The 121,896-nt window shown below is 43.0% G+C and overlaps 5 protein-coding genes across 12 annotated transcripts; 2 read left to right on the forward strand and 3 right to left on the reverse strand.

The window, feature by feature from the left end:
* Positions 1 to 8,156: 8,156 nt before the first annotated feature.
* Positions 8,157 to 9,260, forward strand: HTR1F (5-hydroxytryptamine receptor 1F; the record flags this gene model as incomplete). The annotated part of the gene is made up of 1 exon (XM_084226189.1): positions 8,157 to 9,260. The coding sequence occupies one exon, from the start codon at positions 8,157 to 8,159 to the stop codon at positions 9,258 to 9,260; it is 1,104 nt and encodes a 367-aa protein (XP_084082315.1).
* Positions 9,261 to 33,089: 23,829 nt separating this feature from the next.
* LOC311151178 (cell surface glycoprotein CD200 receptor 1-B-like) lies at positions 33,090 to 38,917 on the reverse strand (the record flags this gene model as incomplete). The annotated part of the gene is made up of 6 exons (XM_084201417.1): positions 38,432 to 38,917; positions 37,419 to 37,727; positions 36,341 to 36,592; positions 35,253 to 35,348; positions 34,406 to 34,469; positions 33,090 to 33,189 (listed from the first exon to the last, which is right to left on the reverse strand). Exons 1-6 carry the CDS (start codon positions 38,490 to 38,492, stop codon positions 33,090 to 33,092), a joined length of 882 nt encoding a protein of 293 aa, XP_084057543.1. The 5' UTR covers positions 38,493 to 38,917.
* A 21,809-nt stretch (positions 38,918 to 60,726) lies between these two features.
* Positions 60,727 to 67,854, forward strand: PDZK1 (PDZ domain containing 1; the record flags this gene model as incomplete). The annotated part of the gene is made up of 8 exons (XM_084226972.1): positions 60,727 to 60,936; positions 61,754 to 61,994; positions 63,028 to 63,164; positions 64,347 to 64,542; positions 64,773 to 64,969; positions 65,438 to 65,632; positions 66,422 to 66,715; positions 67,652 to 67,854. 8 exons carry the CDS (start codon positions 60,727 to 60,729, stop codon positions 67,727 to 67,729), a joined length of 1,548 nt encoding a protein of 515 aa, XP_084083098.1. The 3' UTR covers positions 67,730 to 67,854.
* Positions 67,855 to 67,886: 32 nt separating this feature from the next.
* On the reverse strand, positions 67,887 to 85,573 carry LOC311166801 (Golgi pH regulator). 2 transcript variants are annotated; one of them, XM_084226973.1, is made up of 14 exons: positions 85,496 to 85,573; positions 82,948 to 83,007; positions 82,085 to 82,188; positions 80,469 to 80,575; positions 79,577 to 79,678; positions 76,610 to 76,730; positions 76,287 to 76,367; positions 72,986 to 73,095; positions 71,949 to 72,037; positions 71,475 to 71,567; positions 71,050 to 71,145; positions 70,423 to 70,512; positions 69,703 to 69,768; positions 67,887 to 69,551 (listed from the first exon to the last, which is right to left on the reverse strand). In XM_084226973.1, exons 1-14 carry the CDS (start codon positions 85,535 to 85,537, stop codon positions 69,345 to 69,347), a joined length of 1,368 nt encoding a protein of 455 aa, XP_084083099.1. In that variant the 5' UTR covers positions 85,538 to 85,573; the 3' UTR covers positions 67,887 to 69,344. The 2 variants fall into 2 exon arrangements, with proteins under 2 accessions (XP_084083099.1, XP_084083100.1); XM_084226974.1 differs by lacking the exon at positions 85,496 to 85,573 and adding an exon at positions 83,820 to 83,947.
* A 4,272-nt stretch (positions 85,574 to 89,845) lies between these two features.
* Positions 89,846 to 117,843, reverse strand: GJA8 (gap junction protein alpha 8). 7 transcript variants are annotated; one of them, XM_084227173.1, is made up of 4 exons: positions 117,764 to 117,843; positions 117,218 to 117,310; positions 99,360 to 99,540; positions 89,846 to 95,550 (listed from the first exon to the last, which is right to left on the reverse strand). In XM_084227173.1, exon 4 carries the CDS (start codon positions 95,538 to 95,540, stop codon positions 94,341 to 94,343), a length of 1,200 nt encoding a protein of 399 aa, XP_084083299.1. In that variant the 5' UTR covers positions 95,541 to 95,550; positions 99,360 to 99,540; positions 117,218 to 117,310; positions 117,764 to 117,843; the 3' UTR covers positions 89,846 to 94,340. The 7 variants fall into 7 exon arrangements, with proteins under 7 accessions (XP_084083299.1, XP_084083302.1, XP_084083300.1 ...); XM_084227176.1 differs by lacking the exon at positions 99,360 to 99,540; XM_084227174.1 differs by lacking the exons at positions 117,218 to 117,310; positions 117,764 to 117,843 and adding an exon at positions 104,823 to 104,941.
* Positions 117,844 to 121,896: the final 4,053 nt, after the last annotated feature.

A 121,896-nucleotide genomic window follows, 5' to 3' on the forward strand; every position in this document is an offset into this window, starting at 1 on the left:
AGCACAGGAAAAGCACATGAAAGAAGCAAATGAGGACTTTCTGGTTATCCTGTGGCGCTCATGGAAAGTCTGATCAGTTACCTACCCACATTAATGCTCAGTCTCCATGCAGGAGAAGGCAGGTACATGAATAGTTCTCTGTATTGTATCACCAGCACTGTGGCACCCCATGCAGAGTATAGTGAAAATCACGTCCTGGTTAGTATAGATCTAAGTTTGAAGGCACAGAATCTGACTTTTAGAAAGACAGCCCCAACCTAAGTGTACAAGTCATCAAGGTGAGTGGAAGTCATCAAGGCAAGGAAGCCTGGCATCCTCTGGCAGAAAAGCATTGTCTGAAAGAAAAATCCAAACATTCCTCATCAACAAAATCCTGTGCCATGAATGCATCACTTTGAGAAAGCTTTCCACAAATTCTTCCCGCTTTTCTGGCAGCTTTCCTCCCTGTCTTTCCAATGGAGACAGGACAAAAATAAAAATCTTGAATTCTACTTCCTATAAAAGGTTGATGCTCTTAATATCCCTCCCTATTGCAAAATCATCAGCTTTAAGGACTGTTTTGTTTGTTTTGCTTTAAGTATTTCTTGGCCAGGACTACATGCACATCATTTAGGTGAAATAGCCTGAATTGTCTCAGTCCTGATAAAGGAAATGTTAGAGAAGGGCTGTTTAGGGAAAACCCAATGCAGAGTTTGCATCTGATAGGATTATGCCATGCCATATGGATAATAAGATCAAGGGGAAATGACCTTCAGTCTCCAAGATGATCAGATGAGGACTAGAACAAAGACAAATGATACAGTGAGAAGTACAGAGAAAGACACTGGGAAATATGCAGTAAGACAAATACTATCTAAAATAGCATCAGTCTCCAAAAACTAGTCAGAGATGAGATTAAAGATTAAGTGAATTTTGCTATCTCTCCTAACTGTAAGTGATCAGCCACAGACTTGTGCTGCTCTTCTGTCACACAGAATCCTGCTGCAGATGAGGAGCACAGGGATTTGTCATCTTCACGTTTCTTCCAGCAAACTCTTCTGAGACCAGTTCTCCCTCAAAGCTGCCCTGGTGATCACAGAGCAGAAAAATAATTCCCCAACTGTTGGACCAGGGTGTAGTCTGAAAATTATATTTTGTTATGTTATAGATTGAAATTGAGATCTTTTCCAGGCACACATTTGAAAATATTGATTGTTTTGTTACTGAACCTCCTTCTTGCAAAAGAGTTTCAGAGGGAGGTCTGTCAGTGAAGGAGGTTTGGGACTTGCAGCTGCACACACAAGTGTTTTCAGAGGGCTGTCAAAGAACACATGGCCTCAAAGCATAAGGATGAGTGGGAAGTGGGAGAAACAAGGCTGCATTTTATGACTGTTCAGGCAAACTAAAACTGCATCTCAACCTCCTTGCTCCAGCACTCCTTGTGATTCCTACAGGTTTCAAGCCCTTACCTGAAAAGGCAGTTTTTCTGGAACACAAGCAAAGCTATTCTGCATTTTCAACCCCCTGTACAAATTTAGTTGATAACAATGAAAACAAGCCACTCCTGCCTAGTAAGAAACTAGTTCTACAAATCAGATAAAAAATGGGTGATTAGTCACTTCTTTGATTCACTACCAATCAAAAAAAAAAAAAGAAAACAAAACCTTCAAGTAAAAACAAACAGGAACCTTGCCTTTTCTTCACTAGGACTTAAGTAAAAATTTTAAATTTTTTCTTAATACAGAAAATTTTTTGGTTGAATGGGGCATTTCAGGCACGTTAGATCCAAACTAAACAAAGGAGGAATGCCAAAGAGGAGGGATGGGAAGTGAGTGGCCCACCTATGTTATGGAGTGTTTAAGTTCAGATGCCAACCCCAAGTCCAAGGGGATATGTCCAAGGGGATAGGGTGGTGGCCACAGAGTTACATGAGATTTTGTCTTTATCATCATGGACGTGCCATTCTGCTCAGTGTGCAGCTCACACTGGGGATGGGGTGCTCAAACACAATTTCTCACATATATTTATTTAAAGAGCTTTGAGCATCTGCAGCAGAAAAGATGCCAGGAGGCAGCTCCTATGGGCACTACTGTCCAGGACCTGATCTTCTGGGGCTCAACCACAACATATACAATACAACCGACAACTAGCCAGGCCTTCATCCTGAGAGATCTGGACTAGGGGCTCAGATCAGCCTCACATAAGGGAGGAAACCAAATCCCTTCATCTAACAAAGAAACAAATCACTGTCATATCTTCTGGAGAACTATGAATAGAGGAATGAAATCTTCTCTTTCTCCAGCCAAAAATGATCAAATCATAACAGGTTCACTCTGTGACCACCCAAGTAACTGAAGCTGGATTTGGGAGTCATGTGTTATATAAGCAAGTCCATCATCCTGTGTTCTTGCTCCTCCTCCTTCCCTCCCCCTACACCCCTCAGCTAGATTAAAACAGATGGCAGAGGGACATGAAATAAAGAGCAAACATAGGCAAGTGACTAATTTTCCAAAAGGAGACAGAAAGCCAAACCCTTAACTTCAATGTTAGCAGCAGCAAGGAATGCATAATTACCCTCTGAACATCACATTCCTCCACATAAGCAGATGCAGTGGTTGCTACAGATAAGATGGCAACAAGCAGGGGAGGATCCTCCAGGCAGGCTTGACAGGCAGTCTGGGACTACACTGCAGTCCTAGACACACAAGCAGAGAACCTGGCAAAGGAATCACAGTGGGAAATGTGAAGGTGAGTTAATTACACCAAGGAGATGAGGACAGAGCTATTCCGGTGCTTCCCTTTTTCCAGAGAGCACTGTTTCCATTCCTGTCCTGCTGGAGTTGGTGCTTGCATCTCTCCTGTCAGCATCCAGTGGCACAGGGCAAATTCCCCTTCCCTGGCAGCTCAAGGAAGGCTTCAGACTTGGGATTTCAGCTACTTCAGTGGAAGCACTACCTATCTCTGTTGCAATAACATGACAAAGTAGACATTTGGGGTGGTAATTTTCAGAGCTAAGTCTATCAGACTTTGTTATTTTAGCCATTTGGGATTATTTCTGCTGGCAGAATGAATTTAAAGAGACATCCAGAAAATTTAAAGCAAGCATAATCTTTGTTGTGCCTGACACAAAGCATACTGCAGCACATCATTTTGCCAACAGAAGGACTTTTAAGACTGTGACACAGCTAAGAAAAGCACCAAATCCAGGTTCAAGGCACCAAAAGGTACTTTCCTTTGGCATTCTGTAAGAAATCAGAGCGCCTGTGCTCAGACATGGAGATACCTATTCTCCAGGACTCAGATTTGCTTCCTTCCTGCGTTATGTTGCTATTCAGGGCATGCTGCAAAGCCTATTTATTTGCTCATGCTTCTCCTGAGGCATGCTTGGGAGACAGAATTCCACATTATCTTTAGTTGATATTAGTTCAATTGATTTACCTGTAATTTTGCAGTTATTTGTTGTCTGTGTTTCTAGGTCTGTTGTGACTTTTTACAAGTGGAATTTATAAATAACTCCAGTTTGTGGAGACTCATACAGCAAAAACTAAACAGCTTTTAAGATATTTCTCCAGCTGCCAATACATTTCAGGTCCAAACTGTGCTCAGTCCCATGGACTGGATAGCATCACCCAAACAGGGAATCTTAAGCATCACTTTAGCATGTATATAAAAATATTTGCTGACAGATTAAGAACTGGAAATAACTCTACCTCTGAGTTATGTGGCAGATACGGGGGGAAAAAAGAAAAATAAGGTTTTAATCATGAAGAAATGCAGACCGGGTAAGGAGAGTTGGCAACCTTGTAATTTCTGCTTCGCACTTCAATCTCCTGACAGACATCTACTTTGCATTCCAGGAAAGGCAGGCTTGCTGCAGCAGCCTTCAGCTGGCAAGGAACTTCCCTTACAAACCTTGTCCCAGGGATTCCCTGTGCCTTTAGGAGCCTTAGGAAGAGTTATTGGCAGGAAAGAATTTAAGGACGCCAAGAATCAGGTGAAAGAGTCCCTCTACCCTTCCTCCCCTGTTGGGACATGGGAGTTCAAGATCAAAGTACACATCCCCTATCAGATCCAAGTACAAGCTCTTATTTCTTAAATAGGCTTTTTTTAATCCAAAGCAGCAATATTTCCCTCTACTCACACTTAATATGATGGATGAAGCTAATTGCCATTAGTACATCACTTGGTCAGACACACATTAGGAAGTCACATTAGGAGGAATTTGTACAATTTTATAAAGCCTCAAGCAATTTTAGATCCAATTGGCTTGCAGGTCAGAGTGGCCAACAGAGCAAGGGACACCTGCTGGCAAGAGAAGTGTTCCATTTCAAAGCCAGCTGAAGCCTGGTAGAAGGTGGAAAAGTAAGAGCTTTCTCTGCCCTGGTACAGCTTTGTGTTTACTTAAAGCACAAAGACTGCTATTGCTGCCTGAAGCAGTTTAAACACCCTAAATTCAATCGCTGGCTTATTTTGCTGTCTTATTACTGTTACTGTTTTTTAATTAAGACACATCTGGCTAATGAACCCAGACAGAAAGAAAGCAAACACCTTCTCTGACCCTCTCAGTACTCTCAGAAAACCTGTATTCAAAAGCAGTACTTAAACCCTAATCAGCAAGTTTTCTCTCCACCAATGCTTAAAGCAATACTAAAAAAAAAAAAAAAAAAAGAAAAAAAGAAAAAACAGGCCCAAAAATCAAGAGCTGTACATTTCTAGCACTTCAGTCTACATTCAGAACCCCAAACAGCAGACTGATGATGCCTTTCCCAAAGGTATTCCCAGTCAGGTTTCTCCAGCATTAGGCATTTATATTATTTTTGATGTTTTCAAAGGCAGAGTAGTACTGTTTTCCAAACCTGGAAGGGCAGACTGGCTGTTTAACAAGATCAATTACATTGTTATTTTGTAAATCTTAGTCACAATGGTGGATTACGGGCTTAATAACACACACATATGCTCAAGAAAAGCTGAAACACCTGCAACATCCATTTTTCTTGAGTGGTCACTAGACAAACTCAATGCTTACTTTTGTGATAAGGCTGCACAGACATTTTCACCCATGCCTTCTAAACAAGATCAGTAAGATGATATATGTGTGTGTTTACAGACAAGGAAGTATTTACATTCAGGTCACCTTAATATGCCAGATCTTGAAGGGAAGGAAAAAAGATTTTTAGAAGTGGTTAATTCCTCCAAAATAATAATATTCCTGTGTCCAAGATAAGAGGCATGCTATCTTAGGTGAACAGCAGCTTCCTTTGTTTACAGAGCTCTTGTTCAACAATCATAAATAATAATAAATAAATAATGAATAAAGTACAAGACACCATTTTCACCAGTCTTAAATTCAGGACAATGTAATGCAGTCAAAATCAAAATTTCAAGTCTTTCCAGAGTTTTGGAACAACAGCTGAGTATTGAAAAGATAATTTAAAAAACCAGCACCTCCATCTGCAGCAAGAGCAGGTGCCATGGAATTTGAGTTATCAGTGATAAGCTGATAGATTCTACAAGAGGGGCACTGAGCTGCCAACTCCACAAAAGTAGTCTTACAAACATCTGGACTGTAGTAATTCTTCTGAAAATAGCTGCATGCTTGAAATAGTCACTGCTAAACCCATTCCACAAGAGATAAATCATGCTACTAAGAGAAAGCAATAAAAATAAACAAACTAAGGTTCCAGGGAATTCCTCTTGTTTTACAGTGAATTAGCAGAAGCACTGTAATGAATTTGGTCAAAAATTGACAAGGAAAGCCTTAAGCAGAGGGGCAGAGGTCAGCTCTCCTGCATTCTAATCCAGTGCACTGTCTACAGGATCATCCTTCATACTCCTAAAAGTGGGTTGGTTGCTTGGTAAGGACAGAAGCCAGCCATAGCAACTGACTGAATTGAGTTCCACTTAAGAAAAAAATCCAGAATTAGGTCACTTCTGGCCATTTTCAAAAAAGAAAGAAGCAGCAGTCCTTAAATACTGACAAATGCTTCAACTACACATATTTATAAAACAATGTTTTTAGTTAATGATCACCCAGTAAAGCTGCACCAGTTGGAAATGGATCCCCACCTCACTCCACTAGGAAAGCCACCAAATTTTGTGACTGGCAGTCGTAAGCAGCACAGCCTTCCTGGCTCTGCCTCTCTGCCTCTACACAGAGAGGAATAATCACTGCACAGAAATGTGCACATTTCTGCCACTGTGCTTCTCATAAAGAGCATCCAAATCACAGCAGCACTAAGGAAACTACTTATTCCTACACACCACTTTTACAAATCTACCCATAGTGTCTTCCTTACTCCACAGTCTCAAACTGAAGAATCTTTCAAAAACAATTAATCAGCTTTCATTAGCTCTAAATTGCTTTTTCCTTGCTTACAATTAAGGATTAATATCCGAAGAGTTAGAAATTTATAAGGTGATTAACCATAATGAGTGATTAACCATAGCATGATCAACTGCTGAATATCAACAGATATCTTAGGTTTTTCCAATAAACTTTTTTTCCCTATGTATTTGCACAAGCTTGAAAAGGAAGATTTATTTAGCAGAGGTTGAGCATTCACCAGATAATAGCATATGTGTCTGTTCTTTCCCTACAAGGCAGCTGGCTATAGACAAAAATATCTGCAAAACAGAAATTAATGTGGATTCAGAAGGATTTAAGGTGACACTGACATGATGAAAGATCTATTTTTACATGTGTAAAGTATATTTCAAGTTCAGAGAAAGAAACACAGACAAGCAGATACTTGACCTGTACATGATGTGATCAGCTCATGTACAGGACAAGTATCTGCTCAGCATGTGCAAATATTACCACATAAAATATATTTCCTTTCCTTGTGCTTTCATTCAATTAAATGTTGGTCAATCACTGCTAAAAACATTCTTGAGCAGTCAGTAGCATATTAAGCACTGCTTGGGTTAAAATATCAAACCAAGTGAATGAGTTGGGTCCAAGGTTATAAACAGTAAACAAGATTCTTTTTTAGCCACTCCAGCATAATATCAAAAAGCTTTAGTTATGTTAATGAAACCAAATCTCTGAAAGAAAAAAATATTCACTCATTTCATATATTTCCCTACTAGTGGCATCCAACGTAACACAAGTGCAACTCAGTCACTACACTCAAAAATCTGTGAAAGATAGCCCCACTTAGGCGTTCATCAAGTAGATCTTACACAAGAAATTGCAGGTCAACACTCACTAGAGGATGAAACTTGATCCTCTTTAGAGAAGAGCTTGTCACTCACAATAAAAGCTGGAAACTCCAATTCAGCTGCATTCTGCAGGGTATTCAGAAACTCTTTTTGATAAAAACACATCCTCAGAACACAACCAAGTATTTATTTCATCTGTATTTCTCTGTACTTTTCTTCCTGCAAAGCCATAGTAGGAGTTAGGCTATTTCCATAGCCACAGAAAGAGTCATTAGCAGAACAACTAGCACCCAAGTTTTCTTCAGTTTTCTTTGGCAGAAACCACAGAACAGCAAAACTTGAGGAAAAGTAAATATGTTCTCAGGACTCTAATGTACATCTAATATTTCACTTAGCCAATAAGTGAACCATTTGAAGCTTTAAAACATATTAAGATGTTTCCTTTTAGAGATGTGTAAAAGGAAGACGTAAAACAACACTTTCATCACACCATTTTTTCTTCTGTTTGTATGGTGTCACCCCAGGGCATATGGCAGTGTTTCACATTTCTATTATCTTTTCAAAGCTATGTCCCAGTTAAGAAATCCCACGTTTAGCTAATACATGAGGAATGAGTCACTTATTGATGGGGAAAATGAGTTTATATGGGGAAAATAAGCATTATGCCTGGTGCATTAATGTTTTCAACAGTCATTACATTGCTTAGTGGAGCAGACAGCACGAGCCTAAAAAGAAGTGTTAGTGCTTACTTTTGGATGAGGTTGTTCACATTAAACCAGTTTCAGGACTCCTCTACAAAGCATTTAGAATAAGTAAGGGAAGTAAATATTTTTAGCCACTCAAGGAACCAGGCTGGAGTTTGGAGGCAGAATAATTTCTAACGATGAGTCTGAACTTCTTGTAAGCTTAGGGCCCACAGTCTTTTAAGATGACAAAAATCAAGAGTGCGTCATCTGAATGTTTTTACTTTTCCAACAGGTAACTGCTACGGGTAAAGATCATCTTTAAAAGGGAACATGGATTTAATAAACTCAACTGAACAAAACAGTACATCTGAAGAACCTTTCAAATGGGCGACATCCAAGATTCTCATTTCCATTACCCTGTCTGTGCTCGCTCTAATGACAACGGCCATCAATTCTCTCGTGATGACTGCAATAATTGTGACAAGAAAGCTCCACCACCCCGCCAACTATCTAATCTGCTCTCTTGCAGTGACTGACTTCCTTGTGGCAGTCCTGGTGATGCCCTTCAGCATTGTCTACATCGTAAAGGAGACCTGGATCATGGGGCAGGTGGTGTGTGACATTTGGCTGAGCGTGGACATCACATGCTGCACTTGTTCCATCTTGCACCTCTCCGCCATTGCTTTGGACCGGTACAGAGCGATCACGGATGCCGTGGAATATGCCCGGAAAAGGACACCTAAGCATGCTGGCATCATGATAGCAGTTGTATGGATCATATCCATTTTTATCTCTATGCCACCTCTGTTTTGGAGGCACCAGACAACCAGCAGGGAGGACGAATGCATCATCAAACACGACCACATCGTTTTCACCATTTACTCCACGTTTGGCGCCTTCTACATCCCGCTGGCCTTGATCCTGATCCTTTACTACAAGATCTACAAAGCAGCAAAGACATTTCACAGGAGAAGCGTCAGCCGGATCGTGAGGGAGGAGGGGGTGAATGGACAAGTCCTGTTGGATGCAGGTGAAAGAAGCACCAAATCAGCTTCAATGCCTAGCACAACAGAGAAGACCTCAGATCCCCTGGTGAGCTCTGATAAAATCAACATCACCCTACGAAGTCCCAGGTCTGAATCCAAGCATGAGAAGTCCTGGAAAAAACAGAGAATCTCCAGCACGAGAGAGAGAAAGGCAGCAACAACACTGGGTTTGATCTTGGGGGCGTTTGTGATCTGCTGGCTCCCATTTTTTGTAAAAGAAGTAGTTGTTAATACCTGTGAAACATGTCACATCTCAGAGGACATGTCTAATTTCCTAGCATGGCTGGGATATATAAATTCCCTTATTAACCCTTTAATCTACACAATCTTTAATGAAGATTTCAAGAAAGCCTTCCAGAAGCTTGTAAGGTGTGGGCAATACCTTTAAAGAGCTTTTGTTCATATAAGGAGAACAAATTCATCGTTTTTTAACCTGTATAAATTTATATAACTGAGATGGCATTTGTTGTATTTGAGGCAAAGCACCAGGACTCTGCATTTACATTATAATGACTTTTTTTTGTATAGGTAATATTGGGAGCATTAATTTGCCCAAGTTTTAAAGAGATGGATCATCTGGGATTGCTTTTGCTCTAGAAAAAGAGGTAGCTCTGATCCAAGCTGGGATTTGCACAGCTGCCTAGCTTGAAGCATAAGGTATTACCTTAAATATGAAGGAAATATGCACTTGAAGTAGATGAAGAAACAAAACTTTTTTAAAAGTAACCCTCAGTCATCAGTGAAATGTTAAGTAAAACAACACACATGTTTTAAACCCTACTGATATAAAATACACCATGGAATGACAACATGATTTTAACAGTCTGGCACAGGCAGCATAGAGTCAAGCCATCACAGCCAAGGGTAGTAGCTTTAAATATATCCATCATCCTAAGCCAGTGAGCTGCAGCCCTGCCTTTTCCCATAGGTGGACTTCCCTGTGTTACACAGCATCCCAGCAGCAGGCATGGGGCTCTCATAGGTTATCAGTTTCACAGCAAGCCAGTGTTGGGAGCCCTCTGCCATTGCACACCCACAGCAGATGTGAGCATAACAGCCAAACAGCCAAGCATCTGGGGCACCTCCAGTGAGCTGAGTACACAGAGTGCCTGGTGCTCTGAGACACCGCTTGTGTAGGATAGGGAAGGTTCATAAAGAGCAGCTGGTTCTCCTTGTGGCGGTATTAGAAGGGAGAGAAGCAGGAGGCAAGAAGACTCCCCTTCCTCCATGTCCTCACACCTGGCCAGGCACAGAGCCTGTGACCTGCAGCACCAAACCAGCCACAGCTCATACCAGAGCTGAGCACTGCTGACAGAGGGTGGCTTAGTAAGGTTTGAAGATCTGGGGCTGACAGCTCCAGCTCAGCATGTTCAGCCCTCCATCCTCAGAAGCCTGATGCCCCTGAGCCTCTTCTCAACTGTCCCAAGCACCAGGGCTGTGCTACCTTTCCAAGCAAGTGAGAAAGCACCACAGTGCTGGCAGCATGGGTCTCTGGAAAAGGGTGTGGAGCACCTTCTGCAGCAGGGGAAGAGGGAGTGACCTCAGTATGCACTGCACACAAGGGCAGGGGATACTGTGGGACACTCACTGAGAAGCTCACCTCTAAACCCCTCCTTCCCCCAGAGCATCCATCCATATCCCCATTCCCAGCAGAGTTAAAAAGGCATTACAGGAACTCCAGCCCACCCTAACTTATTTAGTCAAAGATGACCTCTATGAACAAATCCTTTCCAAGGCCTGAAAGATGGCAGCTTGGCCAATCCTGACTGACATGCTCTAGATGCCACGCCATGAAGCTGTTCAGAGCCACACCAAAGCCCAGATTTTTCACTTTTCAGGACAAACAGATTCAGGCTGTGTCACTAAGAGCCCAGATTCAAAGTCTTTGTCAGACATTCAGTGCTGCCTCACAGGAACAGGGACTTGAAGCTCCTTACAGGGATTACAAACCCCACTGTCAGCAGCAGCAACTTCCTGCAAAGGTTCTCCAGTTTGGCAGCTGGGCCCCCAGCCTAGGAACACCACAAAGGAACTGAGAAATGACAGCACCGTGGTCACCTTTAGTTGGGGAAAGGTGTCACTGGCCCTTGCAATTGTTCTTCCAAGAGACTTTCAGTGGTTTGTATTAGACAAAAAAGTCAACACTGTCATTTGTCTCTCCCCCTCTCCCTCCGTATTACAAACTCTGGAGTTTGTAATAATTTTTGTATTTTCCCTACTGGCTACCAGCTGACACAACAGTTGTCAAAAGAGTTTCCTGCAAGATGATGAGGTTTGAAACTTGAGATACTGAACAAATTTTTTTCTGTCACTTACAACTTACTGTATTCTGCTTTCACATCAAGATCCAAATGAAGTGCTATTCAGAATTAGCAAAAACAGTGCATTTGCTGTTGATTTTAACGCAGATAGGAAATAACGGAAAGCTCACTTGTCATACCATGGAGCTCTAGCACAGCAGTGGCACAGCTAAATTTTGAAGATACTGGGATGCGACAGAGTGGAATTGGCTCATGCTCACTGCAAGCCAGCATGTTTTATTACCATTGCAGTCAGAGCACAGCCTCTGCAGCCCCCATGACCTCAGCATTGGCTGCATTATGCTGAGAGAAAAAATTGCTCTCAGTATCAGCTGTGCTCTGCTGTCTCCAGAAAGAGGCATGAATTTTAGCTTTCCAAAAGGATTAGCAGATTAGCAGGAGGCAGCACAGAAAACCCCACAAAATCATTCACATTCACTCTTGAAGACCTCTGTTTCCCACATTTCCTGAGTCATAACCCTGGGTGTCTTGGGGAATCCATTCCTCCCCCCCTGCCTCTCCCTTTATGGCTGCTGGAGTACAGACTATATTGTTTATCCTCTTACTAGTAAGATGTTTGACAATATCTTGTGAAATCAAATTGGAAGGAAAAATAGGGGCTGCTTTTCAGGAGAAACGATACTTAAAATACTCATTTAAATAATAATGGGTGAAGCTGAAAGAAGGAACCATATGTAGATAAACAGAAAATATCTGTCATTTATGCACTGTTAACAGTATTATACTCTGAAACTAATTAAGCTGCTAAATATTTCTCAAGATGCAGGGTGGTTTCTTTTGTATCGTTTTCACTGAGCTGTATCTGCTCACCCTTCAGCACAGCGGTGGGAGAGGCAACTACAAGAAATCTGATCAAACAAGTGGGAAGTTATTCCATTAAAAGCACTTGCGGACCATCATTTCTTGGTGTCTGACTGCGACTCATCACTCGTTCCCTTACAGAACCCACTGTGCCAAACACTTCCCCACACAGCACCACACAGTATCATTTCATCTCTAGCATTTACCCATGCATGTGATGCATCCAGAAAAAAATACAAGAATTCCCCTTTCAAAATGGATAGACATTAAGATGTCCACAGGATGCTGCTTTCCCTCCCCATGAAGCACACAGGCTTCCACTGGACCTTAGCACCAGGTTGAAGGAGCACAATTTTATGCACTGGTGCTAAGATTTTTTGCAAGTAGCTCTGTGCCCTGTCAGAGTTCAGTCTCAGCAAAGAGTAAAAAAAAAAAGTGTCTGGTTTCCCACCTCCGCCAGAAGACTCCGTGTGTGTATTTCAGGGAAAGGGTTTACATGTCCTCCTGAGTTTGCACAAAGCTTCCTGGGTCTCTATCCCTGCTGCAGCTGCCCTCCCCATTGCTGTTTGCTGGCCACCCATCAGTTTAGATTTCTTCCAACACCCAGAGAACTGGATTTGGAACAGCTGACCTACTCCCACTTCAGCTTTCACAGAGAATTGTTCCTGAAGCAGCTGTGAACACAATATCCAGCTCAGGTGGATGGTTTTGGCAAACAACAAGCAGTAAGATACACCTCGTTGTGCTGTACTCATTTCTTTGCCTTTCCTCCCTGCCAGATGCCCTATTGGTGTCCTTTCCTCCTGAGGATGGCATACCCCTACAGAGAGCTTGGGGACTCAAAAATACATTTGTTTTAGTGATGCAGTCACACTTGTTAACACATGACTGTACCACCCAGAAACACCCACCTCATCCAAATGCGCTTTTGGCAGTCGCTGTCTTCAGCTGGCGCCTGATTGTTCTCGGTGCTGGGGAGGTGCACGGAAATAGCTCCGTGCCAAATTATTTTCTCCAGCAGTTACAAACTCAGCACATTATTTCTAGGCAAGTACACATTACTACTCGACCTTTGCACATCAGATTCCCCTCGCAGAAGGGAAACAGAAAATCACTGCTATAGCTGCTGCTTAAAAAAAAAAAAAAAAAAGAACAAAAAAAGGGCTCATTGTAACTGTAACTCTGTACACCAAAGAGTAAATCCTGCAAAAAAGTGAGAAGAAACCCTTGTAGTAGCCCTGTAAAGATTAAGAAGAATCCTAATATATGTCAGTCCTACTACAAGGACAGTACTACCAATAGCAGAACTGCTAAAAATTAACAGCAAGATGTTGATATCTCCTTCCCTGTGAAATCTTGAAATTAATTAAACCAATTTTTTTTCAGATCTTTCATTGTCTTCTGGAGAACCAGGATCAAATTTCTTACTTCACTTCACAACCAGGAAAGCTAAATATCTAAAAGAAACATAAATGGTTTTGCAATTTAGTGTATCTAGCCCTCATAAAGTAACTCCAAAAAATTAAATCTTTGATGATATACTGATCTTGGCTAAGAGGAAAGATTACAGAGGACAGAACAAACAGAAGTCAGCAGCAAGGGATATGAACAGTCAAGGTTACCAGCCAAATTCAAAACAGACTTTCTGGTGTCAAATCCCCAACACATAATTAACACCAGTGACTGAAAGCAACCTTATATCCTCACTTTCTATCCTAACTTACCAAAGTATGAGTTTCATAAATTTCAGTTGTTTACTCCACATTCAAGTGAGTTACTTCTTAAGTAACAACTCTGAAACTCAGGAAAACTTCAGAAGGGAATATTTTCAGACAAGGAAAAAGTACTGTGTTTCATTAGTCAAAGTACATCAGTACAATTACAAATTTCAAATCCTGGTTGGGGCTGCGTTAAGTCAAAGATGCTGCTTATCGAATGCTATTGCTTTTAATCCATTAATAGCTCAAACCAATTGTATCTACTCTTGTTTATAATATATTACTATTATATATATATATATAATATAGGCCTAAAATGATTTTAAATATTGTTCTGAAAGTATTCATTGCTATGCACCAGATAGGCAGCACTAATAAAAATTAGCCTCTTTTTCCACTTTAAAGCAAGATACCTCCTATACATGGATGACGTTTTCCCCTCACAAAATTAAGACCTTTCCTTTCTTCCTGTACACCCATTTATCTGAAACTCAGAGCTGTATTTCATGGTTTGGGTTTAAAGATGAAAAACATGTCTAACACCACAAAAAGCGCTAACTGCTAAGGTAATGCTAGAAGAGGGATTAATCTTCTCACTTTCGGTTTAGATCATGACTGGTGGTAGACATTTAATGCAATAGCTGGTTCTGTGCTCTGGCAGCACTCCAAGATGCAAAAGCTGTGGTTAATTTGTATGACAGCAAGCATCTGCTAAGCAACTCGCTCTTGGCTAAGCCTGGTTTCCTATCTTTCACAGCACAAAGCTGTGTGAAACAGTCCACAGCCACGAAATAAGGAATCAGCCAGTTTACACTCCAGATGTTTCTAGTCTGGCAATCACTGGAAGATAGTTGCCCCACAAACACACACCACTAACCAATAGCAGCAAAGCTGTGCCTGCATCCACAGGAAAAACAAAAAATCTTTCACATCTACTTCTTTGGAGGCAGGCTGAACTGACTCATGGCCAGGTGGGCTCAACACAGAGCAGCACTGCTCCCAACCAGACACAAAAAAAGATCCCTTCAAGGAGAATGCCAGCAAAACAGCGCTGAATTACCTCAACATCTGTGGTCAATACAGGGCCTGCATCTTCTGTCATCAAAAAGTTCACCTCTGAAGCTTGAGATGATCCTTCAGCTTAGATATATACAAAAATACTGGAATTTAAGAAAAATTCAAGCTACATGTTTTCAGGTTAGGGATTTGTCTTCCAAATCTAACTGCAATAATTTTGAACCCAAAACAGTTTTTCAAGCAAGATATATCCATAACAGCTAAGCAGGACTTCATTTTTCACACACATAAATATAAGATACGTTACTATTGGACTGTTTCAAGCCTCTTTCATTGATGGTCTCCTCCATTTTGATATTCCTTTCATCTGGTTTTCAAAGCGTGGAAGAAATACTAATTAATTAATTATCTCAGGTAGGTCTTATCTCATTTTTATAGACAGAAAACCAAAAGCTAAGGGAAGAAGGCAGCCAGCACCTCATCCTGAGGTCCTGGGGTGGAGGGGAGGTGAAAGGCAGGGAAGGGAGAGCAGGAAGGCCTTTCTTAACTGCACAAGGAATCACACGCTACTGTCTGAGGGATGAAAAGGAGACCTGTGGAGCAAAGCAAATCAGGAAAGGGGAAGGAGGAGGAGAACAGGGGGAAAGAAAGACTGAGCAGTTTTCTCCTTATAGGGCTTGTCAGCCTTGAAATAAACTTGCTTGAACTCATCACAGCTCAGATCCAGCTAACAGAAGTGCCAGTTTACTTCGGAGCTGCCTGGCACCTCCTGGAGCTGAGAGAGGGAGAGGGGGTGGTTTTGCCACCTCCATCCCATGCAGGGTCAGTGCAGCACTGCACAGCCCAGCACACGTGATCCTTCTCCAAAACTGCTGTGACAACTCTGGTCAGCACCAGCCGTGCTCAGCCAGTGAGGCTGGGGAGCTCCAAGTACTGAGATCTTGAGAGGTACAAACAGCAGAGAGAAAAAAAAATAGTAGCAAGAAAGGATATCATAAAATCTTTTCTACATTCCAATGCCCTCTCACCTTCTCAAAAGCCACCTCAAGCACCAAGAGAGCTGAATGGAGACTTTGTCCCTTGGTTTAGACGTGGCAAGGATAGATGCTCAGTTTGCTTTATATTTCAGAAGTAGAACCTACACAGTCAAACCACTACCACGTTTCCTGCTCTTCTTAGTTAAATACCCCAGTGTATGCCAATCCTCCCCAGCCCCTGCCAGCCTGGCCCTCGCCTGTGTCTCCAGCTCACTGAACACGGTGCTAAAGCACTCCATAACAATTTACTCCAGCACTCCTCTCTTTCACTTGACTGGAGAAGAATAACAAAAAGCAACTGAAACACTCTCCAAGCTCTAAACCTGCAAATAGGGCATAAAATAGAAATAGAAGGAAGCAGCCTAGATTTAAGAGAAAATAAATCAAGCGACACTCCTCTGATCCACCCTTTCTATTCACCCCACTCCACACTCTCTTCTCACCCACGACAAACTACGCACTGTGAGGGAAGGGGAAAAGTTATTTCAGTAGCGGGTTTGACTTATTTGGTATAGTTGGGCTAAAGAACTCTCATTTAAAGACCCTTCAGGGGAACGAGAAAGAAAAGCAGGTTATCATTTCACAGCCTTTCTCTCATCCTCAACTGTTCAAAGAAAACCAAAGAGCGATTATTAGCTCAGGTGCAGACAGGAAAACACAGCACAGACGAAAGGGGAGAAGGAGGAAGGAGAGGCTCTCACTGAGGGCTGGGTTCTCACGGGACAGAGCAGCTTTTCCTCAGCCCCCGGACACTTCGTGAGAGGGCACCCCCTTCCGTGGGCAAGAAAGCAGGAACACACAGCCCGGGCTGGGAACAGGAGGGACGGGAGGCGCTCCGGGGCGGTTCTCGCCGTGCCAGGCCCCGGAGCTCGCTGCAGGGCCGGCGATGTGCCGGGGATGCGCCGGGCCGCGGATGCGCCGGGCCGCGGAGCCTTTTCCCGGGCGGGCGGGTCCCTCTAGCGGCACCTGAGCCCGGCAGCGGCCCCGGCCGAGCTCCCGGCGCCTGCCGCGGGTCACAGCCCCGGTTGCCGTCCCCACACAGCCTCCCGGCCGGGCTGGGCTCGGCTGGCAGCCAAGCCCCGCTCCCCGAGTGCCCAGCGTGGCACCCCGGGCCGCCCGGTCACAGGCAGCCCTGGCCGGGGAACAAACGTGCCGACAAGTGGGGAAAGCATCAGCATGGATCCCCCCCTTTGCCAGCGAGAATTTCAGAACCCCCATGTCTACCTGCACCCCCGTTCATCAGGGGGGTTTATCAGAGAATCATACAATACCCTGAGTTGTAAAGGAACCACGAGGATCATCGAGTCCAACCCCTGGCCCTGCGCGCCCCAACACTCACATCGTGCGCCCGAGAGCTTTGCCCAAGCCCTTCTTGAACTCTCACAGGCTTGGATCTGAGACCAGTTCCCTGTGGAGCTGGTTCCACAGCCACCCTCTGGGTAAGGAACCTTTCCCTGATATCCAGGCCGCTTTTTTCTCTTCGACAAAACTCCATGCCATTCCCTCAGGACTGGGAGCCCAAGAGAGGAGAGCTGTGTCAGCCGCTCTGCTTCCCCTCATGAGGGTGATGAAGACCACAATGAGGTCTCTCCTCAGTCTCCTCCAGGCTGAACAGACCAAGAGATCTCAGCCATTCCTCATAAGGCTTCCCCCTCCAGTCCCTTCACCATTCTCAGGGCTCTCCTTTGCACATTGTCCGATGGCTTCATGTCTTTTTTATATCATGGAGCACAAAACCGCCCTCAGGACCCGAGGTAAGGCCGCACCAGTGCAGAGCAGAGTGGAACGATCACCTCCCTCCACCAGCCAATGCTGCTGTGCCTGATGCACTGCAGCGTCTGCTCATTTAGAGACTTGGTGCACCACACACACAAAAGGAAGAAAAACTTCAGTGGAAGGTTGATTCACATAAGGAATCATCACTGGGACAAAAACCTGGGAGGAGCCACTGAGCACAGAGCAGGTTGAAGGCTGGGTTGGTGAACAAGGGAGCTGCAATAGAGCTTTCCTCTGGGTTAAAACTCCCATAGCTCAAGGCTCCTGGGACAGCCAGGTGCCAGAGGCAATGGAGGTTTCCCAGAAAGAGAACATGACATTTGCTCCCTCTCATGGCTGCTTCAAAACTGAGATAGTAAGTAACATTTTGTGAGCTGAATGGGACTCCAGAGCATTCCAATTAAAGTTAGCAAGTCTGGGGAGTTCAGCAGTGTGCATACGGTCTCCCAAGCAAAGGTCAAAAAATACTGTCATTTGAAATGGTGTGCAGAAACACCTATGCAGTTGAAAAATGTACATAGGGCAGAAAAATTACAAATCATCAGAGATCAGGGGAGCTGTTAAAACAATACTAAAGGTCTCAGTGACAGGTAGAAGCTTTTAAGGCGGTTTCTAGAGAAGCCAGTTCTTTCTGATGTGTTATTTAGTTTATCTCAGGATTTAATTCTGAGTACTCATGAACAATAGCAAGTATTATAAGGAATAGCCACTTAGCTCTCTATTTAAGGTAATGACACTATTTATAATAACTATTTTCGATTTGGACTTGTTTGTAGTTACTGGATTAGAGGTTTTGTTCACAGTTGCTCTTTACCACTTTTTGATATTGCACACTACTGTGCAAAGTGGCCAAAACTTCCTTATTTCCAAAATCTGTAACCCCTCTCATACTGCACAAGGGGAAAGCAAAGCACAGGGCAGTGGGGAGTTATGCTCTGGAATTATAAAGTGGCCAGGGACTGGAATTTCATTCTAGGAAAGAAAAATCATGCTGAAGTGTGAATAACTGAACTCTTACTTTCTTCATACATTTTCTGTGAAATTCTACCAACAGCACGTCTGAATTTGTTGCAATACTGGGCAGTAGTACATCAATGCATACTCTGAGTACTGAAGAGAGGAGCTTTAAAGTCTCATCTGAGACCAGAACATGTACACAGAGAAACACATATAGGCCACACAAATATTTGTACATGAACACAGAGCTAAAGTGCCACAAACAATTCTTTTCAGAGTTAGAAATTACCAAACATAAGGGATTCACAACAGCATATTTTTTCTCAGCAAGAGAAGACCTCAGGAACTGTTCTAGAAAGGGCTGTTTCCAATTCCCCTGGCATTTTTCATGTTAAGAAATTCTCTCTCATGCATTGCCTAACCATTGATTTATACCCAAGTGCTTTGGCTGGTTCTTGTCAGCTGTCCAATTCTATTCCTGTTTCTGGAAAAGTAAATCTAGAATTGTTTATGCAATTCACTTGCAGTTTGAATTTGCTTTTTCTTCGTTTTTTTTAAATATAGGCAGCACAAAAGCCACAGAAATACTTGAGCTGCTTTGCAAAGCTAAGAAAGGAAAATTATGACAGATTTTTTGACTCCCGTGCTTCTGTCAACATCTTTTTTTCTGTCCTATATCCTTTCTTCACTGTCATACAGACCCAAAACAAAGAAACAAAACAAACAAAAAAAGCCACACAAACAACTTTCCAGACATGGAAATTTCTTTCCAAGTTTTGTTGGATTCTAAGGGAGAGAGGAAAATAAAATCAAACCAAGGATCAAAAAAAAAAAAAAAAAATAATCCAAATCTTTCATCACAACTGTGAGGCCAGTTACAGTTATACATGCTGCATTACCAAGGGAATACACAGTGGCAGTATGATCCCATCTCATTCCCTTCTCCTGTGGAATATATTGCTCTTGAGGTGGTAATTACAGATATTCAGACACCCTCAAGCTAAGCTAGTTTTAGCAGAGAATTCACATTTTCAGGTTGTTTGGAGAGATGTATGAATAGTAACTCTGCATTCAGCACCATCATGATGTGGTGCAAACCACATCCTCCTATTCAATTGCCCAGAAACATGTGGGTAGGACCTCTTGCCAGATAGTGCTCTTTAAAATATTCAACTTTTTTTTTTTTTAATGCAAAGATATCACAGGGACTCTTTCTACCTGCAGCAGTTCACCATATAATAAGCAAGTGTGGAATAAACTCCTTCCCTTATTCCCCTACCTCAATTTATTTCTTTCTGTCACTACAAAACATCCAGACAACTGTTCTGGCATGGGAGGTCTCCTTGCTCAAATGCATCTCCTGGAGTCTCATTGCTGCAGCAGGGAAGCTCAGACATTGTCACCAACACCTCAGGAGATTACAGATGAGTGAGTGATCGTCTCTGCATCGCACAAGGCACCTGTCACAGGCCCCAAGGTAAAATGAAGCAAGTTGATGTGAAACAAATAAAGATAGGAGCTTCCCCAGGCCCTGGTAAGGAAAAGGAAGATTTGATGGTGTGCCAGGGTGCTGAGTGTGGCTTGGAGCACAACGAGAATGAGTGAAATCCACAAAGCAGCACCCAGGGAGAGCACCCTCCCAAGAGGTCTCTCAGTGTTCAGCTGAGCGGGTGTCCCAGCAGCAGCTGCAGAAGGACAGTGTGGGACATGCTGGCTCACAGGTTCACAGGGCTGGGGTCACTTCAGTCAGGGAAAAGCCAGCCCAAACACAGCCAAGAAAGATGACAGGCCTGTGTCCCTTTAGTCCTTCCACTGAAATACAAACCCTGCTCACTATACAGTTTGCTGTCATTAAGGTATGGTCACTCCTGTGCCTTTTGAGGGCCTTTTTCATACAAGGAAGTCCCCTGCTGACCAATTAGTCCAGCTTGCCCTTTGCTTGGCATCAGCTGTGGAAACAATGCCGACCATGAATATGCTGCAGATAACTCTGGCCTTTGTTGCCAGAATGGAATGAGGAATATCACTGCCCTCAGCAATGCATTTTCTGATCTGGCTGTCTATACATAAAAAGCACGGCTTAATAACCCAAAATATAAATACAAAATAATCCTTTATTAATGCAGCAAAAGACCAACATATGTTACCATTTCCTCCCTGGGCTTTAGAGGTGTACTTCCTTTAGAGGTGTATTTCCTTCTTTCACACATCCCCCACACTGTGGTCATTTCCTTGCTCTAACCCCATCACCATGATCTCCTCCTGCTTCAGTACAACCCACTTCTTCACAGGTAGCCCACTGCTCAGGGAGGCTTCACAGACCACAGGGCAGCCCGATTCCGATACGTAGCCTCTATGTGCAGAATTACTGCCCACAAATTCATGGGTTTTTCCATTTGCATATTTCCAAGTGTGGCAAAAGAGCAAAGTCAAGCACCTGGGCTTTTTTTCGAGTACAGAAATATAGATATTACCTTGTCCCAAAAAGGCTAAAGTGTGCTCCCCAAGCAAATGGGGATAAAAAAAAAAAGAAAAAATGAAATGGCAATAAACCAGTCATTCATCTAAATGACCCCACTATCAGCCAGCAGTTTGTCCTGTCAGATAGCTGTTTTGTCTAGATGTTGCAGGGAAATTCCTTCCTTCCAGACTGCTTCTGCCTGAAGTTCATCAAATCCAAAGATATCAGTCAGCACCATTTGTGGACAATCTTGATAGTTATGGGAGATCAATGTGATGTGCCATTTCCTTGCTGATCTACTCATCTCCTTTTCAAAGTTGTTAATAAGCTCAAGCTGTAGCCATCTAGGCACAAAGCTCAAGTAGGACAAGAGGCATTCATTAAGTAATTTATTTTCAACCAAAAAAAAAAAAAAAAAAAAAGCCACCAAAAACCAGAAAAAGAAAATGCCATTTCATTCTACACTTCCATTTCTCTGATGGACGTGTTTTCTACAGTCTTTTTCAACATCAGAGATTAACAGTTGCAAAGATGTTTGTAAAGTGAGACCAAGGTTTGACTTGGCTGCAGAGGTTGGATCTCTTAGCCAGTAAGGTGCATATGTTATTGGTGTCCTTACTTCCCATCTTCACAGAGGGCACAACAAATTGATAGAGATGTTTAAACAATCCAGTCTTAAGTCAGAAGCCTCAGAGTGGCTTTGGGGTTTTTTCCCCTCTCTTGTATTTAACACAATCCCCGTGCTTTACCGTCTGAACTCTTCATTGTCTTTTATAAAAATTAAAAAAAAATGCACCTCCAAGAGAAACAAGAAAGTTTCCTTTCTTCTGTGTCCTCAGTTAGACATAAAAAATCATACCAGAGAGGGAGATAGAGAAGGAGAAACTATTGCCAAAGATCACAAAAGAAAACAGCTACAAAGAACTAAACCCAATTCTCCTCACCTACTATGACATGATTTGATTCTCTCCTTAGGCTCATTATGTCATTTTTAAGTCTGTAAAATGTTAAAGGAAACAAGCAAGGGAGCTTCTTTGACATAAAAGTGCAGGGTCTAGAGTAGAGATTTGATTAAAGAATATAAAAATTTATAATTTTTGGCTAGCCTCCTTATTGCCAACCTTTACTGTTTGAAGTCATAGCTGTGGCCTCAGAAAATAGTAAAGCTGAGATTTGCTTAATTTGTCATTAACAGCTGTGGTGTCAGATGCACTGGGTTTTCAATAATTTTAAAACCTGGGAACACAGAGTAACCAAACACCAAAACTGGGATTCAGACAAGTGGGATTTTAAGGTAAAACAAAGCAAAAAAACCATCAGAGACTCTGAGTAATCAGTGAAAACAAACAAGGCCGTAGTTAGCTTGTGTTTTGAGAGACAGCAGAAAGTGAAAAATTATTTCACATGAGGAAATTTTGCATGAAACCATTAGGAAAAATGTAAAGCAGGATTTTGTGGAAGGCCACAATCTAATTTTCACTCTGTCCATTCAACATCACATTAAGATGGCTCCTCAGGCTGCCACTTGGTAGCCTGAGGAAGGGTGTGATCTTCCAAACATCAAGTAGATGTCAAGCTCTTACCATATCCAGCAGTTTTGTGATCCAGATACAGCCACTATAGGATTTGAGGAGGGGCACATCCACCTTAGGCAGGTGGTGATTTTTGGTGTGTCTCTTTATCCCCACACACACCCAAAGAATGGACACAAAAAACGTATGGGAGTCATACTGAATGTCTACCTTGCATCAACAAAGATTCATTTCTATCTCTGCCCAAACAGCTGCTGAATCCTCTGATGTGAAGCCATCACACATCAAATTAGTGATGAGATTGAAAATTAAAATTTCCTAACACTTTGCAGTGAAAGACTTCATTTGTACCATTTCTTAAGGCTTTTCACTGCTCAGACTGACCCCCTTCTTCAAACAGGTGCCTCATACCACAGGAGTGTCTGGGCTAACACGGAACCCTGGCCCAGCCCACCTTACTAGGTACCAAAAGCAAACTTGGACCAAAATGCTCCACTTGTTACAGAAAAAACTCCAAATGTTTCTCTGCAGCAGCCCTTACCCCACACACCCTTTTCCTACTTACAGAGCACTGGCTGTCCATGACTCCAAACACCAACGCCGCAAGATCCTCTGGCTCTCCCAAAGTACAGGGATGCAATGAGAGCATTTGAGCTCAGAGCTGCTCTCACCACAGCTTTTATTGCCCAAAACCTAGCAAGCCCTCTGCTTAGCAATTAAAGGTATTTTGCAAGACCAGCTGTGCAATTGCGCAGGTGTTAGCAATTCCCTGAGATTCTTGATCCTTAGGACAGGCCTTTTTGCAAGGCAATCATCTTTCCTCATCCTTTCAGGATTTCCCCGTGTTCCTAATGTCCATTTTAATTGAATTTTCCCTTATTTCCAGAGCTGGCTGGGCTGATGTTTCCTTTGGTTTAGAAGAGAAGTCTCCCATATCTCTACATCTTTAACATAAAGAAATTCCCAGTTTCATTTAAAATGAAATCTTGAGCTTTTTAGTCCGCTCTTCACCATTTAGTTCCCCCTAGTAATGCATGATTTTCCCTTTTTAAACTAGGATCACATACCCATGTTCCAGGTCACATCAACTAAGTCAACCTCACTTGCTCACTAAAGGGTTTTTCTACATTTCCTCTAAGTTATTAATGTTTAGTCTCAGAAACAAAATTTTAAGTTGTATCAGTCCGTGGTTCATTGACTGTGGAGTTAAATAGATCTGTTGTCACTCCCATGGCATATGATTGCTAATGGTTTTCAGTCTGGATGACTAAGAAAATTTCCTGTGACACAAATCTCTGGAGTATTTCACTCTCTAAAAGCATTCAGTAATTCTTTATTTGCATCCAAATTCAACTCCCCAGTCTATCCCAGGAGAGTTTCCTTTGACATCTTTTCCTGGAATAATTCTGATGGAAACTAATCTACGTTATCCACATTACCTTTTTTTTCTTAACATCTTTAAAATATGTTTCTACTCCTCCAATACCTTTAAAATCATTATTCTATCATTTCTGTACAGCCCATTTCCAACATGATTGCTCCTGTCATGTAATAATCACTACTTCTCTTCCACCTCAATGTAATTGATTAAGTTGATGAGGATATTCAGTTTCCTGCTCTAACAACACCTGCAATAAACACTTGCTTGGTGTGAACACCATATCTGTTGTCTTCTGACCATACTTTCTAGGCATATAAAAGTAAATACTTTGATATTGCCCACTTCACTACAGCTGGCAGCAGTTTTACTCCCTTTTCCCCTTCTCCTTGTATTATAAAAATAGCTCTAAGGACTTCACTACTTTTCCAAACTATTTTATTCATTTCTTTATTTAGATTTCTTTTCACAAGCCTTGTTAAGTGTGATCCTAGGAAGCTGTGTCTTCAGCATTATCCACCCTCACATGGGGGATGCCCCTTTGCGTGGCTTTTCCTTCTAACCACACTCTTTGCACTGACTGCAGTGATCTGGAGGAACTTTTCTGTCCTTCCTTTCAAAGTATTTTACTAAATTTCACCTAAACCAAGTCTTTGTTAAATATTACTTTCACACAGTAATTTTTTTATTCCCTTTGGGCACTGACAGTTTTTTTAAATGGGGAAAAATCCACTGTTGATCCTTCCTATGACCTTCAGAATCTTTTTCAACCTCAACAGCCTGTCCTAGTCCTTTCTTAGGGATGTGGTTCATGAGTGTCCCACTCACCAGTGAAAAGCTGACCAATTTTTCCTCAGCCAGGGTTGTTTACACTCCTGGATGTGCCCTCTTGGGGGCAGGTGGGACTCTTTGAGGTCCTCTCCATACTATCCTTCTTCCTGACTCTTGCCTCCCTTTTGGAGTGAGGTGGTTTGCTCCTCTTCTTTGCCTCTACTGTTTCTTTTGCTACTTGTTGATTGTTTTCTTCAGCTTCACCACAGTAATGCCTCCTCCTCTCAGCATTTAACTACCAAGAAGTGGGTTTCAACCACCAGCAAAAATATTTTTTTCACAGAACATAATTAAATTTGTGGAACTCATTGCTGGATCTTATGTTATAGATTTAAAACAATAAAAAAGGTTAAAAGACATTGAAATAATTATGGAGGGCAGGTTTATCAGTAGCTGTTAAGAGATTACTCAAACACAACCTCCATCTCACAAAGTCCTAAACCCTTGACTGTAAGAAGCTGAGCAAGGTTTTCAAAGGGTCAGATAGCTGTGGTTTCCTGTGGTCTTTTCTCTTCTGGCCATCCTGAACCATCTTGTAAAATATTACACAAAGTTAAAACAGTCTCAAGCCATCTCCAGAATGTTTCTCTGAGCTGCTGAAAAAGAGATGTGTTTTACAATGTCTGGGCTTATTTCACAGCCAGCTCCTCATTCAAATTGTAGAATCATGGAATGGTTTGGGTTGGAAGGGGACCCCAAAGTTCCTCTGGTTCCAGCCCCCCCCCTGCCCTGGGCAGGGCATAAGACACCACAGAGGTATTCAGGTACTGATTCAGACCCAATTCCATCAAACTCTACGAGGCTGAGCTCTCTGTTGATGGCACTAAAACTGGAAGGGTAGAAGAATTGCCTGCCCATCAGACAGTGTCTGTATCTAAAATGTTTGCTGAGGGTGAATTCCAGATATGGGACTGCCTTTGACATTACATCTAGTAGATGTATGCCAAGAATTTGGCTTTTTACACATTTTTTTGTCACACACATACCCTCCATTTTTTTTTTATAGATATGCTAATTCTCCATTGGCACTCAAGCACAATGACCTTTCAAATGCAAGCTGTTGTGCAATAACAGTAGAAATTCTATGCCAGTTTATATATATATGTATTATTTTTTAAATATATATATATATGTAACTACTGAATAAGGGAAATGGAACTAATGCATTTGCAAATCATTGTGCAGATTTCTCTTAAATCATTCTTTGTGATATTTCAGCATTTGTGAAGAAAACATGAGGCTTAGCCAGCAATAAAGCCTGCATGAAGCCATGTCTGCTATGTTTTCTTGCCAAGCAACCCAATTTTAGCTGGTCAAGAATCAGTCCCCAATGCTTTTTGGTAGACCGAGAATCAGAGGAGCACACTCAATAGTTGGCCTCATCTTTCCCACACACATCCTTTGAAAGAGCAAAAAAGATCTTCAATATATGAGCACTGCAAATTGGTATTTTTCAGTGTCTTCTTGGAGCTGATGCTGAAGTTATTTCTTGCATACAAAACAGATTAAAAAGAAAAATCACACTGCAGGAAGGGCTTGTTCAACAAAAGCTAAGTTTATCTCATCAGCTGCGTAGCTCAGCAGGAGCTGATTTGACAGAGCACAGCACGAGCTGGGGGATTTTATTTTGGGCTAGCTCTGGTCTGATCCTGTGAGCTGAACACCCATGAGCAGCTGGAGAGCTTTAGGTGAAGCCCCAGGGTGCTGCAGAAAAGATGCAGCGTTTGCTGTGTGCTGCAAGGCTGCTGGACAATACCAACCCCACACAGTGAGCACGGGACCACCGGGAGCTTCTTTTGAAAAGCACATTCCTGACCCAGGCCAGCACTGTGTGAATGCATCTGCCAACAGATGACTGCAGAGAACAGCAGCTACAGGAGAGTCCCAAGGACAGAACGTGATCCAGCCTCTCCATACCAGAGCTCAAATCTCTTTTTGCTCATTTGACAGGCCCTATTTGAAATGTGTTTTTCCAAGAATGTGCTATAGAGGGATGATGACAGCTGCTGAGAGCTAAAGAATGTTTTGTGTTTAGCCAAACATTTCCTCTGTGCCTTAGCATCTTCTATGTGTTTCTTCTTCTCTCCTTTACAGCCTACCCCAAGCTGTCTCCTACACCAAAATTAGGTCCAATTAATGTAATCAGTTCAAAACTGTTGCAGCTGGTCAGATGCAGGCTGTACTGACCAACAGGGATTACATTTTTTTCTGCCTTACACCAGACTGATACTAAGACAAGAGAAAGGCTTAAAATACTCACAGGAAAGGAAAAAAAAATTTCCATTAGTCTGAAATGCAATTTACAGTCACTGTCGAGATGGCATTTCCATTTGTGTATCAGAAATTCAGATTCTTTCTAAAAGAGGGAAATGATATGCAAACAATATTCTAATAGAAGACAAAGACTGGGATTTTGAGTGCACAGAAGATTTATTTCAGGTTATGGTTTCCACAGCAACTTTTCATTTTATCCCTCATGTGTCTATCTGTCTTATAAGGTCTTTCACAACATTTATATATAATGAGATGTTCTGTTGATGGGAAATTATTAAGAAATTAATTTCTCAGGGAAAAAAACCCCATAACTTTTCCTGTGTATATTCACAGCTTCACACACACAGAGCAACGTACCTATGAATCAAGATGTTTGCATATAGGTGTATATTTTTATTTTTGCTATCTATAGCAGCATGAAATTGGCAGCCACTGTTGATTACACAGGAATGACAATGATGAAGAATGTGATATTAAGTGTAGCTGGTAGATATTCAGACCTGGAGGCAGGCAGTGCTCCTGAAGGTATCAGAGCTTTGCAGGCACTAACTTGCATGATTAAGGAGGCAGCTCTAACAATACACTGACTGGTGGTGTTGGATTCCAATCTTCCTGATTTGAATATTTCAAGCAAGTTGCACACTAAGACAAGCAGCCAGACCAGAGCTTTTCAGTAGCTGGCTCGTTTGTCTGTTTATTCCACACAACTCTCCTCTCACACAAGATGGAGTGAGTTACAAGACATTCATGTACTAAGCACGTTGTTCTGCAGCATGTGGCCACATGTTTTGTACAGAAGAGGGAGTTGTACTCTTCAGAGAGCATAAATCTAGCACAGAAATTATTTCAAGGGGGCTGTCCATGGTTTCTTTTTCAGATGCACACATGGAAATCTAAAATATAAGCACAGCTAGATACGAACATTATGATATGACAATATAAACACTGCTGGACTGTGGCAGAAGTGAGACAAAAATCAATCCCAAAAGCACTTAGCCTTGTTTGCTCAGCAGTACTTATTGACAGCTGAGAGAATAAAATGAGTGGAAATGAAATTTTCAGAGCTCAGTACAAGGTGATGAGATTTAAGTCAGAAGACCTAGAGAGGGACCATCAGCATAAAAATGTCTTAATAACATAGAATGTGATGTTTACAGCATCCTCTTTCCTATTATAGCTCTGCTGGTGACTAAGCCTTGCCTGGTGCTTTGACCTTGGCTGGCTGCCACCTGACAGTGCCCAGCCAGACACTCTCTCACTCCCCCTCCTCAGCACAACAGGGGGAGAAAATATGATGGAAACGTTCATGGGTCAAGATAAGAACAGGGAGATCACTGGTTAGTGTCATGGGCAAAGCAGACTTGACTTGGGGAAGTTAATTTCTTTTATTAGCAATTAATAACAGAGTAGGATAATGACAAATAAACAAAATCGAAAACACCTTTGCTCTCACTCCCTCTTCTTCACAGATGTACCTCATATTCCCCAGCCCCAGGAGTGCAGCAGGGTGGGGAATGGGGTTTGGGGGTCAGTTCATACTTCTTCACCTCCACCACTCCTCCTTCACACAGTTCCTCTGTTCCAGCAAGTTCCTTACCATGGGATAGAGTCCTTCATGAACTGCTCTAGTGTGGGTCCTTTCCATGGGATGCAGTCCTTCAGGAACAGACTGCTCCAGTGTGATTTCTGCCAGAAAACCCATTCCTGCATAAATCCCTTTCCAGTCACAGCACCTGCCAGAAATGTACTCCAGGATGAGATCCTCATGAGCTGCAGGTGGAAATCTGCTCCTTCATGGACCCCCATGGGCTGCTGGGGCACAGCTCCCTCACCATGGTCTCACCATGGGCTGCAGGGGAATCCCAGCTTTGGTACCTGGAGTGCCTCCTGCCCTCCTTCTCCACTGACCTTGGTGTTTGCAGGGCTGTTCCTCTCACATTTTTCTCACTCCTCTTCCTCATGGGTGTTGCAGTGTATTAAATATTTGGAAAAGTTTTTTCACTGAGAAGCTGGTCAGGCATTGTAACAGGCTGCCCAGGGAAGCGGTGAAATCACCATCTCTGGATGTGTTCAAAAACATGTAAATTTGTCACAGAGGAGCACAGTTTAGTTATGACCATGATAGTGCTGAGTTAATGGTTGGACTTGATGATCTCAGAAGATATTTCCAACCTTAACAATTCTGTGATTCTGTTAGACAGATGTCAGCCAAGAGCAAATAAAATGCTGCATATAATGCATTTGGATTTGGTAAGTGAGCTTAGATTCACAGAAGTCTAAGAACAGAGGATGTTTCTCAATCAAGAGTGATTAATTTCCTACTATGCAATGGGGGAAAAAAATGAAGGAGACCTGGAGTAAGTATATCTCTATGGAGAAGTTCAGTGAAAAGCACTAAAAAATTCCAAAACAAGTCACTATCTGAAACCTCTTGTTACACACATACAAAAGGCAACAAAAGAATGAAGAATAAAATTATATTTGATGCCAGAAAGAGAAAGAAATAAAACTAGGCAATAAAATACTTGGAGAACATAAAAATCAATAAACTGAGAAAACTAGTGTATGAAAAGATTGGGGAGGAAAAACAGAAAAGTAGGTACTTGCTTAAAGAAGCATCATTAAGAGCACAAGTACAAACTACGGCAGGACAGAGAAGAGATAGCAAATGTAGAAAAAGTCCCATTTGGTTAATTCCTGAGCTCTTCACTGCCTCCAGCACATGTCAGGCGTATACAGACTGTGGACACAAAATCAAGGAGCTGACAAGTTATCATTAACAGCAAAGACTTCACAAAGTCAGAAAGAGCAGGTCACAAAGACAGACATCACAGGTGTTACAGTTGCTAGAGGAGAACCAAGGAAAGCATTATTTTCTCATCAGAGAGGAAAAGTTGTGACAAATTGATGCCAGGAAGGTTAGACAAAACTTATAGCTGCAACTTCAAACTTAGGAAAATCGAGCTCTTCACTGAACTGGCAAATACCCTTTGGACATCAGCTCTATTTCCAAAGTCTGTAGGAAAACTGTTTACCTTCTTAATTTCAATCCTGGTGTTGAAATTTGTGATTTTAAACAAGTATTGTTTATAATCTGAACAATCACGTTCCAATTTATGAGAGTCTAAACATAATGCTTTGTCACCATTTTTTCCATGTTCAGTGAAGAGAAAGAGGCATCACAACACCTGCTATTTCCAGAAGACAAATTGTTCACAGATTAATCAGAAAGCAGACATCATCATTATTACAAAGAGTGTCCTATGAACAATGTGAGTGAAAATCCACGCAATAAACAGGAGCATTTTCATCTATAATCACATCTGGTGCTAAAAAGCTCAAGTGACATTCGGTCAACTGTGCATTTGACTAAACAGCCAATCTGAAACAGCAGTGTCACGCTCCCAGGCTTTTTTAAAAATTTTTTTCTTCTGACAATGTGCAAATAGTTCACTCCAATTCCCATCACTTTTTAGTAGCTCTCTCACAATGATTATTCAACAAACAGTCAGCATTTTCCTACACATTTTGACAGTCTAAAATACCAGCCTTGATTCAATTTTCTTTCAGTGCAAATAAAAAGAGTATAGGGTCACCAAGAATGCACTCATAATTAACAGGGGGGTGGGGAAAATAATGATAAATATAAAAACATTTCAAGTTGCTTATTTTTGAGACCAAATTGTTATAAGACACCAAACACACATTTTGAGTTGTTCTTTGGGTTACACCAAGCTGCCTATCCAATACAAAAGCAGCAAGACAGAAAATATTTAAGTGATTTTTTTCTCATTCTCAAATACTCAACAGATCAGCTCATCAGCCCAAGAAGCATGGCACGTATTGCTCTGGTCATGGCAGGCAGAGAGGAAGCCACCAAAGCCCAGACCAGGAGTTTCACATATGACAAAACCCTGGCCTTTACCAGTCATGACCAACAGTAAAAGTACCTATAAAAGCTTTATTGGTGTCCCAGCCTTTCTTACAACCACCCCCATAACCACATTATTCTCTTTGGCCTGATAACTTCTATTAATCATACACAACAAGCCTAAAAAGCATAAGGGCCAGTTTTATTCCAGGATAGCCCATGTCATTGCCAGAGTACCTCATTTCAGCACTAAGTCTGCTCAGAATTTCTGCGTTAACAAAAGTGGTGACACATTGCAGGTGACTGGGCCAATTCAAGCAAATGCAAATTAAAGGTGAAAATGAAGATATGCGTGTGAAAACCATCATTTTCAGCCAGGACAAATTATCAGAGATAGCTTCTGAGAGCTTTCTCCCCACACACCATCATCTCCCTGTCTAGGTTCTATCTCTTCTGTCTGTATTAGATCTCACCCTTCAACATCTCACTTGGGGCAAAGGAATGAAGGAAAAATTACATTACACCCTAATGATCACAGCACACATGCACTGTGACTCCCAGAAGCAAGCTGCTCCACAGCCTAACTCTCTTAATTTTAACAGCCCTGTCATCCTTCTGTGTAGCTGCAATAATCCAGCTTCTGAAAAAGGCACAGATTGCTGTAGCTGTCCACAAATCCATGCTCATTTACCACACTGAGAAACACCAGCCTAGGAACCCAAGTTTAGACCCAAGAAAACTGACTGGGCAGTTCCTTAAGGAACAAGAGATCTTCCCTCTATTTCAGAAGCTTCAAGTCACAAATGACCCCTTGACAGCACCTTGCACTAAGGCATCACTATGGATTTCACAAGAGCTACAAAATACTTTTCCTATCTGGCATAATTTCAAACCTATTTGCACTATTCCCAAGCTGTCACTTCTTTCTCCCAGAGGTTTTACACATGAAAAGGGCCTCTCCCTTCCTACAGAAGGCATGATGATGCTGCACACAGCTCTGAGAGCAACCCATCACTGACATTCAGCACCACAGGAAAGGCTTCGCTTTTCCACCACGCCTGGAAGCCAGCATGGCCTCTGTAGGTCCTTTTCCTTAAGGCAGAGAGTCATTCTTCGTGCCTTTCTGACTAAAATGAAAGGCTGGAGTGATGTCAGCAGACATCCACGTCTATTTAGAAGTGATAAAGTGCAATTAAAAGGCACTGGGAGATGCTCGTGCCTAAGAATGCTTATGGAGCAGAGATGACCCTGCAGAAACAAGCAGGAAAAGGCTTTTCAAAACACACATTTACTACTGCATTAGTGTTTGGAAGCTCTAACAGACCTGACCAATGAAAACTGAAATTAACAACCACTCTGTGGAGGTTTTTCTAGCTTGGGGACCTAGAGATGAGAAGAAATAAATGGTGCGGTTAGGGTTGTCTTTTTTTCCTTTGTTTTAAACAAGCACACCACCTGCACATTTTACAACTTAACACTTCTGTTCTCAGTAAAACCATGACGTGATCTTAGCTTCTCAGAAACTGGCCAAAAAACATCTTCCCTAATAACCACAAAAATCCTTCAGGTAAATATTTGTATATTTACCTGAATGTCCAAAATTGTCCATTGCTGTTTCTTATTTCCATATCCAGTATCATATCAAATTGGTTTTATTTTCCATCAATTATCAATGCAAACAGATCAATTGAAAAAGAAATATGTTAAAAGTACAAAGTTGTCAAATACAAGATCTGTCATTACAACCAGAAAACGAAACAAAACAACCAAAAACCCCTAAAACTCTCTTATTTCTGCATTTCTGTTAGATGTACTGCTTTGACCTTCTGTGTTTTGAGGTCTCCCATGTCACTTTCTAGTTTCCAACACAGAACTTTACAGAGAATCCAGTTGTCAAAATTGAAAGAAAAGTGCTACATTTTCACCAGCAGTCTTTTACTCTGGCACGGAAATATGTCCATTATTGTTTTGAGGAAAGGCAGCTCATACATCAGAGTCCATTTTCTAACAAAATTAAGGTATTTCCCTAATACAATCTTTAAAATTTCCAACTTTCTCTAGAGCTTTACTGATATTTAGAGAAAGAGAAAAGAACTTACTAAAACAGGCCTTTCTGCCCCACCATTATGAGGTCAGGAAGGACAAAGTTTTTTGGGGGTCAGGTCTGAGGCTTGAGAGTTGAAGTACAAGTTTGAGTAGCTGAGTATCATTAGTAGTTGAGCTGGCTACTTGTGCCTACACTCTTATAAGTATACATAAACAGATCTTGGGTTGTAATTCACATAGATGCTCTCTGGAAAGTCAGGACGCTTGCCTGCTGCTCTTGTTGCATGTGAAGGTGGTCTGCAGGCTCTGGTCTGCAACAGGAGGAAAAACATGTACCACTGTATTACATGGTAGAATTCTGTGAGACTGTCATTCCTATAGATCCCAAACTAAAAGAAAAGAGCAGGAGAGACCTGGTAGGTAATATTACTGTTGCAAAAGAAATGTGAAGTGATTTCTCTGAGCTCTCTGAGTAAAAGGGTGGAGCACAAAGGGTGAAACATGAACTGGCAGACGGATGCAAGATCAGCCTTCACAAAGCCTCAACAGGAGAGCCTCTGAAATTTTTTTCTTAATATTGTCTTTTCAAAAACAAATTTTGAAATGTTGGTATCTACAGCAAAATAGATGAAATGTATAATGCTAGCTTCTCTGAAAAAAAACAGACAGACCACAAACAATCCAATTTAGGCACCTAAAATCATTGGAAGCCTTTGATCTCTGCAACTGCCTCTCTCATCAATGAAATTGTCCTGAATGCCACACAAGAGCATATCAGGAAATGAATCATTCTAACTTTCAGAGCACTCTGACGGGTTTGCAACCAACTGGGCACATGACCACTAATTAAATCATGAGCAGGAAACAAAATAGGAAATAATTGGTCTTTCCCTGTGCATTAAGTGAGGCAGAAGCCCTGAGGAAAAGCAGCACATTTTCATTTTGTTAAATATATTTCACAACACACAGGAATTAGAGAGTGAGCAAAAGTTGTGGTGGCAGATTTATCCCTGGTGTTTCCTGGCTTACAAGTATATGAATGGCCACATAAATATAAAAGTTTCATAGCTGTGTTTGTCTCCAATACAGCGAAACAAAGTGGATCTTTTTCCTCTCACTGTAAAAGGCATGTCTAGTTCCACCCAACCTTTAATCAGATAGGCTTCTGCCATTAAGAATACACATTCTTAAATAAAATATCTGAGTAAAGTACTCTGTGAGGCATAAAAATGAAAATATTACATTTTGGGAGAGTTAAAATTCAGCATTGTAAATGTGACATAGACAGGAAATGCACCACACCACTCTCTATCCAGGGCTTAAACAATTGCTCAAATACTCTGATTGTACATGAAGATAGGGCCATCCAAACAACAGACACCCACAGATGATGTGTTCCCCATGGCCCCCTCCAAGTGCTCACAGAGGTGTATGGGAGTATGTCAGAGTAGACACATTGCAAAGAAATTCCAAGTTTTAGCGAAGAATACACCAAAACCTGCAAAGCACACACACATAAAGCCCACTTACTGTGAAGTGTTCTGCTGGGCCCTGTGCCCGTTTACGTAACCAGCAAGCTGAAAATAGGATGTCAGGAAATTAGAGTGGTTTGATGGTGCAGGGTACACAGCTGTTATAGCTGGGGCTCTCCTCTAGCTGCCCCCAGCTCTTGAAAGACTTTCTTCAAAATACAGTTACCCTCATATGTTAAGTTTTATTTTTTACATCCTGCTCTTTAACACACTCTTGTTTTAGTTTTCCCTTCATTGAAACTTTTTGCTCATGCCGGGTGCCCTGGTTTCAACTGGGGTAGAGTTGATTTTCTTCTTAGTAGCTGTTTTTTGCATTTAGTATGAGAAATTAAACAAATCAGCTATTTAATATGCCCCATGCACAATTATCTGAAAGATATCAATGTACGTTTGGCCTTTTCTTACACTTGCTCAATGGAAAACTTATCACTGCTCATGGAAACAAAGATAGTTTGTGTTTAGTCACTAGTTTATGAACTGCCATTCTTAAGTATAGAATTCTGTGCCAGCAAATGCAGAACAAACAAAATAATTCTAAAAACTCAAAGCCTGCCCTTTTCTCAGAGAGAACCCTTTTCATCCTGAATGAATCTCTGAAATGTCTGTAATGCATTAATACCACAATACCTATGGCTCTTTCAAAACTCCAGACTTATTTTAAATTGCTACCCCTCATTTTATTATGACTCCTCCAAAAGGACAGTGCATACATGAACATTTTCCTCAACCCTTGCCTCCGAACTCAGTCTCGGCAATAAAGTGCACGCCCTTGTACCTGCACATAGTCAGCAATGGGATTGTAATATATTTCAGATTCAAAGGACTCACCTCTGCACCTGAAAATCAAGCATATAGTCAGACCAGCGACAGCAATGACACCTGCAGCTGCTCCTGTCAGGATGTAGAGAAGCCCGTGGGAGGTGTCTGAGCAATGAGATAAGAGAGCAAGTTACAGAGCTAGATGTCACTATCCATGAATTTGTGACATAACTGCCTACCACCTTATCTGGGAGAAAAAGCTAATCCTCTGCTTCCAAACAAAGCAGAGAGAAACAGATGAGATGTCTGGATGCCAACCAGCAATAAGAAGCTGACTCACACTCACAGTCATTTGTGTGCACAAACACATTTTCATTTTCAACTCATCTGCCTTTACATTCTCATTTTCTTCAAGTACTGCTAGCCCTTTACAACTGAGCAGCCATCCCTGCAAAATGCTGTTATTAATGACTGGTTTATGCTGATTTCTGTTCTTCAGCAGAGATACTTTGTTGATATGAGCACATCTTTAGCTGTTCTTACAAATCCTACTGCAATAGACTTCCAACAGGTCCAGCACAGCCACAGAAGCTGAATTTTAGCCTTTACTACCTTTGGAACACATGCAAGTCACAAACAGACAGGCTCCAAGGAAATTTTCTCCAGACCATCACTACTGTGGAAAAGCTGGACAAAACATTGTGGGGAAGGTGCTTTTAGATTCTTTGCTGTTTCTTGCTGTCCTACTCTGATTTGAGTGGCAATAAATTACTTTCTCTCAAGTCTCTTTTGCCTATGACAGTAATTGGTGAATGATCTCTCCCTGTCTTCACCTTGACCCACGAGCTGGCCATTGTATTTTTCTCCCTGAGGAGAGCACCTGGCAGCCAGCCAAGGTGAACCCACTGAAAGCAGAATAAGGAATTCTTGTAAAACAGAGCAGGAATTGAAAGTAAAGCACACCGAAAGCTCCTCCATACAGTGCCACAAAGCATTTGGTTTCAAAATCATTAATTTCTCTCTCAAGATGCACTAGGACTTCACCTTCTAACCATGCTAACCCAGCTCCAGAGCCCTGGCATTTAGTGGGAACAGCAGCACAGAACAGCAGGAGCCCAAGACATGATGACAAGCAATCACAAAATAACATTATTTACATCTCAGGTCCATGACCAGAGTCTGGTTCGTGGCTGCGTGGGTGACCAGGCAGGTGACAGCAGAGGGCAGTGAGCTGTTGGCCCAGCCAAAGTAGCTCACTCTGGTCACTGTTCCATTGGGGTGACGGAATTCTTCCTCAGAGCTGTGATTGCTTGCAGGGATCCAGGAGATGCCAGCAGCTGGCTTTCCTGCAGATGCCTGGCACACAGCCACCCTGCTCTCGTCATGGGTCAGAGTCACCGTAGGAGGGACTGCAGAAGAAATTTTAAAAAGCCACAACCATTATTTTTATTCATATTTTTTATTTCTATTTCATTTTTAGTATGAAATCGCCAACTGAGAAACTGACAAACAGGTGGTATTTTTTAGATTGCATGACCAATTCGTGGGATTTTAAAATAATTAGAAATATTAGCACATCTTACAGGAAAAACAATACATCATAAAGTCCAAGGTGGACACTTCAAAAACTAGCTGGCTCCATCTAAAGTCCTGCTTCTTCCTGTTTGCCAAAAGGTGATGACAGATTAACAGCAGATGGGATGACAGAGAGAGGTGGATTCAATAAAGATTTACAACTTGACTGATGAAAAGGCAGATTGCTGAAGCTTCATGTACAATATTCAGGTGTTGGATATGTAGAATCAAAAATCTAATAGCAGGGAAATAAAAGAGGAATTGGGCAAAACTGTTCTGCTTGAAATCCAGCAACTCATATTATGCGTTTGGCAAAACAGGGAAAGGCTCACACAATACCTAAACATTTATCAGAAAGGCACAATTCTGCAGGGAAGAACAAAAAACACTCCAAAACCAAAACAAATTAATAACAAAAAAATAGCAGCAATTACAGAGTTGTAAAATTAATTTCTTATAACTTTTATTCTGGCAATATTTATGTTCTGGCTTAACTAATATAGCCAGAACAAAAAATCTTCCCCTTTTTTTTTAATGGAAACCTAGATATAATTTACCTGAGTTCATGAAAAAGGGGATTTGATGTATTCATTGTGCTTTTGTTCCTGCCTATGTCGCAAATAGACCAATTTAATTTTTATTTTAGTGATGCAGTCTTACCTATCACAGTCAGAGAAGAGAGAAAACGAAAATTCCCTTCCCTGTTGGCAAATTCACAGGTGTAAATTCCCTCATCCCCGAGGTCCACAGGGTAAATACGAAGCGCAGGGTCACTGCCAGGTGAATATTTCCATGTGATCCTCTCACTGCAGTTCAGCCTGCTTGTCTCATTGCGATCCCTTCTATAGGACAAGAAGCAGCAACTTCTGCAATTCCTCTTCCACGTCACCAGCAGGAAAGGCACCTTGGAAGGGTTGGGGCAAACCAGCACAGCTTCACGGCCAACCTCTACACTCACCCTGTTGTGAGCTGCATAAGATGAAAAAAGGCATTAAAAAATATGCTACAGCCCTTGTAAAAGCACAGGAAACTCTTGCCTTCATCACCCTTAAAAATATACTTCCTGACTGTACTGGCAGCCTTGGGGTGCATATTAGTATTCAACTTCCAGGTCCAGCTTCCTGAAGTTTGGAAGTGCAGTGGAGATGGTGCCTTTTTGCTGAGGAAAGTGATGCTGACAAGCTGCAAGTCCTCCACCTTTATTTTAGGCAACAAATTTCTATCACTTTAATATAGGCTTTGAAAAATTGATGGAGAGGGCAAAACTCATTCTTAAGGGAAAGGAAACTACTTTCAAAAATTCATTGTGTTCCTGAATTAGGTGCCTTTTTCAAGTGCCAGTAACGCTCGGTGTAGCTGTGGGACACACACCTGTGGCACCAACATCACTTGGACCAGAGTGGATCCCTTTTATTCCAGAAATATAGCTCTCCTGCCATTGTCCCAGCTGAACAGGCGTGTCTTTAGATGACCAGTTTTGGATTCCTGTCAGATTTATCATTCTGTGCCACTCTGCAAGGTACTCGATTATTTTGCCAGCCAAGGTGACATTACTCTTTCCATTCCTACAAAAAAATAGGCAAAATTTGCTCTGGTGTACTATGAACCTTCAATGTCCTGGAAAGACAGAGTATCAAACAGTGCTACATATAGTTTGAATCTTTCTCTCTTACCTTCACCCAGATTGATTGGCAAGAAAAGGAGCACAGCCAGAACTGCCCATTTCTGAGCCATCTTCAGCAGAAGGAATCAGCACTGCAGAAAATGAAGGCAAAGAAAATGGCATGTAGTCACAAATGGTTGTGCTCATCCCTTCAAAGAGAACATGTAGTAAAACCCATTTCCTTTGAAAGCAAGAGTTCTAAACAAGACCCCATGTCAAGTTCCACTCTTACAGTGAAGAAAGTAAAGCAAAAACAGGGTTGAAATTTTAAAAAATTAAAAATAAAGACAAAAAACCAAATCAAACAACAACAACAACAAAAAAAACCCCACAACAACAAACAAAAAACCAAACAAGCTACTGTTTACAAACAGTTTTTTAAAATCCTGAATCTCTGGCACCACTCAGAATCTAGACTTCATCAACTATTTGGCAAAGAAATTATTCCCAGCCTTTGCATGCTTTTAATTTCTTGAAGAGTAACTCCCCTTTTGGAGCAGAACAAAAAGAGCAGACCTCCTCTTGCAAGGGATCAAAACCATATGAGTTTGTTTCTTGCTTTCATAAGCAGGGTGAACTCAAGAGGCATCTAGTAACTGCTATAGTTCTACAACTATCTAAATCTTTTAACAAACCATGCCTTATAAATGCTGCCATTTCTATCTCTTTAATAATTTACTTTCTGAATCAGGCACCCACAGCTAGAGATGATTGGAAAATTGCGCTCCCATCCCGTGGGAAATACTGACACAATGATGTTTTGATTGCCAAGTCAAAGATTTCATTTTAAATGTGAAACAAACCACGAGAGGATGCCTGGTGTAGAGGAGAGAAGCCACAACACTGCCACACGTGTGGCACAAGAAGAACAAAAGCTGCCACAGGCACAAGCCAAGTGCAAGAGATGGTGTTTTCCTTGACACAGGGTGATGCAAGTGCATGTTCAAGTCACTGAATCACAGAATGGTTTGGGTTGGGAGGGACCTTAAAGATCTTCCAGTTCCAAACCCCTGCCATGGGCACTTACACCAGACCAGGTTGCTCAGAGTTCCATCCAACCTGACCCTGAACACTTCCAGGGATGGGGCATCCACAGCTTCTCTGGGCAATCTGTTCCAGTGCCTCATCACCCTCAACAGAATTGTTTTCCTCAAAGAATTGTTTTGCTCACAACTCTAACAAAGAATTGTCATGCATCTGGGTGAAAATCTTTCATTACCACCTGGCAAAAATGCCAATGAAACCACATTGATCTATATTCTGTTACTAATGTGTAATAAGCAACGTAATTCTTGCATTAAAACCATCTCAAATTTCACTTTCATTCACATAAAATCTTTGCCATAAAGAAAATATTTTGTTTTGTTTCATTTTATTCAGCACTGTCAGAAGTTTTGGGATGTTTTTTTCATTGCAATTTGGATACATTATGCATGCAAAAGTTGCTTTCAATCAAAACAGTTAGAATCTTTAAAAACTGATTTTTTTTAACCAAAAAAAAATTAAAATACACATTTTGCCCAGACTTATGTCCTGAACTTGACCCAATTTGCAAAGAATTTCTCAGTCTCTTTCAAAAGGAAAGTAAACTTTAAAACAACAAACCTTCCACAATTTCTAGCAGCAAATTCAGTATTCACCAATTTTGATGGGTCCATAAATATTCATAACAGAACATTGTCATACTGGAACTTGTCCCAGAGAAGTATCATTTTTTTAAATGCATTGAAATCTCATATATGCGGTTTATTTGCTCAAAAGAACAGGCATTAATGATTAAAAATGGGACCTTACAGAAAGGAGAGAGTATATGACTCTGTTTAAATATTCATGTGCCAAACGCAGAATTTAATCTCCAATTTTTAAAACGCACAGCCCTTGAACAGTTGTGCCTCTGAGCGAGAAGGAACTCTCAAAATCCATAAAGGAACGACCGAGCAGAGATGAATCAAACCCATTTAAAAGTAGCAAACGAATACTTGGTGGCTCGCCTTGTGTTATTGCCTTTGATGGAATTAAAATGCCTCAACAGCTGCATTAAAATAAATTAAATTTTTTACTCAGCCTCGGTGGCGCTGGCTGGCACAAGACCGCGCGATACGCGTGCCGCTCTTCCTGCTCGGATTCATCCCAAGGAGAGCTGAGGCTGGGGGAGATCCACTCACTTTACAGGCTGAAGAGGAGCCCTCCTCACCCCAGAGCCTGGGAGGGGAGCAGCAGCAGTTCCAGCGTGCTCTGGGGTTCCGATTCTCCTCTTGAAGGGAGACTTCAGCACTCGCAGCCACTCCCACGGGGATCCCGGTCCTGAGGGCTGATTCTGAGGCAGCTCCTGCACACCAGGGAGCTGCAGGGATGTACCTGGAGCTCCCCTCCCTCTCTGTCCCCACCAAGGGCCCAGATAGGACTGCAAAGTGGGAACTATCTCAGTTTAGGAGATTCCATCCCTGCCTTCAGCTGTATGGCTCATTAGTTTCTTTTTGTTGTTGCTTTTGAGACCTTAACATGCAGCTCACAGGCAGATAAAGCTTCCACCCCCCTCCCCCCTTGAAAGAGATGAGTCAAAAAAACCCTCTGGTGGTACATTGCCCTGAAGAGGATGTGGCAGAGTTAAATTGAGGGAAACAAACTGCTTTGTGACATGAGAAACAAGTCACAACCTTAGCTGTCTGCTGTTGCACATCACACATCAGTGACAAGCCTTGAGCTATGCAAAGCACCAACACAAAATCAGTCGAGTACATGCAAATGTCCAACATGATTTAAATATTTGCTAACACAACCTGAAAAAGGAAAAGGTGAGGTGTCCATCAGCGCATCAGTTGTCACCACAAGTTTTTAAAGGATAACCAGTCTGTCACAGAGCCAATCCCCTGTTTACCTCAGCAAAATATGGTTCTGTTTTGAACTGAAAGCACATTCTAAAGGGTGCAAAAGACTCTGTCTTAGAAGGCTCTCTGTTCTGTCTAAGATGTGTGTCTTTGGGAAAGGAAGGGCTGGAAGGGATGGCAAGAAGAGAAAGCAGTGACACCCATCAGTATCAACTCTCTTATAAGGATAAGGTAACTGCTTTGCAAATGAAGGCTGCGTTATTTAAAATCCAAACCCACAATTTTGGCAGTCAGAGCAGCAGTAGCATCTTCTATGCAGTATTTGATGTTTCCACCTCATCACCAAGACCACTCAGCACCCAACTCAAAAGTCTGCAGCTTTTCTGAAGTGAGAGATTCTGGTTATGCTTTATTTTCAACATCCCCAGGTCAGCCTCTTCTCCCATTTCTCCCTACCAATGGTCCTCTGCTGGGAATTCCTCAAGTCCCTCCACTGAAAATAAAGCAACAAAATATAGCAAGACTTAGAATGCCCTGGGTGGAAGACAAAACATATCAAAAGGGGCAGCGGGTAGATATTCCCAAAGCTGAAACTGAAAAGCTCTGGGGGGAGAGGAAAGGCTGTGTTCTTTCTCTGTTCTCAGCCATCTGTGGCTGGACCCTGACAATGCTGCTGGGTAATGGACCTCTGCCTTGACTTCAGAGCCTCCTGGTATTTTTATTCTCTTAAAGATATCCTGACCCTGAAAACTGCCCTCTGTATTCCTGTACTAGCACAGCAGAACACTGTTAGCCCTGTCAGGGACTGATGGGTCAGAACCTCCACGGTGCATTTTCTTCCCAGACTCCCTGTTTGTCTCACAGTTGCTGGCATCAGTTGAAGCCAGAGATGATTTGAAATTTAGTCCATCCAGTTTGTGAGCTCGTTTCATTCAGTTCCAAATGACAAAACTTTCTCTTCAAAATGGGAACTAGAAGGTGGAAGCCTTTCTGAAAGAGAGACCTAGCCTAATAGAATGAGCTCTCAAAACAATCACAAGCAAGTTATACAAAACAACTGTAAAATTACAGTGTTTAGGTAAATATACCTAAAGGTAAATAGTTTTGAAATTTCCTTCACAGCAAGACAGAGATTTGTGCCATCTATTGAATTCACCAAGATAGCAGTATTTAGAGTAATACCAACATTATAAAGTGTGGATTTTTCTCCAGGGAAAAAATTTTGTCTTACATAGTAGCTGTAATTCCAGAAAGCAGTTGGGCATCTCCCCTCTTCTCAGATATATTTACCTTTTTATCACTAGCTCATCTGGAAAATAGTTTAGTCCCAGGAAGTTATTGCACAAGATCAAGGCATATTCCTCACATCTGCAGCTGCCTTATAGCCAGTCCCTCAGGGAGTAATCCAGTGTTGGGAAGGGTCAGTAGGAGCAAAGGATGAATGAGAACACCACCACCCCTGGTAGCTCATTCTTTTCCTTCCAGAAACAGAGAAGTCATTTGCTTTACATTTTCCATTTTATGCAGGAAAAAAAATGCATTTCTTGTACCTAACACCTTGACTTTCCAGGTATAAACCATCTGTGGCTCTCACCAATGTCAGCAAACAGATGGGGGAAAGCCCTGCTGGTAATGAAGCCTGTAAAACCTGACACTTCCTTGTTAAAATATCCAGAGGCAATTATATCACTATTTGCAGAGATCAAGGAAATATATTTCTTTTTTAACTGTAGCTGATTGCACTGGGCCAGCAGGGCCATCCATGCTCAGCAACTTCTGCTCCTGGCCCTAGAGAATCCCTTTATCACTTGTAGGTCTGCAACCTCAGGAGCTTCTCCCTCGATCCCAGCCCTGCAGCAGGCAAATCTACCTACCACACATATGTTCATCATCTTAACTGCTTTAACTCCTGCCCCTTGTGGGCCTACTACTGATTTCCCAGAAAAAAAACCTGGGAATTAGCAACCCACACGTGTAATTACTGCTTTCAGGGCTGTGGATAGCCAGAGGAAAAGTCTTCCTTACAAGTATTCAGAGATGAACAGAGAGGAGATGGTTTATAGCTTGATGTTTAACTCCTTTAGTAAGCATCAGGATGTATCTCAGTCTCCCCAGATGAAGGTTTTCTCCCCATCTTTCAGTCAGAGGTACTGGCCTTCCACTCCACAGCCAAATATGATGGAATTGCACCACACATCCTGAACTGCACATAAAGAAGCTACAAACCTCAAGAAATTCCTGCTTTAAAAAAAACCCAGAAATAGCAGAAGACCTGGTGTAGAGCAGAAAAAAAACCCCAGGTAGTCCTTCCTCACCTGTCAGTCAGTCCTACCTGTAGCATCACTAACCATGCTTTAGGCAGTGCTAAGCAGGGACTTACCTGACCTCTCTCCTTCAGCTCTTCACTGCTCCTTCCCCTTCACACTTCAGGGAACATCATTTTCTCTGAAATATACAGCTTCCCCATTCCATGGACAGCTGTGAAGATCCTGCAAGAAGTCCCAGGAACCCCATGAGCTGGGAGACATCTTCTCCAGCCTCAAGGAGCTGCATTCTCCACCCTCATTGGAGTCATTGCAAAGATATGTCTTTTACTTATTTATGTATTTAAGGAAGGGGAAAAATTTTCCCCTGTGTTTATAGAGCAGCTAGATCAACACTCACAAATGTGAAATACATACTGTCTTATATGGCAAAGGAGAAATAGTTTTCTTTCATTTTCCTTTCTGTGGGTATTTTTTCTAAAGTGGAATAAACTGGCTGTGTAACAAAATGTACCTAAAATAGAAACCCACATCTACATTTGAAAAAAGTACACATCCCACCTCTCAAATACTAAGTAAAGTCATGACACCAGGGTCAGGATGCCATTTATCACAACACTCTTTTGATGTGGCACAATACACCAAAGGGGACGCTTGTCCTTTTTCCTTCCTCACCATATAGGTTTCTTTGCTGTCACAGACTGCCTTTCTCAGAAGCCAGGTAGCTCTGTGCCAGTGGTGTAGAAAAATTCTCCCTGGTGGTTTCCAGTGAAACTTCTCACCTCATTTCTTTTCTGGTTACCAGCACTCTTGGCAGATTTTAAGCTCTGTTTGAGGCAGGAGAGTGGAGTAGGTGGGAGGAGTCCTGCACCATGTCCTTATTCAGGCTTCTGCTAAGCAAACTTCCCCCCATGTTTTGTAGTCCAGTGGTCTGCAGGTGAAAAACACAGTATAAGTTCAGGTCATCTCCCACAGATGTTAATGCTGTCATGGGACTGTGGGTGTTGCTGATAAAAGATCTTCATTTTCTCATCTTCCCAGAATGGCTTAAAATACAGCCCAGAGAGGAAGCTCCTGAGGACAGGGTGGTAGAGCTCCTCCAGGCTGGGAGAACATGCACATCATTGTCTCCTGATTCCATGTCCAAAGGCACTGTGTGAAAAGTTGAAGTGCAGCACTACGACACAAACGAGAGAAAGGGAAGTAAGATGCAAAAAACCAACCAGACTAAAAAAGTCATCTAACAGACATCTAACAGAATGCAGAAGTGTCAGACAGAGACTCAAGAAGCTTCTAGCTCCCCACCACAAGGACTCTGAATGCCTTCATGCCACAGACCACAGCCTTTTGGTCACCCCTGCCCTCCAGCCTATGTGCATACATAGACTACAGCCATATGGCTGTGTCTGTGCACAGCTAAGGGCTCACTTAAAATACATGAAAATGTCTGAATTTGCTCAAAGTGTCTGTGCTGTGGTCGTGTCTATATGTATTTCTACATACATGAATATTTTTAAAAATCATTATGTAGAGGTACAACTTTATGCACTCACACTTGGAGCTGCTGCACTCACAGCCCTCTGACACTCAAAGTCCAAATTCAGTGAGTCCAGCACCTCTACTCCATCAGGATTATGTACCTGTGCTGCACAACTCCTCCCCAGTAGTTTTAATGCAGTTAACAAGGGCATAAGGAACATATGGGGTGAGGGATCCTGGCTGAATGCATAACTGGACAGTTAGCTTGAAAATGCATTTTCACTGAAAACAACTTTTGATCTGGAACCTTTGGACTAACAGCCTATATTTCTTTATTGGCTCTAGAAACATGTACTGCACAATGTACTCAAAGTTGTCTTTGGCTTGTTTACACAGGGCAGTTCTGAGATGGATAAAGATGGATGCCATTCTTTCCTGTGAAACAGGGAGATGGCATTGCCCTGGCACTAGAGATTTCTGAGCAGGTCCTGAAAGAAAACCCTGGCTCTGGCTCTACTCTTCTCAAGGACAACAGAGGTCATACTGACTTGTGCAAGAGATTTCTATTTGGGAAAATTCGTGTTTTCTTACTACTGAAGGACACTCCATAGTAAGAACACCTCTCCCACTCTCCTCAGGCTGCACTGTGATTTAAAAATGGTCATTAAGCCTTGGCCTTGATGAGCTGCATCTAGGCTGAGCTTATCAGAAACACTGTCTGTTCCCAGGAATTAGTTCTTTCAGTTTTTAACAAACACCTTGGAAAACTTATTTTTCTTGCCCAAATAACAACCTGAGTTCAGGCCTAAGCCATTGGCCAAGCCCAGGCCTAAGTTTGGCAAGGCAGACCTCTCTGAACATTGGGAAGGCTTTCCTTATTCCTTTCTATCCTTATATTTTCCTATCTTTACCCTTTTGCCTTCCCCAGCCCCCCAGTGTAGATCATTGGGGGTTAATTTTAGTTTTAGATTGATTGATTTTACATTTCAGCATGATTTTTCTCTGTTTTCTCTAGCTTTAACCATCTAGTAAGCAGTAGAGTGAGCCTTGCCAATGCATTTTCTCGTGCTTTCACTTTAATATTAAACCTGCTTTTGCCAATTCCTTTGATTCTTTGAGCCACCTAAAACACTCATTTTTGACAAACTAGCATTTTCTTGTTACTCACATCACAGAATTCCTAGTCTTGATTATGTGTCTTCCATAACAGAATGTGCCTCTCTAACAGCTGATGTTCCTAATAGACAGAATGCACAGGTATTTGGAGCTGGGATTTCACTAGGTGTGTTTGTGTCCGCAGTTACCATGGATATACACCTGATGCTCCCTCCCTCAATGTAAAGTGTCTCTCTCTCTCTGGTGTCTTATTACTCCCAGACCTGCTGCAAGCACCTTGTTTTTATGACCCTTCAGCTCAAGGACTCATATTCACAGTTGTTGCAAAGCAGAATATTTGGAAGCAGCTTCTATGCCTATACACAGCATGGAATCCTGAATGCCAAGGAGTTAAAAATCCCCCTGAGCTCTAAGAGAACTGCCTCTTTAAAATTCCTACTTCATCTTCTAGTGCCTTGCAAAAACAAGAAAAATTCTCCTTAGTCTTTCCACAGCTATTCCTCGCAGTTGCCAGGAGGTGGAAACATCGCTACACCAACCTAGGGAGAAGCACGGTGCTGATGTGCAGTGGTACAGCGTGCTGCCTGCTGAAGAATGGTGCTAAAAATATCTGCAGTCCAAACTGGCTCGCTGGAGCCCAAAACACAGCATCATGCAGTGCTCCCTGAGCCCCTCCACATCCCCTTCCTCCCCTAGCAAGACGTCTCTGCTGCTGGGTATGGGTGCCCTGAAAGCAGCTGGTGCTGTCAGATGCGACTTACACATTTATTTCAACAGGAATCCAAAATCAGGCTGCCTGTGATTGAAAGGCTTCCACAGCAGCAGCCATTGCAGCCCTTCAGAACTGAAAAACAACCAGATCCCTTGCAAAGGGACAAGGAGATACATTTGCACTTGGTTTATGTGTCTGCTTTGACACTTAAAAACATTACAGGCGTGTCCAAGTATGAAAAACATGGCAGAGATCAGCAGTGCTCGTCAGACAAGCCTCAGCCACCACAACAACAGACACAGGTGTAACCATCTTCCCCTTGTCATTTGGTACCAAATTTTAAGGCCTGAGAGAGAAGTCCTTTCATAAAAGGCAAAGGGGAGAGGGACACAGCAGTGTTAAAAGGCTGCAGACAAAATAAGCTTTCAAAATATCACATAGTTGGGTAAACATCACAAATTATTTTGGTTTCTGCTTGTACAAGAGTGAGTTTGACACTGACTTCCTGTGCTTCCTGTGCATTCCCCACCTTGAGCTCATTCCACTGAGAGTGTTCTCAGCTTTCTCAGAGCAAGAGGATGGACTAGAAATAAGCCAGAAGATATTTCAGAGAAGAGAAAAACACAGGAAATCCTTCTCTGTGCAGAGAGCAGAAGAAGAAAGGAAAAAATCTCCCTGCATGGGAGGGAGGTTCCAGAAAGTACAGATGGAAAAAAAAAAATGGGGAAGGGGTATCAATAAATATATAGACAATTCCAGAAATCTACCCAAGAGACTTGTGATTTTATAAAATCAATCATACACCTTATTTTCTGGAAAAAAAATATTTAAATATATGTATATATCTTACCTTTGACATAGAAAGGTATCCAGGATATCATGACCACAGCCCACATCTTTTCCAGCCCAGAATTCACTCTCACAGCTTTGTTCCATTCCAGGTAAACCTCTGTACTCTCTGTGGAATTGGCAATGCCACACCTGATATTGCAATGACAAACATGCAAAAAAAAGTCTGCAGAACTGCATGTTTCCTTACCTAAAAATTGGTGTCAAAAGTGATGACTGAAGCCATAATTCTCATTTTATTTTTAGTCAAAATATTTTGGAGAAAACTTAAAGAAGGAGAAAGAAAGTTGAATATAAATCCCTATGTTTTAACAAAGATGGGGAACAGCTTGGAAGGAATGTGAGCTGGTTTCTCAGCCCAACCCACCTCAGAATCAACCCAAAAAGCTCTGGGAGCTCACCACCTTGGCTACTTGTGCCAAATAGATATTCCCTTCTGCTGGGGGCAGGGAGCTGAAGTCACTGGGCACTACAAGTAGAGGACAGCACACTATGTGGCCAGTTAAGTCTCTCAGGGAAATAACTGCACAGAATTACTGCCACTGTGTGTTTCAGCCTCCACAGCCTGTCTGCACTATATTTTTTTTCTCTTCTAACCAATGAAGCAGGAGAATTAAAAAGGCACCTCCAAAAGAACAAGTAACTCCCAGCAGTGGCTGCCATACCTCAAGTCCCACTCCCCCTAAGCACCAATCCTCCCTGAGTTCTACTTACACAAAAATGAATTCCAGAGGTGATAAGGCCAGGCTGTTTGCATACACAAAGCTCTCAATTTAAGAAAATTCATAGATCTCAGTTTTAGGTAAAATAACTTTGCTGCCAGTGAATGCAGCTGTGGCTATGAACCCAGAACAGATGCTAGGTGAGCTGGGGTAGACCTGCATCTAACCTGAGACTAACACACATTTGCCCACCCTGCTTTTTTCACCCAAATTCTTTCAGTTCTGGTAACGGTGCACAGAGTAGAAATCACATGGAAAGCTGTTTCCATTAGCTCAGAGAAATGCACAGCCAATCTAAAACAAATCCCTGACATTTTTCACGTGTCAGCCTTGCATTTAGCACGCACAGGGGAAGAGACAGAGGGGTATGAAACTTATTGCACGTGTCACAGTGCGGCAGCAATCAATTTCAGTTTCACACCCTAGGAGGAGAGGATACATCTTCATGAACGCGGCTTTTATCATGCAGAAATTTCTGCTGAGGCACTCACCTCCCACCTCCCTGGAAAAGCAAGTCCCTGGACAGACAGAGCTTACCTGTTACACTCACCATACTGAAGTGGCCCACAGCAGTTAGGAAAATACTCTTTATTTTGGCTCTGCACTGATAGCAGACACTGTCTGACTGATTGACTGCCCATATTTTCAGAAGTTTTCAGTGAGGACGTGACTTTTGCCGTGGGTTCTGAGTTTTGTGAGAGGTGCAAGCTTTCCATCTCCTTTCCAAACCCAGTCTCTTTGTCCTTATTGGCTCTTTTTTACCCGTGAGCCTCGATTTGTGGTTTGTGATTCTGCTGGTGCCTGATGAGGCAGCTCCAATCCAGGTTCTTTCCTTCTTCCAGGTATTTCGTGGCAGTTGCATAAATTATTTCCAGCATGCTGTGATCTGTGGTGGGAGAGTGCAGACATTAACTGAGCTGACCTTTGTGCCAGGCCAATCCCCCTACCTCCCCATTCTTCTCCACTGGTTTATGCACTGTAAAAGGAGGGGCTGTCTTGTGCTTCAGATGTGCACAGAGCACCCAGGATAACAGGCAACACAATGAAAACTGTACTTTTTCCTTTACAGGCCAGAGGACAGAAAATCTATTTCCTAACACAGATTTTGCAGCCAACAGAATATTCTCCATAAGCTTTGCTGTTTTCATTAAAATAGAAAATGAGGAAAGCATCCTCTCTTCAAAAAATAAGAGAGTGAAAGCATCAGGGGAGAGGGATATTTGGGAGGGCTCTTTGTTCTTATTTCTTCAATTTGGAGGTTTTTCCTATTATCAAATGTTGAGCTGTTCCATTGAAAGATAATCTAAAAATACTGATTGGCTCAAAATAGTTCTCTTTTGGGATCAGCTTTCGCCTCCCAGCTCTCTGGGCAAAATTGAGCATAGAGAAAACAAAAGACTGAAATACATCATGCCTCAACAGAAGCTTATTGCAATAGATGTTCTGTCTTTCCCAGAACCCAGGCAGCACCTCCTGGCCTCACCAAGTACTCCTAAACTGGACTGGAAAAAAGCCAAAAGCCAGCAAAACTCCTTTGTAATTATTTCTCCTCCTCAAGAGAGCACCTGTATCAAATTATCTGGCTAGCAGAGGTAAGAGTCAGACTCCCACCAATATGAATATACAGAAAAACATGCTACATCTCTTTTTCAAGGATGAAAAAGAAAAATCTTAATACAGTAACTTTAAAAATTCTTAATTACTGTACTTAAGTTGGGAGAATTCTGATGTGAGCATCAGGAAAAAAAACAGAGAAATTCTAAAACAAAAAAGAATAATGCTTACCACAACATCCTCCTGTTTCAGACTAGTATTAAGAGGCAGGAGAGCCTCTTTCTTTACTTCAAAATATAGATTTTTCTTTTTCCTAGAAAAACAAAGCTGTCTTTTAGAAACACCTTTAAGTGCCAGATCAGCAAGTGGAACTTGGTACACTGCTGGAAAGGAGAAAACATGAGTGGTTTGCTTGGCCTCCATTTTCCAGAAGGGTAGATGACTTGAGAGGTTCTGTGATTCAACAGCAAACTAAAAAATCAAAAGAAAGTGTTTGTTTGCTTTGGGATTGATTTTTTCCCCCTCTCACCTTAGCCATGGAAAGATTTCTGGTTGTTCCACATTGCCTGGTCCTTTTAAGCTGTGTGCTTGTGTCCTGTGTGCTGGTGTGAGTTAAATCAGCTATTTTGGGTATGCCCTGATCTTGTTGGCAGGAGAGGACAGTAAATAGGATTAAAAATTACAAACAAGCATTTATCTACACTTTTCTATACTGCATAGAAATTCCTGTGTAGGCTGTACTTGCAAGTAGTTCAATGTCTGGTTGGTTTCTGTGTTATTTTAACCATTCTATGCATTTTTCACTTATCTTTCAGCTCTCTGTTGGTGCTCTAAAAGGGTCCACATTGCCCTCTCTGGTGTCAAACTTTCAGTTTTGGGTCAGCTACCCAGGACCAGGAGATTTGGTTGGCTTTTATCAATTAAGGCCAGCTTGGCTTAGACTTCCCTGATGGCCCAGTGATTTTCAGACTCCTAAAAGACCCAGAAGACACTTTAATTTCAGACTGCAGGAAACAAGCACGAGTTCAGTTGCTCTTTCAACAGCTCCAGATGTGCACAGAGCCCAGTGGTTCATGGAAGGGGATAATGGGAGCTGCCAGCCCACAGCAAGTTATTGAAGCAATCCAAACCCTTACTACTAACAAAAAGCAGTTCAGTGTCCCAGACCTGCTTACTGAAAATGTAAACTCTCTGTGCAGGAACACATTCACTTCCAGAGCTGCTTCCAAACTTCCTTAAGAAGATGTGAAAGGCTGAGACCCCAGACACAAGCAGCAGCCATTCACGAAGCATGCACAAATCTGAGAGCAAAGCAAGGTGCTTTTTTCTCTTCTCCTTCCACTCCCTCACATCTCATGGCAATCCCAAAGCAATCCCTTCTCCTGCAGAGCAAGCAGTGGACTCTCAAGTCCATTCAGCACTGGGTCTCTCAGTGATCCCAGTTGCTCAGCCTCCTCGGAGAAGCCTCTGGATTTATGCACACCAGCAAACAGCACTGGGCATGTCTCTGAGGTTTTTCCCTCAAAAACAGGGTGGTGAACAACCTTTTCATCTGAGAAAAGCCTTGGGAGGCTCGAGGCCAGCACTGTGAGCTGCACACACATTCTCAACACCACTGGAGCTGAGTAGCACAGGAACACAATGTGCTGAGGGTTTAAAAGAGGGGGGAAAAAATTTCCTATTTCAACCACCAAAAGAAAGTAAACATCAAAACAGCAAAGTTTCTCTTGATGAGTAAATCCAAATATGTGCCCACTTGTTTTCAGGCAAGTGAGACCTCCTCAGACAGCCTAGCTTTGGTAAATCCATCAGATTCAATACAGCAGTTAACAAATTTCATTACAGGATTGCAAGGCAGTCAGGACTAGGGAAAACACAGGTTACAGGATCAGACAGTGTGTTCTCCACTGTCCTCATGTATCCTACATGTGTCCTGCTTTAGAAACCCAACTCCTCCTGAAAGAGGAGGGGAAAAAATATATGGTTTGAGTTCTTCTCTGTGTTTATATTAAATCAAAAGATTAAACAGTGATCAAATTTAGCTATTGAAATCCTGATATTTTTATCCTACTTTGTTTAAAAAAAATGAATCATCATGGGAAAAATGCATATCCAAACAACTCAGTGATGACAAAAGGCGCTTTTTTAGATCCAGACCTAGTTCTCTGGGTTTGCTTTTCTAGAGTACCACTTCATTATTACATATCTTATACATTGGCTTCTAGAAATGACAAATGGGCTGTCAATTTTACTTTCTGATATCAAGATAGAAAAATAAAATTTAAAAATTAAAAAATTAACATCAAAACCCAAGAATTCTATATCGAATTAAAACAGGATGCCATTTAGCCAAATGATGCACCACTTTTTAAATCAATATAACAAATTTATTTATGTCAATCAAATAAAAAGTATGCAAACCTTGAGAAATTAAGACTGCACTATTAGCTAAATTAATTAAATATAGAACTTCACAGTATTATAGTGGAACAACAGAGTAACTCAGTCAAGTAATCAAGCCCTCAAACTAAAATAACAGATTATTGCCACTCACTAAAGTAACCCTAGGAGAATGACAGCATTGTTCAGTTTCAATTACCTTACTTAATATAAATGCACTTTGAGGGTGCACTAGCTACATTCTTCCTTTTATTACAGGAGGGTTCATACTCTATAATTCTCTTTTTCAAAAGGACACAGTGAGCTTTAAAAAAAAGTCTAATAGTTAAGTTGTGCAACAGCTTAAAATGCAACCATTATTATGAGAAAATCTGACTCAGGGAGAAGTTTTGGTTTAAGTTTAGGAAATCATTAAAGAACTCTGCTGGGAATCTCTCATGTGCACAGAGAAATGAAAACCAAGGGATAACAGTGTAACTGCCCCCTGCAAAGCAAAAAAATAAAAAATAAAAAATAATTTTTTTAAAAAAAAATACACATGACAGTAGAATAAATTATTTACTGCTTACCTTCTTGGGATCTTGTCACTGACTATAAGGACTCAAACCCTGAATTTACTGCCACACCCAGGAGTTTCATTCAGGCTCATGCTGGCTTCCCCAGTGACAGAGATCTGTAAATTCTTCCTCTGCTGGATGACCTGCCAAGGAACCAGCTTCAGTTGTGTCTGTGGATAATGGGATCTTTTGTTTTTCCTTCTCTGGTCTTTTCTTCTTGAAAGGCATGTTCCACTCACTGCAGCTCTCAATCCAGTTCAGCATTTCAGGATCATTTAGGATCATTTTTAGGCCTAGATATAGTCATGTCAGGATGATCAGGGTGATTTTCAAGGTTGGCAGAAGGCTAAGATGTAGGTGGGTATTTTCTAGGAAGTTTGTGTCATCTTCCAGTTAAATCAGAGGCACAAGTTCTGCTGTAACCAAAACCAGTTTTACTCTTATAATCAAACCAACCATATTTCAAGGAATGCATTTTGTTGAGATTTATCCTGTCCTTAGTACTAAGGCATGGTTTCTCTCTTGCTTATTTGGAGGGAATTTTAAAAGAATAAATATAAGCTCATACAAATTCTACTGGCTTTTACACTATAGTAAAATAATTTAATTTTATGCTATTTTTTTAATTTATTAATATTGGGTTCAAATAGGGTCTAGATTTATATCACTCCCAAAGCTTATAATAATGGTTTTCAATAGTCACACAGGAAAAGGGCTGCATTCTGCATTTCTGCAGTGCCAAACATAGCAGTAGCCATTTCCTTTTTGTGATAACAGATAACAAGCCTTTCAAGGCCACAAAGTGACAAGAACTAATAAAGACCAGGCATTATCCACCCTCACGTTTCTATTAAAAGTTCTATAAGCATCACAAAAGCCTCATCAGAGCAGAACACAATAGTTCTCCCAACACAAAAGCCAAAATACAGCAACCAAGAAGATGGAAACCTACAGGAAGTTTGTATTTCTCTTTGCTTTCAAGGCTTTTCATTCAGATTATTTTTTCCATCATGGTCACTGATCTCAGATAGAAAGGTAAATGAATGTTAGTCCAATTTAAATCCTTCTTGCTGCAAGAGTGAATGCACCCAATGAGAAACTTGATGCAGAAGTTAGGTCCCAATTAGCTGAGGCTAAAGCACCCAAGCACTCCAAATATCAGTTCAGCCTGATCTTAGGGTGATGAAATTTCAGAATAGAGTCTTTGCTGGCAAAGTGAAAGTAAACACTGAGCACTACAGACAGGTTAATGCAGAAACCAGGGGCATTTCCCTGAAGGATTACCGACTTGGGGGTGGAGTGGGATGAGATGGGACACGGGGAGCAGGAAGAGAAATGGAAGAAGGGAAGAGAAAGAGAAATCAGTGCCTTAGGCCTGGATACTTCCTGTCTCACTGAGCTGCATTTCTGGAGCAAGGGTAGGTGCTTTCTCTGATAACTGTATAAGCACCTTTTCAGCGTAGTCCTTGAGGAAAATAGTGAACTAGACACGGTTTTTATCTCTACATTTCAAAAGCTTAAAAGAAAAGGAACACAGTCTGCTGTCAAATTCAGAAATCTGTCTCCAAAGGGCAAGAAATGCACATGCAACAGAGAAGGTAAGTAACTTACACTTCTCTTTCATAGGTCAAGAGGAAAAAAAACATTTTATAAGGGTACATACTGTAGTAAAAAGAAAAATCCATGAGCTGGATGGAAAAAGCCAGACTTGTAAATTTATGACATTATTTTTTATCTCTTGGCATCCTGAAGTTCCGAAGAGTACCAAATGATTCAGCAAATGAAAGGCAAAACTGAAGAAATACACATCCAGAAAATGTCCAATGGGATGAACTGGAAAGAAAAGTCTTCTCAAGGTACCAGGGCCTGAGGGAAGAGGAGAAGCCCAAAGGCATTTCCATTCAAGCAGCATTAATCTCACCAATATCAGCTGCAGTTAGCCAAGTAGGGCTGCACACAGCCTAATTGCTGGAATATATCCACGTGTGTACTGCCATTTGCTACAACAAATCCACCAAAAAAGTCCACTTTGCTTGCATAAGTACTCCTTTTTAAGACCAACAGAAATTTCCAGGTTTTTAATACTGATTTCAGTCTGACACGAGGCAAAGGAGGAACTCATGGTCAGCTCAGTAGTAAATTCTGCACCTAAAAGCCCAAATTCATGATCAATACAGAACACTCTAGAGAAGAAAGCACTGTTCAGAGTTTATATTCTCCAGTAAAAAGGGCACTAGGGAAGACAATTCAACATTTAAAGCACAAAGTGCAAAGCCTGGGGCAAGAGGACCGCCAGTGTAGTTCCTTGCTGACAGGTCCAGGGATAGAAAACCTCTCTTTGCTATAAACACAGGGACAGCAAATTAATTTTTTTCCCTCTCCAACATTTTATGAAGATGTTAAGCCCAAAATGCTCAAAGGAGGAGCATTCTGCCCTTCCTCTAAGATCCTGCAAATCAGTAGGATTGCAACATTTGCTTCCCCTCCTTTTTTGTCTCTCTTTACCATGTCAGAAGCATGTGGTCACCAGAAGAGAGAATTAACTACCACTTGGCTTTGTGCAGGATGACTGATGAGTGCTCATTTGGTAGCTGAAATGGACTTTGCTTCGTGATCACAGAGGACTTTGGTGAACCAAATATTTCTGTTACCAAATCCCACGGTGCTTCACACAACAATTGCCAAACTGAAGTGGGAAAACCATCACTGGCAAAAGAAGGAGCAAAGGGAAAGGGCTGCAGTGAAAGGTTTTGAAAGGCTTAAATGCAGCAGCAAATAAAGTATGCTTCCAAATATTTGACCGTGAATTTTCATTAACTGCTTTGTTATGGATCCAAGAAAAGGATGGCACTGCAAGGAGAGAAGTGAGCCCGTGGTCAGCAAGAAGGAACATTTTTACCCCAAAATAGCCACATAAACCTTTTGCCAACAGAACAATGCTGGCAGTGTTACAGATCATTTGAGCACTGATCATTATTTTCAGGACCAAACACATGAAGTATATTCATTCAATTTTAGGGCTAGACACCTTGTAAAATGGTGTTAATAACAAAAGGCACCTTTTAGTCAGCTGAACTTTGTAAATTTACACTCATATTAAAGACATTAAAGATATACTTCACCTGTGAATTTACTAAAGTCAGAGATCCCAGCAAGTCCCAAAATTAAGAACAAAGGTGCTTCCCCCCATTCCCTCAACACACTGAAGAAACAATGTGAACACTTGCCAACTATCAGAAAACACTTATTTCTGACCATTTTTGCTACACAGATCAGTTTCACAGAAATTTTTCTAACCAAACATCTGGAAAGATTTGGCAAAAAAAAAAAAAACAGAAAATATATTGTGAATGTCATCCCACAGGATAACACCATGACACTAGAAACAAAGGTTCATGCATGCATTACTACAACCAGGATACAATTGGAAAGGGACATAATTTGGAGAAAGCAGACCCCTTAAGTCCAGTTCCTCTACTAATAGGACCTCACCACCTAAGTCACTGTTGCCAACTCCTGCAATATAGGAATATTGTAAATTAAGAGGGTTTTTTCAGATTTTACCCCTTTTCACAGTGTTAAAAAGTAAGACATCTTCTCTTTTTATTTTATGTTCCTCATTTTTGTAGCTGTATGAATTTGCTTGAGAACATTCTCGCAAAAGGCTCAAGAGCCAGAAAAGGAGACCTTGTACAAGCTACCTTTGATCAACTCTCAAATAATTCTCATTCTACTGGTGGAAGGAGGGGAAAATTTTTTAATTTCTGAGCTTCACTAACATTTTACATTCGTGTAGCACCTTTTTCTTGGAAAAATCCTGTCGGGACCCAAAATTACCTCACTTGACTATGGCAGTGGCACTACAATTAAAAAACAAATCCTTCATCATCTGACTTGTGGGAAAGGTTGCAAGCAGAGGACAGGGCAGGTTTGACTTGTCTGGTTCTTAAAACACCAGGGCTCACTTACTTCACTCCATGGGTTTGAAGTTGTACCAAAAGGAGCAACTCCAAGCCACAACAGGTTGCAAATCCACTTAGGGTAAGTGGATTACAGTAAGGCTTTTACAACATCAATGACTGTCATGTCGCAGCACATTTGGGTTATGATCATTTCTGTTACCTTCCCTTGGAATTAAACAGTCAGAGCAGACAGGCAGGGAAAACACAGGTATTACTCCTAATAATCCAATTCCACAGCAAGTCAACAAGAGAAATAAGCAGTTTTAAAGCTTTTTAAAATTGAATTAGACTTTTTCAACAAGAAGTTCACACAGTCAGTTTAGTAATTACCTTGGTGTCTCAAATTTAAAGGCTTCCACCTCTAAACATTAGAAACACACTCAGGTCAGTCCATGCCCATAAGTATATCCTGCATGTGCTCATGGATCATGGATAAAATATGTCTTTGTGACAGGCTGACCCCAACCAACAGCCAAACACCCTCTCACTCCTCTCCTGCTGAATGGGGACAAAATAAAAGAAAGGGTGGACTTAGGCATTGAGATAAGGATAGCTTGTCAGGGAGAGGAAAGGAAAGCTGCACGTGCAAGTAAAGAAAAATGGGAATTCATTCTCTGGTTCCCATTCCCCTCATTCCACACCATTCATATCATGTGTGATCTGACATACCAAAGTATCCTCTGTCCCACTCATACATTGCTTCATTTCTGTACCCTACTCAAACCTTTTCATTCCATTTATTTATCTTTCCTGAAACTGCTTCTTACCAACACTCACAACTTATACTGTGTACCTAAACCATCTCTTCATCCAGCAGTCAGGTTTACACATCCTCTATAACCACTATACCTTGTCCCTTGACATATATACAGATATTATTCCCCTATTCCATGCCCTCTCCCAAACTTCCATGAGAACAGGCAATTACTTTGGTCCTACCTGTCAAGGGGATCACTCAGGGCAGCACCACGCTGGATTGTTAAGCAACAAGACCACTTAGGGTAGGTCAGCACTGCACTCACATGGTTCCCAGTGAGGTTCCTAGTGAGGTTCATTCTCTGTTGGTTCAAATGGCTCCTGCTGTACTCCTTCCTGCACCATACAAGTCAAATAATGGGTTCTTTTCTGCCAGAGATAAATCTCCTTGAGGTACACAGCAGATTGCCACTTTCTCCTGCACCTAGTGCACCTGATCACAGACAATCCCACAAATACACTTCCCTTTTCCCAAGGCAGAGCAACCCACACTGCCTTTCCCAGTGCACCTACAGTGTGGCCAGTTTGCCATGCCTCACCTTATTGATATCACAGACACCTCCCTCCACCTGCTCCAGGGAGATTTTACCCACATGGGTCACTTGATTGCAGTGCATGTTTCACATGTGTTATGGCCTCAACAGTCAGGGCCCACCCCTCAATCACACACCCATTTTTTTCACTGCATCTGTCCCAGTTATGGTCCTTATCTTGAATTCTTCAAGCTTTTTCATCCTATTTTCTCCCCATGTCCTGTAGAGGAAGGGACTGAGAGTGGCTCAGTCAAGGTTAACTTGACACAGTCCTTTTATTTTTTTTTTCATCCAGCAATGGGTATACAGATTTTAACCAGTAAGTTCCTAACCTGCAAGCAAATGCTGCTGGCCCAGGTCAATCCAGCAGCACCCAAACTTGCTCACTTTGAGACATTTCTCAGAGCAGAAGAAGGCTCTAGCCCAGAGCAAAGGTCAGGCTTGCCTCAGATGACCTCCTTGAGTGAGTTTTTGAGTATAATATCAGTAGGACAAAATGCAAAGCTAATGAGAAATGCACGTGATTAGCACATCTGTCCACAAGGACAAGACAGCCTATCAAGGTATCACACATTCAGTAAAACTTGGTTAAATAAATCATCTTTTAAATCAACCTTTGCCCAATCAAAGTCCAGTCTTACTTATACGTACAGCCACAGGAGGAGCAGCAAAAGAGAACTCCAGTCAAGGCTGCTCTACATAGACATAGAGGTAAGAAATTCCTTTTTTCCTAATGCCTTTTCCCTTTGAAAACTCCTTTTTGCAAAACAAATAATTGTGCATGGATCAAAAGTTGTCATATGCAGCGCTTTGTAACCTTCTCTCCACTTCTAAATATGAAGAAATTATTTTTCTCATAGAAGCCTACTGTTTCTCCAGCCCTGTGTAGTACTGGTTTTGCATGGTAATTTCTGGAATTATCACAGACTCCCAGTGTTTGTCAGGAAAAGCTACTTTGGATTGTACTTGCAATTGATAGTCTGATGTGTTCCAAACCACGTTCAAATCACAGGCAAGTTCATCCCTTTATTAGTTAATGTCAGTGCAATACACAGAGACCCAAAAATGCTCGAGGCACCTGACCATGGACTACAAGTGAACCACAATCTGCAGGCTGCACACCCTTGCAAGCTGAAATTCCTGTATTCTCCAGCTCCAGTGACCCCTGTGCCAAAGTCACTCCACACATCCATGCTGTTCCAGGTGCTGCCCAAGTAACATCAACGCTGCAGCTTCAGCTCCCATCGCAGAGTCTGCGCCGTGGGCAGCCACAGCAGTGGCTCTGCACTGAGCTGCTCTCTCAGAAGGATTTGACTGCCAGCAGATCTAAAGAACTGACTTCTGTCTGTAAAGGAATAGCCAAGTAATTACTTTTCTTTCCAGTAAAGTAATAAGCAAGGTTGCTAATTACCTGGATTTTCCAGCTGGAGGAATTTGTCTTCATTTGTCTCGTTCCCCTGTCTTCATGGATCTCTGGCAGGACAACGTCTTGGGAGATGTTCCCTGGTCCCACCTGTTATTTACCTTCCATATGTGGTATTCCTGCATGACAAGCTTCTCCCAAACCACAGTTTCTTTACATCCCAGAGCAGTATAGGTAGGAAGGGACTTTTAGAAGGTGCCTGGTGCAATGCCCCATAGAAAACAGGGCCTGCTCACATCAGGTTGCTCAGGGCCTAATCCAGGTATCTCCAAGGTCAGAGATTTCACAGCCTCTCTGGGCACTTCTAGTCATATCTAACTGCCCCTAAGAGGAAAGGCTGTCCTTATGGATGTCTGGTTGGAATTTCCCTTGTTGTGCTGCAGCCTGTGTCTGCTCTCTCTCATCCTCCCACTGTGCATTTCCAAGAAGAGTCTGGCTGTGTTCTCCCCACAATCAAGTTGGGCAGTGGGAAGATATCAATAAGATCTTCCCTTTACTTTCTCTTCCCAAGACTGAACAAGTCCAGCTCTCTCAGCCTCCTTAAATAAGTGTTTTAGAACCAAAAGTCCCCCAGCGATCTAGCTCAAATATGGCAATTACCTGGGGAGACCAAAACTGGGGACAGTACTCACATGTGGTCCCCCAAAGGGAGGGGAAATATCCCTTTGCTCCACTTAAAATCCCTTTTTCCAAAACTTTATATCCTCTGTAAGACTTAATCCTGGTATTACACCCTCTCCTCAATCCTTACTATGTTTTCACAGGCAGACTTTTCTTATTTCAGTTCTGCATTTTGCTTAACTTCATCTGAGATACAGAGACAAAAAAAAGCAAAGGGGGTCAGGGAAGAGGGTTTGGTTTCTTCTTGATAGCCTTGTTAACTAAATTCAGCTTTGCACAGCTGGATTTCCTGGGGCCAAAAAACCCCAACCAAAAAAAAAAAAACCCCACAACGAACAAAACCAACCAAACAAAAACACAAACAAACAAAAACACAAACAAACAAAAACACAAACAAACAACCTCCACAAAAAATAAAATACTGAAGAATTCTGAAGCAAACCCTCTCGACACGTAATTAGAAGGTATAAACCCCAGGTAAGCTTCCTGTCCTTACTCCCAGGTATTTATTCCATCCTGTCTGGTGGAGATGACTTCTGCTCTGCAGCCCAGAGAGTGCACAGTGACCAAGAAGCCCCAGAAGAAGTACGGTTTCTTCCTGCGGATTGAGCAGGATACGGCAGGACACATCATCCGGAACGTGGAGCGCGACAGCCCCGCCGACAGGGCTGGCCTGCAGGATGGAGACAGAGTGCTCAGGGTTAATGGCATCTTCGTGGACAAGGAGGAGCATGCACAGGTACAAATCTGCTCACCCTGGGATCCACACCGTGCCCCAGGCCCGCAGCTGCTGGGTGAAGCTTTTTCTTGCAGTTTTTATCCCCCTGCATCATTCATTACCCACCACGGGCATGGAATGTCTTGGGGATGCCTCCCTGTGGGTGTTTGTGAGGGTCCCCAGGATGAGGTGAGAGATGAGAAGCTGACTCCAAGTTCTCAGAAGGCTGATTTATTATTTTATGGTATTATATTATATTATATTATATTATATTATATTATATTATATTATATTATATTATATTATATTATATTATATTATATTATATTATATTATATTATATTATATTATATTATATTATATTATATTATATTATATTATATTATATTATATTATATTATATTATAGAATGATATACTAAAACTATACTAAAGAAAGATAAAGGATATGTCAGAAGGCTTAACAAGGATGCTAATGAAAGCTCATGACTGACTCCTCAGAGTCCAACACAGCTGGCTGTGATTGGCCATTAAGAAAAAACCAATTCACATGGAAGCAATCAAACATTCACCTGTTGGTAAACAATGTCCAGGCCACATTCCAAAGCAGCAAACACAGGAGCAGCAATCAGGTAATTATTGTTTTCATTCCTCGCTGAAGCTTCTCAGCTTCCCAGGAGAAAATGCTGGGCAAAGAGGATTTTTCAGAAAATATCATGGTGACATCTCCCTAGTGCATGAACAGAGGTGAGGCAACAAAGGCAGTGGACAGTGCAGCAGGAAAGCTTTTAGCTCCATCACTCCAGTGCCTGCTTCCATTTTCCCCTTGTCCATTACAGGTGGTGGAGATGGTCAGAAACAGCGGGAATTCCGTTGTGCTCCTCGTTCTGGATGATGCATCCTATGAAAAGGCACAAAAGGAGGGAGTGAACTTGGAAGGGCTGGGTCAAAAGGCATCCACAGGACAGCAGCAGGATCTGCAGTGCCCACCATCCATGGCCAGCGCACCTCCACAGCCCCGGCTCTGCTATCTGGTGAAGGAGGAGTCAGGCTACGGCTTCTCCCTGAAAAGCACAGAAGGTGAGAGCCTGCAGAGAAGAAACTGGAGATCCATATGAATATAAATATATAAATATATCTAAATACATAAATATATAAATATTTTTGGCTGCAGGGACAGAGGCAGCCACAGTTAACACATGGGGGCTAGTGGGGACACACAAACTGCTCTTGCTAACAGAAAGGAAGTGAGAAGTAGCAGGATGAGTTCAGATCCATCTCCAGAACATTTCTGTCCAGCATACACAGTGCAAGGTTTTCTGAGTACCATGCTTCTCATGGAGTGGAAAACAGATGAAAAAAAAACAAGAGAGAGAGAAAAATAATAAGCTATTTTCTGCTTGTTATTTAAGCCCACTTAACAAAACCAGATTTACAGTCCCTGCTCAAACACTAGATGCACACTCAATGTGCTATGTTAAGTCCTGTTCCATTCCTCAAAATCACCTCAGGAATCAGCACATGAGGTGCTGTAATAAACGCTTTCCCTGATTTTTAAGTTAATTCATTTAGAAATAAAAGGATTTTGAACCTTTTCCATATATGCCTTTTTTCCAAGGCCAGTCAACGGAAGAGGGAGGTCTTCTGGAAAGCACCACCTCTAAAGAGCCCTCTAAAGGGTATTTTGGAATGCAATATAATTGAAGGACCAAACATAGAAGGCTTCCAAACACAGGAAATTATTAAATGTATAAAATAACATAAAAGCAGCTTCTCTCTTCAAAATGATGGGGGGAGAGGAGGGCAGGGTAGAATAGGAATCAAATCTCTTTCAGCTATGTTAGTCAGCCACTTTGCACTCCTGGTAGGGAAATAAACACTATTTTGAGCTGTAGATAGTGAACAAATATCTCCCTCCACCACTGAAGGGATTTTTCCAGGCCGGAGTAAGAGACAGAGGAGTGTCTGTGTGGAAGGCTTGTGGTGCTCCTGTAATCCACATGCAAGCAGGGGCCAAGAATCTCTGAGGACATCAGTGCTGAGTTTCCTTAACTGCTATACTCAGGCCAGTTGCAGTGACTTACCCTGTGTAATGACTTTTCATTTATTTTAGGACAGAAGGGGTTGTTCATAGTAGAGCTTTCATCACAAGGAGCAGCTGCAAAGGCTGGTGTCCAAAATAACGATCGCCTGATTGAAATCAATGGAAAAAATGTGGAAAATGACACCCACGAGGAAGTGGTGGAAAAGGTATTGATTTATCTTCTGTTCTGGCCTACTTTCACAGCAACCTATCAGGGTTACTGAGGAGGCCAGGCTGGCTGATTTAAGCCCTTGACGGTAAATCTTGGGAGCTGCTGTTCGTGTACCACCAGCACATCAGCAAAGCCCTCTGCGCTGGCTCTGTTATCAAGCAGCCTCTTGAGCTGCCTCTCAGTGAACACTGCCATCAAGACAGGCCAAAGGATTTTAAATAACACAAGTCTACTGCTGCCAGGAACCCTGTTAAATAAACCCATTCCCTAGAAGTCATGGAAATGCTGCTAATGGCAGGAGAGCAAGTCATCAAATGTGGTTTCCAGGGCAGGAAGAAGGAAGCCTCTGATGATACAGTCAGCATGGAGCAGGGAAGATTCCATGGTTTTAGATAGTAGTCCCCTTTCTCCTGTGAAGAAGTCCAAAACTCATGAAATTTACTGTGCAAGTAATTTCACTAATTGGCTGCAAAGGACAATGCTAATGAGGCTTCCAGCTTTCCGCTGCTGGCACTGCTAAAACGCAGCTGGAGCTGAAGAGATTTCAGAGAGCCAGGAGACTCCAGCATTCCAGCAGCATTCAGGGCACACAGCTAACGTGGGTTTCTTTGAGCTACTGCAACACCAGCAGCACGGTGACACTGGTTAAGATGAGTAAAAAGAGCACCCATTAGAATAGAAAGGACTAAGAGAAAGACTAGGAGAGGTTGGACAGAAAAAACCCCCTCAACTCAGAATCAGTAATACAGGGAGACAGAAGAGGACCAAGAGTGACAGAAACTTGACTCATGTCACTGTAATCTAAAATAGTGGCATAGATGGCACGATAAGTCTATACTGTAGAGTTTCACACTTAGAATAGCCAAACACTATCTACTCAGGCTCCCTGGATTCTACAGCACTGTATGCCACCCCCATGGCCCTACAGGTAAATCCCTACACACCAGGAACACAGTATGAAATATGGAAAATTTCCTCATTCATTACATGCCCTTGATTTTGTCATGGTCCAGATTTCTGACTGGAGAGGGGGGAAGAAAAATCAATTTACAGTAGCATGCCCTGGACTAACAGCACCCAGACTCCACTATGCATCAGTGCACCAGTCACCAAATATCCCCAATTCCCTCGTGCTGTTGAAGGGGTGACATCTGAGACTGTACATGTGCTGTCACAGGTAAAGAAGTCTGAAAATCATGTTATGTTTCTACTTTCAAATGAAGAAACAGACCGCTATTTCACAAGCCAGAGGATGGCACTGAGCAAAGAGAGCGCCAGCCTAAGGTTGCTTCCCCTCAAACCACGACTTATTGAGATCCAGAAGGGAAAAAGCGGTTATGGATTTTATCTACGGATGGAACAACATACTGGTGGTAAGATCCAAGTTAACACGCAGGTCGTGACATTTGCTGTACCATTTCTTCCTATATGATGTTTGCAGCCCTCATTCTCTTTGGCTTCTTACTGGCCATCTAGGAGAAATCCTCAGGGAAAACAGCCTCAACCCAAAGTGCAATTCATTTACATTTGCCATGCTTTTTAATGTCTTTAAAACTCACCAAGCTCTGCCTTCACAGCAATCTTTCTCCCCTTCTTATCTCAGACCACATAATCAAAGATGTTAATTCTGGAAGCCCAGCAGCCATGGCAGGTCTAAAGGACAATGACATCTTAGTGGCTGTCAACGGCGAGCGAGTGGATGGGCTGGATCACGAAAGCGTAGTGGGAAAAATTAAGCAGTCTGAGGAAAGAACCTCCCTGCTGGTGGTGGATAAGGAAACTGACAGCATGTACAAACTGGTAAGAAAATGCATACTACTGCTAGGAATTGGTAATTTATCGCAAGGAAACAGCCAATCTGCTCTGACACTTTTTCAACTTGCAGGAAATGTCTAAGAGACACCTGTATTCCAGCAACTCCACTTACACTGGTACAGAAGTCACTTAACACCCAAATCTTTGGCCTCTTCCTGATTTTTATAGACACTATTGCAACAATTCTAAATTCAAACACATCACAAGTTAAGATTTGTTGTTTAGACATCAAATTCAGAACTACGTGACTGTGTAACTATTTATAAATAACAATTTCCCTTCTCGCATAGATCAACACTGTAGTTTTCCAATCAGAATGGGGAAGAATTCTTCACTGCAGCTAAAGTCTGAGTCATTAACAAAGGTTCAAACAAAATATGTTGAGCGTGAGAGCCTGAAACAGATTTCACAACAGAAATATTTATTTTAATGTAATTTTTTCACTTTTTTCAGGCTCAAATTTCCCCTTTCTCATACTACTACAAAGCACAGGATTCAACCCCAGCTAAAATGGAGGAACGAGTGGAGTTGCACACTGAGCAGAAAGTGAACCACAAGCCAAGGATCTGCAAGATGGTGAAGGGACCTAATGGATTTGGCTTCAGTTTAAACATGATCAAGAACAAACCTGGATTGTTCATCACTGAGGTACTAATGAAGAACGAGGAGTAAGGAGAAGCTCAAGTAGACTGTTGGGCAGCTTCCTCCCCTCCATCCTGCAAACAAATGCAAGAAAAACCACAAAAGTCTCTTTTCCAATGTTCTCAGATCAGAGCTAGAATTAAGTCAGACAAACATTGTTGGCCCAAGATAAAAAATGAGCACCAGGAAACATTCCTTCTTACCTTTAGACATCTAGAGGGAAGGAGAATTCAACTTTTGCATAATTTCTGCTTTTATTCATGAGTCTGGCACACTAAAATTAGTATTTTGGACAGAATTGGTTTTTACTGTAGAACAGCTTCATTATAGAAGAGACACCTTTGCCCTAATTCTACCCACCTTCTCTGAATTCTACAGCTGGTAAAAGCCAAACTGCTTCTGTTCCAAATTACATCTGTAACTTCAGCTTTCTTGAGAGGAGGGGTTCCACTCATTACTCATTCCACTCATTACTAAGGGACTTATGAATTATACTAACTTTGAAGTTATTGGATAGAGACCTCCAAATAGTGAGAAAACTGTTTTTCATGGTTCTACCATGCCACATTCCTATAATGTAAGTTGATCAAGATCAAGAAACATCTCAAAATCTCTAACTGATGGGCTCCATGTTTATTATGTCTGGGCCCATCACCCATCCCAATTCCTTCCTGCCCCACGAATCTCTCCTTCCCCATGCTTATTTCAGCATCCTCTAAGGAAAGCAGTAACTCAGCTGTTCATGCATCTTTCCAAGCTTTCTGCCAAGATCCTGCTTTGAACTCCCCTCTGCAGGTACAGAGCCAGGGAGCAGCTGGCAGAGCAGGTGTGGAAAACAACGACTTCTTGGTGGAAGTGAACGGAGTGAATGTGACCAGCGAATCCTATGACAAAGTGGTGGCAAGGATCCAAAGCACTGGGGACAGACTGACACTGCTGGTGTGCAGCAAAGATGCTTACAGGTACTTCCAAGGCCAAAACATTCCCATCACAGCCTCCATGGCACAGTCAGACACTCCCGAGCCTCCTGCTCACACAGAAAACCATCCACCAGAGCCAGAGAGGAACTCACCTGAGCCAAGGGAAAGGGTGAGTAATCCTGCATTAGGCAGATGCTGAGGGATCACAGCATCTGATTTTTTTGAGGCAGAAAGTTTTCCAGAGCTAGGATTGTTAACTTGAACCTGGACTTTTGCAAGTTATTAAAAAGAAAGCTGCTAATTATCACAACTCTTATTTTCTCCACATGTAATACAGGTGAGTATCTTTAATGCAATATTAAATCACACAAAGAATGCATATACAAGAGATTTTATGGAACAAAATAATCCAAATACAGTAATCCCAATGATGGGAAACAGGAATACAATTGTGGAAGTGGAGGGGAAAGTGCTTAAATGAAGTAGAAACAGTGCTTAAACGGAAAACATAAACAACATTTGTGAAAACCACATGAAATCTTTCAAAATGGATCACTTTGAAGAAGGAACAGCAAGCGATAGGTTATGACATTTTCTAGGCAATGTGCTGATTTGAAATTATTTTACACTAGAAAGAATCCAAAGCATGACTAAAGTCAGAAAAGCAAGAAGGTATTATTTTTGAAACAGTTTAAACCCTCTGTGGTCAGCCTTAAATATTAAAATGCTTATTTTCTGATCATGCAAGAGACAAACAAGGTAAGACCAATAATGTTTCCCATTTCTTTTTCATTAGCCTTGCCTGCAAGTTTTTTCAAGAATGTCTTAGTACCCAAGCTGCATTTTGCAGAAGGTAGCACTACTTTTGTGTTCAAATTGTGCAGATATGGGAATTCAACAATAGAAACCCTCTATTGAACAAAATTCTCTGAAAATGTACTTAACCAAAAAAACCCTTTAACAACAAAAATGGTATCTGTTGGTTCATTCTGTCATCTAAACAAGTGCATGATTAGTGCAGATGAAAACAGGAGTCTGCAACAGTGCAGACTATCCAACATGTTTACAAACTGAAAATAATCACATCTTTGTTACTCCTCCACAGGCAGACTCATCCTCCTCCTCCCAATCAGCAGCCTCCACAAGAGCTGACAGTGACAACAGTGATGACACAAAGTTGTGAAGAGACAAAACTATGCCAAGAACAACAAAAAAGAAACCTGCCAAATCTTTTCTTCAGTTCTTTTCTGCTATTCCACCTCTCAGAACTTGGCTGTTCCAAGGAGTACCAGAACCATAAAGGACTGCAAGCTCTTGCTGCAATAAACACTTCAGTGTAACTTGCATCCATTTAGCACTCTGCAGTTGTGCTCCACTGGCACAATTCCTGCCTTGTGAAATGGGCACTCAGTCTCTCACTTCTGAAAAGTCTTAAAGAATTGCAATTTTTAATTAAGTGTCCTGCAGCAGAAGCTGGAAATGTTTTACAGATTTGTAAGCATCTTAGGCTATTATGGGTAAGCTCTTAATAAAGAGCAATTGATTTCTGCCTATTTCCAAGGAAAGGCAGCTCTCTCCCAAATCCAAGTCCATCACCTCAATCTCTGTGGCATCTCTGCTTACAGCAGTACAGCTGCTCTGAAATGGCATAAGCCCAGGTACTCTGTGCATTATGATCCTTTTTCCTGCTAACATTGCAGAAACTTCCTTGAAACATTAAGCTAACTTTCTAATTCACAACTCAAGATATTTAATCACTATTTTGTCTCCTCTCCATACAGCTGTGGACTAGAACAGAGTATGTAATTCAGTCTAATCCCAAGTCACCACCATGTTGTCCTGAACGTGACATAAATGGTTCTGTAATACTGTGCACTTTGCTTCCTTGCTGTACACCAAAGACAATACAGAAATAAATTGTTTAGAATGGTTATTTCCCCCCCCTCCAAATCTTACTCTTACCACCTACAATTTATGTTCCAGAACAATAATAATAAAACAAAGCCTCAGAAAGTGGCCATGAGAACCTAAAGGTTTAAGTCACAAGAATAAAATTCCTAACATACAGTGTAAACAAGGCATGGCAGTGGTCTTCAACTTAACACTGAACTCTACCATAAAGGAATCCAAAACCTCAGTTCTACTTATGCAGACAGAGAAAAGAAAGTTGACACTCAGTAAGAGAAAACAAATCTCCAGTTCCTAAGGATAGTAGGTACTAGTGATATACACTAGCACACACTACATACAGAAATGGAGTTCTCTCCACTCCACTCCTGCTGGAACTGCAAATCCCAACCACCTTCTGGCTCAAATCTAGCCAAATCTTTGGGACTGAGAAAAAACAACTGTGATACTTGCATATTACAAAATCTTATTTAATTCCACAGACTCAAACATTCAATTCCAGAATTGCTGTCCTCCAAATCCCAATTATAAGTCGATTTTCAAAGAAAAAATCACATTTCTTGGTGCCTTCTGTGAAGATGATGTTCCAACAGTAGGAGGTGTTCCCTCAGCCAGCCAACCACACAAGCTCTGATGCCCCTGGATCGTGGTGTATCCAGCATTGCTTTTATTGCCTGGCAATTAACTGCTTCAAGTTTAATACTCACACCCCCATCCCTTCCAGCTGTGGCACTGAACAAAACGAGCCACAGAGTTTGATGATGACACGTGTGGAGGTTCAAGGAGCCAGAACACACAGAGCAGTCCTGTCTCTCCAAGTTCTGCAATCCACAGGCGCTGCAGCAGCGCAGCTGACAGGACAGAGAGCAGTGCATGGCTGCAGTTCTGCCTCAGAGGGCCATATGCTTTTCTGGGGCCTGTTTGTGTGCTAAATAGAGAAAGAGGATACTGGACAGGGCACTAACTAGGAATATCACATCAAACCAGCGGTGATAGAAGTTGAACTGGAGCTCTCCCAGGACCTCTGTAATGATGGTGCGGTATTCCGGAGGCATGCTCATGCGGATCAGCAGCACTGATGAGACAAAGTACATTCCCTGCAAGTCAAAACAGGGGCAGCAGTTACTGCCTCACCTCAGGCTCTGTGGCTAACAGGGCAGCACACAAAGATACTGCCATGTGTTTAAACACACACAAGGTGTGCATGCAGAAACGCATGTGGGTGTGCCCACGGTTCTCCATACTCACCATTATCTGTGCTAGCAGCAGAACAATAACATTGGAGGACTTGCTGCTGGAAATGGCATAGAAGAACTAGGAAAAAAAAAGCCAAAAACATTGGAAATAATTAGGTCAGTCTGATGTGCCTTAGGACAGAGTGAAAGGTACACAACATTCAATACCTTTTCATCTCAAAATACCCCATCAAAACCATGCATTCTAGAGGGCTACCTCTAGACTACTCTAATAAACCTCGAACTTTCATAAACCTTTCATAAACTTTCATAAACCCTAGTCTGCATCAATCTTCCCAGCCAGCTGCACCTTGTGTTAAAAATCACACAACAATACAGAGAAGTCTAAGCATAGGTACCAAGGCCAAGCCAAGTCAATGAGTCACTTGTCTGTTGAGTTAATGCCTTTCAGTCCCACCAGCAGCTTAAATTAAGTAATGCAAATGCTTTTAATCACCATCTCATCAACCTTACTAATAAGGCTTGGCTACAGCATCATTTTGAACCCTTCTTACATTTAGCATCTTATTTAACATCTAGATCCCTTCCTGACAAGATAGGGAATATCCTGCAAAAGGTATTCTTCCTACCTTCCCCCCTCTGCAAGAATTTATATTCAGATATTTAAGCACAAATATATATTGAAAGTTTATACAGTACTTTTTCCATCAAAAGGTAAAGATCTGATAATGAATTTCTCTGTGTAAAACCACTTAAGAGTCCTGGTTCTTACCTTTGTAAGTGTGATTAACAACCCTCTAATAGAGGTAACAATGATTATTCCAACAAGAATAAAGGAAATGTGCTGAGACCAGAATTTTACCTGTTATCAACAAAAAGAACACAGTTAAAACTTTAACACTAACTTCATTTACACTGTCTTGTATAGCTGCCAATTCTTCAGGGTCTTTGTCTCTCCTAATTGTACAGATATCTATTGTAGACAAGGTGTATATAACAGACATTTTCACAAATGTATTAGCAACTGTTTACTCCAAACACAAGAGGAGATAACAAAGAATTCCATCTTCATAGATTGTGTAAATGACAGAACAATTATTTGCATAAAAAACCCAAAATTCAGAGCTGAATGTATTAATCTAAGCAGATTGTCTAAAGTGCTTCTATTTCTCCAAAACAAAAAAACCCAAATCACTGCCTCTCTGACAAGACCACAACCCCATCTCAGCATAAAATCAGTGTGAAAGCAACATTCATGGTGCATTTTCCTTTCCTCCTCAATAAGTCAAAAGGAAAGCCACATTCTCAGGGTCTATCACTTTCTCCCTAGCAGCAGGATGATTTTATTTAGATAAGATATGAATTGCTGAAAAGGCTGTAAGAATTAATAAAGGCTCACATCAAACTGGATTCCCAGGTAATTTACAGTGATCTCAATTCCTCTTGTGACTGGATCAGTCTTCCCCACACGGTCAAATACAATATTGATGGTTGCCTGCAAGAGAGATGGATTTACATTCAAGCAAAAAGGCAAAAGCATTTCTCACTCTCACAGGTGAGGCTCATTGTACCACCAAGAAAAGGTAGGGGGTGGTCAGATTGCCAAAGGCAACACAAAACACATCCATGTAAGAATTACTGGTGTAATGCTGTATAGAAAAAGCTCTGGATCTGGCTTTATTTCAATCAAGGGCCAGTCTCTTTCAGAATTTCTGGATTTTAAAGAAACTGGAGCATTACTTAATGAACTGCATGCATAGCATAATCTATGCAGGGTATATTTGCACACATCCATGAAAAGAATGAAATAAGGCATTTACATACCATGAAGATTTTCCAGACACAATAGATGGAGAAAAAATAACCCAAAAAGTTAAAGTATTTTCCCTGGAAAGTTTTGGAATACTCTATTCTCTCCTGGAAATACAAAATAAGGGAGAGGGAGCAGAACATTTAAAAAGTATGTAATTTTCACAATCACCCACAACATAAAATTGTAGTAGAGCACCAACAGTAGCAAACACAGCCCTATCTTTCTACATAATTCAATTCAAATGTTTCTGAACTCCTAAGTGTTAATTAATAAGCTTGTATATAGTTATGGGGCCATGGGGCAGACTCAAGGATGGATCTGAACTATCATCTAGCCCCAAAGTTAAAGGAACAAATCCTCAGTCCACTGCATTACAACATTCCACCATTTACGTACAAAACAGGTTTCAATTTCTCATAACACATGTACTCTTTCAAACTTCTCTGACCCCCTAACACCCATCTGGGCAGTTATTTGCTGTGTACCTTTGTTGCATGCAAGTCAGCAGTTTCCAGGAAAAGCTGCCGACTCAATTCTTCCAGGGCATCCACTTCTTGCTGGATAAGGGACAGATCTGGCAAACCAACATAGTCAAGGCTAGAACACATAATGAATTCTTAATTAAGAAAACTTTCCCCACCTTCAGCTCAAGGGCCACATCTAATGGTCTGGTCTCTTCTTAGATCCAGATTAGCTTTGTAATTCAGTCTTCATGGTCCTCATTAAAACAGCAAGAAAGAAATCTGAAGGATGAACCTGATGCACACTACTCCAGCTTAAAGAGGTAGACAGGACACAGTATTTAGGCAGTCATGCAACAACCTCTTTATTTCTTTGCCTGGGAAACACATCACCAAATAGAACCAGAGCTCTCAAAAACTGCTGCTCCACTTTGATCAGTGTCCCTTGCCACTGAAGTGCATCTCACAATATGTCATCTCAGATCATCTTCATAAACAAAACTGCTGAGTAACTGCTGGAAGAGATTAGTGATTACTATGAATAGTCTGTCAAATAGCCAAATTCTGATTTTAGCAGCTAGCTGAAAGGAGAGGAAGAAGAGTCCTCAGCCTCAAATATGCAAAATGCACTTCAAGTGGTCTGACAGAAATCATTGCTAAGCAACTCTGTTAGAGAAGTACAGACCCTTGTCATTCCCAAGAGATTCCTTCTACAGGGAACTGGATGATCTTAAGGTCCCTTCTAACCCAAACCATTCTATGATTCTGTAGTAAGTGTGCACATCAAGTCTCCCCTGATCCACTGTACACCTCACCCATGGTGATGCAACAGAACATTTATAGAGCAGGGCAGAAACATAAAACTTCTGCCTGTGCCCCAGGCCTGGGCAAAAGGTCAGACAGTGCTAAAGAACAAACTTCCCAGGAGACATTAGGCTTGAAATGTGTTGAAACACAAATGCTTTGTGACTAAATGCTTCCCAACTAACACTCTACCTCTCAGAACAAAGAAAGCTGAATCCACCTCCCAAGGCAGGTGCCAGCCTGCAGATGAAGGATACTTTCACTGCCAGGAACAGATGTTGTAACACTTCTTATCATTCCCCAGAAGCCAGTGGGTCTGTTATGCACTTCTCCTCTCTGGAACATTGTCCTGTGAGCCACTGCTATCCTGAAAGAACAGAAAATACAAGTCCTTAGGAATAGAATATTTTCATGGAAAATCAAAACAAGAAAAAAGAAAAAAAAATCCACCAGTTTCCTAGAAGATGCTGTTAAACTAAATTCACCAAAAATAGATGACCCTTTTTCCTTCCCCTAAACACCAATCCGGCTACATAAAATTATCCTGATTAGATCTGGAGTAGAGCCCAGATCCAATCAAGTGAGATCCAATGAGACACTTCCCAAGTCTTCCATTCAGGAACCTGTTTCAACCCTAAAGGGATTTAAACCCAGGTAAACATTCAGAATTCAAATGGATTTCTCAGTCATATGATTAGTTGCTTTCCTTTCCTCAAACATGTGACTATGTTATCTCAAGCTCAGGAATTAGAAGACTTCTCATGCTCCTCCCTCCCCTTGGACACCTCTTCTTTATCATGGTGCATCCGCCTTTTCCATGGAGCTATGAGCTCTGGATGGTGTGCAGAGCACTCTCTGGTATGCTGCCACTCACTGCTGGGCTGCATGACAAGCTGCTGCGAAGCAGAAACACACAAATCCATTCTTGGACCGAACTACTGGATGCTTCAGGCGATCTGAACGTGACTCCTGAAGTTAATTCCAACACTCCAGCAGCAGCTGTGTATCATCCCTCACACTTCCATGTGCACCACAGCATAATCCCCACGAGCACTGTTGGCTTCTGGTCTCATTCCCTCACATTCCTCCCCACAGAAATTTGTGAGCAAGTTATCCATTCCTAAGCTGAAAACTATTCACAGGCTTCTCAGGATGATCCATGATTCTGTGGTGTTTAGTTCCTTTCTTGTAGCTGCAGCCAGCATTGCTACATTTGGCACTGAGCCCTCTTCAAGGATGTTGATAAGCAGTGTAATAAAAAAAATTAAAAATCATTCCATCATTCCTTTGACATCAGGAAAAGAAACACCCTTGGGGCATCCTACATACAGATAAAAGCACATATGGCCACAGACTACAAATAACAGAGATCTTAGAATCCTGATAGCTGCCAAATGTAAGAAATGCATTTTTAATCCTTGCTTTCTTCAGAGTACACAGATTCACACGGTCCATCCCAAATGATCCACAGCATTGCAGCAAAAATGCAGCAATGTCCAGGTGAAACACAATGCTATAGATACACAAAGACAAATCTTCTCTTTTTAGAGGTGGCAGGGATCTCTGTATCCACACAGCAGCCAGGAGTTCTGGAGACCTCAGAGAAAGGATGCACAGGAAAACCCCACACACTCTGTGCATGTAGATTGGTAATGATGTTAGGTGGTATTTGTGTGTCACGTAAGCTGACCTGACTCTGACATGACACAAATGAAGCAATGCCTTCAGAATGCTGGCATTTCAAACCTGAGGATTAGTTATGTCACACCTGCAAGAACAAGTATAAAGAATCTGACAGCCTCAGAGGTGAGTTTCTGTAAGGCTTTACTTGATTGTGCTCAGGAAGGAGAGAAAAGAGATTCCTGTGCAAAAACCATTGGGGCAAACAACTTTCACCAGCCATCTCCTACTGACTAGAAAGCCAGCATGAATAATGAGAAGAAATGTCAGGATCAGCAAAGAAAACAAAACGCTTTATGTTCTATTGCCTTACAACTCTTGTTGCTCACTGATAAGTCCTGAACTATCAGTAGTGCTGAGAAGGTGGCCAGCACATCACTGACAATTTATGGAACTGCAGCATTTACCCTGAGCTGGAAAATGCTGCTATTCCCACTTTCTTGGGAAATAGTTCTGCCAATTACTTGGTTGCATTTGGACTGATACATATCTAACCTTTTAAATTTGGCTTTACATGAGCAAATAGTCCAATCTTGCAAGCCCACTACTCCCTGCCACAGCAAAAGAGAGAACAAGAATCTACAGACCTCAAGCTTCTGCTACTTCTTGCACAGTTCTGAGACCACTTAGTTTTGCACATTGTTTTGGGTCTTTTGTTGGGTTGTTTTAAACATATACATGAGTTTCATTATCATTCCCGAGTGATTAATACATGGCTCTTCATAATGTTTGGGAAGTTGCCATATTCAGATTTCCTGGCCATAGGAAGGCATCAATGTCCCAGTTAGTTACAAGTCTCTGGCATCCTGACTTTCACCCCAACATCACTCTCCCTTGACCAGAGATGCAAAAACACTGCACAAAACAAAAGAGCAGAGTCAGAAACAGCACTACACAGTATCTTTGAACTGTGGCATTCTTTTAGAGTGCTTCCAGTCAATTAAATCAATTAAACCTCAGTAATTAAATTCTTTCACTACTTACCATCTCACACATGACCACAAATACAGAGTTAACAGTAGTTCACCACTTAACATTTTAAAAGGGGAAGGAGGTTATGCTTTAACTACACTTCCATGAGCTAATACTCATCAGCAGATATATACATGGTGATAAATTTGGCAAGGTTAGGCTATCTCAAAGCTCCCCTGCACACATTAAAAGGTTCCATTGAAACACTAAGGCACCAAAAGTAAAGTCTGGGAGACTGTTGTCTCAGACAGTCACACCTTTGAAGTAACTCCAGTAACTGGATTTATTCTGCACTACTAGCAAGACATGAAATATATAATACTGATATGAAATATGCAGACAAAAATCTTTCCAGTGTAAATGAAATTACACTGTTTCTGAAAGTAGGGGGTTTTTTTAGCTTAGGGGACATGGAATAAAGTAAACCAATGCCAAAGAGTTCTGATGGCACACTGGTGTACTACAGTATATCCACATTAACAATGTTTTGCAATTCTGCAAAACTTAACCAACATGAACCTTGCTTTTTGCAAGAATATAGCTGTGTCCACACCAGTTCACTACCCTGCTTCAGCCTCGGCCAGGATCCACCATATGTACAAACCACTTTCTGTCCTGAAACCACGAGTAAGAGCCAGCTGTAGTGGCCTAAGGGTCCCTGACTCAGCAGGAGAGAAAGGTGCCCATCCTACAGATCAGTTATGCTGCCAGCAGTTACAAATGGTCTTGGAAGCCTAATCTGTGCCACTGCAGCCACAAAGGGCACTACCTAGTGTTAAAAACAGTCATGTATCAGGCCAGAACAAAACACCACACAGCTCAACCCAATTCAGATTCCAAGAACCATCTTATACCACACTGCAAATCCTGGAGATAAATAATTTCATGCTACTGTTGCCCTCTCACCTTTTTTTCTTGCTAACAATCATGTCCATAGTCTGAAGGAGTCGTCGCTCCAGAGCCAGAATATCTGCATCTGTCACATTCCTGCAAAATAAAGACCCCAATTAGCCTGCTACCCCATTTCAGAGGAGATGTGCACATGCCTATGAGGCAAAGCAGAGCCTGTAAAAGGGGAATATGCAGCAGCAGTGGAAATGGCTCTATCAGGCAGACAGGACAACAGCTAGATTCAGAAAAAAGTAACAAAAAAACTTGAAACGATGCCACAGGAAAAGCAAAAAATAATCCCCAAAAGCTGGACAAGTATTTCATAAGGCTGAAGTTACCTGAGAAAGTAGGACATGTAAGTGTATGGACAGTTGACAGCCCCAAATCCTGACAGCAAAGCCATGAGTGTCACCCCAATCACACCAACACGGCTGATGAGCTGTTCTATAGACAGGATTCCTGAGGGAGGAAAAAACATGGCATCAGCAACCTTGCTCTTTTCACTCTGCTCCACACTTGGTGCCTTCCTAACATAACATAGAGCTGCTTAATTAATCTGACTGCCTTCCCACTGCAATGACCCCAGGTAACAGGAAGGACAGACAGGGACTAGGAGAAGAAAGGGGTAGGAAGTCTCCTTCAGAAATCACATGACCATGCTTAGAAACAGGGATGGGGAACTCCAGCTATGAAGAAACTTAAGACAGATACACTGATATCTGGAGAGGACTATATATCAATACTTTGGTTCCAAAGTATTTTGGTTCCAAAATATGGTTCCAAAGTATTTGGTCCCAAAATATTTGGTTCCAAAATATGTTTGCCATTTGCTGAGGTAGGAACACAGATACTCCACCACGCACTTATAAAGGAACGTCTTCCAGAAAGGCATTTCGGCACTCATTACCAAACAAGCTGGTCCTGGCAAACTGGCCTAAAAACATCTGAACCCCCATCCCATTAGAAGCAACCCCCCCCCAGATCAGACACAAGCTGTGCTGGTAGGACAGTGGGGTTGGGAAGCTTAAGCTGCTCCTGGCTGTTCAGTGTTCATCTGGTTGACACAAACACGTTGTTGAGGTGACCACCAGCAAGGTCTTCTACCTGAGCACTAAGTGGACTCTAAAACATGTAATTCAACATGAACATCAAGCCTGTGCTGTAACCATCACCAAGCACTGAAGCTGCATGTATTCTTAACCACAGACCTCAACCTGCCTTTCCAGGACACAGTGCCATGTGTAGTAAACACCACTCACTTTTTAGGGAGCTGGTAATAGAGCAGCTGCCACACACAGCACATTTAGAGCTTACACGATTGCAAAGCTGAGATGGCTGAGCGCCAAACCACATTTCATGCTTCAGAGAAGTGGAATGAATGATGAAAACAAGGCAAAAAGACTTCACAAAGGGAAACTGAGACACCCAGTCATGTGCAGCTGCACAGAGATTTACAGGAGCTACAGAATGTGCTACAATACACTGGCCTTTTGCCCCACACACTGTCAGACTGCAGCACTTAAAACAGAGGTGCCTTCAAAAAGACATGACATTCCACTGGCTGGAGCAATGCTTCCCCATGAAGCTCACACATAAATGAATGTTCCATCAACTCAGACAGAGGTAGGAGCTTTATTAGAATACTGGTGTGTCATTAGGCATAACCTTCCTTCTACTACAAGCTCCCAAACTCAGGTTTGTTAGATGAGTTGCAGTCCAAGGGAGCCCTTGCTCAATGGTGCACCTCTCAGCTACAGGACACTGCCATCCCCATCCCCACCTACCTGAACTGGGTCACCACCCCCTGATGAAACCCACAGCAGCCTTGTCTGTACATGCAGGACAGCAGCACCCCAACAATACAGCAGGGAATAAACATGTAGAATTGTCTGCTCTAACCTCATGTCTACACCTGGTAGGATAAGGCACTGTAGAACTCTTAAGTGGAGGTATCACACCCTGTAAAGTACAATTAAAAACAGAAAACACCCTACTACCCATTCTGGAAATCTGCAGGTGTTACACAGCCTCCCAGATGCCTTCTGATCTAAAGAGGATTACCCAAACCCCATGGCTAAGTCTCCACTGGATTGTTACACTCTGCCAACTCAAGCATCTTCTGCAGCTCGCAATGGATACAAGTTTTTCTTGGCAATTGAACACTGGGCAGAGGGATCTGCACTACACATCACTATTTCAGAGGCAAATGACATAATTACAAAAGACAGACACATTTTCTCTTAGGAAACTCTCAGGATCACAGATAAAAGGGTGAACAGACCCTACCAGTTGGTATCCTTCAACTTCTCATATGAGTACAGAGTCAAGCAGTTCCTCACAGAACAGAAGGACTAAACTGAGCATTTTGTATGCAGACAGACATTCACCAATTTCCATGAAACTGACTGAATTTCACCTGTTGCAACAATATCCAAACATTTTTTCAGTGCAGAGGAAACAGAAGGGCAATGTAAGTTACACAGGTAACAACAGAGGCAAATGGTCTGGTTCTAACAGCATTAAAATCCTTCAGCACAGCCACGCACATGCCAACTCTGTTGGACCCAAACTAGCCCAAGTGCACACAGGATCTTCACACTGTAAATATTCATGACCACAACAGACACCCAAGCTAATTCTGTACACAAACAGCTCTGGCATACAGCAGGACTTACACTCCAGTCCCGTGCAACTGCACAGCCTCTGGGCTCAGGCACAGCAGGAATCTGTACCAAAGCCAGCACAACTGCCAGACCCCTTGCTGGCTCCAGTCTGTGCAGCTCTGGAGTTTAGGCACACTGCTGTGTTTTGGACACAACTGAACAGCCACTTGTGCTAAACTCATCTGATTTTAGTCACAAGAAAGAAAAACCTGACTGGAAAAACATCAGATTAAGGACTGGTTGTTGATTTGCTCCTTAAATAAACTAGGTTTTGTCTCCACAATAGAAAGAAGTAGGTGAATAAAAATTGTGATCAACTTTTTGTGGAAATAAAGTTTCTGTGTTCTCAAAAGAATACCATGTCCACATAGTCTAGGTTCAGTTAGAACTTACTTCCTTCAAGTTTTCCTGTGGCACTGAAACAAAACTAATAAAAATAATCCAGATGTATCCACCCATTTCTGTCAGTCTGACAACCTTCACAATACAGATTTCAAAGCAGAGCAGACCCTTAGTTGCAGGAACTGCTTTCTACAGTCCCACTGCAGAGCTGAGATAATAATAGCTAAAAAATAAAACTGAAATAACAAAGCATATTTGCAGGAAGGTAGAAAGAAGATGAAGGAAGAAAATGAAACTCACCATGTTTTGGGCTGAGGATAGGAAATGGATCTCCCAGCTTCCAGAAGAAATACATGAATGTCAACCACACAACACACGCAAAAAGTAATTTCTGTCTGTGCACTAACGGAGAGAAGAAAGGGAGTGTTTAAAATAGGCTCTTCCTTTAGGGCTTTTTATAGCTTGCAACATTTCTACATTGATCTAAATGCTACTTTGAGAACTGGTGGCCAAAGCAGGCATCACCTGACAGAGCTACACCTTGCAGTGTGCACCCCTTCACCTCACAGCAGGCTCCGCTGTCCACACGTGACCACTTCACTGCTTCTTCCTTGTGTGATCTTGAACATGAATCTTAAATATTTCATCTTCGTGGCAAAACCACATATTTAATATTCCCAACCTACGCGCCTAAGTTTCACACGAAAGAGCGATGTGTATCAACAGCTCAAGGGTTAAGTGTCCATTAGCCCATGGAAGAAGCCTCATCCAGACAGCAGAAACAAAACCAGCAAAAGCAATTTACTGAGCTTTTCTGCTTCAGAAGTGATTTACTGAGCTTCTCTGCCTCATTTCTTTTGCCCCCTAACAGATAAACACAGCCCTGCCAAGGGTTGCAGTTTGGCTGCAAGCTTAAAACTGCAAAGGAACAAATCCCAGTAATATTACTCCGAAGTGCTCGACTTTCTGTTGAAACCCATGAAGAAAACCAGCATTTGCTGGGGTCACGTGAAGCATTTCCTGACTGTTCAACAAATGGTTCATGATAAAGCATAAAGTTCCAAAGAGAAGGTATTTAGCCAGAACAAAATCAGGGCAAGGAGGGAGGTTCAAGGACAGTAACCAAAATTATTTCTCTTTTGTATTCCTAGTCTCAAATTAGCAGCTCCCCTGCCACAAACCAAGTACTCACATAATCTGATATTGCTCACAACAAAGTAACCAATGTAGAAAGGCACCATGAAGATTAGGATGAGCAAAATAACACACAGGTTCAGCTTCCAATGAAAATATCGAGAGCTGAAATAAAGCCAAAAAACTGATTAGCACAAAATCATAATACAACAAATTTCTCAAAGAAAATTGCACGTCAGTGAAATCTTTCCAACTACACCAAGCAATGAACAATATTGGCTTAGCATATAGAATAATCTGGATTTTATTTTTAATTAGGGTAGAAGAGAGGGAGTTGCTTGGTTTGGGGTTTTGTATGGTTTTATTTTTAAATACAGAGGTCAAGAACGTCTATTTAAAACTAAATAACTATCCAGAAAACCACACTAGGTCTTTTATCAAGTACTGTATTTTCTATGGTGACTAATGCCAGTTGCAGCATGATTCATGTGACTGACTGCTCATCTAGTTGAACAGTAAATCAAAACTAAGCATAAGCAGCAATTAATTTTCTAATGAACAGCTGAGTCAAAAAAAGAGCTAATTCATATTGAAAAGACTAAAAATATTTAATGTTGGTAAGTCAGCATGTTTCACTTCAGAGTGAATTGTGTCATCTGCAAGACTTTGCAAAGCAAGGTTTTATAAATACATATACAGATCAACATGATAAATACTCCTCTGACCAAATTAGAGTAGTAAAATGCAGGTGAGATTCATCTTGGCTGAACTGACCTTTCATTTTACTTGAACAGAAAAATACATGTCCCCATTACCAACACTAACTCTTATCCTCAGGAAAGAAGAAATGACACGGATCCTTGTCACTTTTTCCCAACTAATTCAGAAGCAAACATTTTCATCTATACTGAAGTCTAGCTCTTTATTGAAGCTCATAAAAGCATTCTCCTCAGTGATCTCTCTAGCTACCAGCCCCATGTATTAATAACATATAAAACTAACATTACCTTTCATAAGTTCTGTACTTCTTGCCTTTCAACCCCTTTGACTGCTCTCTTATACTTTATGATGAGACAGAGTAAGAAGAAACCCAACTTAGCCTCTACATGTTATTGTTCTATCTTCTCTTTCCTACTGACTTCCAAAGATGACAGTTTTTAACATCCCCTTTATGTAAAAGTCCTCATCCTATTGTCGAGGGGGGACTCACCTTTGATTCACAAATCCTGTATTGTTACAGACTAGCTTTCACTCCACAATTAGCTTCACATCTTATTCACCCCTCTGACCACCAAAGAAAAACCAGTGCTTAAACATTCTGTAGTCTTTAGCATCTGAAAAGTGCTCTTAGCATGATCTGAAGAGTTACAATACTTCCATAAAAGAAATAATTTCTTTTAACTTCACAAATGGAGAACATCAAAGACGAAAGCCCTGCCCTAAGGACCTGGACCAATTGTTAATAGCAATTGCACAGAAAAGTGAAAGCTTATGGCTACTAGTCCCATGCTCTATCAAATAAATAAATGTTGCTGCACAAACATCATCACTGAGCTGCTGACAGTTTTCTCCTGTGATTTCCCCAATCCGAGACTAATCCATCAATTTAGAAGTTAGACTGAAGATGCTGCAGAGCACAAGGCAGGCCAGTCCCCAGTGGGCTCCCAGACTCACCTGCTGTTCAGCACTCCCAAAATCTCAAAGATGATGAGCTCAAACATGGTACAAGAGAAGGCAAAAGTCACAGAGAAGATCACCTGGACCACATACTGTCGCACCTGCAATGCAGAGAACAATCCAGAGATATCAGGCACTTACATTTCTGGAATGGCACCCTGATATCCTCAGATAAGAAAACAAATCACAAGGTATGATGGCCCACAACTGGGTCTCTTGCTTAAAGGCACCAAGCCCTTTATCTGCTTAGGAGGAAGGCAAAAGACTCTTGGAAAACAGAGGGCAAACTCATACACTAAGAGAGCTCTTTGATATTAACCTTAATTTAAACAAAATCCACATCAGAAAAACTGTCAGAGTCTGAGTTTGGCTTGCACTTAAACCATGTCTGACCTAGACTACAACCTCAAACTCCACTACAGGTAAGAGAATGGTTTTTATCCCATCCAATCCTCACAACCAATTCAGCTGCAACCGACACATCTCACTGAGTTTAAAGTTAACCACTGGATTTGATTTTGTCTCAAAAATTTCACCTTATATAAGGTGGGCTTACCCACCTTTAAAAGGCAAAACAGTTCCCTCAGTTTCCTATTACCCCTGCATCTCCTGCATATTTGTTTTTATTTAACAGTAGCCAGTATGGAAACTTTCAGTGGCCACAGTAGAACCCATTTCATCAGATACCTAGGAGTCTTTCAAACAGAAGAGAAAATTAAAAAGAAAGCAACTGCAGAGAAGATAAAGGGATTAAAGAGAGGAATAAGGTTAAATGCAGTTTTAAAAACATTTCTATAATTAGTAGTATTTTAGATACTTTTTTTTAAGATACAGACTTGTAATGAAAGCTTCCTTCTCACCTCATAATCCTTGAAGAGCTTTCGCATGAAGAAGAGCCACCCAAATCCAAAGAACAGCACCTGCAGAAGAGATGAAGCACTCAACATTTGCATCCTGCAACTTGCCAAACTCAAACCCACTGTACTGCTGACTGCAAATGAAACAAATGGAAGGAAAAGACCTAAAGCAAAGCACCCAAGATCCACAAAAGATTAAAACCTGCCAGGGTACCATGGAAAAAATAATGTTTTAAATATCTAAGTGTAGCAGATACAAAATGCTATGGCCTTAAGGAAGATCTAGCAAAGACAACAGATTTTGGTGTTCCTAAATTCTCAGAATTCCTCAGTTCCTGGCCTGACAGAATCCTTTGCGCTCTTGATTCTCATCTCACTCTTGTAATCTACAGAATTAAAGCCTATGAGTTTCTTTACAGGAAATACAGAAATGGAGGCAAAGCCAACACCTGAATGTCCACCAGATACACATCTTCTAGGGATGAGTAAATTTTATAAAAATCTCTGCTGTTTCTTGTAGACTACAAGTGCATGTTAATTTTTGTAGAGGTCTTTACAGTACGTCTGGTTAGACACTAACACATTGTCAGCATCTAACAGGGGTGAAAGATGCTACAAGGATCTCTAAGATGGGGGAAGAGCAGTGCTGAATGCCTCAAACCACAACCTGGAGCTGCAGGAAGCCACGTGGACAAGGCAGGTGAAGCAGAAAAAGCCAGTAACACTTAGCATTTCAGTGGTCATGAAAGCACATTACAAAATTTGTTAAAGTTTCTCCACACTCAAGAAGGGATCAACTTAATGTCACAGCTATTTCGCAGATGACTTAAATGACGTAAATACAAATTGAACAAGGTGGCCAAAATTGCAATTACCTGCCTTCAGAGAGTAAAACAGGACTGTGTTGTCAGGCCTCCTGTGGGCCTGATCTATTCCTCATAAGACTGAAAGGGACTGTAATGATTTAAAAGAACCCAAGCAAAAAGAGAATTCAGGAAATACTCAGTATTTTTTTACAGAAGTAGCTTTGTCCAAGGCAAAGACAAAATTCAGTATATGTCAGATATCACGGAATAAAGTCAGCGTATCTCCTCAGAGCACAGTGAAAAGGCCAGAGCTTTCTGCCCACCCTGCCATGGAGATGAGAAACATTCAAAGACAAAAACAAAGGAATTATTGTGGAGTACTTCCCTGCACTTCAGGAGTAGCCACAGAGGCAAAGGTAACACACTAACATGATTTACAGACAAGGAATACCTGGAATGCTGGGCAAGAAGATCAAACACAGCTGCCTTGAAAGAACAACTGAAACAGGAGTGAGGTTGAATGAGTGACTTGTAACAGCTGGCAAAACTTGTGTGAGGAGGACTTCAGACTTTAAAGTAGCTGCTAGCAAAAAGGAAAGATATTCCATAAGCCTCCTATCTAGGGGTCATAAGCTAAATAAGTATGATAAGCAAATGAGATCTGCATCAAGTAATTCCACATTTAACAGTGGGAAGGAGGAAAAAGGTAGAATCAAACTCCTCTAAAAGAAGCAAAAGATGAAGAGATAAGCAGGTACAATAATAACCAAAAATTAAACAAGAAGATTAGATTCCCCTTGTGTTAGGGACTGTACAAAAGCAAAGAAAGACATTTGGGTAGAAGTTCACACTCTAAGACACTGCAGGTGAACATGACATGTAAATCCAGCAAAATCTTGAGCATTTTACAATTACATGTAGCAACTTGAACACCAACTTGGTAGTGTTGAAGGCAATGAGAGGCTTTAAAGCTGCTGTCAGAAATTAAAAAAAAGCTATTAGATAAGTTAGAGCTTAGATCTCAAAGCAAAAAAGTGGGAGTTTTGTTCTGGGTGAAATGTTAACAGTACCAAAGCCATGCTCTAACTCTAACCCAAGCCCTAACCTTCAAGCCACCAAGAGTGAAAAAGCACGTTGTAAGCAAAAAAATCAAAGTATTATCAAATGGGAGGGCATTGTTCTTCTAAGAAACAGCCAAAAGCTGCCCTGAAAATTGTCAGGAATTAGGGCTGTGCACTGAAGGCTATCTAAGACAACCACCTGCTGTTGAGAGGGGAAAGGTTCCTTTTCCTCAGCTCATCCCTCATCACTACAGAACAAAACTTTCACACCAGCTCAGAGCTTAAATCAGATTCCTCTGCCATCCACTTAAACGCATTTTCATCTGGTCCAACTGCCCAGGATCAGCCTTGTTAAGAAACACCAGAAATAAACCGAGCTTTCGGTAGAGACCAGCAAGATGAACTTCCCTGTCTGTCCCAACTGGAGAAATGTAAATTTAAACCTAACTGGGGCTCGGTTCTCCCTGGCTGGGCCGCGCTCGGTCCGGCCCGGCCGCCCTGAGGGTCCGCGCGCCCCTCGCGCCAGGCGCTGCGCACGCGCGCCCCCAGGCGCCGCCCCCGCGCTTCTCCAGCACGGACAGGGCGCAGGGAGAGGGAAGCCCGGTGACGGCGGGACCTCCCCGCTCCCTCGCCCTTCTCCCGGCCGGACGCGCCGCGCCGCAGCGGCGGGGAAGGGGTGGCTACCTGCGAGGTGAACATAATGCTGGAGTCGATGAGGAAGCTCATGGCGGCGCCCTACGCTGCCCGCTCCGCCCCGCCCGCTGCGCTTCCGGCTCCGGGGGCGGCGGTGCGCAGGCGCGGGGGGCGTGTCCCGGGCTCGGCGCCCCGCCCTCCTCGCGGCGGGGGCGGGGAATTGGGGCGGGGCCACTGCGGGGAGGCTCCGCCCCCTGGCGGGAGCGGCCCCGGGGAGGGGAACATGGCGGGGCCGGTGTGAGGGGATGGAGCGGGCACGGCCGCCAACCTGAGCCCTCCGCCTGCCGCTCGAAACTCCGCTGCCCTCAAAAGCCGCGGGAAGGGCACCCGCTGCTGGCCTGGGGGCAGAAGGAGGCGTGCGAGGCACAGAAAGAAGGGAGGGTGAACACCGGCCTCTGAGGGGGACACGGACCTGTTGGAGCAAGTTCAGAGGGAGCCACCGAGTTAATTGGAGGGATGGAGCACCGCTCTTGTGACAAAAGGCTGAGGAAATTGGGATTGTTCAGCCTGCAAAAGGGACGGCTTAGGGGTGACCTAATTGCCGCCTTGAAGGGAGCCTGCAAGAAAGATGGCAAGGGGTTTTGTACAAGAGAGTGGAGTGACAGGACAAGGGGGAATGGATTCAAACTGAAGGAGGGAAGGCTTAGATTAAACATTACAAAGAAATTCTGTACCATGAGGGTGGTGAGGCTCTGGAACAGGTTTCCCAGAGACATGGATGCCCCATCCCTGGAAGTGTTTCAGGCCAGGTTGGGTGAAGCTCTGAACAACCTGGCCCAGTGGGTGATGTCCTTGTCCGTGACAGGGGTGTGGAATCAGATGGTCTTTAAGGTCTCCTAAAGACCCAGACAATTCTGTGATTCTGACATTTTACCACTGCTGTGACTCCTCTGCAGGGCAGCAGAGACACCACAACTGTTCTGGCCCATCTTTCCCCCCTAAGGGGAGATTGATCTGAAGCCCTCTCCATCCTCCTTCCACGCTGAGAACTGGGCTGCGGATGCCTTTCAGGTCTTGCAATTACAATATATCAAGGAATGGGGCCAGAAGGGAAGCAAAAGTGCAGACAGGGAATTTCCTGATGGCTATCGGTGTGAGATCCAATCCTTCATGTCACAGTCATGTTCCCACTTGACCTTCATGGCGTCTGAATCTTTTTCTTTTTTCCTCTTAAATACACACCTTGAGGAAATGGCCTCAAGTGGCACCAGGGACATTTAGAATAGAAGTTGGGGGGGAAAAAATCACAGAAAAGATTATAAATCATTGGAACAGACTGTGCAGGGAAGTGGTGGAGTCACCATCCCTGGAAATATTTGAAAAACACGGATATGGTGCTTGAGGACATGGTTCGATGGTGGTGCTGGATTGGCAATTGGACTTGATCTTGGCGGCCTTTTCTAACCTTAGTGATTCTGATTCTATGATTCTAACCGTTGCCACTTAAAACTCTCTGTATTCAGAATAATAAACAGGAAGAGAAGAGTCAAGTTGTGAATTTAACAAAGCACAGAGCCCCTGCTGACTGAAAATCAGGAAACTTTATTCATTACAACTCATTTCACTAGGAAAACAAATCTATGTTTGGTTGTGCCGAGACACCCGATTAGTCCCGCAGTCTCTGATTGTTTGGCTTTCTGTCTTGCTCTCAGACTTCTTGGTTTGAGATTTGTCTCCTTGTCTGCAGTCTTGCAAAGAGAAGAAAACATTCAGTTTTCATGGAGGAATGATCTGAGGGAGCAGGTTATTGTATCTGATCTGAGACCTTTTGTTTTGCACCTTCTGGTATCACTGCCGCTTAATGCAGAGCTGAGATCAGGCCTTGCCTGTTCTTTCTTTCTGTATCTGCTACTTAAAAAAAATGGTTTTTCCTAAAGTGATGAGATTCCTGAGTTTGGAGGGATATGTGGTTGTTTTGTTCTATGTTGGTAGGTTGTGGGGCAAGGTTAGCTGTTGGTTGCCTTTTAGAGACCAAGGTTAACAGGAAATCCTTTAAAAATAAGTTGTGGACAGCCAAATTCTGATCTTGTTTATGCATTGGCAACTCAGCTTCCACACAAGGGTAAAAAACAAGGCAGAGTTTGGTCATAGGTCTTAAACTTTCCTCTTTGCATGTGCTTGGAAATAGGCTTGAAACATGCCTCTGCTTAGCTGTAAATTACTGATCCCCGGGCCTTGAAGAAACACACAGGGAGCAAGATAATTCCTACAGGAAAAAACCAGCCCTACACCCATCTCTCAGCCCCAGGGCTTCTCCTTCAGGGAAGACAAAAAGTGTGAAAATAAAATGGGAAATTTATTTTGTGCTGTTCCTCCTGGCATAATCGCTGATGCGCACGTGTGGGGAGAAGGGTCCGTGGCCCTCCACAGGTACAAAGGCATCTTCTCAGTTGTAGTTATTCTTCCACATATTATAGTGAGTGAGGCTATTTTATGTTCATTTTGTAGAGAGAACCAAAATCAAGCCTTTTAAGTAACGCAGGAAGGTGCAGAATATTGAATTAAATCATGGGGTTTGGCCAAGAGTATATTTAGAAATCACACAGGTTTCCAGAAGGTGCTGCAGGGCATAGTTATGACAAATAGCCTTGGCTGGCAGCCAGCCACCCATTTTCTCTTCTCTCCAGAGGTTTTCATAAACAACAACTCTGAAGCTGGAAGCATTCCCACATCATTCTGATTTCTGCATTTCTTTTGAGTTTATTTTTGATGGGTTCAGGCGCTGATGCTCACTGGCAATTCATGGATTCCTTTACAGGGTTTTCTATGACTCTTTGGTGAACTAACATGTACGTATTGAAAAACTTACCTGAGCATTTTTGTATAAAGCTTTTTCACCTTGGAAGCCAATAAATGCCTGGTTTGCTTTCACTGTACCAAGCTGGATCTAGCAAGGCAAAGGCCAACACTCTTTGTTTTTTTAAAAATGTTCTGTCAGTAGCTCTGTAATCACCATTTCTATTCAGTGCTGCTTCATCCCAGATCAGCAAGCTTTAAAACACACAGGTTTTTGTTGACAGAATGTTAAAATGCAGTCCTCTGCACTTTCAGATGGATTTAAAGGCACACTTGATGCTGAAGTTAAAATATGGAAAGACCTAAGTCGCTATGTTTCCATGATTTTATCTGTTGAAAAGCATACTCTCTTTTCTCTTTTTTTTTTTTTTTTTTTTTTATTTATTTATAATGCTTTTTCCAAACCAGTTACACAACACGATTCTGGCCTCCAGCAGCTTTTGTAGCTACCAAACATCATTTCATAGAATCACAGAATCATAGAATAGTTTGGGTTGGAAGGGACCTTGAAGATCATCCAGTTCCAAACCCCTCCCATGGGCAGAGACACTTTCCATCAGACCAGGCTGCTCAGAGCTCCATCCAGCCAGGCCTTGAACACTTGACCAGCTGACTCTGTGTGCATCAGCCTCTGCTGGTGCCTGGGGAGGTGGTGTGGCCTTTGGGACAGCCTAAACCAGCTCTACCAGAGCACCCCAGGAGGCAGGAAGTGCCCTACACGTGTCGTTCCACCAGGCAGTGGCTACACAGAGCTTTCAGCATGGGCTATCCCATGGGATAGATAGTTCAGGCTGGAAGGCATCACCTGGCCCAACCTTCTGTTAAATACAGTCAGATCTGGATGCTCAGTGCTTTCCCCAGCCAAGCTTCCTCCCCCAAGGATGAAGATTCCATGTCTCTGGACACCTGCTTTAGTGCTGAACCACTCTCCAACAATTTTTTTCTAGTCAGAGTTTATTTTGGGCAAAATTTTGCTTTGCTGCTCATTGTGATTGTTGCCTCTGATCTTTTGCTGGGCACCTCTCTCAAGAGTCTGCTTCTATCTTCCCTGGAATTCCTCCTCCTTAGGAACCTGAAGAAAGCACTTAGGGCTTCCAATGCCCTTAGCCCCCTCCTCTCCAGGCTGAACAAACCTCCTGTGTCTCTTTGTACAGCAAGCTGCTGAGAGGAAACCTTGAATTGTTGACAGATACATAAGTCTTGCCTCTTCTACTGAAATAGGCTGGTGCCAAGCTAGTGGCAAGAAAAGGATTGTGTGCCAGGCTATGTCTTGGCAAAGCTGACACATACTCATTTGCCATGGTTACTGCTCAGCTGCGTGAGCACATTTGGTGTTGGCAAAAAGCCTTTCCCGAGCCATGTTAAAAGGTACAGCACACACAGAGCCCAAGGAATGGCGATGTCATTCTGTTGGGGCAAAAAATTATTCCAATACTTTGACAAGTCCCCTAATTTTGGTACATTTATCCAGCCCTGGCCCTCAGGAAATCTGGCACCATATACTGTTTTATCACAGCTGCCTTGGGCTTACAGGAAGGCTTTAGTGTAGTACTCATGGATGTTCCTGTCTTTACTAAACAAAACTAAGCCTAGGCTAGGATTACTTTTGGTTGTCAGCCTGAAAAGCCATTTTCTATACAAAACAGCAAACTGCCACTTTTTTTTTTTCAGCATTATGTGACACAGCTGCTCTTTAAATGTAAAACTGCACAGTCAGTGAGTTACTGAGCAGCAGGAGAGATAGGGCTTCCCCCACCATTAAGTAGATTTGATGCCCACACAGACCTAGAGAGCAGAGATCACCCAAATCTCTCCTCTCCTGCAGGAGGAGGAATCTGCACCTCACTGTGTTTCAGCACTGAGAGGCTGTGGTTGTCAGTCTCTGTTGCTCTGAGTGGTTTAAAACAGAAGCCCAGCTATATTCTGTATGATACAACCCTCTCCCACATGCCTTGCAAGCACCTCAAAACTGTCAGAGCTCCACCAACCTGAACCAAGTGCTCCAGGAACTGCCTTATTTAAGCACAAATGCTGCCCCAGAATGGATGCTGGGGATGGAGAAGAGGTGTCCACATCACCACACTGTCACCACAGCTTCATACATGGTCTTGGCTAAGGTGGGAGACATGGGTGAGGGAATCAATAAAGTCCTTTTTACCCATGGCAAATCCACATCCATGTTAATGTTGTCAGTGCAGTGCAGTGTTCACATTTCCAAACTACTGCCCTTCTGGTTGAGGAGTCATATATAACCCAAGTTAGAAGTTCTGCCAAGAAATAACAAGGATACCATGCATTTCAGCAGTGCTTTTCATCAGATCATTCCTACTTACTTTACAAACAGAATTAAGGAAGCCTCACAACATCCCTGTGAGGTAGGTGGAAATTCTTACACCCATTTTACAGGTGGAGAAAAAGGCACCGAGAGGTAAAGTGATTATCACAGCAAGTCAGAAGCAGAGCTGGAAATAAATCTAAGATTATCATCCTAGGTCCACTGCTCTAGACACTAGAGAACACCAACCCCCACATGCTATTGTAAGCTAAGAGACTACCTTGCTCTTCTACTTTCACTTCCTTTGGTGATTTTGACACTTGCATCTTATGCTCCTTGCAGAGAGCCATGTGATCAGTTAGGAATTTATTTGCACAGGGAGCCAAGGGGGTAAACACACCTTTAAATTATCCAGGCATGGCTCTAATAGTCCAGTGATTTCCCCCTTCCCAAGGAAATAATATTCCTCATTCATCATATATAACTTTGTTTTGCTAAGTTATTTTTTGAGTAGAATGATACACTGAATCCACAGCTCCGAGGCTGTTATGCAACTTCACTAGGAATTTCTTGAATAAACTATTCAGTTTATCTCATTGAGAGGGAATAAAGGACATTTATGTGCTATCACAGCCAGAAATAGCAATAATCCTTTGCTCATCTGTAGGGCTTTCCATCCAAGCACCTCCCTTTCCATGCACAACATGTCAGGCCTCACATCATGATTGTAGGATAGGAAATGATTCCCAATTGCACAAGAAGGAAGAATGACTTGCTGACAGTCCCACAGAGATGTCCTTGCAGACATGAGGCTGACTGCCAGAAGACCAGACTGTTCCCTGCCCCCTTTGCCAAGCAGCACTGTCCTGATGCCATGGCCATGCTTGGTGGCTACAGATTCACTGCCAGCCAGGCAGAGTAATTGAAAACTGACTTAAAAAAATAAAAAATCAAGAAGCAGTTGAGTGGATGCAGGAGGAAAATGCCTGCTTCTTCTCGTGCTGTTGGGACCCGGAGGAAGAAAGGAGCATTCCTGCAGCAGCTGTGAGAGAACTACAGTGTCCATGGAGCACACTGCACATGGTGCATTTTACTGAGGCTCTCCAGAGGGAAAGGACATAATTAACATGTGGTAATTAAAGACTGCCCCGCCTGACAGCCACGGTATGAACCATGTACTCCTGATGAACAAGCACTCATCTTTAAGTAGTCCTGTAGTCTAATGAATGTATGAATGTCAGAGATCAGGAGTAGAACTGTCAGTAACTAGAAGTCAGCAGGGGTGGGTGTGATTCAACCAGTCCAGTACCTTGGTATCTGGAAGGGTCAGATGCTCTGATGCAGACACCTCATATAAACTGTAACAAGGTTGTGGTTTTTACCTGCAGGAAAGTATGTTTCCAACCCCTCTTCAACAAGTGGGCTGGTTGATGCGTAGAATCATTCAAACTCGTCTCTTTCTTTGGAGAAAATAAAATAGATCCCATCTAGTGTAAGTGTGGTGATTGTGTTGTTCATCTAAATCTTAGCCCTTTCTTTAGTTCTATTATATTGAACTGGGCACAGTGGATTCTTCCTGCTGAAAAACATTCTCTTTCCTCAGTTGTGATAACAGTTCTCCTATTTCTGTATTAAGAAAGTGGATAAATGGTAGCCTCCAGGCTCTCTCTCTGCATGTGTTGCTTTGTCATATTCCTTCCCAAAACTGAGGAGGGAACTTCCAGTTTTCCTTCACAAGGAAGGACATCCAACAGCCTTTGTCTAAGGAAAAAAAGGTTTTGACCTCAGGCTGCAAATCTTGGGAAAATACACAGGCCCAAAAGGAGCAAAAGGATGAATAGTGTTAAAAAAAAAATAAAAAAAAAAAAAAAAAAAAGGAAAAAACAAAAACAATACATAGCAACTCTGTGGTGGCTGAAGAATCCCAATGCACCCTACAAACTTTCTACATATGTACAGCTTATTGTCACTCTGCAGTGAAGTCCGGCCAGGCAGGGAACTCCACCGAAGGGGTGGGATCAGGAGCGACAGGACTGACTGTTCTGGGGCTGGGACGGGGCCCAAGCCTACCCAGGGCTCTCACAGCCTCCCATTTGCCTTTCCTGGGCTTTGAGTCAGACCTGCCACAATGGGAGGCCGCAGGGGGTCTTTTCTAGCTAATGGCGGGATGAGTTTGATGCATTGTGCCAAAGATCTTTTTTTCCCTGACCTGGATTAGAGCCTGCCCTGGGAACAATGGGATGGGCTGCAGCCCAGCAGAAAGAATTTGCTGAGATGGCAGGGTCTGAGGTTTGCAGAGCAGAGCAGAGTGCATACCTGCACTTTTTTGGCATGGGGCTCAGTTTTGGGGGGACATAGCTGTTAACCTGAAGCTTTTGAACTCATTGCTGCACTGTCCCAGCCAAGAGCTGCTGCTGTAGTCCTAAAATTAGAAATCAATATTAGACGTCTAAACATTTGCAAGCACATAATTTTCTGCCTTCTGTAAAAAAAGATTTTTCTGAGTCTCTGAGAATCCTGTACAGACCTGTTGGCACAAAAGGTCTAAGTCATCTTTTGAAAGGCATTGTCTTACTTGACCAAGGCTTTGGCCTTTAATGGAGAAGTAGCCCACTGAATGGCTCCTGTCTGTCAAATTAAAAACAAAGGCCATTAAAAGACTTTTACCATATCAGTCCTTTCAAACTTGACCAACCAGTTTTGTATTTAGAAGTTTAAAAAGTCACATAGTTACCTAGACCCCTGGTTTAGGTTCACAGATGCCTTCAGGACTCTGTACCTGAGATTTGCTGAGTGCCTGGGAGCCTGGAAGTTCCAGGAACTGAACACATGTCAGGATCATACCGTGAAGGCTTGTATTTGGTTTCATGCTCTGGGGGCTATAGCTGTCCTCTCCTTTCTCAGAAGATTTTTTTTCCCCCCTCTTGCTTGGCTAAATCTAGTTTCAAATTTTTAAGTCACAAGGCTACAAGTAAAAAATATCACTTGAATTTATTCTTTCCAGTATTCTGAACTAGTCTCAGGGCTGGATGACCCTCTTGGGAACAAATGATCCCTCTCTGGGTATCTGCTAAGTCCTAGTAAAGAGCTACTGTTAACCTTGCCCACTGTCAATATTGCTTGAAGAGCAGAAATATTTTTGACCAGGGAAAATATATTTACCTAACTCAGATATGCATTCACAGAGAAATTTGGAACATTTTTGCGCCTTTATTTTCTGAATAAAGAAGGGAAGTTGGGCTTAGTATTTTAGTGTGTTGATGCTAAGCATAGAATTCACTTTGTGAATTAAATAACTGCAATTCCATGCCAACAGCAAAGGGGAGATCTGCTCAGTGAGCCATAGGAGGAAACAGAAAGAGAAAGACTAGATACAGTTGTTGATCAGTCTTTCCCCTCACTGGCTGAAAGACAGATCCGCCCCACATTCCTAGAGAAATGTGGAACACAAGGCTTTCAGTAAATATGATCACAGTGGCGACATTTGGGTATCACTGCCGTGTTAGGCTTTAAAATACATCAGTTATGTGTACAGTGTAGATATTACTGTAAGGAGTGAGCTGGCATGTGGAAACAGGGAAATACAGGGACATATGGGGCAAATAAGGCACTGTTGCCATGGTAGTACCTTTCCAGTTGAGAATCATAAAAGGAAATAATATTCAAGTGGCCATTTTAGCACTTTGCTTAAAAATATCTTTTGATTCTATCTCTCCTTTTCTCTTCAACCTTTTCCTTTTCATGTGCTCCCCGCATCCTGCACCTTCATACAGTCAAATCATCTGACCTGGCCCGGCTGCTGGCTTTACTTAGCCTGCTCAGGGGTCTCATATCAGCGGCAAGTTCAGCAGGTGCTGAAGGCCCTTCCACTTCATCTCTCACCGCCTCCTCTTCTGCTTTCTTGACCCCTGGCTCTTCCTGAGGCCCTGGCCGCTCCTCCTCTCGCTCCTCCTCCTCTGCTCGTACCTTCTCCTCTTCTGGTTCCTTCGCTTGCGCATACGACGGTAGCCTCTCATCGAATGCCCTGGAGAGATCTTCCAGTGGTCCCATCCCAATCTTCTCCTCAAACTCATTGTAGGCTGATGGAAGGGGGCTGGGCTCGACCCCTACTTCCGTGAGAGGGAAATAGTGGGACACCGGCTTCTCTTCTTCCAGCAGCTTGTAGCCTTTGGCCTTTGGGATGGAGGGGACTGCGATGGCATGGAGGGGCTTCTCGGGGACCTCTCCAAGCTGCTCCTCTGCCGGCCTCCTCAGAGCCCTCCGGATTCTTTTCAAGATCAAATGACTGATCTCCACCAGGTTGAGGAAGAGGGACACGGAAGCCACCACCAGCATGAACATAATGAAGATGGTCTTCTCCGTGGGCCTGGAGACAAAACAGTCCACAAGATTGGGACAGGGCCACCGCCCGCAGCGGTAAAGGGGGAGAATTCGGAAGCCATACAGGAAGTACTGACCTACTATGAATCCCACCTCAAAGAGGGTTTTGAAAATGATGTGGAAGATGTACGTTCTCAGGAGAGTACCTTCCAGGCGAAACTTCTTGGTTCCATCAGGGTTGTTGCCTTTATTTTGGTTTGGAGCCAGGGGCAGCTTCTCTTCATCCACCTCGGCTTGCTGGCGCCTCTCCGCTTCCTCCCTCTCTTTCCTCTTCTCCTCCATGCGGACGTGGTGCACAGCATGCCCAAAGTACATTAGCGAAGGGGTGGATACAAAAATGATCTGCAGGACCCAGAGCCGGATGTGGGAGATGGGGAAGGCCTCATCGTAGCAGACGTTCTCACAACCAGGTTGCTGGGTGTTGCACACAAAGTCTGACTGCTCGTCTCCCCACACGAGCTCGGCAGCCGTGCCCAGGATCAGGATGCGGAAAATGAAGAGCACTGTGAGCCAAACTCTCCCGATGACCGTGGATTGCTCGTTCACCTGCTCTAAAATGTTCCCCAAGAAACTCCAGTCACCCATTTCTTACGGTCTAAGGGAAGAAAAAACAAAGAGAAAGACCACAAATTACGCTAAATTTTAAAGATTTCAGGTTTTCCCACTTATGTCTTTTGTTGCTTTGAGAACAGAAGGGCAGGCGGTTGCTTGCTTGCTGATTTGCCTGTTCACAATGATTTATTAGCAGAAGAAAGGCTGGGAAGCCAGAGCAAGCTGCCTGCTAAATTCTTCCTTCCATGGCTCTAAATGGGCAATTACTTTTCAGCCAGGGAGTATATTTATCTCCTTTTGCAGGTGAGAGTCTTCTGTGGCGCCTTGTAGGCTCAGTTCTGTGAGTCTGCTTAGATTTTGTACACGTACAAACACTCACCAGCAATACAGTGGAACAGATTTATCAGCAGGCAGCTGCAGTGGTTAGAAGAGAGGGTGAAGCTTTCAAGCACACAAATACTTCTGCACCAGAGCCCCTCTTGGGTCAAATAGATCTCAAATCTGCACCCATCTTGCACCTAAACAAACCTGTATTCTCTCTAGGTTGCAAATGTCAATTCTACTTCAGCAATCACTGTTAGGTAAGAACAGCAATTACAACACAACACCATTACTGTGGTAATAACTCTGTATAAGCTTAACAACTACTATATAGATGAGTTTTGCTGTATAGACTATGTTATATGCAATATAATTATTTTGTGCTATTGGGGCTATTCTTTGCATCTCCTTCTGAAGTCGGTTACCACACTAACAGTGGAACCAACCTGGGGAAAACACCAAGGTCTCTAACTGGGATATAAAATGCTATTTGCTGTCTCTAGAATATCAGTGCCCCTATCTCAGGCTAAGACAGAGCTGGAAGCCAGCTGCAGATACACTATTGGAAAGCTAAGGCAGTCGTCCATTTTCAAGTAATGCAAGTCAAATAATACATCTGTCATTACTTTTGCGTGATAAGAAATTATTCCTGGGTCAGGGCTTCATTCTGCATATCCTGAACTTCCCACTATATAATTTCAGGCAAGGGAAGATTTATGAATGAGGAAAATAGAGATCAAAGTTGTTTTGTATGGGTTGATTTAACACATCACAGCAGTCTGAATTCTCCGAGGAATGTGGAATATTACAGTGGCCCAGAAAGACCAACTCGTAGAGCATGACAAGTGAAACAGGGAACATTATTCATAAGATAGCTGTTCACAGGGATCTAGAATTCCATCTCTTAGATACTACCTCCATCTATAGTTCCCTAAATGCAGACACATACACAAGCACTTGGAAAAGGAAGGTACAGTCAACAGCATGAAAATCTGAGTATCTAAACTTCCCTCCTCCTTCAGATATATTTGGGGATATATTTGTAATGCCATATGTTATGACACACCAACGCATACCAGTCTGTTTCAACTACTCTGTGTACGTAGTCACACATAGACAAACACGCAAAATATTGAGAATTCCATGGCTCTGGGGAGTTTCACAAATTTTCAATCAAAAAAAAACCCCACAAAAAAACCCCACAAACTTATGATGGCATTTTTCTAAAGCAAGACAGACTCATATTCCTTGTCTTCAAACCTCACAATATTTTTACTCTGGACAGCCATGATAGAAAATGAAGAACAGAACACAGTTCCTTCAGCTTGCACAAACACCTCGCATACATAAGTGGCAAACATATAATTTAATCACCAAGGAAAATTGCTACTTTCTCAGTCATTAAAGTCGTGTAAAGAAGTGTGTTAATGTCAGCGCTTACATTAACAAGTCTAGCAGAAGATTATGCTGTTTACATACATTATCTAAACTGATTTAAACATCCTCTTTCTGCAAATTCACAGAGCAAAGTACACCCCACAGTTACCAATCACGTGCAACTCTGTAAAAAACATGACTACACGCAGTACAAGCTTCATTGTCCCCCGGGCACCTCGGTTACCTCCATCCCCTTCTTTCCCTGTGAGTCACACTGATATCTATGCTACCATTTGAGCATTTCTACCGCAGCCCTCAAGAGCAACATTCTAGGTGTGATAAATCTCACACACGGAAAACTCACTGTACGAGAGAAAGGAAAATGTTTCCTGTCTAACTCCATCACACGTCTTGCTCGCAGCTTGCTACGTTTGGCTAAGCCCTCCCTGAGATCCCTTCCAACTGGCCACGTTCTTCACAACTCTGCCATGCCCATCCCCTCTGTTTCTGCAAGTGAAGTGGTTCGAGGTGGCTCAGTCAGTTCAACTGTGAGCAACGATATTAGGCTGAGGGATGAGGAGTAGCACAACCAGTTCGAATGTCTGGGGTTCCACCTGCAAGCACTCAGCCCCTCCAGCCTCAAAAAAAAAAAGGGGGTAAGCGAGGCATTTAGGTAGCCACCTTTCCCCTGAAATTGCCTGTCACGAGGAAAGAGCAGGACTCTGCCTAAGCCCCCTCAGATCCAACAGACTGGTGTTCTGGGCTCTCCCGGGCTGGCTTCAGACCCCCACCCTGCTCCCAGACGTCGCCACCTGCGCACGCTACGGCCAAAGAGGCTGAACAGGTTAAGGATGTTGAGCAAGCAACTTGCCGCTGTCAGAGGCTCCACCGAAGAAATGTGTCCCCCTCCTCTCTTGGCACTCTGCAGGGAAGAGTGAACTTTTGTCTCTCTTCTTCCCTACCCTAAAAGCCCCAATCTTGTCGCACGACTGAGCAGATATGACTGAATTGGCTCTGATGGTGGGTTTTAGTTGCCCTGCAATATTTAAGCTCCGAGCCAGACGGCTTTATGAAGTGAGTGACAGTCAGTGACGTGGGGAACAATAGGGAGAAAAAAATAGAGAGAGAGGCAGAGACACAGAGAGGAGAGTCCACTGAACATGAAAAAGCAGAGGGGGGAGAGGAACAGGCAGCAGGCAGTGAAAACCTAATACATGCATAAATGGGAGTTTGCTCAGTTAAGCAGGGACCAAAGCATCTCTGGAGTTCCACTGTGGTTCAGCACAGCTCTGTGTGTGCCCACACTCTCTGGTCCTTAGGTGTTGTGGTGTGGCAGGTGAAAAGGAAACGCCAACATCTCTGATAGTGGCAGCATTAATTGAATCAATTTGTTACCCTACGCCCAAATCTGACAGACAAGTTTCATTACTGATTTTCAGGCATATACTGAAGTATTGGGTTTATATTTGGCATTGTCAGATACTTTGGTCTGCTCTTTAACATCTTTTACCTGGAAAAAGCAGCAGAATGGGAAAATAAGCTATCAGTGAATATTAATCAAAGCTGAGAAGGACCAATTTTACAGCCTCACCTCTCAGTGTCTCAGCTCTGCTTCGTTTTTCCTCCAAATGCATCTTGCATGTGCACATGCATAAAGAATGTCTAAACCAAACTGTTTTGTTAAGGACCATAGCTGAATTCCAGCAGCCCAGCACACAGGAATGTTACCCCAGGCACACTTGCCTGCCACCAGCCACCTGCAAAAATGCTGGAGAGGTCAGAGAAGAGAGGAACCAGAGGCTCAGTAGCGCATCCACAAGTACAACTAAATGCCCTGAGAGTTTTAATTTCAAGTCAAAGGCTATAACCTTACTCTGAGGTACAGTTTTTGTAGTCTTTCTGGAGGCATTGCTCAGAATGTGCTCTTGGTGCTCAGCTCTGAAGAAAAAGAGGATTACTGGAAGCAAGATTTGCTAAGCAGTGATACAGATGCCAGGCTCCTAAAGTGATGAAGCAGCAAGTACCTCTCCTTTCTCTTCATGCAAACTCATCACTGAATTTAATTTCCCAGAATGGCATTGGGAGACACTGTGTCTCCAGAAATGCTGTCATTTGAATGAGATATTAAAACACGAGGGACACAAAATTTTGTACCTTCAAGCCAACAGTTTCAGGCCACTCTTCTGTGTTTCTGGGCATTTGTGTCCATGAAAGTTCAGAGCTTCATCTCAGGAGTTGTCTTCCCAAACAGTTTTTAGGATGATTTGCAGAGCCCCAAGGTCCAAAGCACAACTAGAGGCAGAGATGATGTTTTTCAAACTGGATTTCAAAAGAGCTAAAGAAAGCATGAGAGATAGAAAATAATCATATTTTGCAAGAGGAACCAGTTTGGAGACAAAAGAAAAATCACTCTTAATGCACGTAGTTGGACTGAAAGTCATATTCTGAACACCTTAAAAAATCACTCTCCTGAACAGGGAAGCAGTAGCAGAACATTTTTTAGCCCAATGCTACATAAAGCATGGGAACAGCGTTCCTGGAGAGAGGACACAGAGTGGAGAATTCACAAGTCCCAAGAACACGACATGAATAAGAAAAGGCATGGTTGGATAAATGAGAGGAGTAACGACAGTAAGGAGAAGGAAAGAACATCTTTGCTGTTTGGTTTTGCTATTTACTACTGAGATAAACTAGTATCAATGCATGAGTGAGTGGTCATCGCTGCCACCTTCAACCCCTCTCTGGGAAGCAGTAGGGAGGGAGGACTAAACAATATCACCAACACCCAGCACTTTTAGAGAGTGTCTGCAGGCTGGTCCATCATAGAGGGCAGGTGGTTCAGATGGTAAACTGCCCATTCCTTTTCAAACCAAAACTGGTTTTTTGGAAAACTCAGCTCTAACTGAATGTGCACATCCCTTTCTAGGCCTTTTTTCTCTAATATAATGAGCCAAACCCCAAATTTGGTAACTACATGGCTGTAGTCCATCTCTAAATTACATCCAGCTACTGTCAGAGACCTTTCCCATTAACCTTCTATCTGCCTTTTGCTAATGCTACCCAAATATCAAACATTGTCTGACAAGTTGCAGAACAGCTTGCAATATGCAACTGATGCAGAAATTACACTCAAGTCTGTGATTATTTGGTCTGTGTTACCTCCATCCAGATGATCAGGGCTGACTTTCTTTGGTACCACAGAGTGCAGAGCCTTTAGCACAGGGCACATACAGTTTTACAGGACATTTCTGGTTTGTGGAAAATCAGAGTCTCTTCATCTGAAGGCTTTTTATGAAAGCACCACTGAGCTCTGGGTCAGGGTCTCCAGCTCACTAGGGCCTCCTCCCCCCAAAGAAAAGGGTCTAAATGAAAAAGAAGCTGGGCAGTGAGGAATTACTGTTATACTGGGGCTATGCAGAGAAGTGGTTGTTTGAGATGGGCACGAAGAGGAGAAGGCAGAGCGTGAGAAGAACAAGAAGGAGACTTGATTCTCTTAGGCATCAGGGTAATGCAGGAAGTCAGGGCTACCTTTGTAGCATGAAAGCAGTGGCTGTGAAAGAAAGGAGTAGAGACCATAAAAGCAAAGGCTGAGAAGACTGGACCTCATGTGCAGCATGTGACAATCACTGAGTCTACAAAGAACCGCAGCACTGACAGTGCCAGACTGAGAAGGGCAAACACTTTCAACCTGTGTACCTGGGTATTTGTGTTCTCATTAGGCAACCTGCAGATGTGCTGAGTACTTTCATCCCCAAAAACCAGTGCTAAAAATAGTACCAGCTAGTGAAAGGAACACTGTTAACTCACAGTGGCTTTTCCTTGCCTTTGGGACTTTTCTTGCCTTCAAAGAATCATGGGCATCTCCTACACTTTTCAAATACTATTTTCTTTTGGAAAGAAGTTAACTTCATTGCTGACTTCTCAACCTTTATCCGCTTTGAGGCTGGTGACTGAGCTTCTGTCCCTGGCACCACTGAGTCTGTGAAGTCTCCACTGCAACTCAGCCTTTTGCTCAGAGACTACGAGGTCACTTGGGGAATGTGGGATTTTTCATTCCAAACGGATTTCCAACACAGACATGATGTCAGGACAAGGCAGGGCCACGCTATTGAACAGCTCTGTTCATGCATGATAGCAGATTGTGCAATTATATAGAGCACAACCCTGGATAACGATACCCCTCCCTCAAACAAAGTTATCTTCTGGGGATCTGCTTAGCTAGGAAGTGGCACACGCTTCCTGTTCTTCTGCTGAGCACACAAACCTCTCACTCGTGGCTGAGGCTGAGCACTGGGCACATTCAGCCTCCCTACAAGAAGCTGGGACCTCCACCCAGCGCTCTCCTCTGCCAGACACTCACCCAGCTCTCTAGTAACATGTGTCCTTGTCCATCCCAGAGCCAAGTGATCTATCCTCTCACCACCAGGATCAGTGTCCCAGATTTTATCATCTCTCTGCCACCTACTGGTCTCAAAAAATCATGTGAAGTGTACCCGGCCCTGGACAAATCTTTAAGCAGACCTTACCGTGTCCCTGCAAGCCTGGCAAATGCCACTGCCTGCATTTTTAGGGCCAGGCTCACAGATTTTTCCAGGACTCTCTCCAAGCAGCAGTGGATATGAATTGCTGGGGAATATATTTTGCTAGGGAGGTGCAAGCAAAGCATAAAGAAAAGAGAGGGAGGAAGATATAAAGCATCAAGGAGGAAGAAAATTGGGGAAGTATGTAACAGGAGGGCAGGAACACAGAAGAGGTGAAGATAGGGCTGGGTTGTGCTGAGCCTCTAGTGGAGGATGAATACTTATGGGAAACGTGCTTTTAATTTAAGGGATGGAACCAAACTAGACAATTAATAAAGATAAGCAGGGCAAAATGTGGAATGCCTTTCAATATCTGTTAAATGCAGTTGTTCTCTGAAAATTACTGTTCTAGGAGGACCTGGGGAATTACAGGCCAGTCAGCCTAACTGTGATACCTAGAGAGATATGGAACCAATTATGAAACAATCAATTTATAAGCAGCTAAAGAACAATAAGCTGATAAGAAACAGCCAGCAGGGAATTTTGAAGAACAAATCATGTCAAACCAAGCTAATTTCCTTCTTTGACTAACAGGCCTGGTAGATGAGGAGGACAGGGTAGGTGTAAAATACTTTGATTTCAGTGAACACTTAGAAAATATCTAGATTACAGGCTCCCAGGGCAGCAAGCAGAGCCATCATGCAGAAGGTACACAGGTTGAAGTACCATAATCAAGGGTAATTATCAGGGCTTCACTTTTCCAGCTGGGAGAACTGTGTCCCTGAAGTTCTGCCTTCAAGGCTGTTCAGTATTTCCTTGAGTGTCTTGGACAACAGACTAGAGGACAAAAGGAAGAGGATGACAGCTGGGCTGGGGGTCACCAGTCCCTCCTGAAGGCAGGAGGCTGAAGTGATTGGAATTTGAGAGGAATGTGAGACACTGGGGAGCTGGGCTGCCCCTGCAGAGGTGACTGTACCAAGATGCAGCTCAGGAAAGGTGGCTGCACAGACACCAGCTATGCTGCTCCAAACTCAATTGTGACCAGTCCAGCAGAGAGAACTGGGGTGGGACCCAATGTGTGTTAAGTGAGATCCCCACAGAAGAGGACAAATCTCATTCTGAGGTGCTTTAATGCAGATTTTGTGTATAAGGCAACGGAAGCAATTATTTTGTGCATTTACGTGATACTGCTGAGCTCCCAGCAGGAACAGTGTGTCCACTCCCAGGCACTACATTTTACAGGAGATGCAGACAAGTTGGACAAAGTCCAGGACAGAACAGCAAAATGATAAGAGAGGTGGAAAAAACCCCATGACTTATAAGGAATGGGTAAAATAATTGAGTTTGTTTTCTCTCGGAAAAGAACAACGGGAGGGGAGGCATGATAACAGTCTTCCAGCACATAAACATTTGGTATAATGGGTGGAGAGACTAAACAGTTGTCCCTTACATTCACCAAAAGTAGAAGAGGAAATAATCAGCTTAATTTGCAATAAAAATGATATAGCTAAACATTAGAAAAACACTTTGCAATGGCAAGAATAGCAAAGCACAGCAGCACACTGCTTGGGGAGGCTGTAGAATCACAGGAGGTTTTTATGAAGAGGTAAACAAACATCTGTTAAGGATGATCTTACCTCATAAGCAGAAAAACAAGCAGGGGGAGAGGGAGGCTTTCTGTGGTTTTGGGGAGGACCAAAGACCTGAAGAAACCTCAGAGAAATATTTTCAGTTGAAAAACACACCAAAAAAAAAAAAGTATGCTGCCACCAGTTGTGAAAACCCAGCCTGGGGGTACCCCAGCTCAGACCTGGGAGCAGGCTGGCTGCTCCAGCAAGGCATTCCACTCGAGTTTATTATCTCCTCTGGAGTGGGGCTAATTAGCTGGGGCAGTGAGAAGCACGGTGGTGCTGTCCTGCTGCTCAGCCCAGCTATCCCTGCGAGCAGGGCTATCCCCAGGGCAGTCACAAACCTGTTCTTTGCCTCCGGTGACGGCGCTGAACGCGCTGCCGATTTAGAGGCGTTTGCTGCCCATAACCCCATCTCCGCCACCTCGCTGTTTCATGTGGCCCGGCCCAGCCTTGCCCAGCGGTGCGGGTTTGAGCCGAGCGCCCGCACTTGTGGCGGGGCAGCGGCGCTCCCGCAGCCCGGGCCGCTAGCGGGCGGTGTCTTCTCATCCGTGCGCCCGCTCCGAGGGATGCTCGGCGGCACCGACAGCGCCACGGGCACGCTGAGCCTTCTCCTGGCTGCACCCCGCCTTCCTCTTCACTCGCTCCTTAAACTTCGTCTGCAGGTACAAGAGTAAGCACGGCAAACGCAGGGGAGGTATATGATGGGAGGTTGTATGTTACGTGAGAGGTGATGCTGTGATGACTATACTGAATACGATTTTTTTTTTACTTTTACAATGGTTAAACAGATGGAGTTAAACTGACACAAAGACCATTTTGATGCCTCCAATTTTACCTGTAGACTCAGTGTAAACTTTGCTGTCAAAGCACCTTTTTTACTAGTAAAATCTGTACTTGCACCTGAACCTGCATCCCTTTTCCAGCAAATACTTCACAGGTGTACCAGCTGACCTGCATGATTTTCCCTTTAACAATAATATGGCTAATAATAGAAACTTCACTAAAAGTATCTTCACTAGTAAAAATTCATTACAAGTACAAAGAACAAGTAAGGCAAAAAAGATGAATTCTCATGTGTCAAAGGTAGGTGCTGTGCTACAGCAGCAGCACTAGGAAGAGTACTCCTTTAGACACATTTCATGGATCAGCATAATTTCACTTAAATCCTGACCAGACTATTTCTGGAAGCACAGACCTTCACAAGAGCATGTTAGTTAGAAATTCTAAGTTCTTAGAGCATCTGCAGTGGTATTTCTGAAGAGCAGTGCTGGGACAGGCCCAGAACTCATAAGTAAATTTTTAAACATGCATTATGCAGCCATCATACACAAAATGCCTTTCCCTAGGACCCCATATAACCTCCTCTTACCTGTCCCTTTGTCTGCCTCCTGCCCAAAACTTTCCCCCTGGTCACAGAGGTGGAGCACATCACTGAGAAGATATAAAAACACAGGCATGCTGCATACTTAAGTGTTCCGTGGACTCAAATTTCTCTCAGCATATATTTGAGGTTATGGCCCTTCCACCAGTGCTGAGATGCTCAGGAGAGGAGCAGAGGAGCTGCTATCAGGGGCTGTGAGCTATCAGGCCAGCCAGGGAACATGTTGCTTACAGCCAATCTGGGCTATGTGAAGTGGATCCAGGGAAAGCAGTGACAAGTACCTGATAATACTTCTGGTAATTAATTGCTCCAGGCCTGCCAGTAAAAGAGGAGCTAATAATATCTCCCAGCCTCTTGAGGGGATCTCCATATGTTTGTTTTATCAAGACTTTTTGTGCGATCTCTTAACATTCCCAGGCAGAAAGAGCTAGAAGGGATAAAGCTTCTCAAAGACGGGAACAAGTCTGTATGTCTGGAAGCATCCCCTGTTACCTCACTGCCCATGGGGGTTTTTGCCTTCCAGTTTTTGATGAGGGCTCATTCCCTACTCCTTTCTCACTTCTTCTGGGCTCTTCTCACACGACCAAGGCCTGCCTTGCTGAGTGGTAGGCTCAGGGCTCTCAGGAGTGTTGTCACCACCCACTCTCCACCTTTATCTCCCTGCCTTCATTTCCACACCACAGAACCACACAGTGGAGGTGTGCTCTGCACACAGGGTGTGAAGGTGGCCCAGGAGAGCTCACCAGCAGGCCAGGGCAGGGATGGGGATGGCAAAGCAGGCCATTATCTCTTCTTCCCATCCCAAGAGATGTGCATACCTGCTGTGCACCCTGGCTGACCTCAGCTTCCCATTTCCCACAGCAGAGCGCATTCCCAGCCTCTCTGGGGAGGACATCCGTGGGGATGGTTCCTGTTTCCCTGCCCTTTCAGTCTTCCTGAGCCTGATATGATTGTTTCTTTGGGCACAGTGTAAAAGATGCCAGCAAGGAACGGAAGCCTCTCATGCCTCAGCAATTCATTAAGAAGCAAAGGAGGTTATTGAACTTGGAAGCTGTTGAGCCACTCATTCTCATTTCCTGATCAAGAAGACAACCTGCCCATAGATACATCCTTCATCCAGAGGTGTTCAGCATTCACTGAGATAACTTGGCTTCAAACTAATAAACAGCCAGATGGAGGGAGTCAAGGATTATCTACGTACAGAGCTGCCAGAAAACATAGGTGGGAGAGCCAAAGGGCTTCTCCGGTTTGGAGAGGCCTGGAGATGTTTTTCTTCATTATTTCCAGCAAGCTCCAATCCCTTGCAGCCCTGTTACTGCTCAGTGAACATGATATTCTTAGGAGGAATATGGTTTAAAGCATGTTGGGATCATTTTAAAAGAAGCATGAAGACTCTCTGGGGGTCCCCTGTCCTGTATGGAACCTGGAAGAATTTTAAGGAGCTAATTCCATTCCATTCCAAACTTCTAAATCCCACCTTGGCACAGCAGCTGTAGAATGCTCTTCCCCATGCCCTGAATTATGAGGCCCCATTCTTGTCTGGTTGATAAACACCATCCCAGTGAATGCAGCTATTACAGGTAGCTCCTCAGCAAAAGGTAGGCACATTTTCTAATGGGCTGTCTCTCTCCAGTGCCCAAAGCTCTGAGGCAAGGACAAGAGCTCTGATATTCCTGTTTTCCCCCCCTGCCCAGGGTGCAGCAGGTTTGGTGTGTTTCTGAGCAGTGCTGAGTTTATGCAGCTGCAGCCCTGACTCTGCCTTTCAAAAGTGTGCCCTCCTTTACAGGAACACGATATACAAGTCGAGTCCATTCCAGTACATCCTCTTCAGCTGCATACAATTGTAGCATTCCTTTCCAGTTTATATTCATCAAGGCTTTGCCCAGGGGACTACAGCTGTAAGACATTGTAATAAATGCTGGCATGGTTTGTAAGACAATATTAGAATCAATAGGCATAGCCTACAGATAGACTGAGTGGGCAAAAATAAAAGTACTTGCTAGATTGTTTGTGGCTTTGTATCACAATTTCCTAGTTATGAGTGTTCAATATTTGTGAGCTGGTGCTTCAGTAGCAAGATTGATGATTTGGATGGATAACCAAGAAATACTGAAATATGGCACAGGTTATTCAAGCACCCACCAAAGAAAAAAGTTTTGCTTAGCTTAACACATGATGACACTGCTGACTCAATAAACAGCCTTGGGGATTTTTAAATGTTCTTAACACCTTCCTCATTTGGCAAACTTTAAATCCAAATTGAACAAAACTTGTATTTCCCTTACCAGGATGGGTAAAATGATAGCAGAAAGGAGAGGCTGGTAGCAAGTTCATGGATCCCCAGATCACTGCACTCTTATGTGAAAGCAGAAGGAGGTCCAAATTGGTAATGCAATGCTTTAAAAGATATATTGCTTTTAAAAGTCCTGTTTCCCAGCCCTGAAGAGGATTCCGGGCTAAATAAACACAAAGAAAGTATTTAAATACAAAAATCTAAATAATCGCTAGCAACTGCTTAACAATCATTTACAAGGCACCAAAAATACACAATTCCTCAGTAAAGAAAGAATAGTGCAACTGATAAAACACAACCTGATGTAAAATTGAAATGAGGCAGCTTAAATTAAGTCAGGTATAACACATGCAACAAGCAGTATGAGAGATGCTGAATTTAAATTAGAAGATAAGAATTATAAAAAATATGATGGAGGTGAAAGGGGGGAAAAAAGATTGACAAAGGTCTTTTTTTAAAAAGTAAATTAAGACCAGAATGAGTCTGACTCATAGTATTGATCTGTTATCAGATGGAGATCTTGGATTATTCAATAACAATGCAGAGAACAACAAAAGAAATCAATAAATACTCCTATCCTACTGCTGAGAGGAAAGAAAGCAGTTGATGAAGACCTTGGTAATGACATGTCTATTCCTGTACTACCTCAGAGGAGTTAAATACCACCTACTAAATCAGGCATTTTAAGTCACCAGGACTAGGTACCTGGCGTTGAAAATTTCTAACTTTCTTTAGTTTTGGAGTTTTTTTCATAAGCTGCATACATAATTCCATTATTATGTTGATCTTCTGTACTTCCTGGTGCAATGGGTAAGTCCTGGAGGAGAAGAAGAAATCCCATAGCCTGGCATTTTGTAAAGACTATGTAGAAGGGCATAAATATTTTATAATTATCTCATAATTACTCACAGGTAACTACAGACCTGTGATAGGATCTTAGACCTGAACTAAATAATGAAGTGGCTAACAAAGAACACAGGGAATAAAAAGAGGGAAACATAACTAGGGGCAACCAACACGAGTTTATAAAAAATTCACCCCCACTGAACTGTGTTCCTACTTTTCTCTGAGGAAATTGCATGTACAGTTGTTAAATATAACAAAGCTGGTACAAAATACTTGAGATCCTGGAAGGCAGTTTCCCTTCTATCATGTGGCACTATGATTAAAGAACTTGCTTGGCATAAAAATAAGACAGCAGTCATTAAACAGACTATAAATGACCTATCAGACTGGTTCCAAAACACAATTTGAGAACTTGAAGTGATTGGGGGTTTTTTTGTAGTATGTTTGTACCAAGATGCTGGAGGGTGTTCAGCATCAGGATATTTTTACTAATCAATAATCTGGAAGAAAACATCAAACATTTTACAAAAGTCACCAAGTTCTGGAGACGGGTGGATCATGAAAAAGGGGACTGCAGATCTAGAGCACACCTGATGGCTCAGAGAGCTGGACAAACACCGACTGGGTTTGCTTTAGCACAGGGAAGGGAAGGGTAGTTCCTGCCCTTCTACAGGGAGACCAGCTGTAGCTCTGCTGTGGAGAACTTTGTCCCAGGAAGCAGTCACTTCCTGGAGGGCTCTGAGCTCCAGGCAGCTGAGGAGCTGCATGAATTCCTGCTGCACAAGGCAGACAGACCTCAGTCCTGCCTAGCTTATCCTCCAATTTGGAAGCCTTCTGCTGTCTAAAGCTCCTGTTATGTGCTCTCCATGACCCCTAATTCATCAAATCAGAAAAATAGTGCTTATTTTCTGGTTCAAAAGCCAGCTTACTTTAAGGACTACCTGCCAGCTTGAATGAAGGTGTCAAGGTACCCCCCCAGAAGTGTCCTCTTACCTCTTACTGATCTCATGAGATTGCAGATCTACACAAGGGCTGCTGGTATGTAATTTTAAGGGCTCAAACCTTTTTGGGAGTCCACCTCCCAAAAATAATTTATGATTTGTGAGGTAGCCCAGAAAGCAGAGTCACAACTGGTGAAGCGCTGCATCATCCTGAGGATTCTTACACAGCATGAGGGTGCCAGCAACCTTCCCTTTGGTACTGCACCATTTCAGCTCCATTGGAGTACAAACACCAGTCCTGGAGAGTTGTTGATGAACCTGCAAAGGCCTCTGAACAACCTGGATACAGACACCTGCGTGAACAAGTGTCTTGCATCTCCCTGATGCCAAAGACCAGCCAGTGATCAATCTCAGATGTCAAAGGCTGGAACCACCACGTTTTTCTGCCAAGTACTGCAGTGCTGTTGCATTCTTTGAAAGCCAAAGCATGGAAAACATGGATGTCTTCAAAACATCAGTCCTGGGAAAACCAAAGTCTGCCAAAGAATTTAAGGAAAGGTTCTTTGTTTAAGGAAAGGATGCCTGAGTTTGTCTAGGAAGGTCTTATTCATGGAACAACAGAACAAAATAAACAATATAGGGTTTCTCCTAGTGCAGGGAAGAGGGCTTGGCTGAGAGGCAGCATTTAATCTACAGTATGTTCTTTGAGAGAAGCTAGAGCTTCTGTAGACTGCCATGAAAGGAGATCTGTGAAACTGCCAAGAGATTCTGATGATCCGGGTCCAACTGTCCCTTTTAGGCAAGGTATTTAACAGTGACAAAAGTAAAGATGGTTGGAGGCAGATCACTCATCCCTGGTCCATGGAAACCCCTGCCATAGGCTGGGCCTGAGCCCTGAAGGAATGGCATTTACTTATCCAAGAGGTTTCAACAGCTGTGTTTGCTACAGAGAGGGGAATGGGCTTCTTGGGAAGGATTTCCATCTGGGCAAAGTCCTCATGCAGCAGGGACAGAGTGTTCTTAATGACTCATTAACTCAGCTGTTCAGCACAGCAATAAGCCCTGGATAAGGAAATAGCCAAGAGCAGCCCTGATTGCCAGAGAGGGGTGGGGTAGAGCAGAGGTCCCTGCTTCAGGTCCTGACAAAACCTTTCACCTTTACTCCTCACAACCAGATCTCCACCTCGGTGGCACCAGAAGCACAGCCAGCTCTGGTACCACTGGGAACAAAACCAGGGAATGGGGCCGTGGCATATTTCTGGCAAGAGCCATCAAGGCCAGAAGCTGCAAGGCCTGGAGAAAGTCTCCTGGAGAAAGTCTCCAGGGGCCCTGTGTGCGAGCACAGCCGTCCTGACCGCGTGCTGGCGTGCAGTGATAACATTGTGTGCCGAGGTTGGCACGCAGTCCAGGTGAAGTCACGGGAGGAAAAAGCTTCCCACCCCGCACAGCCCCGGCAGTCACATCCACAGATCCTCGCACGCCCCACCCAGCCAGCCCTGCTGCCCTGCCTGGCTCTGCTCCGCTGCCCTGGGCTAGGGCTGGCTCACAAGTGGCCATTGTGTTTCCCAGGAAGTTCTGTCACTGTTACAGCATGCTGTGTGCAAAGGCTCAGAGCCTCTGCTGGCACCTCTTGACGCTGTCCCAGCCTCCACCTGCATCAACACCCATCCTTCTCCTGCTCTCAGACCTCATTTCTAGTGGCACATCGCACCTCTGATTGTTCCACAGACACAGACTTGGCCTCTGACAAAGCTTAAGTCTGAGGGGAATTGTTACAGACATTTTCTGAAAAACCCTTCCATTAGGATTTTTTCTCCTGAGAAGCCTCAGAGTAAAGAAAAACAATAATTATCTGCTGCTGTGGAATGCAACAGGTGCATCTTAGATTGGTCCAGGTGAGTTGTTTCTACTTGATGACCAATCACAGGTCCAGCTGTGTTGGGAGTCTGGTCAGTCACAAGATTTTATTATTATTCCATTTCTTTCCTTGCTAGCCTTCTGATGAAAACCTTTCTCTTTCTTTAGTATAGTTTTAATATATCATTTTCTTTTAATATAATATATATAATGAAATAATAAATCAGCCTTCTGAAACATGGAGTCAAGATTCTCATCTCTTCCCTCATCCTGGGACCCCTGCAAACACCATCCCAGGGAATAAGGTAAGAAATAAAGCAAAACCAGGCTTCATGGGAATATAGCTTTTCCACCAAAAAAAAAAAAAATTAAGATGTGCATTGAGGTAGCAGAAGGAAAAACTCTTTGGCTAAGAAATACAAGAGAGTAACAAGGGTTAAAGTTTGAAATGGATGACAGAGCCATAGATGATGGGATGTAAAAGGAATGCCTTGATTTGGCTAGAAGAGAATTAAAGCCCCATTGGTAGATGACAATTAGTCACCACTGACCACTTCACTGGACACTAATGAAGCTTCATTTACTTTGGGATATCAGTGCAACACTATCCAATAAAAAGGTGAAGCACACACTGGTGAGTGTTTGCACAGGGCACGGTGAAAAGGAGCAATGCCTGGGCTGAAGGGGGAATGCCTTTGCCTCTTGCTCTGAGGTCCCAGTTCTCAACCCCAGAGCTGCCAACAGCTCTGAGCCAACATCTGACTGTAATGCCAGAAAGAAGTGGCACCATCATCCAGACCCACATCTTCACAAACTTGTGCCAGGAAATTTGGCAGAAATCCTTCCCATCTCTACAAGGGTCCCCTTTCTGACAAGAATCCAGCCACAACTTTAAAGCCTCATGGGAAGGATCCTCCAAAAGCCTCACTGAGCTTTCCTAGTGGTTAATTACAGATGATGTTTAAAAAGAATGCGTTTTCTTACATCATTTTTTGGCGTTTTTTAAATCCAGTTTCAGATTCCTGTTTTTGGGTCTTAGTGCCCCTCAGTCTGCTAGACCACAGGAAGTTTTTTCTCCTCGTAGGTATATCAAGACACTGAGAAAGTTAGCCTTCAGCTTTCCCTTTCCACCCCACCTCTTCAACCTCTTTTACTGGAAGGCACACTTCCAATTCTTTAACACCCTCAGGCATTGTCCCTGAAACCTCTTCCATCCAGGAATTACTAACAAAAGCACTAAACAGAGTACATGGGAAGTGACATGTTAGTGCTAAAGCACACACACACACACTCAGCCCTTCCTAGAACCGTTCAGTTTGAGGTTATTTACTGAAATCTGCGTGAGTTCCCCCAGATACAGCATCCTCCTGGAATTCTGTAGTCAGCCAGAGAGCTGCACCAGCCCCCACTCCTTCCCAAGACAAACTTGCCAACTGATAAATGTAGCCTGTATTCCTTATTCTTTGACATGTGACTTACAGCAGCTAATGTTATGCTTGGCCCCATCCTTCTGAGTCATCCAGACTATTGCAGTAATGTTTTTTTGGTTTGTGGTTGGAATTTTTTTTTTTTTTGCAGATCTCTGATTTTTGAGTCATTCCTACTGATCAGTTACTATCTTGCTGTCTTGCTCAATAGCATTGAGCCACAAATGACCAACTTTCCAATGTTTACTCCTCCTTACAACTACACATCTCCACCCATTTGGAGCACTGATGGGTTTCCCGGAAAGTCCTAACATCTGCACTGCAAAAAACAAAGCAACAACAAAGCTCTCTAGAAGCACTGTAGCAGCACCACCTATTCCTGCCTCAGCCCACCTCGTGTAATTTGACTCTCAGAGCTTTAAGTAAAGTCAACATTTGATGAGTGTTTCTGTAGAGCCTACCACAAACAGGACCCTAATGAAGAAAGTTTTCCCCTTTCTGGCTGGGACAAAAACAAGCTTAAGCACACTCTCAGCTCCATCCTGTGTCAGAAAAAAACAGCCTCAATGAACACTGAAATACAGGATTTCCACAGGACTGGGCACCAGGGAGATGCATGACCTACCACAGGGGAGGTGAATCAGGAGGTTAGACAGTCACAGTTTTCTTTATAATGTTGTATACCCAAACCTCTTCTCCCATCATCTTTTCAGTTGTTAAATACACAAATATGGGATTACATTTCCATGCCTGGTTGCCTCAGGGGCAGTATACAAATTACAAATAAGCAAATATATGGATTCCTTAACTTCCAAGGGATTTTTTGAGATTAACTACTTAACCCCTAATTACACCAACACTAGCTGGCTAATGAATAAGGTGAGGCAACACCCTTGGCTAGTAAGATTCACAATGGATAAAAAGGAATTTCATCCCATGGCGGAAAAGGGCTCATGGATCTGGCAGTCTTACTCTGCAGATTTTCCATCTGGGAAAAAGGAATATCTGAAGTTTCACATTTTACTGTAGGATCACTGTACAAGAAGGTATGAAATCCCATGCTTTTGCTCTGTGTAAACAAAGGGTCCAGGTGAAACAGGTCCTACCTGGACAGGCACTTCTCCCCCCACTGTCACAGCTGATGAGTGTGAGAACAACCTCCCTCCTAGAAGATTTCAGTTTAGCTGGTAAGGGACACTTCTGTTCCTGCATCATCCAAGTGGTTTGCATTTCAGTAACCTTCACTTCAGTCCCCTGACTAGGACCAGGCAAAACAGAGCAATGCCTTACACGTAATTCCAAAGCACCAACACCCAGCATACTCAGCACCCCAAGGAATGGCTGTGGCCTGTGCTGACAGACCCACGGAGATTTCTTTTTATGCCAAAAGCCCACACGCCAAGAACAGCTCCAGACACTCAAGCTGCAGCACCACTGCCTTCCAGCTAGCAAGAGGGGTAAGGATAAACACAGCATCCATGACTACTGCATCTGGCACTTGCCCTGTGATCCACAAAGTAAAATACCAAATGCATTCCCTTGCTCATATCAACCTTCACATAACTTTGGGGAATACAGGCTTACTCAGAAATCTGATACAGAGGAGCCAGACCATGCTAGAGCCACAGCACCTCCCCCCAGATGAATTCAGAATCATTACATAGGTGATAAATTCTACTCTCATTGAGAGAGCAGCAGGGCTTGGGGACCCATCTTTTGTGTACTTGCCCCCACGGAGGCCCTTAGCCTAGCTAGCTGAAAAAATACAGTGTTTATGGAGTGCATTTAATGGCTGAGCCACTTCTCCATTGTGCAAAACAATGCTAATAGTTCTCCCACCTTTGCCTAATTATTTTCTTCCTCTTTCCTGCTTTCTTTTTGTTTTGACTCCTTCTCCTTTCTGTCTCTGTCTGCTTCAGCTTGATGGGACTTTGATTTCCTGTGTTTCCAATACCACCTTCTTGGATGATCTACACCAGTAGCACTGGGCACTTCTGTCCCCACAAGTGATGGGCTGCATCCTCCCCACAAAAGCATATCTCAGTAGTATTAGACCTGTTCAGAAAAGCAGACAGCTCCTGAGTACTGTTAGGTCCTTATTGTTTCACACAGGAAGAGCCTGTTTATAGCCTGGAGCTTGCAAGGAATTTGAAATGTCTTCTCCTTCCACTTGGAGGGCAAGCAGCTGAAGAGAGCAGGAATCCTGCCTCCCCTCACAAATATCTTGGCATTCCAGAGATCAGCCTTACCTTTAGATCCTGCAGCCCAGCAAATATGCTGTCACATATCCCAGTGTTTACCCAGCCTGTGCAATCTGATAGGCCACCTATACTGAAGGGGGTGATTAACATCTAAGAAGGGATGGGAGGTGACCTTCCACACAGCCATGATATATTTTTGGGAAGGGCAAGGCAAAGTCAGAAGGTCTTACTAAACTCTTTGATCATTTAAGTTTCTGGTTACCAAATAACCACCAGTATCCTTTCCACTTACACATCTATTCTTAGCTGCATGAATTCCCATCCCCACTTCTGCAACCTTCGTGTCTACTCCCAAGCCACATCTTTCCTCCCAGCTGCCCCATCATCCCCCAGCAGCTCCAGTAACCCATTCCCCAAATGCTCTCCCTTTCCTGACTGAAAACATACCATGCATCTTGCTTGATGCACCCTTCTCTCACCTTCTACAACATCCCAATCACCTCACATGAGCAGCCAGCAGGACACACTTTGAAAACTTCCACTTCTAAGACCTCCACACAACAAAAGTAAGAGAATCTACTTTATTACTGGAGTTCTCATAGCTTCTCTTGTTCCCCTGACAGTTGTACAGCTGCTACATCTGCTGCTGCTAACTAGACTCATTTTTAGCAAAGCACAGCAGGAGCTAAAGAAACCCAATTCTGGCAAAATTATAATACCAGAAACACTCCCCCACTTTCATTAACTTCATGCTCTGCTTTTTATTTTCTCTAGTCCCTCTTTCTTCTCCTCCTCCTCCTTTTTTTGCTGGCACTGTGAACTTTTTCACCAGGTCAGCAGCAAACAGGAACACTCAGCTGGTAGCTCACACCCCCTCACTGCTGCACAAAGAGTGGAGGTGGCTGGCACTGGGTGCCTCAGAGGAGCACCAGCAAATACCAGCACGCCTAGGGGATGCCACATCAGATATCCATGGAAAAACAGTTGCTGAGGGCATGGTTTCATAAGGATGTGGATATTACACATCCACCTGTGGTACGTGTATCCTTCTGAAAATGGGACTCCCCACCTTGCTGTCTTTCCTGGTCTATGTACAAAATGCACAGGAGTGGTGTCATAAAGCACTCAAAAAACAAAGTGATAAAATTATAGTAAGTCAGGCTGGCGGTGATGTGACCCAATAGGTCACTAATCAGGACATTTCACTAGAATGTGAGAAAAAAGAAGAAAAAAGTCAAGATCAACACTTTCTCCATTTGACCTCAAGAGTCTTGGACAAAAGGCTCTGCCCTTCAGGCTGGAGCACATTCTAGAGTGAAATTGACTCAAATCTGAAATGGAAGCTCCTTAAAATATCAAAGAAAAACCTGTATGAGATCAGGCCCTGGCAGAGGGATCCCAGTGGAGAGAAGCAAGAACTAGATACCATCCTCAGGCTGTTACAAAATACAGACTTTGAGGGCATTACTGACAGAGACCAGAGACAAAGTGGCATCAGCAGCACTGGGAACCCAAGGACTGCTCTCAAAGGGCTAACAGTGGGTACCAGGTGGCACACTGGCAACAAACACCTTATATTCCCTTGCCCATCTCCTAATCTGGGCAGACAATCAGTATCCATGTCAAGAGAAATTAGTTATTCACTGTCTTTAAGGTGTTGTGGTCTCAATACTGCCTAGTAAGAACAGAGTCAAAAAAAAAAAAAAAAAAAAAAAAGACCAACAATATTGACATGCAGTATGATAAATTTTGAAGGCTTGGAAAAGAGGCATAGAGGAGCTTTTCAATCAGGCAGTATAGACAGAAAATCAGGTTTCAGAAGAAAAAAAAGATGAGATTTCATAGGTTCATATGCAAGGCAGGGCTTGGATACAGTAACAGGTGTGGGGATCTGAGTGTCACTGTCAGGGAGAAGAGCGGAAGGGCTGGGGGTGATGAAGAGTGGTGCTCTTGGGAAAAGGCCCAGGTTTCCCACACAGAGTTCCAGATGCTGGTGGGGGATGACAGAAGACTGGAGAAATGGTGAGGCTCCAAAATAAAGAGATGTTGGGCAGAAACAAAAGGAAGCAGCAGAGGAGAACACTTCAAAAGTACAGAAAATATCAAAGTTGGTGGGGAAAAAAAAGTGAGAGACTCCTAAAGGTGACTGGGGCAACACTAAATATTCCTGGGAGAAGAGCTCTGGGACTATGATTTTGAAAATAAACTTTGAGGTATCCCAGCAAGTATTGGAGAATAAGAATTTGGCAAAGCTCATGTCAGTACAGGGAATATGGAAGGAGTTTGCTCCATTCTGCAAGTTTGCAGCATGTGGAAGTGATTACAGGGATGATTCCAAGAGCAATGCTGTATAAGAGATCTGGGTTAATACCATTCAATGAATAACATAGTACAGAGTAGAGCTGTAACCAAAGAAGAAAAAAAAAATACACCAAGAGCTGCATAAGCCTATTTTCTGAATAAGACATAAAAGAAGAACAGCAAGTCAAATTGAAACCTTTCATTGATTTCACTGCAAGTTTCTGTTGTTAACTATAATTCCTTTCTCTAAAGTAGTCCCTTGTTTCACCTTTAATCACTTAGAATATTTGGACCAGTAAAGGTGAAGTCAAAACTTCAACCATGAAAAAAGTAAAGAACTTTGACTCCATGTTCTGTGGTAAAAACTTGAGAGGTTTTTCTCAGCAAGGAAGTCTGGAATCATAGATTTTCTCTCCAGTTCAGGAAGAAGGACACTAAGTGTTTAAGACCCTTTAATTTTTTTTTAACAAAATAAAACTAAAATTAAAAGAAAGGGAAATAACATCTAAATTTCACACTCAAAAGGAAAATTCTTCTTTCCAGCCAGTCAGATTTTAGTGGCAAGATACTGTTCACCAGTTTGGCAGCAGTTACAGGTTTCAAAAATTACATACCTGCTCAGTAGATGCTCAGGGTTTTATATTCAGGGAGCTTCAGTTCAAGCCATCAAGAGGACTCTCCCAAGGGTATCACTGCAAGCTGCTCACCTGTAAAAAAAAATTAATTAAATTGCTGTGGGCCCACAGGTAGGCCTAGAGGTAAGGTAGCAGTAACATGTGGGAAAATACCCTTTTTTAGTAATAACTAAAATAGTACCAGAACTACTTAGGTGCTTAATACCCCAAGAGAAAGAAATATTATTACTGGAGAAGAAAGAAAAAAAAAAGAAAATACAAAAAAAAAAAAAAAAAAGCAAGCCTGGGCATTCCTTATTCCTTCCCAACTCTATTGTTTATAGCTCTGAGAACTAACACCCTGCAATCCCTTCACATGGCTCACACTTCCAACTCTGCCAGGTATGGGAAAGTCCCAGCAAGCCCAACTTTTTCAAACCCCATTCTGCCCCAAAATTCACTTTCTGCCGTGCCCGTCCCGTGGCGTTCACCCTGGAGATGATCCCGCCCTGGCCCTGCCCCGGGTTGGGAGCGTTCCTTCGTTACCTTGCTGTGCCCTGGAGCCCCTGGTCTCTGGCAGCTCAGGCTCCCATGCTCTGCAGGGTTTTCTGCAGGGCTGCTCACAGATCCCCCGGCCGCGGCATTTTATCGGCGCCGCGCGAGGTGAGCACGGACACGATAAGGAAGCGCTAAAAGTCAACGAGGTGCCACTGACAAGGCCTGGAGCTGGGCTCACGCTTCCCCAGGGCCACGTGTGTGGTGACACTGAGCAGCCCAGGCTCCTTCTCACCAGCTTCTGCCTTGGAAGGAGGCACCTTTCACCCTCTCCTCTCAGTGTGCAGCCTCCTGTCCATCCATCCATCCATCCCATCTCCATGGGAAGCTGTCACAACTCCAGCCCTGCAGTGAACAATTTTTTTCTTATGAAACGCCCGAGGGTTCCTTGGTGAGCATTTAAGAGATTTTTCCTTGCTCAAACACACTGATGGATGTGTCTCCTGGTTGCTTCATGCCTGCCCACCATTCCTTCCCAGGGAGGAAAGATATGCTGCCTGCAGTGACTTCTTTCCCAGGCAAGCACTCCCGTGTGCCTGGAGCAGAGCCCCTAGCAGCATGCCTGGCATACACCCCACAGAGATTAGTCCCCTGCCCAGGCAAGCCCCAAGGCCTGGGAAACCTGCTGTGACTAGCAGCTTGATTAGGACTTAAGTCTTTTTCCACCAGATTTTCAGGGGAAGTTGAACAAGCTCATGAGAAATTTATTTCTGTTGTGCACCCACGGTCCCTGAGCTGAGTCCCACAAAAGAACAGGAGGTATAGACCAGCTCACAGGGCAATATATGCTGTTGGAGCAAAAACATCCTGAATCCATCCTTGCCACAATGACCATTAACTCCACATGACAAGAGCAGAGACAGCCCAACTAGCCACAGACTGATTGGAGTGCTTCAAAACAGCCTGTAACTCAGGAAACCAGACTCAAAGGTGTACCAAGGACATCCCCTCTACCTGAGCTACCCAGTGGCTCAAGCAACACTACTTTAGAGAGCAAGCAACTCACCACAGCACTGCTACCAGGCAGAGACACACAGCAAACCCACACAAGCTCTGCAAGAAGCTAAAGGACTCCCTTTTATTCCCAGGGGATGGGTGTGGTTGGCTCAGCTGCTCCCTTTCCCAGCTGGTGCCAATGAAGCCCTTAGGAGCAGCCTCAGCACAGACAACCAGGTCTGAAAAGAAATTTCCAGTTCACCTCCAGGGAGTCCCCACCTGTGCAAGGCTGAGCTGCACTGAATGTTTAACCAGCCCAGCTGTGAGGTCCTCTGACACCTGAATTTACATTCATAGAGAGAAGAGAGAGTCACTTTTTCTTGGTGTGTCCTTTTTGGAAAACACCTCCTGAGACACCCATGCCTTCTGTTTCCTAGTTTGCATAAAGACACCATGGGCAAAAAGAGTCTCTCCCAACTCCCTGAGATCCAAAACAAAACACATCTCACCAATGCACCTCACAGGCAGTAGCAGGACAGGCAGATACTCCTGTTGCTCCTGGGACATGTAGGGTTTGGGGTGAGAGCTTGCTGTTGGGCCAGGCCAGCCCTCCCCATGCCATGCCGTGCTTGTGTTGGCAGGCTCCACTTCCTGTGCTGTGAAAAACACATCCGAGGCTCCCAGGAGACAAACGCGCAGGGATATCACTAAAGGGAGATGTTTCTTTCCCAGAAGAAACAAATTTCCTATGTGGGAACTCTGTCACACACTGAGATGTGGATGCTGACCTGTTTACATTTGCACAGGGGGAAGAGGCCGTGACAGTGTCTGTAATGTGTATTGCTGTAGGGATATCTTTGAGCAGCAGAGACTACATGCAGGAAAGGCCCTGCTCAAACATCTTGGAGATGCTATTTCAGCTTAATTTGAAATAATTTATCCGAAGTGTGTAGTTTCTGTTTCTCTCTCCACTTCCACCCCTCTCTCTGACAGGCATCTTCAGCTCCTGACTCCTCTGTGCTATCAGTCCTTGAGCGTTCTATTCGAGAGCCCGGCAAGCTCCTCATGGACTCCATGGATAGCAGATGAAGGTCTGCTCCCAGCCCCAGAAAGGAGCAGCGAGTTTGCCAGTCTGGCAGGCTTCCCCCCAGCATTTTCACAAGCACTTGCTTACCTTGTTTGAGCTTCAGAGAGTTCAGTTTGGGGTGAAGGGTAGGTCAGCTCTTATCTCCTATCTACACGCGCAAATGTAACCCTTACTGGTTCCCCTTGCAGCTCCAGCAGTTCCTGCCCAGCAGCACAGCCAGGACCACGCTCTCCCCCTCTGCTGAGGCCTTTCAGTGGGAGGAAAGCAGGGCCAAAGAGCCACAAGGATGTTTTAGGGACCCCCCCCAGTCCCTGAGCTTCCTCCTTCTCAGCCTTTGGTGCAGGTGAAGGAGCAGCGCCACAGTTTTCCCTGCCCCACTCCAGGCTGATGAGGGGAGCTCTGGGGCGATGCTCAGGGATGACAGGAGCTGGGTGAAACCCCCAAAGAGGATCCTGAAAGGTCCTGTGAGATCCAGAGATTTCAAAAAGCCTCGCTGGCCCCCTTCTCCTTCTGGAAAATGTCTTTAATGCATCTGAGGTGAATTCAAGAGCTTGAGCTACTGGATCTTGCAGTTTGTTTAAGCAAATATCACTTCTGTCAATTTTCCAAATGTCTGTTCACACACAGACTGTCTTAGCATCCTGCCAGGGCTCTAAACATTCATCTGTGGAGAAATTTTCTGGAAACCTGTGCCTGCATCCCTGTCTTGCCTTCCGACCATTTAAAAACCAAACGCATAAATATGAGCCCGCATGGAAATGTGGCTGTGAAAGAGTGCATTGTCTAAAGCCTTGCAGGTGTGTGTGACTGAGACCCTGCTCAGACCACAGTCACCTTGTCCTGACCACAGCACATCACACTCAGCTCCAAGTCCAAACTGACAAATCATACCCATATCCCTCACTGCTGGAGGCTCCACAGGACAAAGGCAGCAAAACTGAGTGGGGGTGGTGTGGGAAGGGAATGGTGGAGCAGGCAGAGACGCTCGGTCCTGTGTGTTTTCTTTCCTTAAAGATAAAACTTTACCCCAGTCAAATGAGAAATTAGGAACAATGTAGGAATTTTAAAGAGGCCTGAGCTGCCACCTGACTCAGCGTCTGGGCAGGATATTGATTAGCAAGGCCATTCTTTATTCCTCTGCTATTGTTCAAGACCGGCCTCCCCCATGACAGCAACAGGCGTGGGAACACAGCAGCTTTGGTGTTAAAAAGTGCTTTTATCACTGGGCTGAGGACAGGGGTCTCTGGGAACCAGAGATGGTTCTGTCTGATAGTCAAGGGAATGCATTCACACCAAGAACCTTATTTTGGGATCTCTGGGGTCCTGGGGCACACCAACACCGTGCAGCACATCCCCCCTCCACCGTTTCTACTGAGCTGTGTTCAGGCTGGGGTGAGTTCAGAGAGCTGCAGGAAGAAAGCACCTGTACATGCTAAAAATTCTTGGATTTCTACTTGAGATGCAGTAGCTGCTGTGATGGCTGCTCCTACCAGACCTTGTTTTTAAACAAGCCAGGTTGAATTCTGTAACTCATGTGGCACAGCACAACAGGCTCATCACCAATGTCCTTATCTCTCCTCCTCAGCAGGCTTCTTGCCAGTTTTTTGCAGGGATTTCTTTTCAGGATGGGCTCCAGCCTGCAGTAGCTACCACAATGATGTCAGTAGGTGAGGGCATCTCCTCCTTGTTCAACAGACCAAACAACTGCGGGGTGTTACACATCACTGCCCCTTCAATTACCCAGCTTCCTGCAGCCAACCAACAAGCCAACACAAGTCCTGACCAAGGGAACTGACAGACACTTACACAGCTTCCTGGGAGCTCCAGGCAGGAATAAAGAAAATCTTTGGTTTCTTGGTAATTCTCAGTGCATTAAAAAGCAGCACAGTTCAGTACTTGAACACTTCTGATTTGGCTGAGTACAGGACAAGCTGTGACCAAGAGCCAGGTTTTCAGCCAGCCAAAATATTTCTGGCTGTCTCTAGAGCCCTACAGCTGGCTCTTGATTTTATATTCTTTGTAGGTTTGTTCTTCATTTGCAAAAAATCTCATCTGTAACCACCATATATATACACATGGTGGTCCTCAGTTTCACCCTTAA

Source organism: Fringilla coelebs (assembly GCF_963513975.1).
Source record: "Fringilla coelebs genome assembly, chromosome: 2".
NCBI lineage: Eukaryota > Metazoa > Chordata > Aves > Passeriformes > Fringillidae > Fringilla > Fringilla coelebs.

Excerpts from the sequence above, each read along its gene's own strand:
- LOC311166801 (XM_084226973.1), bottom strand. The coding sequence starts at position 85,537 with ATGAGCTTCCTCATCGACTCCAGCATTATGTTCACCTCGCAG. Across the intron at positions 83,008-85,495 it reads GCATTATGTTCACCTCGCAG|GTGCTGTTCTTTGGATTTGG; the intron begins GTAGCCACCCCT and ends TCTCTTCTGCAG. Across the intron at positions 72,038-72,985 it reads ATCTGTTCCTGGCAGTGAAA|ATCTGTCCCTTATCCAGCAA; the intron begins GTATCCTTCATC and ends TTGGTTTGCCAG.
- GJA8 (XM_084227176.1), bottom strand. The coding sequence starts at position 95,540 with ATGGGTGACTGGAGTTTCTTGGGGAACATTTTAGAGCAGGTGAACGAG.